At 37.5% G+C, this 112,978-nt stretch overlaps 1 protein-coding gene across 1 annotated transcript; it reads left to right on the plus strand.

The window, feature by feature from the left end:
- The first annotated feature begins 47,293 nt into the window (after window positions 1-47,293).
- Window positions 47,294-112,456, plus strand: CLVS2 (clavesin 2). The gene is made up of 5 exons (XM_045798425.2): window positions 47,294-48,126; window positions 59,047-59,221; window positions 97,850-97,960; window positions 104,104-104,324; window positions 111,467-112,456. The coding sequence occupies exons 1-5, from the start codon at window positions 47,738-47,740 to the stop codon at window positions 111,552-111,554; spliced, it is 984 nt and encodes a 327-aa protein (XP_045654381.1). The 5' UTR covers window positions 47,294-47,737; the 3' UTR covers window positions 111,555-112,456.
- The last annotated feature ends 522 nt before the right edge of the window (window positions 112,457-112,978 follow it).

Below are 112,978 nucleotides of genomic sequence, written 5' to 3' on the forward strand. Positions count from 1 at the left end.
TCCATACCCAGCGTAGAGCATAAAGTGGGGCTCAATCTCATGAGATCATGAGCCAAAATCAAGAGTCTGAAGCTTAATCGACCGAACCCAATCGCCCCAGAAAAGGTATCTTATTTTCTTACCATTAGTACAGGAAGGATTTTAAGAAGAAATAACTAAACTCTATTACTCATCATTACCAACTTAAGCCAATTAGTTGATTATATTAATTTCTATTACGTAGGCAACCCAAGGAGAATGAAAGGACAGAGAGCTTTCAAATACTAAGCAAAAGACATTCTGAAATACAATAGATTCCACCATAATTTTGACATAAATGTGTGTTTGTGTAATTGGGTAGTAAAAAGATTAGGATTTACAGCATCTCAAAAAAATTTTTTTTCAGTATTGTGACTTGGGCTTTGGGTCAACCTTCTTTAGACTGTAGTGTTTTTAATAGAAAGAAAATGTACTCTTTCTTTTTGTATCACATAGCATTTACTTATCTTCATTGTTTGCTCACCATGTCATTCTTAAGGTGGTTTTCTGTGCTTTCATATCTTTCTGGATCATCATTTCAAATACAATAAATAAGTGTCCCTTCATTCTTGCTCAGAAACACAGGCAAATACCATCTGTTCCTTGAACTGTTCCAGGTACAGTGACCAACTATTGCTCTCCATCTGTCAGTTGTACATTTATCTGTGGCATCTGGGCTCTCTGTTTGCTCTACACTTGAAGACACTGACAATAGTTTCCTGCATCTCATTTTATGTTCAGTAAAATGTAGAAGTTTCATTTACAAGTAAAATATGAAACTATAAGACAGTGAATACGGTTTCCTAAATTTCTTGGAAGGACCGTTCAAAGGAGGATTTCCAAAAATGGTCGCAGTGCAATTGGCGTATGTGTTTAGCCTTTCAGAGTGAAATGTGTGCATGATGGCACTCATTGGATGTTTACTGTTCAGTAAATTAAGCTTTAAAAAAGTAAATCTTTCTACTTTATTATCACAACCCATAGAATTAAACACTATAATAGTAACTATGTTAGAGAAACTTAAAGGTAGACATTTAAGTAACAAATATTTAGTATTGTCCACTCCCAATTTTAAGTAGCTCTTATTGTAACATTAAAACTGTTATTGAAGCAATATTCATATTTAACATTTTGCCTCAAAATTTAAGTTAAATGAAGCTAATGGGGTGTATCCTACAAATCACTGGGCAGTTGACTACCTTTTTAGGCTTTTAACAATATATTAAGGTAATTCTATTTGTCTTTATAGTTTGAAGAAGTTACCTAGAGATCTTTAAAAATTATAAAATGTATCTTTACAGAAGGAGTTCATGAAATAAAGGTCCCACAAAAATGGCAGAATACAAAGTTCCAGTCTTCATCGTCTACAGAAACACGATATAACAATGATATATGAACCAAATAACTTTATGAGAAGCCCAGAATCCAGTTCAAAAAATTGCCATAGCTCAGATGAGTACAAAACTGAGAATAGCTATGTTAAAATGGGTAAGAGCAACCTCACGTTTCCTTCATCAGCCCCTCCCCAAGATGGCACATCTCAGTCCTTGGGAATGAGAGAATGGAGCATGCCTCCAAAAGCCAAGTCTTTTGGAGCACTACCCTAGGGTTCAGTTTCTGCCTTATTTCACCCTGTAGAACTGATGGAATTAATGTAGTTTAGATGCTTCCATTCAGTTAAGAACAAAGAAAAAGTTTATAGTGGCTGGCACAGATTTGTGAGATTAAGAGAAGACATAGAACCTGGGGTGTCTTTCCCAGGAGAGAGGGTCTGGAGCCCACCTCCACTAATCCTAAAGTTTCAGTCCTTTGCCTGAGGGGCCAGTTTCTCTCTTGCCTCACCCAGAGCTGGGCAGAACCGGCACTGTTTGGTAGGGGGAGCTAGAAACAAAGGAAAGGGACCAGGTGAGACGTGCTGCACCCAGCAGAGCTCTGTGAGATTGGGAGAAGGCACAGAACTTGAGGCTTCTCTCCTCAGGGAAGGAAGGAGAGGAGAGGAATGAGAATGCCTCCCAGGTCCCAGCCCAGCAGAGAGGTCAGACACTAGAGGGAGCAAGAGATTATGGGCTTGGGGGGCGGGGAAGGGGGGGGGGGGTAGAAAAAGGAACCCAGTAAATCCCCTTTATTAGGAATCTACATACACAAGAGCAGAGATGATAGTATCTATAGAAAAGATATGAGGATCCCAGAGTCTCTGGGTTGGCTGATTGGTGAAAGTAATTTTCTGTAGAAACTAGTTCATAAAAACCAGGAGAGGTGACTGTTCTTCAAAGCACAGGTACCAATGCCAAGCTACAGGGAATAGAAAAAAATCAGAAAAACATAACACAATCAAAAGACCAGAATACATATCCGGTAAATGACCCTGGAGAATTGGAGATCTATTCATTGCCTGACAAAGAGTTAAAAATAATTGTCTTAAAGAAGCTCAGTGAGTTACAAGAGAAAGCAAGTAGGCAACTAAATGAAATCAGGAAAATGATACATGAACAAAAGAAGACTATCAACAAATATTGGAACTATAAAAAAGGAACCATACAGAAATTCTGGAGTTGAAAAATATAATAATTGAACTGAAGAATAAACTAGAGGGCTTCAGTATTAAACTAGATCATTAGAAGAAAGAATTAGTAAATTCAAAAATCATTTGAAATCATCCAGTCAGAGAAGCAAAAAGAAAAAGAATGAAAAATGGTGAAGAAAGCATACAGGACTTTGAGACACCATCCAAAGAACCAATATATGCATTATAGAAGTCTCAGAAAGGAAAGAGAGAGAGAAAAGGGGGCAGAAAGTGTATTTAAAGAAATAATGGCAGAAAACTTCCCAAATCTTGGAAGGGAAATGGGCATCCAGATTTGTGAAGCCCAAAAGGAACCCTGAACAGGATAATGTTAAGTAAATATACCTGGATATACATTATAATCAAACTGTCGAAAGTCAAAGAAAGAATTTTGAAAGCAACAAAAGAAAAGTGACTTACTACATAAAAGAGAGCCCCCTTAAGACTCAATGGATTCTCAGAAGAAACTTTGCAGGCTAGAAGACAGTGGGATGCTATATTCAAAGTGTGATAAGAAAAAAAAATACTGGCAAACAAGAATACTATATCTGGAGAAACTGTCTTTCAAAAATAAAGATAAGTTTTACCCAGACAAACAGATGCTGAAAGAATTCTTTACTACCAGACCTGTCATTCAAGAAATGCTAAAGGGAGCTCTTTTTGCTGAAACAGTGGATGCTTGACAGCAACACAAATGCATATGAAAGTCTACAACTCACTGATAAAGGTAGATTGATAAAGGTAGATAGACAAATACGGAATACTGGAGTGCTGGAAAACTCTAAAGGTGGTATAGAAATTACTTTTAATCTAGTATAAAAGTTAGAAGACAGAAGTATTAAGAATAACTATAACTACACAAACTTGTTAATAATTATACAATATAAAAAGGTGTAAGTGGTAACATCAATAACAAAGTGTTGGGTGAGAGAATTAAAAGTGTAGTTTTGGTATGCAATTGAAGTTAAATTGCTTTGGCTTAAAATAGACTGTTATAACTACAAGATATATTATGGGAACTTCACGGTAACGACAAAAAATACCTATAAAAGATACACACACAAAAAGAGAAAGGCACCAAAGGACATTACTAAAAAAAAAAAAAAAATCAATGAATCACAAAGGAAGACAGCAAGAGAGGTAAAGAACAAACAAAACAGACCAAAAAAATGAAAAAATGGCAATAGTCTTTAATTATGTCAAAAGTAAATAGATTAAACTCCCTAGTAATAGCCATAGAGTGGCTGACTAAATAAAAAGAGAGAAAAGAAAAAAAGATCCAACTAAATGCTGTCTATAAGAGACTCGCTTTATTTATTTAATTTTATTTTTTAAAAGATTTTATTTACTTATTTGAGAGAGAGAGAGACTGAGCATGAGCAGAGGGAAGGTGCAGAGCAAGAGGGAGAAGCAGATTCTCTCCCCGCTGAGGAGGGAGCCTGCCTGACGCGGGGCTCAATCCCAGGACCCCAGGACCATGATCTGAGCTGAAAGCAGATGCTTAACTGACTGAGCCACCCAGGCGCCCTTATAAGAGACTCACTTTAGATTGAAGGCTCTACATAGCCTGAAAAAGAAGGGAATATATACATGTATGTATACATATGTATATCAGGCAAAATGACTCAAAACTGTCAAAGGGAATAAAGAAGGCCACGACATAATGATAAAGAGTCAATACGCTGGAAGCTACAGCATTACGGATACATATGCAGCCAACATCAAAGCACCCAAATATATGAAGCAAACATTGACAGAGCTGAAGGGAGAAAGAGACAGCAACACAATAATAGTAGAAGGTTTCAATACCCGACTTTCAATAATAGGCAGAACTTCCAGACAGATCAATCAGGACACAGAGGACTTGAATGCTCTAGACCAAATCAGCGAGTCTTTACTGTTTGTTTTATGGCTCTCTGTCCTAGATATGCCCTTAGTTTTGTTTCCTGTTCTCTAGTCTTGCTGAAGAAGAGGAAACCCATGTATAATTTATTCCAATTCCTATATCCATTGGCATACATCAATTATGCTAATGCATAGATACATTTGAGAAGATGTTACTTACAAGAAGGGTGAAATAGGTACTTATTCCATCATGTTGCTAAAAATGAAAGTTTCTAAAGCAAGGTTCTAAAAGGAATTAACTACTCTGTGTAGATTTTGCTGTCATTTTTAAAAGCTTGAAATGATCTCATTCGTTTCTCTTTCATTTACTGTCATGTTCTACGCTGCTCTCCATCCAAGCTGCTTTAGTCTTGTACTGAAAAAACTGATTTACACTCTTGGTGGAAGTAAAGGGTATTATTAGGCATGTCAAATCTGAGTATACACAGTTCATCAGGGATTTTTGTTCCAAAGTCATTTACTTTTTCAGAGTCAAATCAGAGAATGTACACCAAACGCTTCAATGTTAGGGCATAGATTATTCGATAGGAAACTCTACTCACCTCACAACAGCAGGCGTTGCAACATAAAAGACATCGAGAGTAAATAGATGGTCAAATGGCACTGAGAAATGTCTTAAATCTGCCTATGTTATGGAATTAAAAGGAAATTCTTTCTGTAATATTTCTTTTAGGCCTATGATTAAATTAGAACCCCAGGGCATTTCAATTTGGTTTTGGTATCCTTAAAAAATTACTATTTTTTTAATTAAAAGTTTATTTTTCCTTCAGTCCTTATCTTTAAGCACTAAGTGAATCCTTGTTACTTCTCCCAGAAATATTAAACTCAAATGAAAACATCTTTTTATTATGAAATCTATTAAAAAAAAAAAACAACCCAACCCTCTTTATGGATAGGTAAGGGACACTGGCATACTTATAAATAAATGTCTTTTTCTTTAAATTTCCTGTTTTCTGTAATAAATTTTAAGTCCAGATCAAGCTCCTTGTTGGCTGTGAAATAGTAGGTCAACATTCCAGTAGATGAATCTGTTTCAGATTTGTATTCTTAAGCCCTTGGAAAAAGTTTTCAAGGCATATAATACCAGTGAGGGCATTGCCTGAAGGATAAGGACTCGTCCAGATATTGTATTTATTGTGTAAGAAATGAAGTTGTTGCACCATCTCTCTCAATTTATGATCTTTAATCTCAGCATTAAAGAGGACACGTTTAAGTGATTAAAAAAGTGGATTGAGGATAGTAAATGTCATTACAAAGAAAACACAGGAAATTATAAATATAGTTTCAAACACTACATATAAAAATCCATATTTGACTATTGGTAATGTCTCCCAAAATGTCTTGTTAATAGGCAACTTAATGCTTTTGAATCTTTTAACTATTTCCTCTATGACTGTTTTTATATGTCTAAGGAATATCCTCATATTGATATGTTGTATGTTTTCAATCTTATGTCTCATATTCTGATTTCTTGCCATGTTGGCTCATTTACACCATTTCATCCCCCTCCTTCATTTATTCATTCAAGAAATATTCACTGAGGCATACTATGAGCCAGGTCATGGGGATATAACAACTAATGAGACACATAGGGTCCCTACTCTCAAAGAGCATATGGTCCAGTGAGGAGAGAGGTTAGCATGTAAGTGAACTAATGAGAAAATGCAGATGTTAGGGAGTAAAGTGAAGACAACACAGGACGGTAATGTTCAGGGGAAAAAGTGGTTGAAACCGCACTACAGCTTTACATAGGCGTGTCAGGGAAGGCTTTCTTGGGAAGAGGTCTTTTTTTTTTTTTTAAAGATTTTATTTATTTATTTGACAGAGAGAGAGACAGCCAGCGAGAGAGGGAACACAAGCAGGGGGAGTGGGAGAGGAAGAAACAGGCTCATAGCAGAGGAGCCTGATGTGGGGCTCGATCCCAGAACGCTGGGATCACACCCTGAGCCGAAGGCAGACGCTTAACCGCTGTGCCACCCAGGCGCCCCTCTTGGGAAGAGGTCTTGGGCTAGGACCTGAGCGGAGAGGGATTTCCCTTGTAGAAGTCTGGGCAGCACTTTACAGACTGTAGGGGCAGCAAAGGTAAAAACCGTACGGTGGGAATTTTCTATCAAGATTATAATTACTTATTCCATAAATTTTAGTATATTTGTATACTTAAACAATTGTTTTTGTACCATTTAGAGATAACATATCTTCATTTCTCAATATCTAGGGTAAGGATTTCAGCATTTTCAAATTTCTTTTCCATATTTTTCATTTTAGGGTTTGTCATCAAACTTTTAAATTGTTAATGTTAGTAATATCTATAGTATGATCTGTAATCAAAATTAAGTCATTCAGTTCTTCCATCAGTTAATTCTAAGAAATTCAAAAGAAAAGCAGTGCTTACATTACTATGAATAGTAAGATCTTGTTCTTTACAGAACCGGGTGTTTTCCATGAGCTTTTTTTTCTTGGGTGTACAGTTTTTTGCTTTCTAGCAAGTTTCTCTTGCCTTTTTTCCCTCGTACTATTTGGTTTTTGGTTTCTCATATTTTAATTTTATTTTTTATTTCTTTTTTAAAAAAATATTTTATTTTTTTGAGAGAGAGCGAGCATGAACAGGAGGGGCGGAAGGAGAGGGAGAGAGAGAATCTCAGCAGACTCCATGTTGAGCATGGAGCCTGATGTGGGGCTCGATCCCACGACCCTGAGATCATGACCTGAGCTGAAACCAAGAGTCGGTTGTTTAACTAACTGACTCCTCCATCCAGGCACCCCTATTTTTTATTTCATTACCAAGTTTTTTTTCTTCCATTTTAGTTTTTTCTTTAATTTATTTAAATTCTAGTCAACATACAGTGTAATATTAGTTTCAGGTATACAACAGAGTAATTCAACACTTACATGCATCACGCCATACTCATCACAACAAGTGTGCTCCTAAATCTCCGTGACCATTTAACACCCCCACCTCCCCTCTGGTGACCATCAGTTTGTTCCCTGTAGGTAAGAGTCTGTTTCTGATGTTTTCATTTTTTGATCTCGCTACCAATCAAGACTTCTTAACGTCCCCTTTTCCCTAGAGGCTCTCTTCTGAATGCTTGTCCTTGTTTGCTACCTAGACCTATTGCATAACTTTTATTTGGAGATTTTATTTTCCATCCTTTATTCCACAACTGCTTGAATCCCATACCTTTATCTTGTATCAGTAGAATAATTTGAACAAGTAACAAGAAACCACACCTAGGTGACTTCAGTTATTACAGAAATAATCACCTCAAACAACAGAAGGCCTGAGATTTGGTAATTCCAGGGTTGTCTACTTTAGCCATGAAATGAAAACAAGATCACAATTTACTTTCCATTTTCCTGCTCTGCCATCCTCAGTACATATTTTTGTCCAACTCTCTTATTGCTCTCAGTGTGGAGACATGGTTGCCACAATTCTAAGCATCACATTTAGGCCATGGACATATCCAGAGTTTCTTTTTTTATTTCTCTGTTTCAGGATTAAGAAAACCTGCCCTAGAAGCCATCATGCAGACTTCTCTCATCTCACTCCTAAGCCAATTATTGGCAAGGGAAATAGAATTGGTATGATGGTTTAAATAATCAAAATTTACCCACAAGGTAGGAGCTGGGATCACCATTCCAAGATCATCTGGAAGAAAGATAGACAGCCCTCTGGTCACCCCCACCACCCCCACTGAAAGCAAAAATAATAGAAAGATTGGCTTTTGAAATGTGTCTGCTGCACTTTTTCGTGGCTGAGATCTTTGTTGATTGGACCACATTGCCTTGAATAATGTCCTAAAGAAAAGTGTGTGGATGTAAATTTTTTAGATTTCTGTGTGTGTGAAAATGTCTCAATTTTGTCATCAAAAGATTGATAATTGTCTAATTTTGGACTCCTAGAATGAAAGTGTTTCCTCAGATCTTTAAATGGATTGCTCTATGTCTACCATGCTCCAGTGATGAGAATTTTCATACAGAACTTAACAAGTGATCAGTTTAATCTTCAGGAATCTTTTAGGAAGTGCTCTTCATTCTTGGTGTGCTACGGTTTCATAATGAGGTGTCCTGTTTTCTTTTTTCTTTCAGTGCTGTCCCCCTTTGAATCTAGGGTCTTTTATCCTACTTCCACTCTGGAATATTTGTTTTTTTATTGCTTAAATAATAACTTCCTCCCCCTTTTTCCTTTATTGTTTCTTTCTAGAATTTCTAATAATTACATGTTTGTGTTATGAATTGGTCTTTTTCATTTTTTTTTATCTTTTCACTCACATTTTCACCTCTTTTTAATTGTTCTGATTTCTGGGAGATAATCTCCATGTTATCATCTAATTCCTAGTTGAATTTTTTACTTCAGTCATCATATTTGTAAGTTTCATGATCGTTTTTTTAAATTTACTCTCATTTTTTCCTTTCTCATTTTTCACAACATTTTTAGTTATAGACACAATATCTCCTCTAGCCTAAACTGCATTTATATTAAAGTCAACCTCTCTCGTTATTTACTACTAATAGGTTTTCTGAAAGGAAACTTCAATGGCTCTATTTCTATACAAAGATATTGCCTTTATAAAGCTAGTACTCCTTAGCTGACAAGACTAATTCAGGCAGCGTACAGAATGTTGGATACGGGGATCAATACTATATGACAGACGAGCAGGACGTTGATTTTAGGGTGTGGTGTTGGGGACATCATCAAGATTTGCCATTTTCAGTATTGCTAGGATGCTGGATTTGTGTTGAGATTTCTGGTGCTCTTTCTCTTTCCTATTCTGTATTGGCATTTCTCCAATTTTCTCCTCCAATCGGTTATGCTGTCAAATTGCTTACTCTGAGACCCACCTTAGGCCTTTTTTCCCCCAAAGTTCACCTAGTTTACTAATTCTATTCTTCTTTTATTAAATCTGCCAATCTGTAGCAAGAAACATATCAAAATTAACTGATTAATTCATGCATAGATGTGAATGATTGATGGTCCAAAGAGAGGTCTTGAAAACTTAATAATCTTTAATTGACATAACTGAGAAGGAAGAATATTTTTGAGAGGCTTTCCACGACCTCTTTTTTTTTTTCTAGGCAGACTCTCAGAAGCTCTGTCTCAGACACATTAAAATAGTACTCAGCAACTTAATGTCTTAATTCTGAAAGAGATTTATATTACCACAAGTGGTTTATAAATGCATTCAGCTGCTATAAATTTGTATATATTTTATATAGACAATTATAATGATCCTTTTTTTTAAGTCAGAAGAGTATATTTGTCTTTTCATGTTTTTCAAGATCCAGATAGAATTATAGCTAATCTTTATACAATAAAGTCTGCAGAAAGAAGGAGTTAACCAGAAGTTGTTACACCCAATACCTTTCCTTCTCAAAAGTATCTAACATCAGGGCAAGGGTAATGCAGTCAGTTGGGCCTCAGACTCTTGGTTTCAGCTTGGGTCCTGATCTCCGGGTTGGACATGGAGCCCTGCATTGGCTCCACGCTCAGTGCAGAGTCTGCTTGGGATTCTCTCTCCTGCTGCCCCTCTCCCTTGCATGCTCTCTCTCTTTCTAAAAATAAATAATAAATCTTTAAAAAAAAATCTAACATCATTTTGACTACAACTTGCAGTCCTCTCTAATACTGACTAAAGTAATCAATTAACTAGATGATAAATGGGGGTGCTGCACTTTTGTCACCTACAGATTACTGATCTAGGAGCGCATTTAGAAGCATAAACCTTGTTCAGTCTGTTTACTGCAAACAACTTGCAATATATGGACCACAGCTACACTGAAGAGTAAACATTAGTTATACAGCCAGCACAGAGCTATGTGAGTAACATGATACACAAGTGCACAGACTCCAAAACTAAGGGGTTTCCTCTAGTTCAACTTGCCCTCAATTAACTCGTTATCCTGGAACCTCAACATTTCCCAGTGTGGGAAATGGACTCAGGAATCTGTATCTGACAGTTGGAAGCCTCCGTTAAATTGATGCTGGACATGGTCCTTCAGCTGTCATATCTTTTGCTAATCATCGGTCAAGTCTGGTTGCTGGGTAAGACTTATGTTTGGGAACAGTCTATCCGATGTTCTCAGCCCTTGTGATTACACAGTCTGTGTATGGGCAGACATCTGCTATTTATGGTGTCTTTAAAAGAAAAATGTATTCAAGCCAATGCACACATCCCCAACTGTATTTGAATATAAGCACAAAAGAGAGGAATTATTGTGTAATTTAAAGAATAAGAACTTTGTAATTGGACTTAGGCTTGAATATCATTTTTGTAATTAACGAGTGTATACATTTTAGCAAGGCACTTACCTCTGGGAATGTCAGTTTCCTCATTAGCAAGAAGAGGACATACTAGTAATCTTATGGCAATTAAATGAGAGATAATTTATTGATGGTACTTCAGTCTCATCAGATAGCAGATTCTTAAAATGCTTAATTTTCTCCTTCTCTCTATTCCTCACAGGTTACACTTGGAAACCAGTCTTTTCTGGTATTGCTGTTATACCGTTGCACACATTGGTATACATAAATACACCCAATTAGGCACATTCTGACATAAATGTATGCACCTAGATTTATTGGAGGGATTTGATGACCATAAATAACGATAATGAAATAGGTAGAAAGACAGGAAAAGAAAAGTTTCTTTAAAATGTGAGGATCAATGATGCTCGGTGAAATCAAGTGTCAAAAGCTGAATATTAACTGAAGAATCAAGCTTTTCCATTACAATGTGGATGTCACCAGGTATATACTTTGAAAAGATAGATCTAGGTTTTCCGTTTGGAATTATTTTTAACCATGCACTCCATCCATTTCTATACCTAACCGATTTGTAGTTTATATGCTAATGTCATGCCTTGTTCTATCCCTGCATAACCTGGGACAACCCATTGCCTAGAATGGTCTTTTTGGTGCCTGTCATTACAACTATAGAGTGGGAGGTGTTAAAATGAAGAAATCTGTTGGTTGCTAGTGACAATAATTAGGAAGTGTCAGAAAAAGATAGAGTATTTGTCACTGTGGTTATTGAAAGAGTATTAGTGTTATTGGTGTTTTTTGAAAGAGTTGTCTTTTTATTCTTTCTCCACATTTTTATTTAAATTCCAGTTAGTTAACATACAGTGTGATATTAGTTTCAGGTGTAGAAGATCGTGATTCAACAATTCCAACAACACCCAGTGCTCGCCAAGGCAAGTGCCCTCCTTATTCCCCATCACCCATTTAACTCATCCCCCCTGCCCACCTCCTCTCTGGTAACCATAAGTTTGTTCTCTATAGTTAAGAGTCTGCTTCTTGGTTTGCATCTCTTTCCCTGTCCCTGTTCATTTGCTTTGTTTCTTAAATTCCACATATGAGTGAAATCATATGGTATTTGTTTTTTTCTGACTGACTTATTTCGCTTAGCATAATATTTTCTAGCTCCATCCACATCGTTGCAAATAAGATTTCATTCTTTGAAAGGGTTGTCTTGACATCATTTCCAGAAAGATATAAATAAAAAAAATCATAATTATATGTGGTATATAGTCTAGTCGTATAGGATACTTATAATTTCACATGTGTACATATTTTTAAATGCTTAATCATTTCCAATTATAACTTTAGCTATAGTGTGCATTGAACTATTTCTGGTAACTGCTTTGCTGAGGAAACAAAACAACAATTTACATAACTTGAAGAGGTACTGATTTTGACTGATATGGTGGGAATTCCCGCTTGAGTGCAAACTATATTCTTATCGGGGAATCAGACATATATGGATAATTCTGGAGAACTGGTGGGATAATCATATGAAAGATCACTTTTACAAATTGTAATTCCTCCTAAGAAGAGGAAACAATGCATGAAAGAATTGACTTAGTAAAAAAGCTTAAAGTAAGAGTGAATTCTTTTCTATGGAACATCAGATTCCTATGGAACTTTGGCATTTTGAAGATAGCAGTGCAGTTCCTTTGGTGGAGACAAAGGGAAGATTAGATATTTTAAGACTATAGGAAAGATCTTTGGAGATCATGTCAACTTGGAAGTACTTGTGAAACAAAGACCTGCGTGGAGCCCAGGGACCGTGATCTGGAGTGGGATGATATGAACAATCCAGACCTTAGAAATGAATTTTAATTGGCTCTGTACGTGGAAGGAACTCAAGAGGGTACTGCTAGAAAGCAGAGGCTTTCTCCCAACACAACCGCTCAAACACACTCTCCAGGATTAATCTTTCCTACCCTTTCTCAGCATTTGGAAATGATTTTATAGCTTTTCAGTCATTTTCAGATATTAAAAATAAAATCAAAAAGTAAATCAAAATTCTAATTTTACCTATGATTTAATGCTTATCTCTTTTCCTTCATTCAAGCTCACCCCAAGGCTTAAGAAGAGGGATGGGAAAGAGGATGGGAAAGAGTGAGAGGGAGATTGAGAGAGAACACGTAGGAAATGCTTGCGGTGAGGTGACTATTTAAGAAAGAACCACCCATGGATGTAGAAAATTTCCCTTTAGTATGACAATAGAGTGGCATTTATAACACAGTTTGAAAAATATAAATCCAGACATTTCTGCTTAGATCATTAAAATGTAACAACTGAAATCTTATTCTTTCTCAAACCATTTCTCCTGTGGCATTGTGCAAAATGATTTAAATGAGTGATAATGAGAGCAGAAGGTTTTCATAGCATCCCAAATGTTTAGAATGTATATGTGAAAACATAAATAATACACCCTCATCCCTGCAAAATTGAAGTGTGGAAAATGAGAGCCTGAAGTTGGTGGGTGGTGATATAGATTGAGGTTACCCTGGAGGGAAATAAGACAAGCTAATAAATATTTATGTTCTCAATAAATATGTGAAGAATTTCTACTATGGGTATGTGGCTAAAATTGTTATACTGAACTAAAGTTAGAGGCAACAAGAAACAGAAACATCTGAGTGTGAATTATATTCAATTGGCAATAGCTATTTTACAAGCATCTAATGAGCATTCCTTCCAGAAAATTAAAATTAATGTTGATGTCATGATGCATACTTATTTAAATTTTTGTGCTTTCCCTTAAAATGTTTGAATTAAAGTTATTTATTTTCCTGGTTTTAAAAATTATATGTAATAATGTCCATTATGTACAATTAGGAAAAAAAAAATTTAACAAAAAAACTGAGCCTGGATGGCTCAGTCAGTTGACCAATGGACTCTCGATTCTTACCCAGGTCACTATCTCAGGGTCGTGGGATCCAGCCTCGTGTGGGGCTCCGTGCTCACCGCACAGGAGGCTTGTCCTTCTCCCTCTGCTCCTCCCCCAACTCCTCTCTCTCAAATAAATAAATAAAGTCTTTAAAAAATTTTTAAAAACTAACATTACCTGGATTCTAGCTTCGAGAAGTAACAGATTTATAAATAGTGCTACAGTAAAACTTCTTGCCCATATAACTTAGATGCTACTGCGGTCTGAGTGCTTGTGTCCCTCCCTCTCTCAGTTCCCGTGTTGAAAGCCGACACACCCAATGTGATGGCATTAGGAGGTGGCACCTTTGACTGGTGCTTGGTCATGAAGGTGGATCCTCACGAATAGGATTAGGATCCTTATCAAAATATCCTAGAGACCTTCCTAGCTCCATCTGCCATCTGAAAATATGCAAGAGGCCCTCAGCCTGGAAGAGGGCCTTTCTGCAGCCATGCTGGGACCCTGATTTCAGACTTCCAGCCTCCAGACTGTGAGAAATAAATGTTTGTTGCTTTTAAGCCACCCAACCCGTGGCATTTTGTTAGAGCAGCCTGAACAGACTTAGACAGGTGCATACAAGTTCATCATTGTTGTATCTTTTGATGGAGTTGTACTTTTATTTTTATGTATCTCTTTATCTCTTCTAAGGGATTTTGCCTTAACTTTTATTTTGTCTAAAATTAATATGCTTCTTTGGCTTTCTTTTGGTTAGTTTTTGCAAAACATATTTTCTCCCATCATTTTATGTTCCATCTGCATGTATACATGTATGTATATGTATGTATGTATGTGTGTGAGTGTGTGTGTGTGAGTGCGTATGTGTATGTATATGTATGTATGTATGTGTATATGTGTGAGTGTTCTGGATGTTACTTTTGTCAGTAGCATAGAGGTGGATTTCTTTCAAAAATCTAACCCAATAATCTGCTTTTTTTCAACAGGTAGATTTAAGCCATTTATATATTTTGGAGTTAATGATTGTAACTAATGGTTAATTATATGGATTTGTTTTTGCAACTTATTTTGTGTTTTCTGCTTTTCATATTTTCTTTTTTCCTCCCTGCTTCCCTGCCTTCTGTTGGTTATTTCTTTTTATTCCTCTATTATTTTAGAAATTTCTTTCAGTTCAATATTAATATGACATTTTATTTATTTTTTATTTATTTATTTTTTATTTGACAGAGAGAGCCAGCGAGAGAGGGAACACAAGCAGGGGGAGTGGGAGAGGAAGAAGCAGGCTCCCAGTGGAGGAGCCTGATGTGGGGCTCGATCCCAGAACGCCAGGATCACGCCCTGAGCCGAAGGCAGCAGCTTAACGACTGCACTACCCAGGCGCCCCCTAATTTGACATTTTATATGTATTATACTAACTATATATTAACTAATCATTCCAAACAGCTCCGTGAGTTATATATTGTTGGCGTGCTCATTTTATGGATAAGGGAAAATTAGTTTTAAAGAGATTAAATAATTAGCCTAAAGTCACTCCATCAATAGTAAAAGAACCAGAATTTAACCTGGACATCTTTGCTCCAGAGTCTATCTATGCTCTTCCTAACCACCAAGCTAAATCAGTGCCATGGAGCAAGATACAAGGTTCTAGACAAGGTTGTGGGGAGATGCCAGTATCACATACCACGGTAGCAAATAACATGGTAAGAAAGGCCTGATTCAGAAGGTCATATTTTAGCAGAGATTTGAAGGAGGTGAGGAAACAAGTCATACAGCTATCTGGGGAAATAGAATTCTGGGTAGAGACAAGTACTAAACCTTGTGGTGGTGGCTGGCCACAGACAAGGAGTCCTTGTGTTGGTGAGCAAGCAAGGATTCAATGATGACAGCAGGCAAACAAGAGGCTAGCTCAGAGAGCCTTGGTTGCAGGAAAAACTTTTATTGGAATAAAGCTACACCCATTCATTTGTGTATTGTAGAACTCAAAAGACTGAATGGTTTCTTCAAAGCTTAAAATATGTACTATCTGGCCCTTTACAGAGAAGAATTGCCAACCTCAATTCTACTCCACAAATGGTTGTTGGGTGAATGAATAAAACAACTAGATTTTGGTGCTTTATCACATAATTATATTATTATAAACAATAAGTGTATATTACATAATAAACATTGTGTATTAAATGTAAATAAGTAATGTATACATATACATATATAAATATATATGTAAATATAATACTACATGTATACTAGGCACATTTGAAAGTATGTAATATATAAATAATAAATAAGTATGTAACTAAATATGCCACATAATTATATGTAACTATAGAATAATATATAAATATAGCTCTGTAAAAATATTTATATTTAGTTACATAATTATATGTAACTATAGAATAATATATAACTATAGCTCTGTAAAAATATTTATATTTAGTTACATAATTATATGTAACTATAGAATAATATATAACTATAGCTCTGTAAAACTCTCCCTATAAAATATATATGCATACACATATATATATCCACAAATTTTATCCTCCTTTCTCAACTAAATTCTAAAGTAGGACTTATGCCTTATAATTTCTTTATTACTCTTTTCCCAATTTAGCCTGGTGCTACAGTATGTATGTATCTATGTATTAATTTTTTTTTAAAGATTTTATTTACTTATTTGAGAGAGTTAGCAAGAGAGAGCACAAGTAGAGGGGCGGGGCAGAGGGAGAAGCACACTCTTCATGGAGCATGGAGCTTGAGGTGGGGCTCAATCCCAGGACCCTGAGATCATGACCTGAGCTGAAGGCAAACACTTAACCACTGCACCAACCAAGCTCCCCTGGTGCTACAGTATTTAATAAATAGTTCAGTTGACATAAAATTGCTTAAGCTATATTAATTCTTAACCTACGGACATATTACATCCTTTTGCTCTGAAACTGAAGGATTACATCAGAGATCTGTAAAACAGGTATGAACAGCTATCTACGTGCAGGGTAAGTACAAGATCCTTTGTAAATCATGATTAAGCAGTCTCAGAGTTAATGAACTTCTTAAAATGCCTTATTCGCAACAGACAGTTTTACATAGGGAGGATCCGGTTGACAGGCTCTATCAGACCTTTCTAGGTTAGGTTTGTAGGCTTCTTTTCTACAGAGGTTTTGGTCCATGTTAAAAGCTATGGACATTGATGGATTAAAAGGTGATATGATCAATATTTGAAAGCATGCCATCCCAAACTGCGTGCTACATTAAAGCTGCTTAAAGAAGTGTAGCTCTTGTTTAAAAAGAAAATGTAAGTAGGAGAAATAAAAACAACTTTGTAGGAAGCTAAATCCATAAGTGAAGGGCAGTGACGTGCATTGGTTGGGAAAAAATAACTTTGATAATGCATTCTGAGAGCAAAAATCTATAGTAGAGTTATATTAGAGCTAGCTGTCTCTTCAATTACAATTTGTCACTAGCTGTGTGGAAGTTTTAAAGTATCATAAACACTGCCTGACAACACACAAAATTAAGAATCTTCTCTACGTTACACAACAGGCACCATTTGTATCTGTGTCATTTATCCAATGACTCCACAAGCCATATGAATGATACAGCTCATAAATGCACAAATCTTTCACAAGGGGGCATGAAATATTAAACTTTAATCGTATCAGCTTAAATCTGTTCTAGCTTATTACCTGGCATAGTGTCCATCTGATTGACGTTCCAAGGTCTCTATGAAAAAAGGTGGGAGTTTATATCAAGGTGGAAGTTACTGAACCAATTGATTCCTCAAACTACAAATGGGAATCTGCAGGACCTCAAATCTCCCGCTACTTTTGCATTTTTGCATTTTTGTATATTATGTATATTTGGCTGACTAAAACCCAGGGTCTGGTCCAGTGCCTACCATGTTAGTACATTTTCTTTTTTGCTTTTATGTAAGAACTGCTGCCTAAATAGCATCTGTCGAGTTTGCTGGGAGAACATTCCTTCTTCTCTTAGACTTGGAACACAAACTGTCAGCTTTAGATCCTCTACCCCAATTTTTATAACATAATGAACAACAGTTCTCTCGGGCATGGAAACTTAAAATTTTGTTAAAAAAAAAAAAAAGTGGGGCTGAGGCATAGGGGTAGGAATTGACAAGGGATTTATACTAATCTTGTTCCTGGGAACAAAAGAGAAAAAAAAAACCACATTTTTTTCTGTCAGAGAAATTGTACTCTTTCCTTCTGGGAACCATGTGAGATTTGTCTTTATCTCAGCAAACAAGAAACAGAAAGCACTTTCTTTGATAAGTCTAAAGGTATGTGGAGAAAAAAATAGAGTTTTGTTATACAAAGAGAAGAGAGTACTAATACTCACTGAGAACTGAATGTGTGACACTGATAGGATCTTTACAAACATTATCACCTTTAATCATGACAAGGACCTTATAGATCAGAGAACTGAGCTTTAGAGATACTGTCATTCTCCAATTCATCCCATATGCTTCAGTCTCCAACAATCAGAATATATGATTCAAACTTATATAATAAGGATCCACACTGCATGAAATCCAAAGCTAAGGGTAGGCTTTAGTGTTGATGGATTCAATTGACCAAATATGTTATCAAGGATTCTGGTCCTTTGGTCTCTCTGTGCAGTGATACACAGTTTGGGTTTCAACCTAAGGCCAGTTCTTTCATGGCCCTAAGATGCCTGCCCAGTAGCAACCAAGCTTCACGCTTCCTCATTCACATGCAGGATGAGTGAGAGGGAACATCACTTCTGGAGGCTCTCTCAGAAGAAGGCTGACTTTCCTAGAACCTTCCAACAACAGCAGCCTTCTCTTTGAATTTCAATGGCCTACACCCAACTAATCTTATCACTAGCAAAAGTGATGAGATGACCCCTTGAGGAGTTTGAACTACCCCTGAGGCTGGCAGGTGGAGTCGATTACCTTGAGAGCCAGTGACTGAATGTGTGAAACTGAAAACTGAATAAAATTGAGTTCTGTTGGAACAAGATGGTAGAATAGGAGGCCCCAAACCTTCCTTCTTCCAGAGACACTGAACAAAAATACATAGACCAATTCCCTTTGTGAGAAATTTAGAAACTGGTTAAGAAACTCCTGTGTCCCCGGAAAGTGTGGAAACAGCTGCATGGAAGCTGGTGCTCACTCACCATAGTCCCACCTCCCTGGCACAGTGCAGCACGACTGGGAGAGAACTCCAAGCTTCTGGCTTCTCCCTGAGGAGAGTAAGATAATATGGAGACGTTTCCAATACAGATTTTTCAGGGTCCTACTCGAGGGATTGGCTTGTGTCTTCCGTGAATCTAAGCAGTGATAGGAAAGGGCATCAGGTTGGGAGCCTCCGAAAATAAACATGACTGTTTGGACCAGCACAGTCACTTGCCAGAATCCCTATTCCCAGGTCAGTGTGAATAAGCAGGAGAAAATCCCCAACTCTTGGCTTTTTCTTGGGGAGGAAAAGAGTTAGAGCATGCATACAATGTTCCAATTTTTCAGGAGTCTGCCCAAGGGACAGATTTCTGTCTTGCTTGTCTTGGAGTGCTGACAGGGCCAGAATACTCAATGCTTGAGGGCTGCTGAGAATAAAAGAGATTTGCATGACTTGTTGCTCCTCCAGAGGATAAAGGCTAATAGAGCTTGGTGGGCTCTCCTTGGGGGTGGGGGAAGAAGAAGAGTGGAGCATGCACCCAAATTTCCAGCTTCCCAGGGGGCTGTTCAAGGGACCAGTTTCTGTTTTGCTGACTGGGAGTGCAGACAGGATCTGGCACACTCTAAAAGCCTTTGGGCCACTAAGAACCCAAGAGGGTGGCTTGTGGCAGCTCCAGACAACCTATAGTACTACAAGCAGACAACAGAAGAAACAAGAGATTATAAGCAGCTGAGAAAAGTAAATGGAAAATCCCTGTAATTGGGAATTTACATACCCAAGTCCAGAGGAGATGCATCCACAGGAAAGTTTTGAGAAGCCCCTAGAATCTATAGTTGGCTGACTGGCCAAAGTCTTTTTCTGTATGAAGCCAGTTTGTAAAGACTAGGAGATCTGGCTGTTTTTTCAAATGTATGAATCCCAACACAAAGGGAAAAAGAAAATCTTTGAAAACGGACCCTCAAGGCATGGAGGCATATGAATTACCTGACAGAGAATTCAAAGTAACTGTCATAAAATTGCTAAACAAGCTCAAGATAATGATGCCCACACCAAATGAGAATATCAACCAAGAAAAACACAAAAAAGAACAAAACAGAAATTTTGGAGATGAAGAATACAATAACTTCATTGAAGGTTTCACTAGAGGATGCATTTAAAACAAGTTAAAGAAGAAAAAAAAGAAAAGAAAAGGAAAGAAAGAGTGAAGATAGCCTGCGGGACTTACGAAATATCATCCAGTGAGCCAAAACATACTTTATAGGCATCCCAGAAGAAGAAGAGAGAGAGGAAGGGCAGAAAGCTTATTTGAGGAAATAATGTTGAAAATCCCCAAATCTGCAGAAGGAAATGGGCATCTAGATTAAATAAGCTGAACAGATTCTAACTAGAATGATTCAAAGATGTCTGCACTGAAGTACATTATAATCAAGTTGTCAAAAATCAAGACGAAGGTCTAATTTTAAAGGCAGCAGGATAAAAGGGATTTGCCAAGTACAAGCAAACCCCCATAAGACTATCAGATTTCTCAAAAGAAACCTTGCTGGTCAAAAGGGAATGGAATGATATACTGGAAATACCGAAAGATAAAACCTGCCAACTAAGAATATTATATCCACTAAAACTGTCCTTCAAAAATGGAGAAACAAGGGGCGCCTGGGTGGCACAGTGGTTAAGCGTCTGCCTTCGGCTCAGGGCGTGATCCCGGCATTGTGGGATCGAGCCCCACATCAGGCTCCTCCGCTGTGAGCCTGCTTCTTCCTCTCCCACTCCCCCTGCTTGTGTTCCCTCTCTCGCTGGCTGTCTCTCTCTCTGTCAAATAAATAAATAAAATCTTTAAAAAAAAATGGAGAAACAAAGACTTTCCCAGATATACAAAAGTAGATGGAGTTCATTATCACCAGACCTGCCATATAAGAAATGCTAAGGAGAGTCCTTAAAGTTGAAATGAAAGGATTCTAGACTGCAACACAAAAGCATATGAAAGTATAAAGCTTGCTGATAAAGATAAATATGTAGACAAATACAGAATACTGTAATACTATACTGATGGCACATACATTATATAATGCATTTTTGAGATGCATTTCACTTAATACATCTTGTAAGAAGTGTTCTTCAAGAGTTATGTATAAGCATGTGACTGAACACATGGCTATTCTCTAATGCTTATACATAACTCTTGAAGAACACTCCTTACAAAATATATCTAAGCTTCTACTTGAAAGACAAATTAAGATACATTAAGCACAGTGCTATTTCATTGAGTTAAACACAGGATATGGAATTGAAATATGAAAGTATAATAAATAACTGTAACTAAAAATATGTTAATGGATAAAAAATACAAAAAAATGAAATTTGTGATGTCAATAACACAAAATGTGTGTAGGGGGTTAGAAGTAAAAGAGTAGAGTTTTTTTTATGTGATTCAAATTGTTAACACCTACAAATGGATTATTCTAAGATGTTTTATGTAAACTCCATGATAATGCAAAAAAAAAAAAATGACTGTAGAAGATGCACTAAAGAAAATGAGAAAAAATTAAAAGCATGTCACTATAAAATATCACAAAGCACTAAAAGAAAAGAATTATATAGGGAAAAAGGACAGCAAATCTACAGGACAGAAAGATAATTAATAAAATAGCAATAGTAAGTCCTTCCTTTTCTGTAATTATTTTAAACATAAACAGATTAAATTCTCCAATCAAAAGACATGGAGTGGCTAAATGGATTTAAAAAAAAAAAACAGATCCAACTGTATGTTGTCTAGAAGACACTCACTTTAGATTTAAGGAGACACATAGGCTGAAAGTGAAGGGATGGAAAACATATTCCAAGCAAATAATCACCAAAGAGAGTAAGAATTGCCATATTTGTATCAAAAATGATCACAAGAGACAAAGAAAAATATTATGTGATGATAAATGGGTCAAGTCAACAGGAAAATATAACAGTGATAAATATATATGCAGCCAACACCAGAGCACCCAAAATATGAAGCAGTCACTGCCAGACCTACAGTGAGAGATAGACAGCAACATGAGAATAGATTTTAGTACCCCACTTTCAGTAATGGATAGAACATCCAGACAGATTAAGAAAGAAACAAAAGACTTGAAAAACACTAGAGGTTAAATGAATCTGACAGATATATATAAAATGTTCCACCTAACAGCAGAAGAATATACATTTTTCTCAAGTACACATGGATATTCTCCAGGGTAGATCACATATTCGGTCACAAAACAAGTCTTGACAAATTAATGAAGATGGAAACTTATACCAAGTATCTTTCCGATGACACTGGAATGAAACCAGCAATCAATAGCTGAAGGAAAAATGGAAGACGTACAAATGTGTGGAATTTAGATAATACACCCTTGAACAACAAATGGATGAAATAAAAAAAAATCTAAAAGGAAATTAAAAAAATATTTTGAGACAAATGAAAATGAAAACATAACATATCAAAACTTATGGGATGTGACAAAAAACAGAAAAGCATATAGCGGTAAATGCCTATGTGCAGTAAGAAGAAAGATTTCAAATAAACTAAATTTATATGGCAAGAAACTTGAAAAAGAACAATAATCTAAGCCCAGAGATAGCAGAACAGAGGACATAATAAAGATAGTAACAGAAATAAATGAAATACAAAATAGAAAAACAATCGAAAAGAATCAATGAAACTGAGTTGTATTTCGAAAAGAGCAACAAAATTGCTAAAACTTTGGCCAGATTTAAAAAGAGAGAGAGAGGGGTGCCTGGGTGGCACAGCAGTTAAGCGTCTGCCTTCCACTCAGGGCGTGATCCCGGCGTTATGGGATCGAGCCCTGCATCAGGCTCCTCTGCTAAGAGCCTGCTTCTTCCTCTCCCACTCCCCCTGCTTGTGTTCCCTCTCTCGCTGGCTGTCTCTATCTCTGTCGAATAAATAAATAAAATCTTAAAAAAAAAAAAAAAGAGAGAGAGAGACAGAAAACCCAAATAAACGAAATAAAAAATGAAAGAGGAGTCATTACACTAGATGCCACAGAAATAAAAAGCATTATACAAACTTCAGTGAATAATTATAAACCAGCACATTGGATAACCTAGAAGACATGGGTAAATATGACCTACCAATGCTGAATTATGAAGAAATAGAAAATTTAACAGATCTTTAACTACTAAAGAGACTGAATCAGTAATCAGAGACTTTCAACAACAACAAAAAAGAGAAACTTTATTTTATTTTTTTTTAAAGATTATATTTATTTATTTGACAGAGAGAGAGAGAAAGCAAGCACAAGCAGGGGGAGCTGTAGGAGAGAGGGAGAAGCAGGCTTCCTGCTGAGCGGGGAGCCCCAAATGGGGCTCCATCCCAGGACTCTGAGATCATGACATGAGCCAAAGGCAGATGCTTAACCCACTGAGCCACCCAGGTTCCCCGAAAGAAAGAAACTTTAAGTAAAGAATAACTCAAGACCAGATGGCTTCATTGGCAAATTCTACCAAAAATTTAAGGAAACGTTAACACCAGTTCTTCTCAAGCTCTTCTAAAAAATGACAGAGGAGGCAACACTTCTCATTCTATGAGACTAGAATTTCCCTGATATCAAAGCCAGACAAAAAACTTCAAGAAAATAAAACTAAAGCCAACAAACCCAATGAATATAGATGCAAAAATCCTCAGCAAAATACTAGCAAATCAAATTCAGCTGCATATTAAAAGGATCATAAACTATGACCTTTGGGGATTTATCCCTGGGAAGTAAGCATAGTTAAACCTATGAAAATGAATCAATGTGATAATTTGATTAACAGAACAAAGGATAAAAATCACATGATCAGTAGATGCAGGAAAAGCATTTGATAAAATTCAATACACTTTCATGATAAAACACCCAACAATCGAAGAATAGAAGGATTTATGTCAATATAATAAAGGTTATATGTGAAGAGTCCACAGCTAACATCGTTTTGATGGCAAAACCTGAAAACTTTTCTATTAATATCAGGAATAAGGCAGTGATGCTCACTGTTAGAACTTCTATTCAACATAGTAAATAAAAATCCTAGTTAGAACAATTAAGCAAGAAAAAGAAATAAACGTCATCAAAATTGGAAATAAGGAAGCTTCTGGGTGGCTCAGTTGGTTAAGTGTCTGCCTTCAGCTCAGGTTGTGATCTCAGGATCCTGGGATTGAGCCCTGTCTCAGGCTCCCTGCTAACAGGGGAGTCTGCTTCTTCCTCTCCCTCTGTCCCCCCACCCCGCCCCTGCTCATGTGCTCTCTCTCCTTCCTCTCTATCTCAAATAAATAAATAAAATCTTTAAAAAAAATTGGAAAGTAAGGAGTAAAATTCTTTCTGTTCACAGATGACATTATCTTATATGTAGAAAACCCTAAAGACTAATAAAAAAAAAAACCCTGCTAAACTTAATAAATAAATTTGGGAACGTTTCAAGTTACAAAATCAATACATAAAAATCATTTGTGCTTCTATACAATAAAATGAATAATCCCAAAAGGAGATTAAGGAAACAATCCCATTTACAATAACATCTAAAAGAATAAAGTAGTTAAGAATAAACTTAATCAAGAAGGTGAAATACTTGTACACTGAAAACTTCAGAACATCACAAAAGAAATTAGACAAATAAATGGAAAGACATTTGTTTTCATGGATTAGAAGAATCAGTATCGTTAAAATATCTACACAAGGGTGCCAAGACTACACAATGGGGAAAAGGTAATCTCCAACAAATGGTGTTGGGAAAGCTGGATTTCCACGTATCTTTTGCATGATATCCAAATATGAAAGAATGAAATTGGACCCTTCTCTTATATCACATGTTAAAATCAACTCAAAGTGAATTAAAGACCTAAAAACTGGTCCTGAAGCTATAAAACTCCTAGAAGAAAACATATGGGCAATGCTTTATAACATTACCTTGGCAATGATTACTTGGGCATTACACCAAAAACACAGGGAACAAAACCAAAAAAACAACCAAAAACCCCCCAAAACCCCAAGTAGGATTACTTCATACAAAGTTTTGCACAGCAAGGGAAGTAATCAACAGAGTGATGAGGCAGTCTATTGAGTGGGAGAAGATATTTGCAAACTATGTATCTGATAAGAGGTTAATATCCAAAAAAACCTAAAGAATTCCTGCAAGTCGATAGTACAAAAACAAAGAAACCAATTAGAAAATGAGCTAAGGACCTTTATAGATATTTCTCCAAGGAGGACATATAAATGACCAAAATGTATAAAAAATGCTCAATAACACTAACCATCCAGGAAATGCAAATCAAAACCACCTCCCATCTATTAGGATGGTCATATATATATATATAGCTAAATATATATATATATATGTATGGCTATATATATATATATATATATATAGCTAAATATATATATATATATGTATGGCTAAATATATATATATGTATGGATATATATATATATATATATATATATATATATATATCACTCTAAAAACAAAAAACAACTGAGTCCTTTCAGGAAGAAAGAAGGAATTTAGGATAGATTCTGGTAAGTAAATAATGATGTTGATTATACTCAATTAAAATAGGATCTTTGACTCCTGGAGAATCAAGACTATATGTCAGCATTAGCAGTGGGATGTGTTGGTCTGTGATCAACTAGTTTTCATTTAAAATAGAAAGAAATTAATTTAGGAAAAGGGAATATATGTACTATTGAGCAGAATATTATTAACTACCACTTACTAAGTACCTACTTTGTGTCAAATTCTTCAGTAAGCTCTTTACTTGTGTTACCTAATTTAACCCCCCCAAAACTCCTATAAAAGTGGATACGATTATGCCCATTTTACCTGTACAAATATTAAGATCAGAGAGTTTAAGCAACTTGCTCCAGCTAAGTAAGGTGTGGAAGACTTCAAGCCACAGCAGCAGAGCCGCACAGACCACTCCCTTAAAACATGCGAGAGAAAGCTAAAGAAGACCTTGTTAGGAGAAAATCTACAAGGAGTTAGCCTGCCATAAATGATTGACAAAATCACCATAACTGCTCAAAAGCAACAGAAATATTAACATTGATTCAAAGCATCTTGTGTGATCACTTAAAGGTAAAGGGGAGAACTAGGAGCATTTCAAATGTTTACAGTTTCGTCTCTCCTGATGTGGCTCTAGCTTATATTCTCTTCACCTTCAGTGTTCAAGTGTGGTATGCTTCTGACTTCCTGAAAAAATTGAATTCTATTGGCCTTAGTTAATGCAGAAGCAATTAAAAACTATTAATATTTCCATTTTTTCTCTTAACGTCTTCCTATTTTGATAGACATAGACTACAATTAGATGCTCAAAGGGGTAGCCATAAATCATTGAAGGTAGTTTATCTACTCTCCACAGAAAGTCTGTGTGTCTTTAGAAGAAATCAGAAAAATTGTCTTTTCCCAGGGAATGTTTAATCTCTTGTGCCAAGTGTTACTCTTGGGTCACTATGGGGGGGGGGGGGGCAAGCCCGATGTTTCATATCTCCATTTTTACTTTTGAATTCTTGTTTTACATTCCGTTCCCTTGACAGGTGACATTTTGAGGGCTGTCCCACCTACACGGCGGGGCAACCATGAAGAATGTCTAGTCATTTTCCCGTATCATCCTTTCCCTATGTTGCCATATAAGGGTTTCAGAATAGTTGTCCGACATCATGATTTTCAAGGGCAAATTTTTCATTTTTCTTCTTATATATTAAATTTATACATGTTCTTGGTTTTGTTTATGAATTATTTAAAATGATATTCTCTAGGGATACCTGGGTGGCTCAGGTCATGATCCCAGGACCCTAGGATCGAGTCCCACATCAGGTTCCCTGCTCAGCAGGAAGTCTGCTTCTCCCTCTGCCTGCTGTTCCTCCTGGTTGTGCGCTCTCTATCTGGCAAATAAATAAATAAAATCTTTAAAAACAAAACAAAATAAAATATTATAAAATGATATTCTCTAAGTTCTGTTAAAAACATCTTAAAGTGTGCCAAGCCATAGTATATAGAATTTGAGCATGACATATTCAAATGGTAATTTTCTTATCATTTCCCCTTTCTGTATGGTTCTCGCCTATTGTTTTGAGAAGGAATTTTAATTTTTGTTTTTAATTTTAATTTTTTTAAAATTTTTTGTTCTACCTCGGACTGTTTGGTTAGACCATGGAATAATTTGACTACTCAGTGAACACTCTGGAAAGTGAAAGTTTTATTTATTGAAAGGGAATGAATTTCACCAGAATATCCAGGTCTAAAATTCTAACAGTTATAATCTTGGACTTTCTCCAAACTTACTCTCCTGTCAGCATCAGAAGGAAACTTCCACTTGAATAATTTACCATCTATGCTCCCAAGTGGGTCTTTCAAAATCCTCTTTATTTTCTTTAACTTTTCATTATGGGGATTTTCAAACATGCACAACAATATAGAGACGAGCATAACAAAGTCCCAAATATCCATAATCAAGCTTCAACAATTACCAACGTTTTTTCCATTGCTCTTACACTTTCCACTACTCTCGATTGTTTTTCCCAGCATGGTTCAAAGTAAATCCCAGACATCATGTCATTTCATCTGTCAATAATTTCATCTGCATAGAGCTCTTGTGAAAGGGTAAGAATTACACAACAAAATATTCAAATGAATATGACAATCACGGTTATTCCTCTAGATATGCTCATGTTGTAGAGAGTGGAATGGAGACTTTGCAAGCTTTTGGTTCCCTTGAGTTACCAGTCCTAACTCAGGCATACATTAACAATGGGGTTTCAGTCATGCATCTTAACCTCTGTGTCCTCAGTTCTTATTTCTAAGGTGAGAATTTAAAAATGTCTTTTACCTCAGAGACAAATACTGGGTTGTTACAAGGATGCAACATGTAAGGAATGCAAACTGGCTTTGTAAGCCTCAAGTACAAAGGCACGTTTTATCGAGGTTTGAGCATGTAAGCACCGAATAAATATGTGTTAAATGGAAGAACGGGCATGTACAAAGTGAATTGAAGACATAATCTGCACAAGGCTGTATGAAAAGTATAAAGTGTGTCACTTCAACTGATGTCAAGCAGGTAGCTATTTAGAAATAGCGATTGAGTATACGGTATATATAAAATTCACCTTTAGACCATTTGACATTTTAGTCTTTTGTCAATAAAACACCATATAATTGACATTTTCATTTTTCATTGAGATGCTTATTATTATGTAATAATAGCAAGAAAAAATGCTATGTTTTGTGCACCGTTGCTTACATTAAAACATCGGATCTTTGCATTTAGTTTACAACCTGTGTGTTTTGCGTGTATTGCTGCCTACCATGGTGACTAAGTGAATCTCCTCACATGGACTCTTAGAGATCACTGGGTGTTCATGGTCAATACAGTGATGGACTGTTTGCCAGAAATTATGTTTTTCCCTAAATGATTTTTAAAAAGTAAGATTACTTTGGACTGCTTAAATTAAAGTCGGTTCAATTGGACACAAAAATATTCAGTTTTTTTCCCTCCTCGGAGAGTACCAGTTTTGTGTTGTTGTAAGATATGAAAAAGATATGGGCACTGCCCTTTAAGAGCTTGCAGTCCCGTCATAGAGGAAAAACATGCACCAAAAAAAAAAAAAAAAAAAAAAGGAAAAAAAAGGTCAGCCGCTAGACAGAATAAAACATGTACTTTAAGGAGGTACAGATAAGTTAGGACAAAGTAACGAGCAATTAAATCCAGAGGAAAAGAAGGGTGGGAAAGAAAACAAAATGTTGAACTAATGGGTTGCAGTTTGTATCCAGAGCCTGAAAAAATAAAATATAAGGTAACATATTTTCTTGCCCTGCAAGCCCATTAAAAAAATTGCACGAAACAAGTGTGAGGTCTGAAGAAATATACATAGATTTTTCCTTTCTTCTTTTTATCCACAAGCTCAAAGTAAGGTTGATAATAGAGTAAAAGTTGTAATTGATAATAGAAGACATTTTTTAAAATAAAAATAGAAGAGATTATCATCAGCAGTTTCTCTAAATGTCCTATATAACATCATGTAATGAAACAGTTTCTGTGGGAAAAAATGGCATAGAATTACAGTAAGCTTTTTAGCCCAGGCAGCTGCTCTCGTGATTTTGTGTAAGGCTGACTGAGTCACACTACCCGAAGAGCTTTCTCAGGAACCGCGGCGGTTGCCCCTGTTTTCTCACACTGCAATACTCAATTGTCTGTATAAACCATGAACGGTTTAGAACATCTAATAAATGGAGATGATGAGATTTAAAGCTTTTGTTCTCTCCATTCTGGTGCTATAAAACGAACTATGGAGAACCTGAGAATTTATTTTTTTTTCCATTTAAAAAATACATTGGGGGAATCTTGGAGCGTATGATAGCAGCATTGGGAGGATGTATTGCGCAATTCTCGTTGCTACGAGGGATATGTCAACACTCAACGCTTTAGAGAACATGCCCTTCATGCTTTTCCCTGAGGAATGCACACCACTTGGCTAAAATGGGAGAAGGGGCCTCCTCTGCCCCTCACCCAAATGCTGCCCTTCGTGCAGTCTTCTGCCATGGGGAAGCTGGATCTCTCCCTGGGGCCATCACTGCACCGAGTTCCTCTACAGTTCCCTCTTCAGACCAGCCGGCAGCTAAGTGGAGTGGAGCATGTTATGCTGGCCTGTGTCTGTTTGTAACTTGCCCACACATTCTTTGGGACTCTCTTCAGCTTTCCTGAACTTCAGTACAGTGCTGCATGACGTACAGAGCACATCTCCTTCTCCCAGCCATCTTCAAAGCTCCATTCTCCTAGACAGTGACGGGAGGATCAAGCTTATTATACAGATAGAGTCCATTGATTTCCATTCAGTGTGAGTCATGTTTGCTTTAATTGGTACATAATCAATGTCCATTCTACTAAGACAGTCAGTATGCTCTTTTGATGAATTGCTTTTAATTTTGCTCTGACAATTTGTGGTTAGATTCTCAAAGGTGATATTACCTTGTTCATCTAAAACTGGAAATTCTATATCTATAAGCCATATGGCAATGTTCTGACATTAAATCATACTCATTTGAAGAAGTATAATACTAACATTTTGAGTTCTCCATGCCGGCTTCTGTATTGCTCTAATCAAAGAAGGCAATGCATGAAAAGGTACTAATAAAACACACAGCCAGAGAACAGGATCATTCAACTGATAAGTGAATTTCTATCTAAAGTTGAATCATAGTGATTAGACTTGAATTATGAAGAGTAGATTTAAAAGCAGGTTTCAAGTCCCTGTTTATAGTTGAGACAAACTGTGTTCCACTTGAATTTTATTTAAAAATTAGAGTTTCCATTCAGTAGCAAAAGCATAAGAAACAAAGCAATTTATAAGGAGAGTGTGAAAGATACTTAGTCAAACCGTGATGGCTTATAAAGATAAATATTGTTTCCATTACTCCCATTTTACACAACTGAATAGAAGTAAATAAAGCATATTGTTAGTTAAGCAGCCTGGTAAGCATTTGTACTTAACGTATATTCTACTTACATTTACTATTATTATCTGAGTAAAGGATTTTAAGTTTGAAAGAAATGCTAGAAATTATTTAACTGAACACTCTTGCTTTACAAGTGAAGAAAAAGTGGTTAAGTGATCTTAAATAACCTAGCCCAATAGCATAGCAAGTAAGAGAGACATAACTAATATCTGGTCCCTTGACTCTTACTAATGCAATTTCTACCATATAATTTATAAAGCTATTTCTTATCTGTTTTAAATCACTGCTATTATATTTTATTTGATGTATTTATTTGAGCTTTTGTGTTCCCTGAGAAACCTGGTATATTCCCTAAACCAGAAAACCAAACGATGTTATTCATTCATTCAGCATGTATTTATCATATCCCTACAAGACAAAGCCCTTGCTTTACAGAACTTACATACACTAGAAAACAAGATAATAAGGGAGAAAGTGGGCAATTGCATGAGAGCATGATACATTATACAAGTTTATCACACAGTGTTATGAGTACAGAATAGGAGCACAGATCCATCTTGGATAGAGGTGGGTAGGTCTTATAATGAAGTTGATTTCAAGTTGAGTCCTGAATGATCAGTACTTGTTACGACGACAGTGAGGAAGGGTGCAAGAAGTATGTTCCAGGATTGGGGAGCAGACTGTGGATCAGTGCACAGACTCAGAAGCAAGGCTGGGCAGTACTCTTGCTTTTGAGAATGTGCTGGGAGATTGATTTTGCTGAAGCTGAGTGAATGACAAGAGAAATGAGTAGAGAAGTAAGCCAGGATCAGATAATACCTGGACTTTAAGCTGAGGGAAATAGAGAACTGTTGAAAGGGTCTTAAAGAGGAGATACAAAGTTCACTCTAATTGAAGGGCAGGGACTGGCGCCCCTGTGGCCGGCACTATCATCTTTCTATGTGACTTTCTTGCTTTCAACCATGCAATATCTCCCAACCTCCACAGGGCAGAGTCTAACTAATCTCCTCACAAAATACACAAGGATCTGCCTCTGTTTCTTCCACCCTGATTCCAAATTTCAGCTATACTGCAACAGAATGCTTCATGCTAAGAAGACTGGCTTTTAGAATGTTGAAAATGGTTCTTCCTACCTGGGACATTTCTTCCCTTCATCTTTGTGCAGGCAGCACCTACTTATACTTTAGGCTTCAACTCAAGTGTCACTGCCTCCAGGAAGCCTTCACTGAAATCTCCCAGTACCACCCTAAGCTGGTTTTTATCTACTCTATGTCTTCAAGACCAACTGTATTATCACTGCCATATCATTGCCATGCTATAATGTGATTGCATTAAGATCTTGTGTTCTTAAAAAAATATAATGTGAATAATGCTAATGTGATATTATATGGAATAAGAATAATAAAGCTGACACTGATAGAAACAGAAGTTGTAACTACAAATTTACTTTTTTTTCTTCCCGCTGGCTATAAACTTGGCTCCGTAAATGCTTGTAGAGTAAATGAATTGGTATAAAGCTGGGGCAATGAAACCAATACAAAGTGGTTACAGATGTGATGGAGGGCCTGAGCAAGGGAATAGCAATGGGGTTGGTTGGAATTGGATGAGATCTAGATAAAGGGAAGATCAGACCGGACCAGAGATCCGTTGTGAAGGATGATGGAAAAATGGTTGATCTTCAGGTTTCTGGCTCGTGCAATGGCTTGATGGTGGTGCCAGTCCCTGAAGTAGGGGACCCAGGGGCAGAGTACTTATGGAAGGTTAAGATGAAGGCTTCAGTTTTATGCATGTTGCATTTTTAGGCCTGGAGGATCTACATGCAGAAATATACTCAAGACTCTGGTAAGGGAGTCTGGAGCTTCTCAGGGTAATTTGGCTAGACACGTGGGAGTCTTTGGCATGAGAGTGGCAGGGTATGTGCATAAAGTAAGAGGAAGGAGCTGAAAATGCAACCTTAAGAAACATAAACATTTTAGGATTGGAGGAAGAATACTATTACAAAGGTGTAGTGAGGTAACAATAATAGTTTATATTTGTTGTGGGCTTTCCATATACCATAGTGCCAAGTGCTATATCATTTAATCAATTTGACAACAATGATGTCTATTATATCCTATTTCTCACTTTCTCTTTCATATTTTATAGCTATCAAAGTAATGAATGCTTTCACAAAATTTACAATGATATAAATGCATAATTTAGAAGGTAACTCTATATCCCATTCTATAAAAAACTTTTGGTAAAGTTTAGTGCATATCCCTCTAAGTTTTCCTACACGTTGCATATTTATATTGCTATTGATCATTCTTTTAAAGGATTGTGTTACTTTTGCGCAACTTAATTTAACCAGATGATTGCAATTGATGTGATTTATATTTTAAAATAGCTGCTTGGTATTCTATTGTATGGATACAATGAACAGTTCAAGTAGTGCTACAGCGAGTAATCTTTACAGTGAAGAAAATTAGACTTAGAGGTAAAATAGGCTTAGGGTAAAACTATAAAGGGAAAATGGCTAATAAATGGTGGAAACAGGACTCAAAAGAGAGAAACTAAATATCAATCTCAGAAGCCTAAAGAAGACTTGCTAATGTAACAAGAAAGATGGGGATATTCACAGTGCAAATGCTAGAGATTAAGTAATATTTAGCAAGAATTTGTTAGTGACAACCACTAATTCCTGGTGAACACATTTTAATGGTGCAGGTCAGAGAGCCTGGTTAAGAGCAGCTGGAAGATGACTAGGATGAAATGGGGACTTAAGCAGCTTTTTCAACACTTTTAAAGGAGAGGAGAGGAAAAAGATAAGTGCTAGTCAGAGGGGTTTGTGAGGTTGAAGAACCCTGTAAATGAGACCATTTTTTAAAATCCAAGGTCATTTTGATACCTCATCAAAATGTTTTTCTTTGATTTGTAATTGGAGGAATAAAACAACATCACAGAGGATGGGTGAAAAGACAAAAGACAAAATACTAAATAAAATACTTAATATTATACAAAATACTAAATATTAAATAAATGTGCATCACATGCCTTGACCTGTGTATAAAGGTCACCAAAGTATGTGTATGATTAAAGCAACTCCGATGTCGTCTTCTTTCTTGAAAGCTTATTATGAAACATTTAAGACATAGAAATAGAAAAAATATCATGAAGAAACCCTTACACCCACTAACATACTAAAAAACAAAACGGTGCCAAATTATTTAAAGCTCTATGGTATCCCTCTTTGGTCTTATCTCTCTGCCTTCATCTAAACAGTTACCAGTATTATGAATTTGGTGATTTTTCTGCAGAAGGTAAAATTTTTTGTAAGAATACGTTTTCATTTTGTCATTTTCATGGAAGTATGATGACAGATGACAGGTATTAGCATAATATTAATCTACTGTTTGGCATTATAAGTCCATTTTGAAGCCCCAGTCTTCTTTGTGCATTACACAGTTCATTTAGTGGAAAGGATGTGCTGTTTATAAAAGAGAGTCTCATGGCAGTTAAGGCGCCCGGCTAATGGTGTGACATGGGGGGGGGGGTGGTAAGATGGGACATTATTCCAGAGGCACATAACCGGAAATTAATCAAGCTCATTTCTCCTCTACGTGGTATTCCTCATCCATCCCATAATTTAAATCCTGGTCACATTATATCAGAGCATAGCTAACTATTTTCTATAAAACAGAAGTGTTTTGTCTTGTTCAGAGACAGCTTCTGTAGTTTTTAGTGTTCAAAGTGAAATAGTCCAACTTTATGTTAATAAAGAGATGCAATTAATTTTACCAGATTACTTGTTTCCCCCTTTTAGAAGTCTCAATTACATTTTAATTTACTGATCATTTCTGAAACAAATATATAGTCTTTGATGCGCTGAAAGACCCATTTATTTTGTTCAGAGAAAAATAAGTTTTAGTCTCTTAATCACAAAGCATCAAATCACTGTAAGCATCCACAGCAGCTCCTTTGAGACTAGCTTGCATCAGCTGTTGGGGGGTCAGTATCAGGAAGATTGGTTCTTTTTTCCAGGAAGCCCAGGGATCTCCTTGTGCCTGCTGATTCCATGTCCTTAAATCACAGCACATTTCAAAGGCTGAGCTCACACTCGAAGTTTAACTCATTCACGGAGTTTCTTTGAACTTTGAACTCTCCAGTTCTCAGTTCCCTGCACAGGTGATCGAGGCATGTCTTGGAGTCTGCCAGGCCTCTAAGTCAAGACATTCACATAAGTTAGACCAGACAAATCAAATAAGGGGCTTCCCAGGCTGCAGACACCTTATTGACTTCCTATGAAAAGTCCCTCTCTAATTCACTGCTCACACTCTCCATCACCCCCTTAGTCCTACAGGCATTTGCTTACCTGACCACGGGGTGCAGGACCATCACCATGATCTTGCTCACCAGCTTCTTCCCCTATTTCTTCCCTGTTTCCATTTCCATTTCTTATATTGGTGAAATAGACCCTGTTTTTTATTCTTAGAGTTTCTTTTATCCCCTCTGTGGGCAACAGTTTTTTCAACTAGGCCTGCCAGATAAAATATAAGATATTCAGTTAGATTCTAATTTAATTTAAAAAAATTTGTATAAGTATGCCTCAAGTATTTCATGGGACATATTTATGCTAAAAAAAAAAGTTTTATTTGTTGTTTATCTGAAATTTAAATTTATCTAAGCAACTTTCTTTTTTTTTTTCCTTTTCATCTCTAAAACAGGCAACCCTACTTTCAACTGGCATTAGTTAGATAGCCCAGACCCCAGGTGACCATTGCGCTTTTGGCCCCTAGATGTTAGTCAAGCTCTAGCAATTTTGCAGCTCCCTCTGCTGGGAAGCCAGAACAAGTAGGGCTTAAGCTCTACTCTGATGCTGGGAGCAAGGAGTAATACTTAGCCCCAGGAGAAAGTATGTAATGCTTATAGGGCGTAATGAGTAAATCCATATGTATGAAGCATGAAATATTTTGAAGAGTTGAGCTGCTTTTTTTTCCCTCAGTTGTTTTATATTTTGAGAATTCTTGTAGCTTTACAGATTTACTTATTCTTTGATTAATTTTGAAATCATGACATCAGTATTTTATTTCTTCTGCTCCATCGTGGATAGACATCAAACTCTTCTGATATTCCCTATTAACTTGGATCCCAGAAAACTTGCAAATATCTTTGGAGTCTTGCTTTGTAGCTTCTAGAGGATTACAAGATCAGACGATAGAAGTAGGGTATTATTTTCAGTGGTTAATGTTCTGGTAATACACAATTTGAAAACTCTAGCTGGATGAAATTGTTACTAACAGTTTTTTTCTTATTATGATATTATTGCCTTATTATGTTTTGCCTTATTGTGAAAATTGTTCAAATATTTTTCCGTAGTAACTTGATAGGCACATACTGCAACATTGTTGACGTACAGGAAGCATTTATCATAAATATGTCTCTTAACACTTGTAATCAAGTATTGTGAAAATGAATGGCTAACAGTTTGAGCTGACTGCCACGTTAAGGTCCATCCTGGGCTATTCAAGGTATATTCTCCCTTGAATTGCAATTTTGGTAGATTCGGGAGCAATGTTGGTTGAATAAAAGATGGAAGATGGAGCCAAAAAATCTGCTCTCTGAGATGTTGCTGAGCTCCTGGTGCTTTTCTGGAAGGGCCCATATCTTTCCCACACAGTGTTGGAGGAAAGATGGGCTCTTGATCATGATTCCAGAAGCAGTATGTTCTGGAGCCTGGCCTCATGTTCAGGTAGTCAAGGTGTAGCCTGCAGTCCTTAGAGTGGTAGGAGAACATTCAGAAGTCGGAGAGTTCATGGTCGCCTTCTGGAAAAATGGCCTATTGATGACTGGTGCTCGGTATCAGATAAAAGGCAATATTCTAACCACAAGGAGAACGATCAGAATGAGCAAACCCAGAATACCAGACAGCCGGTCAACACATAAGGATCTGGGACAGGCTTCATGGCTCATGCCTGTGGCCTGAGTCCACCTGTGGGTCAAATACAAGTTCTGAGATCTGTGACCTGGGGAATATACAGACGCTGGCTAAGACATGACCCAGGGAGTTGAGTCCCTGAAGCAATGGAGGTGGTGGGGCGAGGACAGCAAGGCAGCACGACTTGCGTGTGCAGAAGGCGCAGTGGTCCACAGAACCTCAGGTTGGAAGCCCCATAGAGGAGCAGCTTAAGCAGAAAATATTCGTTAATGTCAAGGGTTGCAAATGGGCAGCGCCGCAGATGTTTCCTTGGGCCTCATGGTGGGCCTCATGGTGGAAAATGAATACTGTATGCTCTCAAGTCGGCGAGTTACCCACATGCTCCGTGGCCTCATCCAGGCTGCTTCACATTTTCAGATACCTTGCTGCTGGGTCCCTTGTGCCATTTGAATTTGGAACTTCCGGTTGGCACCTTACTTTTGATTGATCTGGGAAGCTGAAGAGGGCCAGAATCTTCGGAAGCACCCTGTCGGGATTCTGCTATGAGGAGCTCGGTCAACCAGAGGCAGAGACACTAAGGTAGCCGCTGATGTAACTAAAAACTGTCATCACCAGTACTACTATCAAGCAAAGACATCTAACCGTTCAGACACAAAAACTAAATAAATTTCACTTCACCTAATGAGACCAAGGCCAGCAGCTCTTAATTACAGAGAGCCAACAGACACATTTTGTAAAGATTTTGTGAGGTATATCACATCACATGGTTACCACTAAGACCGAAAGCACTGACATTTGGAAATTATTTTTCTTCACACATATAAACTGAGAGGAGGATTCTGAGGTGGGTTTTTATCACTCCAACTTCCTTTTGTATATACTTTTTTTGAGAGAAAGAATACTGGATAAGGCAAACTTTCCAGGGATTGCACAAAACCTGAAGGCCCATCTTATCTTTGAGTTCATGGGATGATGTCTAAAACAGGCCGAGAAAACCTGTGTGGAGGAGGTCAGAAAAATCAAGCTGCTTTTAAAGAATGCTAAAGGGGAACTTTTTGGTTCTAGCATCAATTTGAAAGGCTAGACTATCACTGGTAATGGTCATTATCCTGAAGGATTCTGTTGAAATGTATGGAACTACACCTTTCTTAAACCGGAAAACATGATCTTAGCTATATAACCCTGAAAATGAGGCTTTGGCAAAATAAGCCTCTAATAGTTCAGATAATTTATATGTCGTATATCCTACCCAGCTGAAAATGAAGCAGAGTTGCCGAGCACAGGGCACATACTGTAATTGGTTCTCAATAAATATTTGGTGAAAGAACAAATGAATTAGTAAAGGACTAAAACTCCATTTGCATCTTTAAACATTTTTTTCAAACTTCATGGGAGGATCAGTTCATGACTTCCTAGAATGATTTTTTATACCATTCACTAAGAATGTCATCTTAATAATCCATCAGCACACAGCCGGCTAGACGGTTTCAAGGCTTGCTTCTACCGTATAATCCTCTTTAGTAAGCTAGAAGATAAACAGTTTGGGGAAGGCACGTGGGTGTCTGTAACTGCAGCTTGAGAGGAAGTGAGCCACTGAAAATCTAAGGGAAACATTTCAAAGGATGATTTAAATGAACCGCAAAAAAAAAAAATCATAGAAAAACCGATTTATAACACATTGAGTCAAATGTCAAAAAAAAACTGCTTTCAAGAATCTAAATTGTGTCACTTGTATATTTTGACGACTATTCCACTTTTAAAAAAATGGTCTACAGATGAAACACATAGGGATTTTTTTTTTTAACTTTACAAGTTTTATTTTTCTTCCACTTGTTTTCACTGGTGGCCTTTTGAGTTTTAGTGTGTGCTGAGCACCGAGGTTGTAAGGCAGGGCAAGCATATGTATGGTTTCTATGTGCTTGTTGTAGAAAACTTACTTCTAATGCTTGTGAAATTTAGCTAATTATATTCCATTAAAACAAACCTAGGCCCTATTAGATAATTATTAGTAGATATGGCATAGTAACAGAATTATTTTTTAAGTTTTTTTTTAAGATTATTTGTTTATTTATTTATTTATTTATTTATTTGAGAGAGCACAAGCAGGGGGAATAGCAGGGGAGAGGGAGAAGCAGGCGCCCGGCTGAGCAGAGACCCCTATGTGGGACTCAATCCCAGGACCTTGGGATCATGACCTGAGCTGAAGACAGATGCTTAACTGACTGAGCCACCCAGGCGCCCCCAGAATTGTTAATTTTTTAAAAGACTTATTTATTTATTTGAGAGAGAAAGCACGCACATGCATAGTCACGTGCGAGAGTTGAGGGGAGCGACAGAGGGAGAGAGAGACTCTCACGCAGACTGAGTGCTGAGCATGGAGCCTGATTTGGGGCTCCATCTCAGGACCCTGAGATCATGACCTGAGCCAAAACCAAGAGTCCCTGTTTAACTGACTGAGCCACCCAGTTGCCCCAGATCATCAATATTTTTAAGAACAAAATCATTCTTGAGAAAATGAAAGAGATTTAAGTTTGAGCAGTTGGTATGAAAATATGTTACAACTGAAATTATATGCCTCAAAACAAGAGCAATGAGGCAGAACTGAATTTGTTCTTATCTACTGACGAGACATCACCAACAGGGTGACATTTAGTCAGTGGCATGTTCACTACATCAACAAGCCCGGATACAGCTGCATTCATTTGAGGAATGACAACTCTGGGAAATCCAGCAAAACAGTAGTTTTCCACATGTTTGTCTATTACAGTATCTTCATCCTGACAGACTCTTTCGTATCGTAAATCGGGAAACTCATTTTAGGGGAGTTAGTATTGTCGATCCCAAACTGTTACTCAGGGAGTGAGCACATGTCTGCTTATTACAATAAAAATAGCTGAGGCTTATACACATCCATCCAGAAATTCATTGCTCTTTTTTATCTACACACACACACACACACACCTCTCTTAATCTTTTATAGAGTGTTTTTCCTTGAGGTGGTCCTTAATGATTATTTTAATCTAGTTTCACCTGTGCAACTATATTGGAACTCTTGACACAGGGAATCAAGTGACCTGGGCCAAGTATATCCATTTAGAAGTCTTTATTAAAAGTAGAGAGAAACTCTGCAAAATAAAATAAAATAACTAAAAGATTAATTTAATATAGATCGTGATATGAAATGATATTAAAATAGTCATGTATGTTATTTATTATAATTTTAAATAAAACTTGTCAGATTAATAAGATTTAATATAATCATCTCCTTAATTACATTTACTTCTTTGAAAGAAAGAAGAGCAATACAATCACCTCCATGGCATCTAATAGGGTTTCTGGGAAGCATTTGTATCATCAGGGGAATAGCTGGATCAATTTCCTATTACTGCTTTCTGTGAAGGTGTGATATCATTGGTAACATAACACTAAGATGAAATGAGAATTTGTCAACTACATCTGCAACACCTAGTCAATGTAATGCTTTAAAGGGCAATACCTTTGTTTTAATTTTTAACTTATCTGTAATACTACATAGATAGGAAAAAAAGAAGTAAAAAAGTCAAAACAAATCTCTGGAGGAAAGAGTTTTGCCTATTAACTACCACAGTGGAATTTGTGTAGTATAATTGTGATGATGGAAATTGTCAAGATATTATTTCAAAGTTCTCTTAATGCTCTCTTGTGTTAGGGAGACTACTGGTTATGAATCCTCTAATTGTGGAAGGAAGAAAATTCTAAAACTTGGTGCATTTAGATATATTAGGGATATGTTTTTTGGGGTCTGAGAGTTAAGCAGAACTTATAGAAGTGGGTGTGGCTATGAAAGGGTAACAGGAGGGATCCTTGTGGTGATTGAAATGTCTGTCTCGTGACCGTATCAATGTCAATATCCTGATTGTGATGTGTTACCATCTGGAGAAACTGAACTAAGGGTGCACGAGATCTCTCTGTATTACTTCATAAAGCTGCATATTAATATAAAATTATCTCAAAATAAAAATTAAATTAAAATCCCCAGCTTAAAATTTTAATTAAATTAAATTTTAAAAATATAAACATTTTCTTATATTTTGGGGATCAGCTGTCACTTGTTTGCAGGTGAAACTTACAGATGATGAAATAAATAAGCACTTGAGAAATAACTACTAAAGGAAAAATTTAGAAATGTGTCCTAATGCTTAAATGAATTTTTATTCTTTTCATGAACATGTGAGCTCCTACGAGTGATTTAATAATGCAGGCATTGTTCCTGCAGGTAAAATAACTTCATATATCTCTTAATTATACATTATAGATATAGGTATAAAATTATGGTCTCCAACATTTAAAAAAAAGTCTATCACGGGGGCACCTGGGTGGCACAGCAGTTAAGCGTCTGCCTTCATGCTCAGGGCGTGATCCCGGTGTTATGGGATCGAGCCCCACATCAGGCTCTTCCGCTATGAGCCTGCTTCTTCCTCTCCCACTCCCCCTGCTTGTGTTCCCTCTCTTGCTGGCTGTCTCTATCTCTGTTGAATAAATAAATAAAATCTTAAAAAAAAATAAAAAATAAATAAAAAGTCTATCAGTAATAAGAAAATTTGGAAACTGGTTTAAATTATCCTACAGTCTCTTAAGAAAAAAGACTCTGTTTGGGTATTTTGGAGATTAATAGGAGTGCTGAGGACATCTAAAAATGACAGTCAACGAAAGGAGAACCTGCTTAAAGATACCAGAGAAAGTGTTAACAGAGGATCAGTGGGGAGTAAGAGCAGGGATGTCCAGTATTGGGGGCTACTTTTTCTTGAGGGGCATTTTATGATTGAAGAGAGAGCTTGAGAGGCTAACCAGTACTTTTGACAGCTTCAAAAGTCTAGGGGATAGGTGTTAGATTCCAGGGTCCACCATAGGTAAGTAAACTAGAAAAGTATTTACCCTTATACAGACTGCAGCTCAGTTGCAGATAATTTCATTCCCTGAAATAAGATAAAGTTGATCTGTAGTTTTAGTGCCCAATTGTTCATAAAACAATTGATAAAAGCCACAGTAAAAACTTTCTGGACTAAGATAACATCATTCTAGATCTTAATTTACTGCTATAAATACTTTTGTTAGTTCAATGACTGGGATGTAATTTTTTAAAAACAGGCAGAAACTCAAGGAGGTAATACAATAAAAAATGAACCAAAAGAAACAAGGGAAACAATAATTAATAATAGAGCAGATCCACCAGGAACCCAGATATTGGCAGTATCAAAGAATTTAAAATCACTATGTCTATTATGTCTATTGAGATAAAAACTGAGATTGCTAATTCCAACATAACTGACATACATATGTGTATCTGTCTGTGTATTAAGCAGTAATCCTAGAACTAGAAAATACTAAATTAAGAACTGAACAAGAGACAGTCAAGAGATAAAACAGCAGACTAAGAAGGAGTTGAAGAATGATTTAATAAATTGAAATCAGTTCAGACAGAAAATATCCAAAAGGAAAGATGAGGAGAAAATTGATGGAAAATGCAGAAGATACATAAGGAGATGCAGAAGAAACAGTGAGGAGACATAATACCTATATAATTGGAGTTCCAAAAGCAGAGGAGAAAGAAAATGGAACAGAAGCAACTTAGACCATTCCAAAAACATATGAGAACCATCAAAATAACATCAGGAAGCCCTCTACATCTCAAGAAGGATTTTTTAAAAATGTATAAAGTAATATAAGAATAAACAGTGGTAAAAACAAAGTGATAAAAAGAAACTGCTAAAAATGAAAGAGATGAAGAAAAAATAAAATCAGCTAGAGAAAAATAGAGATTACTTTCAAAAGAATAATGAAAAGAGTGAGAGCTAACTTTGCAACAGAAATAATACAAGCCAGAAAAAATGGATTGCAATATTTAATGTGCTGAAAGAACATAGCTGCAAATCCAGACTCTCAGACCTCGCAAAACTGTTCTTCGGGAGGGAAAGCAAGAGAAACCGGCTTTCAGGCCAACAAAACAAGTAATTTTTAGCCCTCGGATCCGCACCAAGGGACATATTAAAGGGTATGCTTCAGGTAAAAGAAAAACAATTCTTTACAGAAACTCAGAGATACATGAAGGAATAAAGAATAATGAAAAGGATAAATATGTATGTAAATCCAGGGCAATGATTCTCAAACGTTAGTGTAAATTAGAGTGAAAAGCTGGCCAACAACACCATGAGATCCCGTACCAGGATTTTGATCAAGATTCGGGGGGTGGGGGGGATTTTCATTCTTAACAAGTTCCCAGGTGTTGCTAATACTGCTGGTCTGAGGCTCACAATTTGAGAACCACTGAGGAACACTGGTTTATAAAATAAAGATGTCTTGTGGGACTTAAAATTTATACTGAATTAAATCTATACTTACATGGACAATTATTTTGTGACAATGGTAGCTCTTCTGTTCAATAGGAAAAAGACCATCTTGTCAATAAACCGTCTCAATAAATGGTACTAAGTCATATTATATTCGTTATATGCGTATAAAAAATACTCCATCCCTTTCTCACACCATGCACTAAACTCAGTCTCAGGTGGGTTGTAGGTTTAAATGAAAAGCAAAACAATAAAACTTCTAGAAGGTAATATCAGAGAATATCTGAGTGCCCTTGAGATGCTCTTAAACAGGACCCAGAAATCACTATTCATTGAAGACAAATTGAACTATATGAAAATTTAAAACGATGCTAATCAATTAAAAGAGTAATATATTACTATAAATAGAATAATACATTTCACACAGAAGTTTATCGAAATGGACAAAAAAATATGAAAACTTGCTCAACCTCATTAGCAATCATGGAATTACACCCAAACCACCATGCAATACACCTGTTCAAAATCAGAAGGGATAAAGTTAAAATGATGAATAAGAGTGAGATATGTGAGACGTGGCACTTGAGAACTCTTATATAGTTCTGCAGGGAGGGTGAAATAGCACAACCATTTGGAAAATAGTTTGGCGTCATGTAGTAAATTTGAAGACGCTCATCCCATATAACCCAGCACTTTCATGCCAACATATGTCCATGTGCACCAAGAGATGTAGATCAGAATGTTTATACATCATGACTCATAACAGCCCTAAATAGAAAAACAACTCAAATCTCCATCAGCAGCAGAACAGATAAGTATATTGTTTATAAAATGGAATTCCATGCGTCATCACTGAATATGGATGAACTAACTACATGCAACAACTCGGGGAAGAAGAGTCCTATTTCACAAACATAATATTGAATGAAAGCAGCCAGTCACAAAATTACAATGAATGATTACATTCATTTAAGTTAAAAAAAAAAAACAGGAAAAACTAAATTATAGTGCATAGTCATATAGTTTGTAAAATTTTTGAAGAAAAACAAGGAAGTGATTATTTTCAAAATGAAGATGGTGTGGCTTCCTTTGTTGGGAGGCAAGGCAAGTAGTTAAAACGGGAGGAAGGAGGGCTCTGTGGGTACTAACAGTGTTATATTCCTTAGCCTGGGTGAGTACTTATATAAGTGATTGTTTTGTAATATGCCATAGAGCTGTACATCTTGATTTGTGCCCCTTTCTGTATGTATATTTTATTTAACAATAGATGGGATAAAATGTTAAAATGTAAATTACTTATTCTGTCCACTTTAAATATGGCAGTAAACCAAACCGCTTTCGGGTTCCTTGAAAACACCGGAAGTCCTTAATTTAATTATTTTTCCAATAATACTTTAATGAGTCCTTTTGTTTAGTTAATGTATTCTCCTATTCTAGTTCCTACATTACTTTGCAATAATTTGGCAAAGGAAATTAACATTGAATGGGAATCAAATGCTCTGAAGTCATCTGGATAAACACCTTGTTTAATTCTTAGAATGCTCTGTATACTTATTTTGGTTTCAGAACTGATTGCAAATGTTAAAGTAGAGAGAGAATAGTAGTAAAATTATTGGACTAAGGACTTAATAGTTCGCAAACACAGTGAAAAGATCCTTACATAACACACCTGACCTGCTCCAATGAGCCTACCGCGGGACAGGTGAGTTACATCACATACCGATAAGTGATAGATTAAAATGAACCTTACTTGAAGCAAATTGATCACTGATAAATAATAAAAACACCATCATGCAATACAGGTCACACCATACGTTGGACCAGCAAAAATTTTATCTCATACTTCCTTTCTAAAAATATGGTCTACCGTTTCCATCTCAGAGAACAAAATTAAGTAATTAGTTTTTAAGCATCTGTAGGTTCCAAGATGTAACCCTACTTGCAAGCGAACAGCTTTACCTGGCCAGAGTTTCATGTCTGCTGTAGAAGTCGCAAAACCTTTGGGTTAGGGATAAACAGCTTTATCACCCAGGCACAGAAGCAGTCTAAGCACCAGCACATTTTATGCTTGTTTCCTGAGCCCTGATACCCGTAAGCCTAAGAGAAGAGGGTCAGATGTTACCGGTGCACGTAGTGGGTGGCATCACGGGTGTACACACGGCCTTGAACAGATGGTCTGGGAAAAAGGCAGTTCATGCCTTGCTCCTAAGACATTCTGACCCACAAGAGATCCATGGAGAACTGTCAGAACCAACCTCTTTATAAAACCTGTTTATACAGTTCACATGACACTAAAGTTCTTCAAGTTCTAAAATAGTGGTCAAAATAATTTTTTCAAAAATTTTTGAACTGTGAACCAAATTATTTTAATAGTTCATATGACGTTCGAAATGCTTTTGAAGATTCATAATTATATGAAGTCCTAGAAGGACATTATATATGTGTGTGTGTGTGTGTGTGTGTGTGTGTGTGTGTGTGTGTGTGTATTTTTCTGCCTTCGTTATTTAAAGTGTAAATTCCTTGGGAATAATGACTCTGTGTGTGTGTGTGTGTGTGTGTGTGTGTGTAATGTATTCTCTTATTCTGGTTCTTAATAAACTTCGCATTGATTTAATTAATAAAATACTAGAGGTCTGCCATCCCTCTTCTTTTTTTCTTTTTGTGAACACCATTGCTAAAAAGCAACAAAAAGTGTGTGCCTATAATCTGAGTGTTCTAATGGTCATCAAGGATGACAAGGTTTTCCTATCTTCAAGACCACCTATTCTATCCATAGACCAAGACAACGCCCCCTCACACAGTGGAGCTCAGGAAATATTTGTTGCATTGTGTTGGCTTGAATTTAGGACCCGTGCTAGTTTGTAAGCCAAAGTTGCTCTTAGTGACATGCTCAGTAATACATACTGTGCTTTGAAAAGAGAAAACATTCTTTTCCTCAAACCCTTAGACAGTCATCTTAATCTCAGACTCCTGTTCATTTATGATGATTCTAGTCTACAGATGTATAAAACTAAAGGGAATGACTGCATGTGTCTCCAGAAATATTTGCTTTATTACGAGATGAGGAATGAGTGGAAGGGTGTCTGTTTTTCCTTCCTCTAGGACTGTTTTTGTTTTTTGCCCCGGTGCTCATTTCCATTCTCTTCAATAGTAATTCAGCAGCCAGACTTTATGGCTGAAATACGATTCATGTAAGTTCCTCCGGAGGTTTAGTCATCAACACAATGCTTTGGAACCACTCTGGTCTTCTTTTCTAAATCGAACATTTCTGTCAACAACAAATCCAGCAAGTACAAAATATTTCCGTACACTTTTCACATCAAAATGATCTCCTATGGGACCTCGAAAATGCCTGTTCATGTGAATTACCATCCACAACGGCTACTCCCCCGCCGCTCTGGGGTCTTGCACACAAAGGGTGAGAGAGGGGCGTGGGGACGCTGCGAGACGTCGCAGCCCCGCCTGGCCAGGTGATGCCCGCTCGAGTAGTCTGCCGGGGAGTGCGGACGAGGAGAAGGCTAAACTTGGGGCTCAGGATATTTGAATGCCGCGGAAATTGCCGTGCTACCCAGCCGAGTCAGGGCGAGAGGAGCGGGGTGCGTGCGCGAGCGGAGTGAGCGCTTACGTCGCAGCTCGATCTGTGCTGGGATAATTAGAGAGGAGTTGGGCTGAGCCGAGTCCTCTTTTAGCCGCGGCAGCCGGAGCCGCAGCAGCAGCACCAGGAGCAGCAGCCACAGCAGCAGCCCAGAGGGGCGCGCCTGACTCCCGCCGCCCGGCGCGCACCGGGAGAGGCCCGCGCCCCGCAGCGGCCGCCCCGCCGCGCCCACCGCCCGGCCGCTCCGGCGCACAAAGGCGGCGGCCGCCCGCGTGGCCTTCTCCATCCAGGCATTCGAACCCCGCTCCCTCCCTTCTCCTCTCCCGGGAACGCGAATGGCAGGGCCAGGCGAGGACCTGGGACGCCGGTGGCCCTAGCTCCGCACGCCCACCCTCCTGCTGGGAGAGGCAGCGGGCTGCTGGCGGACGATGTGGTCACGGCTGCTCCCCAGTGCGTCTTCGGCCCGGGTCCCAGCTGCCGCCCCTCTGCTCTGCTCGCTCCATCCCACGGAGAGGAGTTGATGCTGCTGTCGCCGCCGAAGCCGGGGCTGATGGATGCCAGGGAGTGCCGCATTGCTTAGCGTCCCCGCCTCCGGGTTTGCTGGTAGGAGCCCGCTGCTCTTCTCTCTTGCTTTGGGGTTTTATAGAAAAGGTAGAGACATTTTAATTTTATTCTCCACTCCTCTTCCCTACCTTCTCTCCCCCGCCCCCAACCTCGCATTTGGAAACGTATATTGTGGGAGAGATCCCCCTCCTCCCTGCGCACCCCCCCCACCCATAATTCCGTTGAAATAAAGGCTAGAGGAAGGCAGAAGTTGCGGGTGGGGCTGGGGTGGGGGGGAAGCCCACGCTGGTGCCAACGCCACCAGAAACCCTTCTGGTGCCTTCTGAGATCACGGTGTTCTAGGAGGGGAGGAGGGAAGGTGCGCTATCTGCAGAGTCTCCACCTAACTGGATCATAATCATTTTAAACAAAATCCTACAAATGTCTTTTAAAAATAACATTTTTGAATAAGCAGAAGGAAAAATAAGCTCCTTTCCCCCCTCTTTCCCTTTCTCTCTTTTTCTTTCTGGCAAAGACGCTCTCTCCCCGCCCTGGAGCTCAGCGCTGAAGAGCCACCTTATTATTAATCAGAATTCCCATCGTTATCCCTGGCAGGCGCATCCTTCAGTAGGGACCGCAGAAGCATCACAGAGCTGGGGCTGAGATGTGCGTGGGGGTTGTTTTTGTTACATCTTGGAAGAGAAGAGGACAGTACCAAGATCAGTGCCAAGCGTGCTGGGTGGGCTTAGGGGCGTTTTGTTAGGATCGAGGAAGGACAGGGAGTGTTGGGCCCGCCAGAGGTCCACCTCTCTTTAAAGGAAAGCGAAGAAGGAACCAAAGTGAGGTGTTATTTTTAAGGGGTGGGAAAAGACGTTTATACCCCCCCCCCAGAAAAAAAGCTGCGGGAAAGCAGGAGCAACAGGGTACTAGTCTGGACACCAAGACGAATAATTTCCTGTACAGAAGAGAAAGCAGGCAGCAGTGAGGTCCGCCAGAACGTCGTGGTGGCCAAGGCCAGTTTGTTGTGGGACAGTCAGCAAGAGGAAGGGAAGGTTCAGGAATAAGCAGAACAATGACTCATTTACAAGCTGGTCTCTCCCCTGAGACCCTGGAGAAAGCTCGCTTGGAGCTCAACGAGAACCCAGACACACTGCACCAGGACATCCAGGAGGTGAGGGATATGGTCATCACCAGGCCGGACATTGGCTTTCTACGCACAGATGATGCCTTCATCTTACGCTTCTTGCGGGCCAGGAAGTTTCATCACTTTGAGGCCTTCCGCCTCCTGGCCCAGTACTTTGAGTACCGGCAGCAAAACCTGGACATGTTCAAAAGCTTCAAGGCCACTGACCCTGGCATCAAGCAGGCACTGAAGGATGGCTTCCCTGGGGGCCTGGCCAATCTGGACCACTATGGCAGGAAGATTCTAGTCCTTTTTGCAGCCAACTGGGATCAGAGCAGGTAAATCCTAAATTCAAACTTGTACTAGGGATTCTTTTACTCTCCCATTTTCCAGAATTTACCCTGAGTAGTGTCATGGTTTTACAGCTTTGATGTGTTTGTTTATTTGGCTGGAGGAAAAGAGAAACTGGAACTACAAAATGAGGTTCTGGTGGGCATCCTCAGGGGTGGGAGAAAGGCTTTTATTCCTGCCTTCGAAACTCTTACTTCATGAGCACCTAGTTTCTACTGCAGTTTTAAGTGCTTCCTGAATCCTGTTATTGTGTTGCAATCGAAATCATTCAACTTCTAAATAAAGCTGCTAAATTTTCCACCTCTTGAGTAAGTTTACTGTTCTGTGGAGAAATGAGGATGAGAATGGAGACAACTTTTCCTCCTTCCTCCTAATGAAATTCTTAAACTAGGTTCATTATCACCATCACCATCACCACCATCATCATCACCATCACCACCATCATCATCATCTGTCTCCTTAGTACTGAGGTTTTATTTTTAAAGAATAGCTTGACATTCAACCAAGATCAAGTAGGTTTGTTGCTTGGGAACTTTTCTGCTTGGTGATGTGTAGATGAAGGAATAATATGTTGTGTGTCACTTCAATGAGAAGAAGAGTTGTACCCTCTGTCGCTGAGCATGCCTACCGACACTGAAAATAAAGGCTGACTGGTATGCTCGTCCTACACCTGTCACTAATCTGAAGCGTGTGTTTCCTGTCTGATGTGATTTTTCATCTTTTGTAAGGAAGTGGAAAATGTTCAGACATGTCAGTAGGTAGACTTTTTGAGTTCTATTGCTCTTTCATGGAGGAGAAATTATATTCTTATTTCATCTACATTGTAATAGAAAAATGCAGAGAGGGACTATTCCACTTCCTCAGTCAAAATTATTTTCTCAGACTGAAAGACATAAAAAATTATGAAAGGGTCTTGTGTAAGGTAGTTTCAATTAAGTTCAAAGCTAAATATATTTCATGGGACTTGAAAATGTTACCAGAACTATGAATCATGAGGAGCTGGTTGTTATAACATTGGTGTATTTTTAGTTCTGTGAATGGTGACTTTTGATGCATCTGGTTAGTTGGAAACATCTCTGGAACAATTGTAAAAGACTTTCAGAGCTACTGACAAAGCTTATTGATCTTACGGCTTTCTAGAGAGGCTTCTCAGACTGTTGGAATCTTGGAATGTAAGCGAATATTTTTAACAGGTTTTACTCTTTAGTTAACTGTTCCTTGTAATTCTAAGTTGAGAACTACTCTGATTTCTTTTAGATAAATATAAAGACAAATCACTAACTAAGAAATCACAAAGCTAAGAAACATAGAGTTAGCTATTAAGGGGGAATGGAGTTCTGTTCCTTATTTTGGTTACTTATAAAGATCTCACTGTACTTTTTATCAGGTGGCAAAGTTTAAAGGCCCATGAAATGCCATCTCTGACCACAGTTTCTCTTTAAGAAGTTTTTTTTTTCCCCCATCTGAGATGTACATTGTAGGGTCGGTCACGCAAACCAATTTAGTGTATACCAAAATTGAAAAAAAAAAAAAAAACTATTCAAGGAGAAACCTAATCCATATGTCAGTTAGGTTGGCATTTTGTTTATTGAACTACAATGAAATGGGAGCTGTGGAAATTTTATATTTAAATGTATCGCAGAGTCTGTCAAACGTACCATTAGAGAGGCAGATTGCATTCAGAGAGACATGCATATAGATCAGACCTTTTTCCACTTATTTTTATAAGTGAACTAAAATTCACACTGATTTATAAGCCTTATTAAGATGAAAATCACTTATAATTCTCATGTATATGGGAAGCTGATTACTCCAGATTTACTAGAGAAACTGTGTTTTAGTTGTCTGTCTTATTCTTTCATATAAAGGATAGGTGACTAGTAATGAAAATCTATCTCCTTGGAAATCTGCAGTGGGAGATGATTTATTATTTGGTATATAAAATTATTTTTATTAAACCTACACAAAAATCTTAAACATTAAAATTTCATATATGTGAAGTTAAAAATGAGAAGCTATGTCCTGTAAAAATACTCTATCAGGACCTATAGACTAAAAATTGTGAATTCTACTTCTATGGTTGGAAATAAATAGGTATAATCAAAAAGTTCTCCTATGTCAAGATCAGAAGGCATACGAGTTATTTAGAGCTTGTCTAAAATTCCTCCTATATTCTTAGGGAAAAAAATCATTCTTTACTTCCTACCTGCCCCCCGTCTCAGATCTGCCTATATCCAGTAACAAGGACTAGTGGGTAAACGATTCCATCCTCCTGACCTACTCTGTAAACTTCTATCAGTGGGATATGTGCGTAAGAACTGCTCAGAAGTCTGCAGGATGGTTTCTGGAAGTTCCTTCCTGGTAGTATCAGGCTGTCATCAGCCCCTTTCCTACCTTGGGTCTGAATCCTTTTCCTTTCTACCCTCTGCAGCTTCAGTTCTTATCTGACTTGACTTTTAACGAAGTCAGTGTCACCTTCCCTCGATGTTTACCATACTGCTGTTCTGTTACGTATCTGCCACATGCCAAATTCTCTTGGTCCCCACGCCTCTCCTTTTCTGTGAGTCGGCCTGCTCTCATCCTGCCAGACCAAACACCCTGCGTCTCTTGAGAAGACTGCACATCTGATCATAATTCTGACCACCTTCCTTGAGTTGTTCAGTGACTTGCCTGGCTTTCAACAATCTTTTTTTAAAAAATAACATTGTTTTAAGAAAGTAAAATAGCATTGTTTTAAAGAAAGAATAGGTGGGAATATCCAGGATTACACAGGGAATTTCCAGACATGAGGTAGAAGAAAATGTCCCCTTTATTGGGAAAACAGGTTATTTTCAACTTCCCAAAGGGAAAAGCAAGATTTTTCAAATTAAATTTTGAAAAATTTTGTAAAGACTTCTGAAATCACTAATCTGTATAACAAAAAAGACTAAGTCCTACGTTATTGTATTTATAATAGCACGTGAACTAGAGTTAATGCTAGTTGATATTTGTTGAGTGGAAGTGAGTTATGCATTTAAAAAAAGGATTCTAAGTAGGAAGTGATCTGATGTATATTTTCTCCTATGTTAAATTTGTAGGATAGTTTTCTGTGCTCCTCGGGAGACTAGCAACAGTAAATGTGTGTGAGATGGTGACTATAAATAAAATAGTTTCTCTTTATACTGCAGTGTAGTGCAGGTCAGTTTCAGGTTATTGCCGAGAATTGGACCATTTCCAAAGCTTTTATAGGAGAGATGGAATCTTCAGGAAGACTAAAGTAAAATAATAATATTTACAGTGTACCTGTCTTCTAACATATCTAAAAAATAATTGAAATTCTGAAATGTCAGAATGACTTTCAATGTGGTCTGTGACTTTTCTAAAGAGGATAGAACAGGGTCAGATGATTTATTACATGTGTTGAGCAGGCCATACCTTGGTAAAGATTCATACCATTTTAGCTCATTTCTTTCAGACTGTCTCACATAAGTTCTGAAAACAAGAATAAATTCCACCAAATTACAAACAGCTGAATTATTACACCACATCATTAGGATGTAGTAGTCTTCCATGCATCACATGCTGTGTTTCCTTCCTGAAGGATCATACCCTGCTTAGGACTCAGCAGATACCTTCAAATTGTCCACCTGATTGCAACCATAGAGTGTGAGGATAATGTAACATGAAGCTAGAAGAGATCATACTATCTTAAGAAAAGGAAGTTTGGAATGCAAGCAGATCACGGTTTAGACTCTGGAGCATGGGAGCAGGTATCTGAGAAGTTGAAATTCGTGTGAACATTCATGAGTAAATTGGGTCACCTGAAACATAATGATGTCACCCATTCTGATAGTTGGCCTGTAGGTCGTAAGTAGTATTTTACTTCATTAGAATTATAAAGTAGTTCTCTAGACTTTGGTACATCAAACAAGCATTTATCTGGAATCTGGTCAATAGCCATTAGAAAGCAATTAAATACAGCTAAACCAAAATGATTCCTAATATAGTGGCAATTCCGAAGCACTGACCATCTTGCACTGTTTGGCTTTTGTCGTGACAAACACTGATCATCACTTACAGTATCGAAGCTTTGGAGGGGGTAGAAGACCAGCAGGTCCAACATCATACTATGATTCTCTAACTTATCCTGGAATTTGCCTAAAAACCATATTATTGTCAGTTTGTCTATTCTTATTGTGTGGCGTTTTCATGAAAAAGAAAATAATGACATTTGCAAGTTTGGATTGACTTGTGAATATGCTCCCATGTATGAAAGTAATGTGGTCAGTCTCCAAATTGAAGATAGGTTGTGTTGATAATAAATTAACATTTTATTTTATTTTTTATTTTTTTTAAAGATTTTATTTATTTATTTGACAGAGATAGAGACAGCCAGCGAGAGAGGGACACAAGCAGGGGGAGTGGGAGAGGAAGAAGCAGGCTCACAGCAGAAGAGCCTGATGTGGGGCTCGATCCCATAACGCCGGGATCACGCCCTGAGCCAAAGGCAGACGCTCAACTGCTGTGCCACCCAGGCGCCCCTAAATTAACATTTTAAAACAGCCATAGACTATACAAATTTGTTTTACTCCCAGCCACAAAATTTTATTCTTCTCTGGAAGTGCACTGAAATAAAATAAAACGAAATAAAGTAAAAATTACTAGGAATAGTCAAGGGCAATTAACTAGATAATTAGGAAGAAACACTCATACTCAGTAATCTTAAAACAAACAAACAAAAGAATATAGGCTTAATTTTGAGGCCTGATTTTTGAAGATTTCTTGTCTCAATTTATTAAAGTTTTTATTTATGTATATTTGTTTAAATATGTTTCAACTTTTTGTTTTACAGTGTTATATATTGTGCCGAGGTCAGGAATCCTTATGCTTCAAATCCTGGAGGCATCTTGTGCTGTGTTATATGGGTGGATTTTCAGATTCAGTCAAAACTGGAAATGGCAAGTGTGGATTCCATGGGACTTCTGTCCCAGCAGAGCTTCCATACTATTTCCTTATAAGGAGGCTCTTTTCACAAATATTCTGGAAACTTCAGCTTATTCCAAACTATGCCCTTGGTTCATACCATGGAAAATGGGAACGAAAAAAAAAATTGTCCTGAGAAATGTTAGTGGAATACTGGAACAAATCTCTGGAAAAAATAGGACGGTCTCTAGAAACTGGGGCAATTATACAGTAATTAGTGAAATAATCTTGAAATAACAGCAAAGACCAAGAGTGCCAACCTTAAAGTAGGATGTTGATGGGGTCTGACTTGACCCGGGCTATTTTCATATTTTAGGTATGCAACTTTAAACAAAGGTGTAGAGAAACAAAGGATTGAAGTTACTACACTGCACTGAAAGGATGCCTCAGAAGAAATGTTCAAAGATATTTTAAAACAGAAGTCAACAGTTAGTAAATTAATGTTATCCTCAGTGAATGAGTACATTTCCTCCATTCTGGGAAAGGTCGAGCTCTTTGACCTCGCTGAGAGCAGGTGTATATACTTTACTAACATAATAAACAGCACTCCTGATGGGGGGGAAAGGATGTCCCTGTGTATCAGATCTTTACAACATCAAATAACAAACTGAGCAAATAGTACTCGATTTAAATCGTTTTTTTAAAAGTACACCTGAGTCGAGCGTTTGTCACATACATAGAAATTTAGTAGGTGCCAGGGGCAAATGAAGACATGTAACGCATTCTTTGTACCATCAAGGGGCATATGACCTCTGGGAAGAAAAAACATGAGGCGCTAAATGTCTACCAGAGAGAATGTAAGTGCTTAATGGGGTACCGTGTGCCTGCGCTTGAGGTTCAGGGCCAAGGGGCAGCTGCGGGCTCCTCAGTGCTGTGCAGAGAGAACATCACCTTCTCCGTTAACTGAATTTGACCTTTTATTGTTTCATGTTCATTCATTCATTAATTACTTCATTTATTCATTCGTTTAAAACACTTTTATAGCGTGGGTGATGTGCCAGGCACTCTTCTAAACCCGTTACAAACATCGATCTATGAAATCTTTGCCACAATCCTACAAGGCAGGTCCTATTGATACCCACATTTTGCAGTTGAGGAAACTGAGGCGCTGGGCGGTGAAGTATCTCACGCATGACCGTACAACTAGTAAGTGAATTGTTCAAGCTTTTTGTGTGTGTATAGACAGTGACCGACAGGAGTCTAGGTAAAAACAAATCTAGGGGAAAGAATTCCATCTATTGTTTAGAAAATCTTGATTGAACATCAGAATAGAAAATTACAAAGTTCAGCTGCTGGAATAAATCTCTGAAGACAAAGATTGCACTTAGCTGACCTTTGCTTAGAGTGTCCTACCCTAAAAGGAAGAGTTGCCTTTTTGACGTTTGTGTTTTTTCCAGCATAGTTATACTTTATTTTGTTTTGTTTCATTTTATTTTATGTTATTCTGGTGGCGGTAGGTACATATTGTTTTACCTTTCTTTTTCCCCAAAGAAAGACATTATTCCTGTAGTTGTTGCATTTTCAGTGATTCACTTGTTCTCACTCACCTGCATTCCCACAGCGGGAAAACTAAAGCAAGGCTCATGCAGCTAACCTTCTGTGCTCAGTGGTACAAGCCAGACAGATGAATATTTCAGAGTTCCTACTTTCTCTAGGTTTGTAGACCTCGCCTCTTCCCATTCAGACTCTTAGGAATGTCTTCTCGCCTTTCCTGCACCAAAGCCTGCTGCTGGGGCCAGACCTGGAGCATGCCCTGGAACCGGGCATGGTACCACGTTTGTATTGACTTCTGATCTGTCTTCTGACACACATGCCACGGAGACCTGAAAAAGCACAGCAGCTGTTCATTAGACCGTGTTCTAGGTATGAGATAGCACGGGGAGTGCAGAGAACCCAAGTGTCAGAACGACCCGGCTTCTCATCAAGGCTCCCCGCTTTACTCTCAGGGTGATGCTGGGCAAACCATTCCAATTCTCTGAGACCCTGTGTCCTCATCTCCAAAGTAATAGGAACAAAGCTAGCTTAGAGACTTTGGGCTTGTTTTGAGATTAAGATAATGCATTTGAAATTGCCTTGGCAATCTTAAACGATCACACAGATAGAAGTATTATTATTATTACCACTCAGTAATATAAAACACCTAGATAGGCTCATCAGCTTTAGCGCTAATGATACCCCAAGGCATTAATAGAGACAATTCTTCGCCTTTGTCTTTCCCCTCAGCACCTTTCTAATAGGAAGTGCTTCAGACACGAGAAACGTGGCTTAATGAAAACTGAGAGGTGGGGGCAGCCTTAATGAAGAATTTAATAACAGCTGATTGATTTGGTGACAAAGGGAAATTGCTTGCTGGTGTGCTGTTCAGTGCGATGCCCAGATGTCAGTGTTGCCTTGTCAGGCTGAAAGAAAAGGTTGGGGAACGGGAAAGAAATGACCTGCTTGTGATTTAGGTTCCTCTTTGCACGGATTGGAAGTTGTAGAGGATGCCACTCTGTAAGCCCCAGGACAGCACAGGCCAGTCAGCAGCCCCAGTCCTTGCCTGGCCAGAGGCAGGAGAACAAGCTTCCCTGCTCTTGATTGTATCCGTAGCAAATAGGAGATACAGGGGTCCGTCTTCCCCATACAGTTTTTATACATGATCGCAGCTCTGCTGTCTTTCAAGAGCAAGGGTCTATATAGTCTGGCGCCCCAGTTGTAAAATCCCTTCCTGGTGTTATTATTTCTTCTTACTACATGCCATGCATCCTCGTCTCCAAGTCGATTTCAGATTCAGGCTTTACTTAATGCTGTTTTGGGAAGCACAATCAAGAGTCGAGAGCTGCATTAATGTGCTAGTTTGTTATTTATGGCTTTCTTCCAACGTACAAGGGGAGCATAGCAATGGTGGAGCTCCTACAGTTGGGAGGTAAACCTCAAACGTGAACATACGTATTGTAGCGGCCTCAGATGTGTAGATGATAACAGTTAAAAATAATTTCAAAGAGAAGAATGAAAGCAGGATTCTGGGAGATATAAAATTCATAAAATCCTCCATTTCTTTGGAAGATATTTGACAGACTTTGGCAAGATCTCATGTAATAATGTTCTGCTTATGAAAAGCCTGCTGAGCTGCTAATGGTAGTAATGTGACATGTTTGACAACAGAGGACTGGAGTGGCAAGAGTGGTTTTGACCTGCCCTTTGAAGGCGGTTAGCTAAGATGTTTTAATGTTTCTTTTCTTCAATTTGGACATCAAAATGATTTATATAAAGATCATTTGATTCTCTTTTTGAAGAAAGATATTAAATTTAAAAACTTGGTGAAATTTGCTCTTGAAAACTTTGCAAACCTGCTTTTCGTCATTGCTGATTATGGGATTTGCCTTATTGTATTTCCTTGGGAATAATGATATGTCTGTAAGTTTTTCTCTTGATTTGGCCTCAGTTTGGGAAAACCATACTTAAAGTGTATTATTTAAAACAAATTGCCTCTTGATTTCTGCCTTTACTGATGCTCTGGTTTATTCTCACTGGATATAATACATCATCCTTCCAAAGCTGATTTCAGATTCAAGTTTTACTTAACGCTATTTTGGTAATAGTGCTATTTGCTATATAGTTACTCTATAGGTAACACAAGAATGATCATAATGGGGAGAAATTCTAAATTGGGCTTTTCTAATTAAAAATGTTTTACCATGATATTATGAATTTCAGGAATTAAAATGAATATTTTTTAACAGGTCTCTAAATTTAAACCAGAAATATAGCCTTCTTCCTCCATCTTTCCAGTCTGTGTAGGTTTATAGGCTTTTTGTCATAACACTGTGTTAGGCTATTATATTTATAAAGGAGACAGGCCAGCCATGGAGTGGCAAATAAAGGTATTCGCCCATAGGTATTTTACAGATTTAAAGACAAATAGGTAATAGAGCTTTACACAAAATTTTATTATCTTGTGTATTCAGGAAGTATTCTGGGATGCCATGTCCTTATGCCTATAGAATAGTCTCTGTACCTTCTAAAGGTTTAAAAATAATCTCTTGGCCCTTGACTTTTATGAGTAATAAGCTATCTAAAGATCATCATTAATTTTAAGTATAATGTACAAATAGCCTTCAGTTCTGATTATATCCTGCTTAGTATACTGTGTCTGTGGTTACCATTACAATAAAAAGTATGCTTTGTATGTATTCCAACCAACATTTACTGAATACTTGCTGTATACCTGGCGCTGTGAAAGTACTTTCACCTGAATCATGTCCTTGACTTTCCTCCCCAGCCCCGTCCCTCCAACCCCCCACTGCCAATAAGATAGAGTAAGATAATCACAGGTACTTCCATTTTTTCATATAAGGGAACTGAGCCTTAGAATTATAGATCAATGACGTGCCCAGGACCACACAGCTAATGAAGGACAGGGAAGAGATTCCATCTTGAAGTCTTCTGACGCCATGCTGTATGCTTGAGTAATGTTGGGATTCCAAAGGGATTCTGTTCCAAACTACTGATTTTACAGATGAGGAAATGAGACCCAGGGCAAGTGAAAAATTGCCTGACGTTCCTTTCTGGACTACTATGCTTTCTCCATTCACCTCCAAATGTTTTTAGAAGTAAAAATAGAACTACTCCCTCATATGTATTCACTCTCTCCTACTGTCTTCCTGGTGAGCCCATCACTTCCACTCCATGCTAGGGATTTCTACCCCTAGTCCACCAACCCTCCCCATCCCACCTGTTCCCGAGGTCAACATTTCTTTCTCTAGTTTTTTCTAGATGTCTCCACCTGAATATCTGAGGCGGAAAACTTGAAATGTTACCATTTTCATAAATTTGGTGATTCCCCTTGAAATGCTGGGATTTCCTTCTTGAATAACTATTTCATTTTCTTCTCAGCTCTGACTACATCACCTCCTTCACTTACTTGAACTGTGTGTTTTTGACTCTGGAATTTTCCCCCTTGAGCTTTCTCCTCAGTTTAGGATCTACTTTTTCAGATGTTTACTTGATATATCTTTCTGGGTGTACTACAGACTTCTCACCAACACTACAATGGGCTTTCTTCCAAACTCTACATTTCCAGCCATCCTCCAACTGTATCCTCTTCTTGCATTATCGATTTTGATGAAAGATTTTGCCGTTTACTCAGGCTCGGAAGCTAGAAAATCTTTGTGTCATCTTTTACTCTTCCTTCCATCTTAGTCTCTGTGTCTAATTAAGTATCACATTTTAACAAATTTACCTCTAAAATACTTCTCAAATTTGGCTTTTCTTTGCTCTTCCTTCTGCTGCCTTCGCTGAGGCAGTGTCTTACTCTACAATTAGTGTCTTTGCGCTCTAGTCTACTCCCATCTTACAGGAACGTAAAGAGCATTCATTGGGTTCCTACGATGTGCCGGGCGCTCTGCTAATGTGCAAGGCTGAAAGATAAAAACTCAACCCCATATCCTTCTTTCTTTCATTGCATCTTTATGATATAAACTCCATATGAGTAATTAAAATCTGCTGACACTTTTAACCATAGCTGTTTAACCCTAGTGTTCTTGTTTACTGGTGAAACTCTTTCAAATCTCATTCTCAAGTTTTCCAAATGTGAAGGTGTGAAATGTCAGTCTTACTGAGGGCATTCTTGAGTTGTTTCAAAAAGTACCATGCCTAGTTTTCAGGATAGTTGAGATGAGATTTTAGAAAATCATAGGAAGGCCTGGAGGTAAAGGAAATGGTTGTAAAATATGAAACAAAATATTTTCAAAGGCATTTTAGTTTGTTTTGGTAGAATACATGTTAAATTCTAATATGTCTCTGGAGTGCAACAAATAAATTTCCTCTTGGAAGAAGATTTCTAAACAAATTATCTTCAGACTCCTGAGGTATTTTAAAGGGAATTTTCAGCGTACTAAACACTTTCTACAGTTTTGACGAAAGTGGTTGTTAGATTTAATGCAGTCCATTTCTGTTGCTGATAGGTACACACTGGTGGACATTTTGCGTGCCATCTTACTTTCCTTAGAAGCCATGATTGAAGATCCTGAGCTTCAAGTGAATGGATTTGTTTTGATCATAGACTGGAGTAACTTCACCTTCAAGCAAGCCTCCAAGCTTACACCAAGCATGCTGCGATTGGCTATTGAGGGCCTTCAGGTAAAGATTTACAAATTACCCAGTTTCTCAGCCTTTCAGTGTTTGACTTCTCTTATGTAATGTGTTAGAATGACAAAATGTCTTACTTAAAAAATACTAAAAACATTTTTTAAAGTAGTTTTTAAGCACCAACACGGAAATACTAACCGGACAAAGGATTATAGAAGAAAAGTTGAAAGATATGGACCTTTTAATAGATAGGGTTTGTAATACTGGGTACAAACCTCACTATGTCTAAGCATAAATGTGGGTGATGACCCGAGATTTTTACCTTGATAATCAGAACAAAGGGCATGTTTTGGATTTTAATTATTAGCTGTTCAGGTTTTTTTGTTTTGTTTCTCTTTCTTTTCCTGTGTATATGAATTATTAGCTAAATATTCGCTTTAAAACTATTCCATTTAACCTGCTGAATTGGGGATCCGATCATTCATATCTTCATGTTGCCCAAAAAACCGTTAGAAAGGCAAACAATCAATATGTATTTTGATCCCTAAGATTTGCAATCACTGTTTGAATTACTTCTCTAGAATTAATTCAGGTTTTTGTTGTTGTTGTTGTGGAAGGGCCATCACATGGAATTTACATAGGAATGGTGCTTCCTCCAGTGAATGACACTTACCGGGTTAGGAACTATAAAATGGAAAATCAATTATTAGTGGCATGTCAGAAACCTACTATTGACGATTTCTTTTTAAGTTTTAGGATGTCTTTCTTCTCTCTGTAGTTTGCTTTCCAGTACTTTGTATACAATATTTATGGAATAAATTTTAAATTTTTAAAAAAATTTGCAAGTTAAGTCTTTTGGCCAGAGTGCTAGACTTTATTTTTTTATGTTGAATAGCCAAAATAATCCAGATCTCTGTTTCATAGTAATTTCTGACTGTATCTGTAGGCACCTAAATTGATGGCTGATGACTCACTAAAAATGGTCCACTTCTCCAGGCAGCAGGACATCTTAAGCAAATTGAATTCACAGTTTGGATTTTGCCTCTGAAGTGAATAAGGCACACTGATCCTTTTTCTCTGCATAGCTTTTTCCTGGTGCAGGTTTCCTGACTTGCGCTGGGTGAGTCAGCCTTGCTCCTGTCTTATCTTAAACAACATCTTTTTTAAAAACTCCATAGAGACAGTTCATAGGGGTTGAGAGAGGACACAGGATAATCATGTTTGGAAATGCGTATATCATGTTGATTCATTCCTAATTCTGTTCTATTGCCAACAAAGTGTAAAGTTTCCTTAGCTTTATAAAGAAAATTGGTTACTACAACCATGTTACTTAGCACAGAACGGTAATCTAGCATTTTACAATTGTTTTTTTTTTAATTTAACAAGCCATCTTCTTCTTGCATGAGGCACGGGCTAGGTCTTCAGCTACATGAAGAACTGGAGATCTCATATTATTTGTAAGAAGTGAAAAAAAAATCTCAAGAATAAACTCAGTATCTTGCTATTTGCCAACTTCCATGCTTTATGGAGTCATGTAATAGTAGCATTGTAAGTCAGTCCAGGAGGCAAACCTGACCACTGGGACGAGTTTGGGAGCTTCCCCACTAGCCATAGCCACTATCAAATTCAAGTGCTAAGTGCCAGCACTGACAGGAACTACAGTTAATTTAAATCTCTGTGTTTGTGTTGGAGAGGGAAGGATCCCCTCCTCAGTCAGGGACCTGTGCTGACTGCCTTGTTTCTTTTTCCCATAAATGTTTTGGTCGCCTTTCCTTTCTCCCAAGACCCAGACTGAGGAAGCAGGGTTGATTTCCCCTGGTTGCCACCTGGGAAGACACCTAAAAGAAAGGAACTCTTTCTGGGGAATAAATTTGACATCTTACTAACATTTATTTTTTATTTTTTTAAGATTTTATTTATTTATTTGAGAAAGACAGAGAGACAGAGACAGAGTATGGGGGGGAGAGGGGAGGCAGAAGGAGAAGCAGACTCCCCACTGAGCAGGGAACACGAGGAGGTGGGGTTCTATCCCAGGACCTTGAGATCATGACCTGAGCCAAAGGCAGATGCTTAGCCAAGTGAGCCACCCAGGGGCCCCCGTTACTAACCTTTGAACTCAGTTTTTCTTCAGTTTGGATTGGGTTTTTAAGGGCTTATATCTATGTGTCTATCTTGTGTCTATGTCTACATCTATATCTAGATCAAAAAACAATAGGAATTCCAAATAAGAATAGAAGGTGTGCTAAAAGTGTTCCTTTCACGGAGACAGGCATGAATTCCTAGTTTGTCTTCCACTGAAGTAACACTTTATGACTTTTCTAACCACTACTCTGTTTTACTTTGCATATGCATATGCAGTGTTCCATGAGAAACATTGTTGCGTATTGATCCATGTTTCATGCAAAGCATCAATAAACTTTTTTTTGAGATTAGCATAAGACCAAAAAATGTTTGCAGTAAGATACGTACGCAACTTTAGATTGCTAAACATAACTAAACCATCACCAAGACTACAAGTACTAGGACAATAGTAAACCACTTCCAGTGAACCCAGTCAAGGAAATTAAGAGATGAAGATATTTTTAATAACTCAGTGATAATTTATATCATGCTATAAACTTGCTATAATATGTTACTTTTATTTAAGCAAACATAAAAAATATTCTAAGGAGTTGAAGTAAAAATAAGAAAGGGCATCAATGGGTCTAGTGCCAGGAAGAAAACTTACTTTAATGATGTATATTATTAATAGGTTGATGTACTTTGAAGAGACCCCATCTCTCTTCCTCTTTAGGTGGTTGTATAACCTGTCTAAATGCACACACCAACGCCCTTTTTCTCAAGCAAGAGTATTTTGAGTGACCTGGCTAGAGATAGTATCTGACACCTGGAAGAAAGACACATAGACTATTGCTTTTAGGACCTGCCTGTGATCAAAGTGCAAGGTCCATAGAGAGAGAACATGGAAGGGTGGAAATAGAATGGGCTTTAGAGGCAGATAGGCCTGGGTTTGGATGACAAGCCTGCTACATACTAAATACTTGGCAAATTACTTACCTTGTTTGCATTTCAGTCTATTCATTTATACCATTCAAATTAGAAATGATACATCTTGTACCTAACAGGTGATGGGAATGCTCAGAGTAATTGATGTGGGTAAGCTCATTTGTCAGGTGGCATACTTTTCTGCATATGTGCTGGTTTTCTCACAATTCAGTGACTGCTTAGACTATTTAGACTTAAAGCTGATCGACTTTGGGAATCTGAATAACATGATATTTTGCTTTTAGTGCTTAGGTTATCAGTACACTGATTGCATTTTTTTAAATCACTGTGTGGTTTAAGTAGCATCTAGATATTTTCATGTTAGCTGCCAAATAAAATATTTTTTCATGTTGGAAGCCAAATGAAAAATGAGGTTGTTTCACCTGGTGAAAATTAATCTTTGTTTCCTTGGGGAGAAACTCCAGGCACAGTTGGAAAGGAGGCGCTTGTGGAGATATCCTTGGCCTGGAGGGATGACCAAGAGTTTGCTAAGTGAACAAGGACAGGAAGAATATTTTGGACAGGAAAACTTTGGGGAGGTGCTTTGAACACACATACAGCTGTAAGGCATTGCAGGTCCATGATAAATCTGTTTCGAGGTGGCTAGACCGAGAAGTGAATTGAGGCAAATGACCAGAGGTGAACCAAGCAAGGCTGACTGAGAACTGTTTCAATGGGATGGAGCTGATGACATTCTTTGTGATTTGGCCTGTGTTCTCCAGACATGGGGAGGTTTGGAACAGGCAAACGACCTGGCCACTCCTGTGCTTGGGAAAGATCTCTTGAGCAGAAGAAAGGACTTGGATAGAAGGTTGGAGAAGTTAGATTTAGAAAGCCCCCATACTGCCGTGGAGGTAATCATATTGATCTCATTTTGTAGGACAGAAAATGACACTTCAGGGAGTTTAAGAGACTTAACCAAATTTTCTCAAATGACATAAAGGTTTGAGTCCAGGTTGTCTGACTCCAAAGACCAGTGTCTCTCATGACTCTTGTTTCTATTGTTTCCAGGGCTGTGTTTAAGAAAAAGTGGGTAGGCTCAGATTAGAGTAACTTCACTCCCCCATACCAAATCCTCATGCTATACTACAAGTGAAATTTGTTTTTGGGGTAGGGAGTACAATTCTAACTAAAGAAGTCACAAATGGCTGACCTGTGGCAGAACCATTTTCTTCTTCCCAGTGAAAATCCTCCTTGAGTGATTGCCAGCCTCTCAGTTCCCTGTGAAAAAGGCCAAGTGAAAGGCATTTTTCCATAGTCGAAGAGAACTTTTATCAACACAACCACAGCTTGATAAGCCATTCATGATACTGGTCCACTGCAGTTATGCTTTCTCTGTGCAGAATCTGTAAACACGTTTTTAAACGAAAAGCTTCAAATATTTTTACCAACATAATGTAGTTCCTTAATAGATAAGAGGCAACATCAGATATTTTTGTGGAAATAAATTATTCAGACTTCATTGGAAAGAAACAAGAAAGAAAATTATCTTGCTGCTTATAAGAAGTTAATTGATTGGGGTAGTCATAGTAACAGGAAGCATCTTAGAAAATCAATACAAGATTAAGTGGATGTGACTTGTAGCCCTGGGAAGCCAATTAAAACATGAAATGTTTGGAAATACCTGGAACAGCTGAGACTGTTTGAATTTACAGTGAAGCGATGTTCTCTTTAATATTTCTTGCCCTTGTTCTATTTTTATTTTTTTCTCATAAAATACAACCATTCTTAAAACTCTTTAGTAATGAAAAACTCAAACTCTGTTACGAATCCAGAATCTCTTGTCATTTTTTTTAAACTTATACTAATGCTACCTGTTGTTCATTGTTCTTTGGCTATTTTTATCTGTTTTTCCCTCTTAGCTCTGTCCTTCTGTGTCTCAGTGCTTTTGTTGCACAATTTCACAGGAATCCCCAAACTCCATCTGCTGAAAAGTACATAATGTAGTCAAGACGCGGCTCGCTGTCAGGGGGTTTGGCTGTAACAAGGAGCTGAATAGTTCTTTGAGTTGCTACATAAAACTCAGATGTAAGGGCCATCACAAAATGCCTAAATCAGTGCCAGATATTTTAAGAGCCCTTAATAAATGGGACTTGTGAAAGAATAAAGAATACGTAATCAATTCACAGCACTTGATGCCAGTCCTTTCTTCGGTCTAAAGGGTCTAGTGTCAGGAGCAGCCACCAATCTGCTGGCTCTGGGAGCTCTGGTCATTCATGTGGAAGGCAGAAAGTGCTGCTGTTACAAATTCTGGCTCTGACTGTTTGGAAGCCCAGTCCTACCAGGGGGATCTTGCCAAAAACAGAAGACATGCTAATGACTTGGAACATCACTGTCCAAGACTAGCGGGTGAAGAGCCCCATTAACTTCAGTCCAGCTTTAGTTTGTGCAGTCCTCTAAATCCTATCTGCAATTTCTGGCAGCTTCCAAATTGCGTGTGTGTGTGGGGAGGGGGATGTTTAAGAGAGAATATCAAAAAAGAACTCAGTGAGATGTTGAGTAAATTAGGAATTTGTAATAAAACAAAAAGACTCTGTGCTTTGCAACAGTGTTCTTTGCAATGGCTGTTAACCTGCCAATAGTTTTCAGGCTTAAAATACTTTGGACAATAGCAGAAACTTCTTGCATTCAAGCTACCTTGTAAACCTAAGGCAGCATTATGGTGTATTGCTGGGAGAGGGCTGAAACAATGTCTATCTTTTTAAAAATGAACACAGATTCACGAACTGTATTCATTCAGACAGCCTGAAGGTGGGAGCGTTTATTTCCACATTTTGTATGCACAGGCAGAACCATATTGAGAAACAGTGACAAGGGCAGTGTGTAAAAAAAGTGACATTTTGTTCATCACATGCATAGCTGTCTGAGCTAAGTGTGCTTCCTTTCAGTTGTTACTTAACCTAAAACAAATGAGTGATACCCTTAAAGTTGCTTTATTTCATGGTGTGAGAATGTGGTGGTTTGGCTGAGAGCTTTAGTTCCCAGAAGTAGGACGTTGGAAGTCTTTTTAAAAGCTGACAATAGGCATGTAAAAGCTATATATAAATTCAGTTCAGTAAGCAGGCTAAGGATTATATAACCTTTAATAGTGGGCTAGGATAGTTCTGTGTATGTATTTATGTACGTATATACATATTGATGTATATATATATTACTATTGTTTTCTTGCATTATAATTGCTATTTGATGTTTTGATTAGCAGTTAAATCTGTTTAAAATGTCTATTTGTAGGAAGGAGGTGTCAACCTTGACAAAGAAATGAAGAGATGGGTGCTCTAGAGTTACTTAACACACGCTTGCTGACTTAGAGTATTAGTAATTATCAATACAATTTAATACCACTACACTTTCAATTTAATACCTCTACACTACTGAAGAAGAATGTATTTGCCTCAAATAACCAAATAATTGCAGTGACAAAAGGGAAAGAACCAAATAGCAATCTTTTGGTCTGAGTCAGTGAGATAATGATAAATGGATAGAAAGTAATTATCTATAATGAAAAACTGAATGAACCATATGAGCTGCTCTGCATTTCATTTTATTGGCTATGTTTAGACATGTCCTTAACTAGAGAACAAAAAAGATGAGTAAGTGCAAGTTCTCTTTTCTTCTTTTTAGTAACAATGCAAATGCATCTTGATATATCCTTCTCCCCCAATGGAACTTTATTTTTTCACTCTCTTCAGTTCTAAACTGCAAAATGTGAACAGCCACTTATCCTTTCAAAAAATTAGTTCTGATACAATGGAATACTACTCAACCTTATTAAAGTAGGAAATTCTGCCTTTTGCAACAGTATGCATGAACCTGGAAACATTATGCTAAGTGAAATAAACCAGACACTTAGAAAGACAAATGACTGCATGATCTTACTTATATGTGGAATCTAAAAACATCACAATTCATAGTAACAGGAGTAGAATGGTGGTTATCAGGGGTGAGGAGGTGAGGGAAATGGAAGATGCTGGTCAAAAGGTACAAACTCTCAGTTATAATATGAATGTACAGCTTGGTGACTATGGTTAGTAACAATGTACTGTATTCTTGAAATTTGCAAAGAAAGTAGATCTCAAGTGTTTTTATCACACCACATCCACACCCCCCCCCCCATACACACGGTCATTATGTGAGGTGCAGATGCGGTAATTAGCTTGATTGTGGCAATGATTATACAATGTGTGTGTATAACAAAACATGCTGTGTATCTTAAATATATACAACTTTTATTTGTTAATCATATCTTAATAATGCTGGAAAAAGATTAGGACCTAAAGTCATCAGATTTTCCTACAGATGTTGATAAAATTGACATGCTTATTTTTCAAATGTTTAGTCATTTTGCCTTCATAAATAGAACCTCTGGTACACCTAAATCAAAAATTTTTGAAATCTCAAACTAAGGTGTCATTTTTGTTTTCATAAATTTTAAAATTCTGGTACCATACTTCCAGAATCATGGAGGTGAGTGATTCTTCTGTCTCACTCATGGGTAGCACTCTTGTTATATTTTCTTAAGGTTGATTTGGAAGGAAAGCACTTTTTATCCTTCATCATAACTGTTCTGAAGATTTGTTTTTAATGGGCTTAGTTTTCTTCACATCTGTAATTAGAGAAACTACAATAAACTCATAATGGGAGTGCCTCCTAGATTACTATTTGATGCGCAATTAATAACAGTGTGTTTTTTAAAAAGATTTTGTTTATTTATTTGAGAGAGAGAGAGGGAGCTGGAGCTGAAGCGGGGGAGGGGCAGAGAGAGAGGGACAAGCAGACTCCCTGCTGAGCAAGGAGCCCAATGTGGGGCTTGATCCCAGGACCCTGAGATCACCACCTGAGTCAAAGGCAGACGCTTAACTGACTGAGCCACCCAGATGCCCCAATAGTGTGTTTCTGTAGCTTAAAGTCAACAGCATTTTTGCAAGGTCCCAATTAGTTTGAATTTTAAGATGTGGGTATGTGTGAGGTAGCTACATAAGGTAGTAATAGCTGCTATAACAAACAAACCAAAATGTGTACATTGGCTTAATCATCTTTCCATGAAGTCCAGTACAGTGCTTCTCCTAGTGAGTCAATGATCCATGTTCTTTCCGCCTTGTTGTCCTGCCATTTTCTAGGTATAGTTTTCAAGGTCACTTTGCTCAATTCCATTCCATTTTCCTATAAGTAAAAAAGTATAGAGGATCATACATGATAAATTTCTGTGGGCCAAACCTGAACACAGTGCACATTGCTTTCTTTCAAATTTTATTGGCTAGAAAACTCAGTCAAGTAGATACCCATAATTACAAAGGAAGTAAAGAAATGTAGTCTAGCTGTGATCCTCGGAAGAAAAGGAATGATGGACATCTTGTATTCTCTTTCATAAAACTGATTCCCTAAAATATTTTTTTTTAATGTTTGCTTATGTTTTCTGAAAGGAAAAGGTGATAATTAGACAGTGTTTCAGGGAAGTTTAATTGCTACATTCAAGCACAATGGAATAAGTGCATCTTTTCTACAATTCATTCTGTGTACTGACTGCAGTCTCTATACCTGACTAGTTTTGCCTAGATAAGGGGGTTGGTCATTTCTATAAACCCAGTCACTCTAACTATATCTCTACAAACCTAACGTGGTTATGATTCAATCAGTTCAACTTTCCTAAGATAAGTATTTCCAAACATCCTGGATTTAAAGGGAGGAAAAGCTAAATAATTCCTCCATAGTCTTAAGACAGTGTCCAAGACAACTCTAGTGATATTGTTGCTTTAGCTTGAAGTTAGAAATCCTCTGAATTTGAGACTTAATTTTCATAAAATGAGAATATGACTTTTTTTTAGAAAGTGAGAATGAGAATACATTTTTTGATGAGGTGACTTAGCTTGAGAAACTCCCAGAAAAGATTATTAGCTGCTAAAACACTGAAAGGATTCCTACTATACAGTCTTGTTGTAAGGATTTAGAGAATAGAATCTCCATCAAACTAGGATGTAGAATCCACCAGCATCCAATATTTATCAAGTGCTTTAAAAACCAGTTGGAGTTTTACTTATTGTTTAGTCACACAGGGAATACATGCAGAAGTCAGTATAATTTTAGTCAGTACAGAAACTAATAAAGTAAAAGTTACATCATCAGTACCTAGTTTTTCAATCATATTGTGTACTATATGTAAGGAAGCCACTTTCCTCTTGAAGGTATTCTAGGAGCTCTTTATTTCATGTTATAATTTTTAACTATCCCAAACTGCCATCTTAGAAAATTTTAAAATTTTACTTGTATTAACTGTTTCTTGGATTTCATTTCCTCAAGTCTTTGCATTTTTTCTGGTTTTTGTTGTTGTTGTTGTTTGTTTGTTTGTTTTACCTAAAAGAGTATAGGGGAGTAAAATGTCAGAGTATTTGAATTCTTTTAAATGTGTTTATTCCATTTCCATTTTGGTTGATAGTTTTGCTAGATATAAAAATACAAATTCAAAATAATTTTTTCCTCCGTACTTTGAAATCATTATTTCATAGTTAAAATAACCATCCATTATTTTTGATAAGAAGCCTGGCTTCAGATAAATCCTTGTTGCTTTGTAGGTGTTTGTACTTTGTTAAAGATTTTAGTATCTTTCTTCATCTTTGGCATTGGCAAGCACAGACTTAGAAGTAGATCTTTTGTGTCTACCAGACCATAATGAACATTCTTTCAGTTGGAAAAAGAAACATTTTTATTATTCTTTCTTCTGAATTTTCCTCTGATCCTTTTTCTCATATTCCTATAGCATGGACTTTTATCTGTGGTCTTAATCCTTTGCATATCATAGTGTCATATGATCACATGTATTTATTTATTAAACTTTTTAATTTTATTTTGAGATCATTATAGATTCATGTGCAGTTGTAAGAAGTAGTACAGAGAAATCTTATGTTTCCCTCGTGGTAATGTATTATAAAAATACTGTACAATCTCACAACTGGATGTTAAGGTGATATAGTAGAGAATGAAAGTCCTGACTCTTCACTCATCTTCTCTGACCACAACAGTGGGTGGTGGGGTGCCTAACAGCCTGGAAAAGTTGCCATTCTAGACTTCCCTTTCATCCCTTGGTGTGGGTGGTTATGAGGTTACATTTCTTTCCTTTCCTTTCCTTTCCTTTCCTTTCCTTTCCTTTCCTTTCCTTTCCTTTCCTTTCCTTTCCTTTCCTTTCCTTTCCTTTCTTTTTTCTTCTCTTCTCTTCTCTTCTCTTCTCTTCTCTTCTCTTCTTTTTTCTTTTCTTTTCTTTCTTTTCTTTTCTCTTTTCTCTTTTCTTTTCTTTTCTTTTCTTTTCTTTTCTTTTCTTTTCTTTTCCACCCTGTGGTGTATGGCTGGAGTAGCATAATTATTGCCTTAAAGTTTTGTATGTTGTGAGTGTGCACACCTTTCCTGGTCCTTTGCCCAGTGAGAGCAGCCTTTTGTTGGGGATTTTTTTGTCTGTGCCCACTGGAATTTCCAGTTGCCAGTTTTCTGAGCTCTAAGTCAGATGTATAAGGTAAAATCAAAGCCAGGCTATTTACCTAGATCATTCTATGGATCTTAAGGTTTCTAGCTGGTGTGCTTTCACCTTTCATAGTCTTCTTATGTTTGTTTTATATATAATACCCAGTTTTTAAAGTTATACTTACTGGGAAGAATAAGGAAAAGTATGATTATCCCATTTTCTTGGAGGTAGAAGTCAAAACTACATGTATTTTTCATAATATAAAATTTTATCAAATACCTGATTTATTAATGTTACTTTGCCTCTTTGCACAATGCTTTTGTGAATTTATTATAAATTTATTATTGTTTGTACTGTTTACTGTCATTTAAATTTGCAGAGGAGGGGAGGACATTGACCTTATTCAGTCTGCTGGATTGATTTGGAAGCTCCTTCATGCCTAAAAGCCAATCATTATCTAGTTTATGATCAAAGGATGATAGAAATGAAGTTCATGAGGTATCATTTTTTTTTAACCTTTACATATGGGTCTAGAGAGAAATTATTATTCTTTCATGTGGTGATAGTTTTGTTATTATTATGTTTTTTTAATCTAAATTCCCAGAGATATATTTTTCTGGGGTGAAATACAGAATAAATTTATTTCCAAAATCAAAATTCTAAGGGATAGACTCACAATTTTTTTTGCAAATAAGTATAGGCCCACCTAACCTAATACTCTGAAGCTCAAAAACCAGATTTATTTGCAACTGGGTAATGATTCAGGCAGATAGACAACTCTATCAACCTGTTTCAAAAGAAGATCTTGAAGAGATGCCTCTAGCCATCCTATTATCTCTGCTAATATGGCTAAGGAAAGCACATTTTACTCCACATAGGACAGTAATAGATTTCTACAGAGCTGGTAAACAAACTACATTTGGTGGTAACTGAGGCCTGCTGTCCTAACCCAGGTAGATGGTCAGCGTCATAGTGGGTTACTGCTAGGTGCTAAACTTAGAGACATAATTAAGCTAGTGAAAGAAGAGTCAAAGCACTCCACTGCAAATCTTAAGAGGCTGTTTTCTAGTTTTATAAATATTTAGATCTGGAAAGGACCTTAACCCAAAGAAGAGCTAAGGTGACTGCCATGATGCATAGAAACCACCAGAGGAGGCTTAAACTGAATTGAGCAGCACCACGGAGAGCTCCTAGAAATTCCACTGTTATGATTTGCAATTTTCTGTTTTCCAGTTTTGATTTTCTCTAATCATCACTGTCTTTAAAGTAAGCCCATCTACCTTTAGAGTAGGTCACAATCCCTGCTGAAATAGAGTTGGGTTTTTTTTTTTCATTATCCTGAGTTTCATAGTTTATGTGTTTGACTTAAGTAAGGCTAGTTTTTTATGCAGCTCAAGGTTCTCCTTTTAAGACGTTTATTTTATTATTTAGCTCCTGTTTCTGGAATTGTTTACTGGAAGTTCATGTATCAGCATTGCCTTCCTTTTTCTTTCCCCTTGGAGGCTTTCCATATGTTATTTATAACTTAATTTTAAGTATATGAGCCATTCTTAAATTGGATTTGGGGTAGGAGAAGTGACAATATGAGTTGTTTTTATCATGAGCCCAGGTGAGGAAGAAAGAGATCATTTTCTTTCACCCCACTAAACTGCTGGGAAAGTTATGTTCACTTATCTTTTTTCTTTATACGGAGTTGTTTGGAGAGCAATTATAGAATATATAGTTAAAAGCAAAATTGTCTCCCCCTGACACTTGCTAGAATAGGTCAGACTTTAGAATCAGGTGTTCCTGGGCTTAAATCTTGCCTCTGCCACATCCAGATTTCAATTTCAGATAGACTACCTAACTGATCCCAGTCTTTGTTATCAGATCTTTAAAAATGAGATTAATACCTTCCACCTGGTATTATTATGAGGTTTAAGCAAGATATCATGTATGAGAGAGATTGGCATATTCCTAGTCAGAGAAGGCACTTGGTTAAATCAATTCTATGAAGTTCTTCCTTGCCTTGTGCTCCAGAAGAGAATCTAAGCAACCTTATGTAAAAGAAAGGCTACTCCTTTAGACTGAAGTATGATTTTTATGTAATGTAATTAATCAGCTTAACTTGGCAGATCATACAAAACTGACCAACTGAAGTTATGTGGGAAGAACCCTCCTACACAACATTTCTTGCAAATGACACACCTTTTAACAGTTTTCTCTTAGACATTTATAGCCCCTGCCTTTGTCCTTCCTGGCTGTAAATAATATTTAAATATGATTATAATAAGTCTTGATGCTTTATGGTACATGGAACTCATTAGTTTATTCCTAGGATGTAAGACTCTTGAGATTTTCACTCTTGGAAATATTAAAAATATTTTCTGTTGAACCCACATGAAGAGACTTGTGTAGATATGATTAATACACATATCTCTCCTCACTGTTCTCAACCATACAGTAAGCTCCTCAATGGCAAGATGACATTTAGTTCAGCTAAATAACTCACAAGCTGGCTGACAAGGAGGATCATATTGCTGGTTTTGGGTAGATTAAAGACATATTGTAGAACTGCAGCTTTTAAAACGTTCCCCTGTGGTGAAGTAGGATGGGATACTTTGGGAGAGCATACTTTGGGAGGTGTAATATCTCAGGCATTTGAGAGATTCAGGGAAAGTGGTAATCAAAAGAACTATGGGAAAAAGAGAGCTGATATATTAAAGTCGCTAAGTGGACTTTGTGACCAATAGGGATGGTAGGATTCAGAAATAAACTGGCCAGATGATGGCACTTAAACACCAGAAGTGCATTGAGAGCCATTATTATAATGAGTGGCAAGGCTGGAGTGGCAGTCATAAGGGCCTGGCCTTTGGGAGCTATGGTATTCCTATGGGAAAGATAGATGATTTGGCTTAAAATATTCAGCCAAAGCAAATGAAAAGGAATGAAGAGAGCTATTCCAATGTGAAGTTAGAATACCATGCCTAGTTTCCTGGCCTGAGCCTGTTCTCAGACTCAGAATCCATGACCAGAAGGAGAATATGGATCCCCAAAAAGGAAGGACCCTGAAAAACCAAGTTATTTCTACCATGGATGATCTTTCAAGTCTTAGGAGTAATGTTTGCAAAGAGTTTGTAATAATATGGGCAACAGTTATGTATAATGTTAAGTAAAATATATATGGTATAAACAAATGTAAAATATGATCACATTTATGTTAACAATGTGTTAAAAAAAAGAAGAAAATGTATTGGAATATAAACAGTTACTAAATCAGAGTGAATAGGACTATGGTAAATTTTTCTTTTTTCTACTTGCTGCATTTTACACATTTTGCCATTGGGGATGGAGACATGGTATTTTAATTATAAAATATTTATTCCAAATAGCAACGATATACTGTAGAAAATAAAGTAAATTATTTAACAAATAAATATACAATATGCCATGTTAAAAAGGTTAGTTTCTATCTTAAAATAATATTAACATAGGTTGATGAGTAAATTAATAGAATCAGGCAGCTGCAGCTGCTCATCTTAAGAAAATTATGCAGTGCTAACATATAGAGCTGTGATGGGTCACGTTTGGGGACCACAAAAAAATCTGCAGCAAGATTTCAGGGAAGCAGAGTCAGTAGAAATGTAAATATGCTTTGTAGTAAAAGATGAGACATGTTTAAAAAAACATGTTTTATGAAGTTACCAGGCTGGTATATAATCTGAAATATTATACTAATATACCTGGCATGTATTAACTAGTTTTTGGTAGGAAGAAAGAAGGAAATTGAATTTCAACAGCCATCAATAAGCCTTATTTAAAAAAATATTTTTATACAAATCTTAATAAGATAGCCAGAGATGAATTAAAAGAAAAAAGTGAACATAAATTACACCTTATAAAGACAATCATGCTTTTTAAAGATTACATGCTCTTTCTGACTGTTGGTTATATCCTTATATTATTAAAATCATTTAAATAAATGGCAAAATAAATTTTACAAACAGAAATTGTTTAATGGTTCAGAAGAGGGGATTATGCTGTATGACTAAAAATGCTGGAAAGGTTTTATGGGCGAGTCAAAAATTGAGCTAGCTAGTCAAGGATGACACGGTATGGGTATGTAGAGAGACATAAGGAAGGAAACAGCAGAGCTAAGATTTAGAGATGAAAACACTTAGATCGCATTGAGAATATGTAATAAGTCTAGGCAGTCTGATGTAAAGGGTTGAGGCAAGGTAGGCAAGAAAGATAAGCTGGTAGGTTGGGGCCAAAATAGGAGGGACTTTGAATTCAAACTGTATTTCATGAAGAATGGAGAATCAATGAGTATTTTGAGGAAAACAAATCATGAAAAATGGCCAAAACAAAAATTAATGTGATATCATTCATTTGTTCATCATTTCACAGTACAGATATCTATTGTGTGGGATAATTTTAAAGAAATTATTTGAAAACGTTGGAATTTAGGGGACTTTTGTAGCAATCCAGCCCAGAGATGCTGGTAGTCTACAGTAGTGCAGGCCAAGTAATAATGGAAAAGAAGGGGAGGATACTTTTTCTATGTCCTTTCCTATCCAATTTTTCTTCCTGTCCTCATTTAAATCTTCTTTCTCACCTTGGTTATCTCAAAAGACAAATGAGTGGCCCTGAATCCAACTTGCCCTGATCCAGTCCTCTTTGACATGATGTTTACAATTTTCTTCCTAAAACATGATCTTATACAGCCTGATGTGTTATTTGTATACTTTAAATATTTAAGGGTTACAGGTACATAATTGGATTTTTTTCCCTATAGACTCTCTAGGCTAATAACTAAGTACGGGTGAAAAGAAAACTGAGTCTTCCTAATGTAATCTTTCTCATGTAATAGGGATGCTATTTTTTGGCATTTTATGTGATTCTTTATCGGGCTGTGGGCCATTCTATACAGATCTAAATCAGTTTTAATAGGCGCACAACATAGGAACAAATACTATGCCAGATGCTGTAATGAAAAGCTTAGCGTAGACATATCTAGAACCTTAGAATCCTAGCATTTGAAAGAAATTTAAAAATCACCCAGGCCATCTAACATAAGAATTACTTCTCTGGTAGTCTTAAGAGATGATTATGCGACTTCTGTTTATCCACATTCAGAACCTGCTAGTGCAGTTCTTACAAGGCAGACCTTGTCATCTTTAAGAGTTTGGCACCAAAGCTTTTTCTTAAATTCAGCTCCTGCCTCTGAAACTTGCACTTTCTACCACCTCTTATACCAACTCTTGAACACAGGATTGATGGCACTCCACCTAATACACTGTCTTTTACATACAAATATTTCAAAAATGTAGAATGTGTGTTCCTTTGAACATTGGAAGCGATCTAATATTTTTCATTTTATAATTTCCTTCTCCAAATACATACTGCCTGTTCTTCCACCCTTTCTCTCTTGACATAGTCTCTGAATAGTGTATCATTCTAGTTGACTTCTTTTTTTTAATATTTTTTATTATATTATGTTAGTCACTGTATAGTACACCCCTAGTTTTCGATGTAAAGTTCCATGATTCATTACTTGCATATAACACCCAATGCACCATGCAATACGTGCCCTCCCTAATACCCATCGCCAGCCTATCCCATTCCCTAGCCCCCTGAAGCCCTCAGTTTGTTTCCCAGAGTCCATAGTCTCTCATGGTTCATTCCCCCTTCTGTTTACCCCCCCTTTCTTCTTCCCTTTCTTCTCCTACCGATCTTCCTACTTCTTATGTTCCATAAATGAGTGAAACCATATGATAATTATCTTTCTCTGCTTGACTTATTTCGCTTAGCATATCTCCTCCAGTCCCGTCCATGTTGCAGCAAATGTTGAGAAATCGTTCTTTTTGATGGCTGAGTAATATTCCATTGTATATATGGACCCACATCTTCTTAATCCAGTCATCTGTTGAAGGGCATCTCGGCTCCTTCCAATGCTATGAACATTGGGGTGCATATGGCCCTTCTCTTCACTACATCTGTATCTTTGGGGTAAATACCCAGTACTGCAATGGCTAGATCATAGGGTAGCTCAATTTTTAACTTTTTAAGGGACCTCCACACTGTTTTCCAGAGTGACTGTACCAACTTGCATTCCCACCAACAATGTAGGAGGGATCCCCTTTCTCCACATCCTCTCCACATTCTAGTTGACTTCTAAACTCAAAAAATTTTGCCAGTTTATCCCCAAGTAAAAGTATAATTATTCCACATGTATTTTGATCAGGTTTGCAAATATTTCTCACTATTAAAAATATTATATTTTATATTTTAATATATTTTATTTATATATGTCATTATATCATAGTATACCACTTTAATATATATTATTTATTTTACTTAGTATATTACTAAATAGCCAGTTTTCTGTAAAAGTGAAAAAAGGATAGGGCAATTATATCTTACACAGGGAAAGGATCAAGAAAAGAGATATCCATAGAAAGCCCTAGAAGGATTTTGAATGGAGGAAAATGCATTGTTAAAAATATTATAGGGGCACCTGGGTGGCTCAGTTGGTTAAGCGTCTGCCTTCAGCTCAGGTCATGATCCCGGGCTTTTGCAATTGAGCCCCATGTCAGGCTCCCTGCTCAGCAGGGAGTCTGCTTCTCCCTCTGTTCCTCCACTCCCCCACCCCTGCTCGTGCTCTCTCTGGCACTCTCTGTCTGAAATAAATAAATAAAATCTTAAAAAAAAACCCACACATTATAGTTTGAAAACAGTTGGGGGAAAAACAGAGCTAAATATGTACACAGTGCATTTGGATGTCAGGTTAATTTAGTCAGTTCTTAACATTCATGAAGAAGTCAAATAGGGAATAAGGTTGCCAAAGTTAGTTAATACCTAATAGTAGAAGGTCATGAATGCCACTCTTAAAGTTTTTGAGTTTTTTCTGTAGGTGATCAGTCAAGTTTCAACTTGACAGGATAAGTATATTTTAATAGATAAGTCTAGTGGTTCTGTGATAAAGGATGGATTAAACAGAAGAAAACATTGTAACCATTGCAACATGCTGTTGGTTCACGCTAAGCATGCCATCAACCATAATTCTAACAAATACTGATGATGAATTCATAGGTTGCAAGGAAGCGGTGCATTAAAACACAGATTGATGGGGCAGTTTTTGTCAAAAGCCCTGTGAGAATAGTTCTCATGAATCATCTCACATGCAGAATGCTGTTCGACCTGAAGATGCATCACCCTCACTTAGTGAAATGCTCATCACCTTCGCACACTGGACGTTCAGCAAGCCATTCGGAGAGAGCAAAGCTCTGTCAAAGCCCTGCAAAAACTGACTGTCAAAAAAGGCAGGAAGTTACATTTATCACCATCACAGTGTTGTCTTATATATCCCAATGTCTCCTTTTATATTATTTTTTCTTAGTTCTTTCAAACAGGTTTTTAAATAGGCTGTTAATAAAAGTGTGTAAATTTAGTTCTTTTCTCATTCAATTCTATCTGTGTCTGTCTGATCTTTGATCTCCTGGTTCTATGGAGCTATTATAAGAGACAGGTGAGAGACAGGATTCTTGAATCCACTGTGTAATGTTTAATCTTCAGTGGAGTCCCAGTTATCCAAGACTCTTATCTCATATTCTGTTTTAATGTTCTCAAAGCTTTAGCAGTAAGAAGTGGGAACGAGTTGCTTCGAAGTCAAGCTTTATGTCACCTGAAACTATATGTTGTTCAGTCTCATACATGAACGCTCGGAGATTGTCCACTTCCTGCTGGCTAACATAAAAATCGCCCCTATCTTCAGTAACATTTTTTCCTGAGAGGTGCTTCGCTTTGTCTCTTTCCATAGCTCCAAACTGGACTTTGCTGCCCAGGTAATATTGGAGTGGAACCAAGCCGTGCTGATCCAAAGGACAGCACATACTTCTTCTTCACATTAGTATCTACACTCAAACTACTTCTGCCAAACCACATGGAGTAAATCTTAGGGCCTTACCTGCTACTTCATTTGCTATGTGCTAGGATGAGGTGGAAACAATTTTGTAAGGAGCATCTTAATCCTGTCATTTAGTACATCACGGAGCAGAGGAAGGTTACATTTCTGTTGTGTTAGATGTCTCTATGAGGTCACCTCTGTTTGCTCAAGCCAATGCCAGGTCTAACTCCAGCTCATATATCTGCTAAAGAATCTGATAGACTTTTAAGTGGCCATTTTCAGAAGATTTCAGGGAGTACAACTCCAAATTCTGATGCTAAAACACTCAGGGATATATTTGCCCACTTTTTATTGCATTAGTCTCATGATTCACCTTCTTGGTCTTATTTTTCCTTCTTTACTACTTAACTCCATTTAAAAGTATTGTATCGGGGGCGCCTGGGTGGCTCAGTTGGTTAAGCATCCGACTGTTGATTTCAGCTCAGGTCTGTATCTCAGGATTGTGAGTTCAAGCCTCACAAAAAAAAAAAAAAGTATCAGGTAAGATATTTACTTCTTCATAAAAAAATAAAATAGGAGAGCTTATAATTCAAAGTAAAAGGACTTTTCCCACTATTTACTGCCAATATCTATGGTTATCTTTTCCTAGTATTTACTCATGAAATTTCTTCTATTCTTTCAAAAACCATTCTCTTTTAACCATTTCTCTTCTAATTTGTCTAATTGCTTCCTAGCTTTGCTGGATGGCTATCACTCTGGATCCTTTTTCACTGGACTCCTGGTTTAAACCTACCATTTCTTGTTGAATATCCCTATCTTGCCACCCTCGGTTTTCACATCTATATTGCTTCTGTTTTATTCATTAGACTTTTATCTGTTCTCCTATTTTAAAAATGCTTTGAAATAATTTATGCAATGATGGTTTTTTCTCCACTTCTCTCACTCTTTACAGTTTTCATTCCCTTAAAACATATTCCTCTTCCATCACTTTCAATGAAGTCTCAGGAGTAAGGGAGAGCGATATGTGTGCTCAGTCATTTTTAAATCAGAAAATTCTTATCTACTTTTTAAAAAAGATTTTATTTTTAAACAATTTCTATACCCAACATGGGGCTCACACCCACAACCCTGAGATCAAGAGTCACTTGCTCCACTGACTGAGCCAGCCAGGTGCTCCAATACTCATCTATTTTTAAATAATTTTATGTATCATCGTAAGCCACTGAAATCCTCCCTGGTAAAACAGAGTGTAAACTTTTATTTCAAATGAGTGACAAAATCCATAGGTGGCAGGGATGGCAAAAAATGGGGCTTAACATGTGTTATCTCATCAATAAAACTTGATATTCTTCTTTGCCCAAACTAAGAAAATTATAAAGGTGGATGTTGGTTATAGAGTGATCGAAGCAAGGTTACTGCTATAGGGGTCTGCGCAGTATTTTCTTAGGATGGTGGTGCTAGTTTAATATGTAAATTTTGATCTCTTTCACACTTACTAATGAATAAAAACTTACAGCAGAGTGGACTAAAAAGATTTGAAACTGTGGTAAAGTCAGTGTTCACCTTGAGCAGTAACAGCTTGATTAGAGCTTTAATCTTTCAAATCTTTAAGATTTCTGTGTCTAATTTTTTTCAGTAATAAAATTAAGAAGGTGCAATGACAGTCTGGTCCAAGCGGCTTATGGGCATTCTGTAAATCGTAAACACCGGAAGTTTCTTTATTGTCTGTTGTTTCTTTATCTATGTGAGATTTTTTAAAAAGGTTTCTTTTTATTTATTTGAGAGAGAGAGGATGAGCCCAGGGGTGGGGGGATGCAGAGGGAGATGGAGAAACAGATTCCCCACTGAGCAGGGAGCCCCACACCAGGCTCGATCCCAGGACCCTAGGATCATGATCAGATCCAAACGCAGATGCTTAACTGACTGAGCCACTCAGGTGCCCCAGTGTGAGATTTTTTAAAAATTAATTACTCCTTAGGGGCGCCTGGGTGGCACAGCGGTTAAGCGTCTGCCTTTGGCTCAGGGCGTGATCCCGGCATTGTGGGATCGAGCCCCACATCAGGCTCCTCCGCTATGAGCCTGCTTCTTCCTCTCCCACTCCCCCTGCTTGTGTTCCCTCTCTCGCTGGCTGTCTCTATCTCTGTCGAATAAATAAATAAAATCTTTAAAAAAAATTAATTACTCCTTAGAGTTGTGTCTTTTCCTACTACATTTTTAAAATCTTTAGATGTATAACTTTGACTCAAGATTATGGTTTATATTTTTCATGTTGGCATATTAATCTTTTAAAGATTTTTTTATTATTTGAGAGAGAGAGAGAGCATGCACACACAAGTGGGGGAAGGGGAAAGGGGAAAGGGAGAGAATCCTCAAGCAGACTCCCTGCTGAGCACAGAGTCTGATGCGGGGCTGATCCTAGTACCCTGAGATCATGACCTGAGCTGAAATGAAGAGTCGGACGCTTAACCAACTTAGCCAACCAATATTATTTGGCTCATGAAATTAAAAGATTTAAAATGACAAGTTAATTTTTTAGCATTTTCTGGGTAAGGCATTGTTTCCTTAAAAATCTACTTTTATTTAACATTCAGAGAACAACGTAGGGTTATATGTAGAAAATATTTTAAATTTACATCCTTGGGGCACCTGGGTGGCTCAGTTGGTTAAGCGTCTGCCTTTGGCTTAGGTCATGAACCCAGAGTCCTGGGATCAAACCCCACATCAGGCTCCCCCCTCAGTGGGGAGTCTGCTTCTCCCTCTGTCCTTCACCCTACTTGTGCTCACTTTCTCTCACTCTCTCAAATAAATAAATTAAAATCTTTTAAAAAAATCAATTTACATCCTTAAATTTTTGTTCCTTTTTTTGTGTCAAATCTACATAGCAGCAATTAACGTTAAATGTGGTGATGGTTACACACAGCCACACTGGTGATAAAATTGCATAGAAGTACATATGTACACACTCACAAATGAGTACTTACAAACCTGATGTCATCTGAATAGGCTCTGTGGATTGTACCAATATCAAATTCCTGGTTTTGATGGTGTATTCTAATAAAGTATCTCATTGGGGTAGGCCAAGGGAAGGGTGCGTGGGATCTCCCTGTTCAGTTTTGCAACTTCCTATGAGTCTATAAATATTTCGAAATTTTAAAAAATTTAGTAAATAGATAGATAAAGATACCATCTGAAAGGTGAAAAAAGTGAGCTATCACAGAGTCTGGGTCCTACCACCAGCATTGTGCCAATATATAGTAGAAACAGTAAATAAATGTTGAATGAGAATGAGGAGATAGTGTCTATTATCTCTTTCGATGAACACCATAGCATAATATTTAGAAAAGCATTTTTATTTTGAATTATTAAAAGAAATTGGATTGTTTTTTGTTGTTTCATACTGGTTTTGATTTTATCTATATGACAGAATATTAGAGAGAAAAGCAAAAATCTTCAAGGTAAAATACTCTTTGTTAACATTTATATGTAAAGGAATGTTTTGATGACTTTACCTAAATGTGGGGATTATTTCTTCATAGTTAATATGTAAACCTTCAAATGGAACTTTCCTTTGGATACACACACAGAGACACACACACGAACATGAATACAGATAAGACCCATATTGAAGGAATGGGAAGCAGATGGTAGGAAAAAAGGATTATCATCAAGATCTGATCTAATGGCAAACTATATAGATGGGATTGGGGGAGTATTGAAGATAAGATTTAACCGTGTGTTTTGTCTAAAAATTTCTAGAATCCACCTAAATTATAACTCACAGGTGAACCACGGTCTATTTTAAAAAGTAGAGTGAATTTTTAGAAAATTATATAAATCAACATAGCAGCCTAAATATGTCGCATACTTCAATGTCTACAATGACAGGCTTTGCCCTAGCCAGATTCACATGCTATGTAAAACAGATATTTACCAGCTTTGTCACTAATTCAGAATTGTTGTGTTCCCTTAGGTTTCAAGGATGGGTGAAGGCAAGGAATGTAATCTCTTGCTTATACTCTTGATTGCAGGGAGGAGGTCAAAGCTAGGGAGCTCTCTCAATCACACAAGCCCGCATCCACACACAGCAATAGTTGGAAACATCTCTTTATTCAGAAAAATCTGTGTTTCTTTGAGATCTTATGCAACTTTATGGGGCTGGGCTGGAAATTTTGTTTTTATATTTACACTCCATTACTGAGATTATGGAAAGAAAGATCGCAGATGTGTGTGGTTGCTCTGATGTGAATGCTTGATCAGATGGAGATGCTCACACATCTTGTTTTACAAATTGGCAGACCAGAAACTAACATGAACTCTCCAATTACATTGCAAGATTCCAGAATGAATGGAGACCTTAAGTGCACAGTACTACTATGGGGAGACAGTAAAGGCTAATCTTTGACATTGCTATTCCAGTGAAGTACACCATGGGTCAAGGACTTGTTGAATATTACTTCCTAAGGAACTTTATTTGTAGGAAGACTTTACAGTAATGGGAAGGAAAACTTCTAAGGAATAGCTCTGGATCATTATTATTTGCCAATAAAGTAACAGAGGATAAAGCAAAAGGAAAAATAATCTTTCGGAGGCCACATGAATTTCCTGGTGGTTTAATGAAAATATTCTCAAATTAACCAAAATTGCTAAGTAGCCATAGAATTTTGTGATCAACACAATAAGAGCAAAGCGAAATCCTTGAAGCACTGACTTAAAGAGTTACACTCATTAAGTTACACTCATTAAGTATTTTTGAATTTTGGAAAGGGGATGATGATCCGGATCTGAACACTTGCTTCCTTCCTGTTGTAAAACTAACAAATAAGAGAAGGTAAATATTCCAAGATTAGCTAAACTGAGACATGATCTTCCTTACCCCCGGCCTTGCAGGAGGTATTCAGAGACTGAATGGGAATTCCTCATTAGCAGTCACGCAGACGCATGAGCCCTAGTCGTGCTGTTTTTCATGTGTGCTTCTTTGAAGGACACGTGCCTGAAACATCTTTAGACTCTCTCAAGCTGTCTTTATAATCCACTGCCTCACAATCCATATGGACATCACACAGTCTTGGAAGGCACTGGTAGAGCTAAAAGTGTTCTGGCAAATGACTGGAAAACATCATTCTGGCTTCAGTGACCTCTTCTCTCCAGCTCCTTACTCAAGCCAGCTCCATGGTATTGGTCAGGAACTTAAATTAGAGAGAAAAATCTGTATTGTTTTTATTTTAATAGTATACAGATTACTGTAGCCTTTAAATGTAGTCAGGTATCTTAATTCTTTTGCTGTTTCTGCTTTTCTATATCTTTACTTCAGTGTGAGCTGTCCAAGCTTCAGGATATCTTCACATGTACGGCTACTAACACTGAAATCTCAATATATCAGACTTCCTCTTAAATCTGATCCTTTTCTTCTATCTGTTTCTAATACAATTAGTGGTGAACGAACCAAGATTAAAAAGTAGCAACCTACTTTCAGCCATTCTGTGGTAGGTCCTCTCTGCTTCTAACCGTTTGTTAAACTGTATCTTCCCCATATTTTAAAAATGTATAACTTGTTTTCCTTTTATTGTTTCAGACCTTGATAGGACTCAAATTCAGGCTCTAGTTACCTATATATTGCTAATAGATTTGACTGCATGTCTCCATCTTCCTGAAATCAGGTAAACCAGGCCATTTTGCAAACGTTCATCAAACAAACTGGGCAAGTCAAAACATCAAATCACCATTTTCTATTTTAAGAAATATGCATCAGAGACACCCATAACCCTTATTCCATCTTTATCTCTAACAGTTCCCTAGTCGAACTCCAGCCCTATCCCATCCTTAACCCTCACCGCCTCCTCCCTGCTGCCCCGTGGTACATAGCTCTGATGAAGGACCCGGAAGATGGTGGCTCACACATTACTTGGTCATTTAAAAACTAATTAAACTAAAACTCTGGCTGTTTTATTATTATTATTTTTAACCTGAGATAAAATGTCTCCACAACAAAGTGGTTGCACTAAAACATAAATATTAAAATGTCAGATTTGCATAACAAACTACACACCACGGCTAGACTAATGTTCTGACAGCGCAACTGTAACATACCACTTTGTTCTCAGGAATGCCCAGTACAAGCCCTTTGGCAAGACAACCTGGACAGTCCAAGTAGACTCCACAACTGTCTTCTTAGCCATGCTGCCAACATTTCCTCACACTTACCCTCAACTCCTGACAAACGCTCCTGGCAACTGTATCTTAAAGGTGGCCCAATCTTCCCATCTCTGGTCCTACTGCTCCTTCTCCCCAGGACACTCTTACACTTGCCCCATTGCCTCATCCACAACTACCAGATTCTCTTTGACACCCCAAAGTCTATTCCATAGACTACTTCTTTTGGGAGTACTTTCATCATCATTCTAATTTTTCTCTTCGGTCTCTGGCATCGTTTCTCTCCTTTAAACCTAAACACACCTTGTGGAAATTATTTCTTCTTGATTTATGTTACTTATTCTCTTTACCAGTAGTATATAAATTCCTTCAAGTTAAGGCCTCTGCTTCGTTCACATCCCCCTTACGCTTCCCAGGCTAAAGTACTGTTCAATAAATATTAGCTAAATTCAGTAGATGCTTAGAGGGTTATATTGTCCTTATGTTCATATTTTTTAAGTATATGATGTTTTCACCATTAGACATACTTATAAGTATGTGAGTGTGTGTGTATTCGTGTGTGGTACGTGGTCATATAAGAACATTTGAAAAATATAAAATTTACAAAGCATAAAATAAAAGTCATCTATTATACAATTACACAGAATTAACCAGGCTAATATTTTGATGTGTGTTTCTAAATCTTTCGTATTCCTTTTTAAAATAAATTAATGCTTTTTCCAGATTTATTAACCTAGTATCATATTTTGATTATTTTCTGTCATTTAGAATTCTTTGAAAATGTCATTTTAATTGCTCTTGAACATTATATATTATAAACACATTCTTCATTTATTCACTGTTTTGTCAAAGTAACTTTAAATTGATCCCAATGTTTTCCTCATTACAAAATATGTATAAAACATTGTTGTACATAAAATTTTACTCTAATTAACGATGATTTCCTTATAATTGGTTTCTAGAACTGGGACTAGGGGACAAAAGGAGTGTATTTTGAGGTTTCTTTCAAGAATGTTTTACCAATTTATATTCCCTCAAAAGAATCTGGTGGCTCCTGTCTTGCCAAACCCTTGCAGCATTGAGTTTCATCATTAAAAGCAATCTGGTCTAGTTTCACATGCCTGATGTAGGCAGGAGTGTCCTGAAATATCCACTTAAGGACTTCTGCCTAATTCTTTTTATAATTTGCTCTTCTCAATTCCTCTAGCCGAAGTTCTGCAGCTTAACTTCCCTTTGGCAATTTTGAATATGAGAATGTCAGCACTTCTGAATGTGTGTTACTAAAGTAGTTTAAAAGTCTAGGGAGAGACCTAATCCATTATTAATATACTGGCTGGGGTAATAGTAAGGTCTGTTGCAGTTGACTTATAGATTGGAGCCAGAGGCCTCAAGATACGGGTCACAGAAAATTACTACATATTCTATTTTGATCAGAAATGGCACAATTATTTGTTACCCTTGCTACGCATTCACTTTTAATAGACAAGCCTGACTTAGGAACATGGTGATGTAACAATTTTATAAGTTGGTAATTTTTACTTTGGGCTCTCTCCTGCTGTTAGACTTGATTGAAATTGGTATTTCACGGATTGGGAAAAGGTGTGAGAATGGCTTTGTGTCATGTTCTCCCGGCTGTCTTGCCTCCTGCGTGTACCAGGCACACATCAGCAGCGACTAACTTAAATAAGCCTTGTGTCTTCATGTTAAGGCTCTGTGGCTGTGATTCGCTTCAATCTGTTATCAATCTTCTCCGACAGAAAAAGTAACTGGGGAGAATACCACACTTACTTTGCTCACAAAAGAAAGTTCTTCCCTCCCATTCAGTTATACGATGACTAAACATGGTCCAATTAGTTTTCTGTGTTGGTTTTACTTTAAGAAATAGTTTGAGGTAGGAAGAGCTCTTTTGAGGAGGAGTATTTTATATAATACCCCACTAAGTTGCCTCTAGACTCAGATATTCCTCTCTCCATGCAAAGTTGATGCCACTGAGTCATGAGTGTCATTTGAGAGTTTTATACAGGTATAGGGATTTATCTAAACTGATAAACCAGCATTTGTGTTCCAGGGACCCTTGCAGGGTAAGGAGGGTCGTGTTTGAAGCAAAGTTAGCCACCACCAACTGATTAATGGTGGGCGCAGGAAAAAAAAATAACAAAATAATGATTTGTTTAGAATTAGAGTACACTTAAGATTTTGAGATAGATTAGTCAGTTCTAGCCCACAAATTTCAGAGGCCCTGACCATATAGTCATAGTGAACTCTAAGAGACTTTCTTTCCATAATAGTCCCTCTGTTCTGTTTAGTAATTCTGTATATGTGGCAGGGATTCTTTTGCTGACAGAGGCGCATTTATCTTATGGGTAAGTAGGTTTATCACTGGAAACTAGAAGCGAAGAATGTATGGATTACTTCAATACATGTGTTCAAAACTAGCAGGAAAAGAAAGAAAAAATGGAATTACATTGTGTTTTGTCTGTGGCAGCAGTGTTTAACAAGTTATTATGTTGTTATTTACAATATATTTGTATGTTGTTTACAAGTGATTGTTATATTTACTTGTTATTTACAAATGATAATTTACTGGTCAAAAAGGAATTGGGGAAATTAAAAATTTAGAAATGATTGTCCACATTAAGATTACGGCAATGACAAGGACATCACAAAACACTCATTTTCACTTGAGCAGATGATAATCATATGCTATCCTGGACGAGGAAAGGGTAACTCCTTGCTTTTCTCTGGGCCTGTGGCTTTGTAAACTGGAGAAGCCCTTGACCAGTCACCACTGTGTTCTGAGTGACCTGAGAAGATTCCTCCTGGTATTTTTGAGTGAAAGTTAAAAGACTCTCTTAGTCCAAACAATAAATTCTGAATGTAGAATCATGAAAGCAATGCAATAAAATCCTTCTGCATTCAAAATGTTGATGTGAGACCTGAGCTTCCTACAGCATATATCCACTCACAATTAAAGGTCGTGATTATTCACCACCTTAGAATCCTATGGCAGGTTTCTTAGTAATTTGCGTTGAGAACATACAGCCCTTCAGTAAGTCCCTCTATGCTTTCTTTTATGCACCCTATGAAGGAGAATATCAGGCAACATCATTGTACACGGGCATCATTCCTAATTAAAAAATTAAGTCAGAGAACACCCTCAGACAAAACTGAAAAAGAGCGAATCTAGCACATCTCTATAATAGGAACTGAATTTCATAAAAGGAGAGTGACAGAGCAAAAGAGACTTATTAGGAGTCACAGAGTCTGAAATCTTCATTAGCTAAATATTGATGTATATAGGATGGGGGAAAACGGCTCTTTTTTAAAAAGAAATGTCAGAAATGATATGTATTTGCCTTGGGTAGAGCACATTCTGTTGACCACCCTTAAGAGAAATACATGTTGACACACACATATTCATGATACACAATTTAAACAATAGCTGACATTTTGCCAAAGGTCTTAGAACAAACAAATATTGTGTGAAGTGTGCAAATGTAAATCTAGGGACATTAAATTTAAAAATTGAATCTATAAAGTTATCTATATTTTAGTGCATATTTAGATTAGGATTTTAATATTTGGGAGGGCAAAGTCATTTCAAAATACATTCATATCTTAAAAATTTTTGATTCTAAAAAGAATTTTTACCTCCAACACCACATATTAATGGGACATTAATGTATACTATTAATTACTCTCTTTGATGACCCCTCATGGTTAATCTATGTTTCTTAAAACACTTATTAAAATTAAGGCATTGTTTTTTCTGAGGAATCATTAAAATTTAAGTCTGTAATTTATGTGCATTTTGTTTCAAAGATTGCTCATCAAATAGAAAATCTTGCTAAGTGCTTATTTTGAAATACAATGCGATATATCTTTGAAGGCTGACTTGCTTCCTCTAACAAGAATTGACTACTCATTTTTCAACCATTTAATTATTTTTTTCTCTTTTCTCAAACTCCCAAGTGTTAAGTAAACTTTAGAAAATGTTAATAATTATTGTTTCCCTACATGTGGGAAAAATTACCTATTTTGGTGAACTTTTGTTTCTACACAATTCTTTGCATCTAATCCAGTTCCTCCACTGTCTGCTTATCTGGATAGCATGAGGTTATAACAGGATGTTAGAAGTTAAGAGGTTGCAGGTGAAGCATCCTCCTGCATTTGTACAACCCCAGTTTAAAAACTTATCTCTGTACCAGGTCGAGAGCCTTTGTTTTCAATCTGTTAGTTGCATCCATTTACACATGGCTCATTACCAGTTATGAGGCAGGCATAGAAAAAGACATTCCAATTAGCTGGTCATTAAATAGTTTCCTGGCTGTTTTCTCTCAATTTGGCAAAATACACTAGTTAGAACATTTTGGTAAAAATCCTTGTTTTCCTCCTGAAAGCAGTGGAATGACTTGCCTAGATCTGCCGGTCCAGTATTAATGAGACTACATAGATGTGATTACAGCTGTAGCTCCATTCTGTTTAGTTCCAAACACTGCACAGAATACTAGAGGTGGGCAATGGAAGCAGAGCTTTGGAACTAGGACAAACATGATTTCCTTCAGAAATCTTAATCTTTTAGAAGATGGGTAAGGTGCGTATACAAATAGCTTACACAACATTCGAAAAGATAGATATGAGTATACAAATGCTATTATACCAGCTAGGAAGAATAACTCCAAAAGACATATTTAGGAAAATATGGTGTGGTTAATATGTCAAGACACATCAGTTTTTTCTTTTCCTTTTTTTCTTTCTCTTTTTTTGCCATGTCCGAATTTTATTAGATTGACTAAGAGAACTCTTTAATAAGATTTTCTGAATTCTCTATTAACAGAACTCTTAAATGAGGCTTTCCTACAACCATCCAGAATATTAAATCTGTATTCTCCACATTGGCAACATTTCACTAGGTTTTCTTGCATTTCCACTCCATTCTCTTCAGTGTTCTGGACTGCATTTTAGATCTGCCCTTCCGAGGGATGACTTCCCCATCTTCCTTCCCTTCTTCCTAACACTTCTTTGTAAAGCAGACCAATCTTAAGTTTAATCATATCTGAAGGAAACTAATATTGATGCAATCTACGGAACTAGTAGTACCAACTGCTGTAATAGTCACCTTCTACTTTCTATACATAGGCATACTTTTAGAGAGCATATTATTACATATGCTTTATACCTATGAAGCATTGGAAAAATTATTCTCATAATTCTGAACTTTTATATAGAATTTCATGTCATCTATATAAAACTTAACTGAAAAAAAAATTAGAAGCATCCCCTAAGATTGCTTTTGTCTCTGTTGGTAAGGTTATGAGTAACTTTTTTGTGTTATTTTTTTTTTTATGTTCAAAATTTCTACAATAATCATGTCCAATAACTATACTAAAATCATCATAAAAGAATAGTGCAATATTTTTAATCTTAGTATAATTTTAGGGATAGAGCTATGAAATTAAAAGTATAATTTCTAGGTGTTGTATGCTATGACTTATCATTATATGCCCTTTGCCATAGTGCATATAATAGTTGAAATTATATGCTTCAAAAAAGTGCAGTCAAGGTATAAAAGAAAAACAAACATTAAAAAAAGGCTAACAGGGGTATCACTGTGGTGCAATCACTTAACCGTCTGACTCTTGGTTTCAGCTCAGGTTGTGATCCCAGGGTCATGAGGTTGAGCCCTGCATTGGGCTCTGAGCTCAGTGGGGAGTCTGCTTGGGAGTCTCTCTCCCTCTCCCTCTGCCCTCCCTTTCTCTCTAGAATAAATAAATGAATAAATCTTTAAAAAGGCCAATGAATTTAATTTGAATGAGTGAGTTACACATACAATTTTTGCCTATGTTTATGCTGAGGTCACTTCTTAACACTCTTGATCATTTTAGGAACCCTAGACAGTCTTGTGAAACAAGACCAAAGTTGTGTTTTTAATTCTCATAAAAAACTTCATTTTGTTCATTTATGGCTGCAAAATTGTACCCCGATTGTACCAGAAATTATATTGATTTATGTTGTTCTCAAATCTGACAATTTACTTGTAATAGTATTATCCTAACACATAATTTTGGTATTTCACCAAAATCAATGAAAGAATTGAATGATATATTAATAATTCATTCTCCAATTTTTCTTCTTGAATAGCTAGACCTCTGAAACAAACAATTTTTTCTAGAAATATATGACTAACTTACCTATGTATATTTGATACAGATACATATATTTATCTCTCTATGGGGTGTCCATAATGCAATATCTATAGTGTCTTTACAGTTTTTATGCCAAGGAGGACAAGGTAGAGGTTTTGCTTTGATTGATAACATTTTGTAATTGTTGGCAATACCAATCAAGTTTTAAGGAAACTCATGTATTGCATAAAGGGAATACTTCCAAATCCATCTTCTCCCAAAGAAGGATATTTACTTGAGTATATGGTCAACAAAGGCTTGGAGAGATGTTGAATTCCACTAGAGCTTTGGCAGGCCAAGTTTCCATTAACTCAAGTGTTCAGTCAAGACAATCTGTACATCCAGCACAAAGTGTACCACTCAAGAAGAACACGAATCGAAGCAGGTGAATTGCCAGAAATTTTTAAAAGGTAGAAATTCTATTAACTTTCTTCCACCCATCTTGGCTGTACTATCACTAATTGCAAGGTACATCGTACTTCATCGTCTCCAATGAAGAGCTTTGCGGACAGCGGAGTCAATGATCAGCATATTGCATGTTGTTATTCCCTTCCCTTCCCTTCCCTTCCCTTCCCTTCCCTTCCCTTCCCTTCCCTTCCCTTCCCTTCCCTTCTTCTCTTCTCTTCTCTTCTCTTCTCTTCTCTTCTCTTCTCTTCTCTTCTCTCCTCTTCCATTCTGTTTAAGATTTATTTGCAAGAGAGAGAGGGAAAGAGAGAGAAAGAGAGAGAGAAAGGAGAGAGAGAGAGAGTGCATGAGAGTGCACAGGAGCAGGGGGGAGGGGCAGAGGGAGAGGGAGAAGCAGAATCTCCACTGAGCAGGGCAGCCTGATGTGGGGCTTGATTCCAGGACCCCGAGATCATGACCTGAGCCAAAGGCAGATGCTTATATGACTGAGCCACCCAGGCACCCCTGTAAGCTGTTATTTTAATTATTATTTTGTACTATGTAGTGTTTTAGGACCAAACAACTTCCCATTAAACCACGTTATAAAATTACCTCCATGGTCATTTCCATATGTGTAAAGTAAAAATTGATATTTGATATGGTAGCCCAGTACTTAGGAGGTGTGCTTAATGACTAACAGCTATGGTTGGCCATTAACAGTTCTATTAAATGTTTCCATTTTGCAGATAAGGAAATTGTGGCTCAGTTTACTTAAATAGTTTACTTAAGTGATAAATATCAGAATCTATTCTATTCAAGAAACATTCACCTGGCTCTGCTCTGGAACGTACACACACACACACACACACACACACACACACACACACACAAGTTTTCAAAATGTTGAGAATGTGAAGATGAATCACACACAGTCTGGATCTGAGTTCAGTGCACAAAACAGAAATCTCTCTGGATAGTTCAAGGACAAATGGATTTAAATACAGAGAGCTCCTGCTTTAAAACCTCATTGGAAACATAGGAAGAATTACAATGTCATTAGGGGACTGTGTCTGTTTTCTTGATTTTGAGTTTCCAAACCTGCAGATGTGATCCAGAGGTCAAGAAAATGCTGTCTCCACCCTCTCACTACTGCCATCCCAGCAGCCTCTCACTTAGTGATACCTAGAAAGTAGAAGGTAGTATTCAGACACTGCCACAAACAGTTGCCCCCCTGGAGTTTGCCTAGCAGCTGCCACTGCAGCAAAAAAAATGTGACTGTGGCCTCCAGTTGGTCCTTTAAATCTTGCGCACATGTCTCTCATTGACAGAACTCTCTTATTTAGAATCCCAGCTGTAAGATTCTTATGATTAGCCTTCCATCCCCTGCCCTATCGGGTGGAGCATGAAGTGGGTGGAAACGGTTGCAGGGCCAGCACCAATAGACCATATAAAACACACAATCAAGCACTCAAAGAGCTCACAGTTTAATTGTGGAGGCAAACAAATGCAGAGACAATTTCAGGATCATATGGCAAGTGCGGTAAGAGACTTAGGCACTGTGTTCATGATGGCAGAAAGTGGACTTTCAAGGGAGAGCAAGGCATGGAAAAGTGAGAGAAGGGATCAAGAAGAGTTTCCTGGAGATGGTGTCACCTGAGCTAGGTCTTAAAAGATCAACTTGAGAAGACAATGCGAAAAGGGAGCAGAAGCCATGCAGGCGCATGGGAGAGAACAAAGTCAACAAGCCATGAAACTGCACGTGGACATCAACAGACATGAAGAGGGTGCAGGGAAGTGACGTGGTGCCAAGCAGGGGAGTGGACACAGTGCATCTGGTGTTTTCCCGGGATCGTGAGGGTGAATATAAAAATAGGAATCTATACAGAACTGAGGATCTAAATATTGCAGGGCTTGGGGCATGATTGGAGGTGAGAGGATCAGACTTCTGGTTTCTAGTTCTGCTTGGAAGAAGCTTGGAAGACGCCACTTTGTCCTAACAACAGATAAACAACTGGACAGACTGAAAAATCAACAACTCTTCTTAGATTCACAGAGAGGTGAGGTAACAAAGACAACGACTGTCACCAAGACTGGAGGGACAGACAGATGAACACAGGGAGTCTTGGCTTACTGAAGCTGAGATTCATAAGGGGAAACAAAGCATGGTGGGAACAAATGTCAGGGCAGGACATCATGAAGGTTAAATGACAAATTGCTGGAGGCTCATTGGGAATGAGGCTGAGAGTTAAAAATTCCAGGGGTCCCAGTCATAGGGGGCCCTCCACACTTTTGTGAGATTTACTTCCAGGAGCTGGACCAGGTTTTCAGTAAATATTAGAGAAAAATCCCCTTGTGTTTCTGTCAGAGGGAAAGGAAAAGAAGCCATTTTGAAATATGCCAGAGCATTCTGTTGTTGTTGTTGTTGTTGTTGTTGTTGTTGTTGTTGTTGTTGTTGTTGTTTTTCTTCAAGTTTTTACTTAAATTCCACTTAGTTCACATACAGTGTATTATTAGTTTCAGGTATAGAATTTAGTAATTCAACAGTTACATACAACACCTGGTGCTCATCACAAGTGCCCTCCTCTGTTCTTAACAGGGCCTGCTCACAGAGGAAACTAGTAACCAGAGCCTAATCTCCTGGGGTATTATTAGAACCTAACTGGCCTAGAGGTAGGAAGATACTCAACTCTAGCCTTCCACATGGGAGAAGGGAAATACCCAATTCTAGGCTACCTGTCCCACCCAAGGGAAGAAAAAAAAACTGAGAAACACTTGGGAGTTCACAGTCCAGAGGCACAGACTCACGAAAAGACCAAGACCTAATCATGGGACTGTGGAACACTTCCCCCCACCACACCTCACCACCGCATTACAGTTGGCCGATTTACAGCAGTTCCTTTTATCTGGTACATCAAGTCTGGCTATCAAGAAACAAATTATAAAGCATACTAAAAAGTCAAAAAACACAAACCGAAGAGACAGAGCGAGCATCAGAACCAGACATGGCAGGGATGTTAGAATTATCAGACTGGGGATTTTAAACAACTTTAATTGATATGCTAACCTCTCTAATGGATAAAATAGACAACATGTAAAAACAGATGGACAGTATAAACAGAGAGATGGAAAGTCTAAGAAAGAAAAAGAAGATATCTAGAGATCAGAAACACTGTAACGGAAATGAATGCCTTTGATGGACTTAGTAGACTGGACATGACTAAAGAAAGAATCTCTGAGCTTGAGAATATATGAATAGAAACCTCCAAAACTGAAAAGCAAAAAGAAAGAACACTGAACAAAAAGCTGGAACAGAGTATCCAAGGACTGGAGGACAGCTTCAGAAGACATAACATGCGAGTCATTGTAATACCACAAGGAGAAGAGAAAGGAAGGAAACATGGGCATCACGGTGAGGAAAAGGAAGGAATCAAAGATTATATTGTCCTTGTTTTGGACTTTGATGCCTGAGAGGTGGCCCTGAATCTGAATTTTAACCTAGATGAATTTCATTGCAAAGTTGGTGCTTTCCCTTCTCTTTCCTCCTGTCTCCACTGTGATTTGGTGCCGATCAAGTCATTCTTTACATAGAGATATAGCCAAGAAAGCCCATGAACTCCTGTGTAAGTTTTGTGTGTATATGTGCATATTCATTTTTTAATAGAAGATGCATGGTCTTCACGTGATTGTCAGTTTAAAAGTCACTGAGCTAGGACATTTAGCTTCACAACTTGATAGCTGATGTTTGTTCAGTTTTCTTCTGGAGATTAAATGCCCATTAGGGAATGTTTTTTAAAAGCATTCCAAGTAGTTCTGCTTCAGGTAGCACACAAGATCTTCTTGAAGATCTTCCTGCCATGAAACACAGAGGTGTTAGATAAATCACAACAAAAATATTTTCAGATTCTTTGCTGAACTCCAGGGCACATGAGAGAAGTCACCACCCCTCACCTGCCCTTGAACCGTGAGGCAAGAACACAAAGCCTTCTGGAAAAACAAAACAAAACAAAAAACAGGAGAATAAGTGAAGCCTAAGTGGTTTTGGAGGCAAGTGTTGACTGTGGGAACCTACAGCTTCAGAGGGTAATGATTGCCTGGGGTCTGGGGTGGGCAGAAGCCAAGACCGGGTTTGCATACATTGAGGGCAAATGGGGGACTAAATTGAGACTGCAATCCTCCAGGTGCTACACCCTTAGGAAAGGTTTGTGCTAAGAAAATCCCTGCTGGCTAGGAAAACTTTAAATAAATCTTTCTGCCTCTGCCATAAGCAGGTAGAAAAATAATAGTAACAATAAGATTATTATTAATAATAATGATAATAGTCTCCTCTGATAATCTGATACCATAATTGTCTCCTATGAGTTTGAGATTTGAATACGCACTGTACAATCAGAGAAATCCCAAAATGGGAAATTAAATTAAAGCCAAACCAGGTTGATAGCACCTAGTAGGAGCTGGTACAGACCTTCTCTGGAGAAAGGCATCCTCAAGCCAGCTACTTCACGATTCCCAATGATTAATGTTAGCCAAATATGAGTTAACCATAAACAGGATACCATAAACAATGTCAGCAGAGACAGCAACCAAATTCAGGTGCTCAAGGACTAAGAAACAAAACACCTATGTATTAAATGGTTGTGTTATTAAATAATGTTTCTAATGATGGAATTAAAATAAGCAAAGACCAATTAACTAGAGAATTAAAGTTACATGATAGGGGCGCCTGGGTGGCACAGCGGTTAAGCGTCTGCCTTTGGCTCAGGGCGTGATCCCGGCGTTATGGGATCGAGCCCCACATCAGGCTCCTCCGCTATGAGCCTGCTTCTTCCTCTCCCACTCCCCTGCTTGTGTTCCCTCTCTCGCTGGCTGTCTCTATCTCTGTCAAATAAATAAATAAAATCTTAAAAATAAATAAATAAATAAATATAAATAAAGTTACATGATAATCTATCTCATAACCCATAAATTGGCAAAAAATAAACAGATTGGCAATACCAAGTGTGGTATGTGGAACCAATACCAAGTGTGGTATATGCTGGAACTTTCCTTATTGCTGGGGGAAGGAGGGGTATAAGTTGATATAATTGCGTTACCAATCATGTAAAGTTGAAGTATTACACTCTGTGACTCAACGTTAACACGTTAGCTGTATACCCCCCCACATACACACTTGAACATGCCCAAGAGAAACGTCCAAGAATGAAGTCTGCAGAACAGCAGTGCCGGTGATGGGAAAGCAGACAAAATATTTGGAAAACAATATGCTCTGACAAGAGAAAATAAATTATGATGTACCGTACAATAGTAGACTACACAACATTGACAATGAGCTACATAGACACATGTATAAAACTCAAACAGGAGGAACCTCAAAGACAATATAATGTGACAACAGAAGAATACATTCAGTATGATGACATATTTATAAAGTTCAAGTACTTAGAAAACCTAACAGCATATTTTAGGGGTGTATGTAAATATATTCAGAAAAAATATAAACTATAAAAATGAATAAAATATACAAACTATAAAGAAATAACAAGTAAAATATATTTATACATTTATAATATTTATAAAATAAAAGCAAGAGGATTACGATATGAAATTTTAAAATGTGGGAGAGAGTCAGAGAATATGAATGCAGTTAACTCCAAGTTTACCAACCGTGTTCTATTCCTTAAGTTGAGTGGAGGGCACATGGATGTTTATCTTAGCATTCTCTTTATTGAATATACACTATTTTCTTTTTTATATATACACTATTTTTTATGTATAAAAATGTCATGACTTAAAAAATACTATGTCTGGGGCGCCTGGGTGGCACAGCGGTTAAGCATCTGCCTTCGGCTCAGGGCGTGATCCCGGCGTTACGGGATCGAGCCCCACGTCAGGCTCCTCCACTATGAGCCTGCTTCTTCCTCTCCCACTCCCCCTGCTTGTGTTCCCTCTCTCGCTGGCTGTCTCTATCTCTGTCAAATAAATAAATAAAATCTTTAAAAAAAAAAAAATACTATGTCTGCATTTCTATCTGATTCATTTCTATTATTCTAATAACCTCTGGAGGAATGAAAAATACATGTTTATGAATGAAGCAAGGCACTGACATAAAAGGAGACATATTTTTCCATTAATTAATTAATTAATTAATTTTTTAAGTACTGTTGTTTTTTTGTGGTGTGTTACTCTCAGAGGTAGAAATTGCTTTGCAAAAACAAAAGTGCTTATTGGCTCTGAAAATCAACATAGAAAACCATGACTTAATCATTAATGCTCCTAAGTGTTCCCCCAAATCTAAAACATTTTAATGGGGTTATGCCATGCATGTTTTTGACTAGGCAATCTTATATAAGAAAAAGTTGAAATTTAAAAAATGCATCTGTGATTATCGCAGTTCCTTTACTTCTCCTTTGTTCCCATTCATGCTCGAAATAGAATCCAGAAGAGTGCCAGTTATCATGATACCTCTTGAGAGACACCTCTAGTGGTGGAGTTTATTTTATTTTGTTTTGAAATAAGGCTTTCGTAGTCAGTTCAATGTGGGATTTTGAACTAGTAGGAACAATCAGGCCATGCATGTGGATTCCGTAGCGTACTCAAGTGATGTCAGATGTTGGAATTCATTCAGAAGGATTTCCTTCATAGTAGGGAGTGAAGTGGGAGGCACCTGTTCAGTCGCAGGCAGGAGGAAAACGCCTCTCTACATCACGTCAGATGCAAACCTTACACAAGTGAGTCCTTGCTGAAGAGGAAGCCGGCTTTACGGTAGGCCCGTTTTCTTCCTGTGGGGTGAGCTCAGAGGGTTTTGACTTAATTTAACCTAGCAAAATGCATCCCCACATTTCTTACACTACAACACGAAGCTGTTATTTTGCTTACGCATGTTTTCCCCCACCTCCTTTTTTATGGCTGAAATAAGGGAAGGACTTCATTATAATGAAGTCGATAAAATAAGATAGAATAAAGTGAGGGTTTTTTTAAAGATTTTATTTATTCATTTTGAGAGAGAGAGACAGAGAGCCCTCTGAGCCTAGAGCTCAATTGCGGGGCTCGATTCCAGAACCCTGGGATCATGACCTGAGCTGAAGGCAGATGCTTAATCATCTGAGCCACTCAGGCGCCCCTACAGTGAGTTTTGATATATGACAGTGCTCACATTGTGGATGACTATAGTGAGATTTTAAAAAATATTTTAATTTAAATACACTTTAATATAAATAATTTAAATAAAACTCTTACCTAACATAGATTCGGTATTTGACAGATCCCTAATGTCTTTTCTTGGCCTATAATGACTGTTAACATTTTGTAGGCTAAAAATGTGGCACTTCCTAAAAATGCTGAGTTCTTATCAACAAACTGCTCTTCAGAAGGACTTGCTTTATTACATATTGTTTCAGTTTAGGTCTGAAAGTTACAATGTTTCATGCGGTAAGTTTCTTCCTTCTTTCTTAGTCATTTTAGCTATACAAATCTTTTCATTTAAGTGTGTGGAATAACAAATGTATATCCCATGTGACCTTCCTCAAGCCTTCTCAATATACTAAAGCATGTGTTGATTTTCTCCCCACTCCGTGTTCCTCTAGGATAGTTTCCCAGCGCGATTTGGAGGAATTCATTTTGTCAATCAACCATGGTATATCCACGCCTTGTACACCGTGATCCGGCCTTTTCTAAAGGAGAAGACTCGGAAAAGGGTATTTGTTTGTTTCTTTGTGTTTTATTCTTTCTCCTCCCACATTCAATGAATTATACTGCTTAATGTGTATATAATATTGGCTGTGGTCAAATGTGCCTCTCTATTGCATATAAATATTCAACATACAAGACATTTAAAAATTCTCAAAGACCTTATGATTAATTCTGATCGGTGTATGTGTGAAAGAATACTTAAAATCCTGCTCGTCTACTTTCCCATAAATTGGGAGAACATTTCAGTATATTCATTATATATTAAAGCCTCAATTTAAAAGTAAAAAAAAAAAATCATGCCATGTTACTAGATTGTTATTAGTACACTTAATTCCAAGTAATACCTAGAGAAAAGTTATAACTCTATAAGCTGATATATGAATGCTAGTTATTTCACGATATGTATCACATTGAATATAGTGAATTTTGTAATATCTAATAGAACTTTGTAGTGATTGTCATGATCAGTCACACATTTCAGAAAGAATGCTGCTGTGTAGAAATATTAATATTTCTTTAAATGGCGAGTCATTTGAGTTCTAAGATTGATATTCATCTAACAATGAGGATATTCAAAGCACATACAACAAAATAATCATTTTTTTCTGCGAACAAGGCAATTTATATAAAGCATTTAGCACAGTGCATGGTACGTGGCAAATGCTGAACACAGTTATCGTTGTTATTAGGAATATGGATTTTAAAATGCATTTTAATGCCCTTTATTTCATTTTATCCTCCAAAAGGCTCTGAAGCGTAAATTTAGTAAGCCTTATCTCTTATTTCAGAGCTGAGAAAACTAAGTCTTAAGATGGGTAAGGAACTTGCTTACTCATTTACACAGCTGTAGAGTTGTAGAGCTAATGTATGAATCCAAATATCTCCAGATTTAGAGTTATTTTTACCACCGTGCTGTGACCAATTTCCAAATGATTAGTTCCAAAGTAAAATATACTTTACTTCTAAATGTGTATTGAAGGTAATTTTCCATGTTTCTCAATGAATGAGAAGGCACTTCAGGTATTTCTGAGCAATGCTGTAGAGGCCTCATTGTGAGCATAGAGGAGAAGTAATTGTTAAGTATGTGTTTGTATCAAACATTGAACAGAAGGTCTTCTGAATATGAATGTGTTGAAAATGTTCCGGTAGTATAGGAGGAAGGTTTCTGTAAACAATTGCAATTTGTATCAGGAATTGTTTCTACTGGTGAGAATCAAATTAATTTACATGTTAGAATTCAGGAAACTACTGATGTACTTCACAAAATAACACTTTCAAACTTTATGAGATGATCAGGTGATCCGAAACACCTGCTGGGGATTTTAGTACATATCATACTAGGGAAGGCTTCTGTAGTATTCACTCTAAGCCACATGCTGGTCTAAGTGCTTTACATATGTTAACTCATTTAATCCTTACAAGGATGGCTCTAGGGGAAGCATTGTTATTTTTCTCCTTCTATAGGTGGGAAAATGAGGCACAGAAGGTTAAGCAAATTGCTCTAAATCACAGCTAGGAGGTTGTAGAGCTGAATATGTGGATTTATTGGGAAGACAGTTTCAGACAGAGGACATAGCAAAGACAAAGGCCCTCAGGTAGAAACATGGTAAACAGGTAGTAGTAACTTGGCAAACAGCAAGAAGGTGCAGAAAGCTGGAGCAGAATGAGCTGCTGAGGAGGGTAATAGACGACAGGATACAAGGGAAGATGGTGTCCCAGATCACAGGGGGCCTTGTATTCCATTGCAAGGGTCTGGGCTTTTAGTCAGAGTGAAATGAGATATACTTGAAAGACTGAATACAGGGGTGACTTGTTCTGAGAACAGTGTTCTGCTCTGTTGAAAAAGACGAAGGAGGATCAAGTCTAACCCCGAGCTCCAGGTCTGGGGTTATTTGATTGAATTGAATAATTTTGACAATGCCTAGAAAAATTCATGGCTAGCATTATTCTAGATGGAAGTGAGGTGTCTGAGGTTTACCATTTTAATTAAAACTATATGACTTGTAAATATTGTAAAAAAATCTTGTAAAAATCTTTAAAAAAAAAAAGAGAAAGCAGTTATAGGTTAAAACACTTTTGATTTCTATTTATATAATCAATATAAAGTGCAAAGCTATTATGTTTCTTTACAGGTATTCCAAGTGATTCAGCATCATAATATTACTCAAACACTGTATACCTCAGATACTATAAATCTGTGCTCTGAAAAACTGGCAAAAGAATAATTGTGAATCTTCCATCACAAAAAGGAAACACCTGGTTCTCTCTTTATTTTATTATTTTTTTTAATTAAATGAAATCTGACTTTGAGTCTCCAACATACTGGACTGATGGAAATATCAACTCTGGGTGGTATAGGTGTCCCTTCTTCTCAAAATCTCATCAGTATCTGGAATCTTTAATGCAGAGCCAAACTTCCCATCCAGTATGGCCACTTCTGACATCCTCACTATTCAAGCTAGTATTAGTTCCTTGAATTAAGGTCTCTTTCTGCTTCCAAGTTGTCTGTGAAAAAAATAGCATCTTTGCTAAAGCTGGAACCCAATGCCTAGGCTTCAACCTCCACGCACTCTTAAGGTATTTCAGGGTTGTGGTCTTGCCACTCTCAAGAGCTGACAAGAAACAGGCTTCCCCACTGATTGGTTCAACTTTCTACCTGTTCCTCAATATGGTGGACTCTCTCTTCCATTCCTTGCTAATTCCCAAACATATTTCACTTTTCTCCCTTCCACTCAAGTCACCTATCATTATCTCTTTAATGGGACAGTGTAGAGAAATAAAATAAAAGTATTATTTAGGCTAATTCTTAGAATAGTAAGGTACTCTGAGGCAAGGGAGCCCACAAGGACAAGACTTCTTGCATGAAATGGTGGAAGGGAAAAAATGTAAGGAGAAAAGAACAGCAAAACTTTAATAAATGGAAGGCTTACAGAATATGGGAGGATAAACCATGGGAATATCTAAAGGCAAAAATCTTCAGACAGAAGAAACGTCCACTGCAAAAGTCCTGAGACAAATGTGTGCATGGTGTGCTTCAACGGGGAGGAAGTAGTAGACGTGTTCAAAGAAGGAGTTTATGGAGGACCTTACAGGATTTACTCTAAGAAAAAGGAGAAGCCAATGGGGAATTGTGAGCAGAATAACATGAGCTGACTAATGTTGTGACATGGTCATTCTGGCTTCTGTGTGGAGAACAGAGTGTCGGTGGCAAGAGTGGAAGTGGGGAGAGCAGTTAGAAAGTTAGTGTAGTAATACAGTTTGTAGGATGACGGTTTGACTTAGGGTTGTAGGGGTGGAATTCATCAGATGTTCAAATTCATGATATATTTTGAATGAAGAACCAGAAGGATTTACTGACAACTTAGAGAGGAATTAAGGATGAGTCAAAGGTTTTAGCCTGAGAAACTAGAATCAGTCATACCAATAACTGACGTTGAAAACAGGGAGAAGCTGATTTGGGGAAGAAAGCTGTGAGTTCAGTTTTGGACATATTAAGTTCTAAGGTGCCCATTGATGTCTAAAGTGGAGATGTCAAGTAGAAAGAGGAAATAGCAATCTGAAGTTTAAAGGAATGGTTTGGATGCAAAATCTAAATGTTCAGGGTGTGAACAGTATTTAGGGCCCTGGACTGAATGAGATCACCAAGGACTAAGTACACTTAGAGAAGAGAATAAATCCAAGAACTGAAGCCTGGAGCTCTGTGACATTAAGATGTTGGGGTGATGAGGAATCATCAGCAAAAGAGACTGAAAGGAAGCATCCGTCAAAGTAGGAGAAAATCAAGAGATGCTGGGAATAAATGTTGCAAGGACGAGAGTCATTTATATCCAATGCTGCTGAGAGTTCAAGAAAAATGAGTGCTGAGAATTGGACACTGAATTTAGCAACGAGAAAGAGTCTGAGAAGAACTATCTTAATACTATAGTGGGAAGCAAAGCCTGTTTGGACTGGATTCAGGGAAAATGGGACTAGAGTATTTGGACAGTGAAACAACTCTTTTGATGAGTTTTGTAATAAAGGGAAGGAGAGAAATAGGATAATAACTGGAAGTAGAAGTCTGGCCGAGAGAGGTTTTGTGCATCTGTTTGAGGGGGGATGGAAAGAGAGAGGTTGGCGAATTTGTCCTCTGTTGGGAAAGTTCCCCAGCCAGAGGAAATTTGATGATGTGAGAGAGACAGAAGAGAATTGCTTGAGCAATATAACCGAGCAGAGGAGAGAGGATGGCTTCTAGTGCACAGGTGGAGAGGTTGGCCTTTGTAGAGTTTATCTTTCCATTGTACTAGGAGCAGAGGCACAGCATATGGACACAGATGCTGGTGGGTGGGTCTCATCTGGTTGCCCTATTTTTCAGTGGAAGAGGAAACAAGGCCAAAGCTGAAAGTGATGTTGAGGGAGGAGGTAGCAGAATGTTAGCAAAGAGAGAGGAAGTAGTGTGCTAGGATTTCATTTGCTTCTCTAAGGATTTATTATAATAACTTGTGCATGACTTGAGGAGGTTTCTTACATGAAGAAACACATCTAATGAAATAAGGTTGTGTAACTAATAAAATAAGAGTTTCAGGTTCTAAAACTTACCCCCCCCCCGCCAAATTATTTTGATTTCTTATGAGAAGAACTTAAGTGTGTGTTGAGGGGGGTATAGGGGGGCTGTTGTGCTCTGCGAAGAGGAGTGAGAAGGTATAAAGTTTGCAGTTAACCTAATGTGCTTTGGAGCAGACGGCACCTTCCGCCTCTGTCGGCTCCGTATCAGGTAGTTCAGGCAGCTGTTTGCTCTGCCTATTTTGGCCAGTGACCTGCTCTCATCTGTTTTTACTGGTCAATAATCTGTTGAAATTACTTGTTGATTTATAGTTCCCATCCCTATAATTTTGTTGGATGTCATAGACTAGTTTTTCTTTGTTTTCCTATATATTTACTTCAGTGGACTCTAAAATTACAGAAAGCAGAGGTACTTATGTTAGCCTGTTCATCATAAACCTGAAGTATGAGTCACTTAGAAACTATGAGTGACTAATTCTAAGTTACTTATAAACTGTAATCCTTAAACAAATATTATATAAATTATATCAGGTGGCACAAATGCTCTTTCAGAGAAGATCAATCTACAGTTTTGAGATTGAAATAAAAGAAAAGAGGTAGCAATTTATGGAGAAACAAATCTTGAGTATGTACCTTGACAATTTTTTCAGTTTAAAGATTTATTTATTTATGAGAGAGAGAGAGAGAGAGAGAGCAGGGGGAGGGGCAGAGGGAGAAGGAGAGAGTGAATCCCAAGCAAACTCCATGATGAGCGAGGAACCCAACATGGGGCTCAATCACATGACCCTAAAATCATGACCTAAGCCAAAAACAAGAGTCCAACGTTCAACCGATTGACCTACCCAGGTGCCCCAATAATTTTTTAGTTTAAAAAAATGTTCTAGGTAATACCAATAATTAATGTATACATACAGCTTTACATTTTCACTCCATATTCCATTTATATTTGAACAATAAGCATGGAATCCTCCAGTAGAGAAGATACTGGCAACATTATAGAACATAATTCCTTTGGGATGTGAACCTTCACTCAACCTTTCATTATGATGATGCTAGTCTACTTTTATTTATATCACACACTTTGCATTACAAAGCAGTGATTTGGTGGTTACAGTGCTCTTATTTTTATTAATGATAAAAGAGAAAGCCATACTGGTAACAGCTTTTGAGCTTAATAACTTGGATGGGCTCTATAGTTGATGAGTCCCTTATGAGAATGGTGTATTTTAACAGTATTCATTAGGCACATCATTAGCTTTGCACAACTAACATCAAGATGATGTATAGATCAATGTGCCCATTGGATTCTGCTCATGTCCTCAACTATAAAATAGGAAACCAAATTTCAGGTTCCAGCTCTTTAACCCAACCACTATCTGACTTTCTAGAAACTACTTAGGATTCCTATGCCTCAGGATTTTTATATGAAATATTAGGATAATAGTACATCCCTGTCTGTTTCACAGAGTTGATGAAAGACTTAAATATTTTAACAGACATGGAAAACTCTCATTTTTGCTTTTCCTAGCCTCACTCCCTCCTCCTAGCATTTGGATAGTATTTATTCTCCTGTGTGTGTTTCTCCTCACCCTTCTTCTTGCATTTGTAGATATTTTTGCATGGTAACAACCTGAACAGTCTACACCAACTAATTCATCCTGAGATCTTGCCTTCCGAGTTTGGAGGAATGCTGCCCCCTTATGACATGGGAACATGGGCAAGAACACTGCTAGACCACGAGTATGATGATGACAGTGAATACAACGTAGACTCCTACAGCATGCCCGTGAAGGAGGTGGAAAAGGAACTCTCCCCCAAGTCCATGAAGAGGTATGCCGGAGGTGGGTGGGAAGTGGGCTGCAGCCAGTGTGGGGATGCCCCCAGTGAATTCCAGAGCTTATACTTTTGGGGAGTATATATTCAGTGGGATTTTAAATCCTTTTATGCCCCCATGATTAGACATCTGGGAATTTTGAGTCAAAGATAAAGTCATTCAAGGCAATGTCAACTCAGTTTTGTTCCATGGTCACAGACAATCCAACAAGGCTGTTAGGGGACCCTAAATCCAGAACTTTTTCAAACTATACCCCCAGAGTTCTGGGGGAGTACCTTAGGCCGAGCAGGTGGGGTGGGGAGAGTGCCCATCTCCACAATGAGAACAACTCTCCTTCTATCTAAGCAATTTACTGGACTTTTGTAAAAGATTTCATTTGAAGAAAGGAATCCATGACAAAGTCACGCACACACGCACGTGCGTGTGCTCACAGATACATTTCAAATATTACATTTAAAACTTATATTCTCTCTTTAGTATCTCTGTCCTGTTTCTGATTTAAAGGTCTTCCTGGGACAAAACATTCTATTTTCCTACAGCTTTACTCTTTATAAAGTTCATTCTTGAGTGAGATTCTGATTCCTTGCTTTGACTCTCATGGTATTTTATGCCTATTTTCTTTCAGTCAGTGCAGGTTTATTGAAACATGCTCTGTAATAGGCACTTTCCTAGGTGTTTTGGATTCACTGTGAATATACACACGTCCAGCCATAGTTTAGTGGTGATGGAGGATGGGGAGTTGCTGAACATGCCCAAATACATAGCTGCCTCTGAGTTTGCCTTCTGCTGCAAACCAGAAGATACCTAATTCTCAGGCTTCCCCAGGCCACAGCAACCCAGAGTTCACTTAGATAATAGTAATGAATATTATTTCTCTGCGCATTTCCCATCACAGAAATATAAGAACCACAGCCCCTGCAAGTCTTTTCACCTAGCTCAGGGAGGACCAAGGCACTGCCCCTGTCATCCCTCACACCATCTTTCATCTTTCTCTGAGGAAAACCTATGGTCCTTTGGTCATAGTTATGTTCACACAGGGGTATCGATGTTCTCAGAGGCGGGTCTTCTTGTGCTGCTGCTGCTGTTGTTGCTACTATTGTTGGTGTGTGTGATGTCCTCCTATCCCCAGGCTGCTCAACAATGCCTTGGAGAGAAAGGAAAGGCTGGAGACACCTCCAGCTTTAATTTCTCCACCAATCAACAAGCTTAGGTGTCAGCCAAGTCTGGGCTTCTCAACTCCTTTCTCTTAAAACAGGGTTTCTTACTGTGATTCTGTGCTCCCCTATCAAATCGGTCCATGGATGGGCTCTCAGAGGTGTCTGTTAAGTGCTAAACGTTATATTCAAAATTATATGTGTATGTGTGTCTAGGCATAGATATTTTGTGCATTTTTCTGGAGGAAAGGCATATATTTCATCAAATTCTCAAAAAAGTTTTCTAAAACAAGCAAACAAAAAATTAAAAGCCAGTTGTCTAAGAATAACTTCCTTCTTCTTTTTCTTTCTTTCTTTTTTTTTTTTTTTAAGATTTTTATTTATTTATTTGACAGAGAGGGAGAGAGAAAGAAAGCACGGGGAGGGGCAGAGGGAAAAGCAGGCTCCCCACCAAGCAGGGAGCCTGATGTGGGACGTGATCCCAGGATTCTGGGATCATGACCTGAGCTGAAAGCAGGCACTTAACCGACTGAGCCACCCAGGTGCCCCAGAATAACTTCCTTCTAATAAAAATAATAATTCTAACTGTTGTTGCAATCTGCCATTTACTATGTACTTATCATGAGTCAGGCCTTTTCTAGGTATCTTTTTTGTAACATTAATATATTTTATCCTCACAGCAACCCTGTTAAACAGATGTTCTATCCTCAAAGTCACATAGTCTATATGTAGTGGACTGGGGTTCCAGTCCATGAGGTATAGAGTCTAACATGTTGTTGACATAAACCTTCCTTGTCTACCCTCTGAGATAGCATGATGTAGGGCTGTCACTCTGGAATTGAGTTACACAAGGATTTGGAAACAGCTGTCATAGGTGATCCCTGGTCTTTGCCTTTACCAGCTAATGATGCTAATATCCTTCAACCACTTCTGTGACATGTTCTCTAATGTGGTGCCCTCCTTGGAGCACATATCTCTCCATATCCTCCACATTCTGGGTGTATCCTATCACCTGCAGTCTGCGTGTCCGTAATCTTCCCAAACTTCCTACCTGGTGTCTTTGCCTCTACCCTAGCCCTGCTCCCCGGGCTCCCATTTATTATCCACATGGCAATCTAAAAGATCTTTTAAAATCTAAGTCAGATCATTTCACTTCTATGCTTTAAATTTTTTAATGACTGCTGATTATATGGTGAATAAAATCAATTCTGTAACGTGGCTTACAAGTGCTGTATGATCTGATCCTGCCCCCCTCACCCTTCTAAGTGTATCCCACCTTCTCTTTCCTCCCTCTCTTTCAGCCACAATATCCTTCTTTCTGCTCCTGCAGCCTCCTTCTCCAGCTTGTTCCTTTCTAAAGTCCTTTCCACTTGTCACTGCTGCTTTGGATGCTCTTTTCCTGCATCTCCTAATCGAAGGTCATCTCCCTAAGGGAGTGGTTAGGTCTTTATCAACCACTAGGTCTTAATCAACTCTACTTCCTCCTCATTCTGGTCACTCCCTATCAGTCACCTCCTTTATTTTCTGCTTGTCAAATAAATGACTCATTTTATTTATTTTATTTATGTCCCCTCCCCAAATTTAAGCTTCATGAAGACTTCAGTGGCTTTGTCTATCCTGTTCTCTGAATCTCCAGCACCTGGAGTAGGGCATGGAACAAACATGGAGGGTGCTCACTGGGGACCAGTGGAGTGAATGTGCTCTGCTGTCAGTGGTCCCTTTCAAGTGCCGTGTTCAGAACTGAATAGGTGACTCTGATGCTATTACTACTTGCATCTAAGTTCCAGAACCCTAGCTTTGCCCTCACTGGCTTCCTTTGGTTTCTGTTGTTGACTCTGTTGCTGTGTTTCAGGCAGCCAAGGCGCATTGCTGATTCATATTGAGCTCCCTAGCACTAGAAGGCTCTTGACTTACAGATCCATATCCTCATAATTCTCTCTTTTCGTGTTTAGCTTTTTCCTCCAAGCAGATAATTTTAATTGATTAACACCATCTTGTTAGATTTGGCTCAGTCTGTCCACCTTTTGAAGTCTTTTTGGATCCTGATTTTCTTCCCCAATTAATTAGGCCATTCTGTCCTCTGCAGACTTGGCTCACAGCACGTCGACCTCCCCAACCCTGAGTTTCTTGCTTCTGACGTGGATTGATTAGAATTTCAGACATCCTTTGTTTGGTGTAGGTTTTGTATCATGTGAAGATTTTGGGGTTCTATCTGAAAACTTAGAAGAATGAGCTTAAGAAAGTTATTTCAGGGCGCCTGGGTGGCGCAGTCGTTAAACGTCTGCCTTCGGCTCAGGGAGTGATCCCGGCGTTCTGGGATCAAGTCCCACATCGGGCTCCTCGGCTGGGAGCCTGTTTCTTCCTCTCTCTCTCCCCCTGCTGTGTTCCCTCTCTCCCTGGCTGTTTCTCTGTCACATAAATAAATAAAATCTTAAAAAAGAAAAAAAGAAAGTTATTTCATTTGATTCTCACCTTCTGTGTGTCAGGGAGTGGCAGTTCCCCATCAAGGATGGGAGACAATTGTTCCTAGAATCCCCCCTGCTCTCCTCTCCCCCATTTTTTTTTCCAGTTTTGTAATATCATTAGACTGAGAGGAAAAAAATCATACCTTCATCAGAGACTTGTAGATATTTCCTCCTTCAGGGGAGTTTAGCTAGATGTATAGGAAGAAGACTTTGTTTTCCTATGTTGATTTGTGGAGGAATAGCATGGTCACGTGAAAAGATACAAAGTTCAGTAGATTGTGGGGGCCTTATACTAGGGGCACATCTTTTACCTTATATCTCTAGTACCCAGGATAGTGCCCAGGATAGGCACATAACAGCTGCAGTGAGCAGCAATATTAACATTGCCAATGTAATATGATCTCCAATTTTATCAAATAATATTCAACATCTATTGTTACTACCTGTCAAACTCCATCTAATGCTTTGTATATATCGACTCCTTTGCTTCTGTAAACAAATAATCAGGTAGTGCTATGCCCCTTTCATTGGTGAGGAGACCCAGATACAGAGGAGGTAACTTCCACATGTCACTGCTAGTGTTGGAAAACAGGCCATAGGATACCATAAGTCATCTCCCTAACTGCTACCATTTGCTATCTGCCAGAATTTGTGCTGTGATTTATGCATGCATTATTGAATTTGATCCTCAGTACATCTGTAGGGGTAGGTGTTATTATTCTCCATCCTACAGTTAAAAGAACAAAATCCAGGAAGTTTAAATAGCCTCCTTCTGGTCATAAGAGCTAGCAAATAGCAGAACTGGAATCAGAATCCCCTTCTGTTCAAAATCTATCCTCTTAAACACTAAGGTACAGCACCATATTGTGGATGCACAATAAATGATACCTGAATAATTAAACGTAAATGATTGGGTTTCATGAAAAAAAAATACAAGTTATTCATTGCAAAGACAGCAGAGGCTATGTGGCGACTGCTGAGATATGCTATGAGTTAATGATAAACAACTCCTTTCATTGCAGTGGAAACAGACCAATGCACTAACAAGTCGTGGTCCTGCACAAATACCCCTGTAGTTTTGGATGGGACAGAAAAAAAAAACCTATACTAAAATAACAGTACATTTAGGACAATCCCAAAAACAAAAAAAAATCGTAATCAGAAATCATTTCTGCATGGCTTGTTTTATTGAGGAATTATTCTACATATGGAGCCAGCATTCATCATCCAACACTTCTGATACCGGTTGTGCATAATAAAAGCAAACTAGGAATTTAATCGCAGGTTGTAGTGCACTGTAATTTAAAATATTTCATCAAAATCACCATACCCTCTAATCATTTTTTTTTAATAGTCAAGGAACATAAGGATTTAAAAGATTGTGTGTGGGGGTGTGTGCCTATGTGTGTGCATGATATATGTTTTAATAGAACCTTATGGCAAATGCTTAAATTGTGCACCTTGTGCTGTCTAAAAAGCTTTGTTGTGTTCTGATTGATATTATTAGGATATGCATCAGCATTTATAGAATAAACCTAACTTTGTGAGATTTTTAAAATGTGTTTTCTGTTAAGAATTTCTTTTTTATAGGATAAATTGCTTTATCTTTATTATTCTTGGTTTTAAATGCTTAGTACCAAACTTCTTTTAGTACAGAAATTATTTCTTGGGTAGAATAAAGACACTGAGATTCGGTTATATAGCAGACTGTAATACACGTTGTGTTCACTGAAAGGAGAGAAACTGATGAAGTCCCTGCTCGTGGAAATTGTAGTTAAGTGGGTACCAGTTGTCAAGTTAATACTTCAGTACAGGACGTTAAATGAACTTTTTTTGTGTTTTAACATGGATTTTTCTTAGGAAACAATTTTTTTTTTAGTTGAACCTAAGTAAAATAGTGGTAAACGTCTAATTCCTAAGTGTTTTGTGCAATTGTCTGCTGTGTTAAAATGTATTTTATTCACAAGATAAATGATTTTTCCTATGATAAATTATTACTACATTTAAAAGTGATACGAAATCTTTTATTCCCTCTTCTCTTCTTTCCCTCCCCCACTTCTCTCTCTCTCACTCACTCTCACTCATTTGCTAATTCAACTTTAGTTGATCTCCTTTCTGACATAGACATATATAACCTATTATTGAGATAAAATAGTGAAAATGACTGAGGAAATAAAACATTCCTGTTTTAATGCCCTCACCTTCCTTTTTGTTCCCCCTTTAGAAAAGAATTTAAGTTTATTTAAATGAGTGAGTCAATTAATCAGTTAATCCTATAATTATTTTTGCTTTGATAATTAGTTCCATTGCTGTTCTTTTTCATTAGCATGTGCAGTTGTATTTTAGCTTATAGTCTTTCTTTTTTGAGAGTTAATGAGGTTTGCTAAGAGGCATATTGCCACAGCAATAGCCAATTGGCTGGAATGCAGCAGCAGGGAGAAAATTCATTACCGAGGAGAATTTTAAAAGGGCAGCTGCTTCTTTAATGCCATAGCTATTAAGAATGCAGTTTCCTGCCATAACAGTAGCATGTTTCATTGACTTTCCTCCTTCCCAGTTTCATGTTGTTTCCTAATGATGAATTGAGATATAATTCCCACCTACTATCAAAAGCGGGTGTAAGGAGTTCAAATTCCTTGCTCTCCTAATCAGAAAGTAGTGCCTCTGCCTATACAAGAAGGTCTTTTTTTTTTTAAAGTCTTAAGTTGTTTCATGAAACTTTCCAAAGTAAGACTGATTTTATTCAGATGTTCTAGTGGGAAATTTAACAAAAACTCTCAAATTTTGATTTTTTTTTCTAATGTGGTCATTGGGAATAAAAAATGATGGTTAAAAAAATGCACGTTCATGTTAAATTTGTTTCATCAAGATTTTTTTAAAAAGATTGATTTATTTATTTGAGAGAGATAGAGCTTGCACAAGAGCTGGGGGAGGGGCAGAGTGAGAGGGAGAGAGAGAGAGAGAATCTCAAGCAGGCTCCATATCCAGCGTGGAACCCAGCTCGGGGCTCGATCTCATCAACCTGCAATCATGACCTGAGCCAAAATCAAGAGTCCTGGCTTAACCAATTGAGTCATTCAGGCACTCCTCACAGAACTCTTTAAGACAGGAATCAAGGCTCCTATCATTTCTATTTCATTTCTCATAACAATAGTTTCACTGTAATAATTTCCCATTTGGACATGTTCTATTATCACACATCTGTCCTATAAATTCTCATTCTCAAAGAAAAGACTCTTGATCAATTGTGAAGAGGAGAACTTAAGCCTATTATGGTACATTTAGAATCCTTTGCTGCTCGTTATTCTATTTAGAGCTCAAAGGGGATTGTTTTCTCCCTCTGATACAAAACCCACTGTAAGCATGTCCTTCTCTAAATGTGAGCATTCTCAGTTCATAAATCCCTTGATGTAGGGAAGATAATCCGCATCCACGAGAGAAGGAATAATGGAGAAAAGACAGAGAAGGGAACGGGATTATTTGGTAATAACTCACTGACATTGGCCTTTTCATTTCCAGATCCCAATCGGTAGTGGATCCTACAGTATTAAAACGCATGGATAAAAATGAGGAAGAAAACATGCAACCTTTGCTCTCTCTGGACTGATAACTTCTCTGCACTCCCCATGGATTAGACACGGAAGGTACTGTTTTCAGCAACAGGGACAGCACTGTGGAGGAATGACCAGCTGGAAACTTATTTATTCATGTTAATGTAGCATAATATAAAATAAGGCATTGGGCTTTCCCATTCGCTTGAACCATGGGTGCCCTGGTCTGGAGTTAAAGAAAAAAGTCAATAATTTATTCTGTAAGTGCCAAGTTCTTTGTAAATATAATGTAATCTTCACATCAAGTTTGTAAACTTTGGTAGTAACTGAAATTGGAAAAGATTGGCTCATGAGTCCATGCCAGTGATATGAACTATAACAAAAACCAGAAAAGACACATACACAATGGAAGCTAATTAAATGTAGCCCTGTTTCCTATGAAGCCATATTTCAGCTCTCATAGTGATTGTTTCAATGTTTTTCTCTGAAATTGTCATATTCCAATGTACTTTTAATGGACACAGGTAACTAGATGATTCTAGGAAATGAATATGATAAATGTATTTTCCTGTCTAGTGATTTTCATTTCACAGAAAATGTGTCCTAGTGACTATCACTGGCCTCGAATTTTGGAGACAAGGAATGGCAGAGGAGCTGGTAAACTAAACACTTGAACTCTTCTATGTTGTTTAATTCCCGGAGTCTTGTGAAAAGATATGTTTTCCAAATTAAGATGTGGAATTCTGAAAGAGAGTGGATTTTTTTTTAAACTGCTGTTTTCACATTGTGTCTTTTATTTGAGATCCCCTTGTATCCATGTCTGATGTACTTTAAGAACAATTTCCCCCAAAAACTCTTTGACCAAGAGAAAGAGAACTCATACATGAATAGTGTTTTGACAACTAATTTTGGACATAAATTTGCCGTGTACAGATAAGGGGCTAATTTCTAATTCTTGTTCACTGGTTGGATATATATATATATATATATATATATATATATATATATATACACGCATATATATATATTCACATGCACACATATATTTTTATTGAGCTCTAATAAATCCTTGATGTGACAGGCTTATAAAATAAATCATACATATTCAATGGTCTTAGAGATGTTATAAATGATTACATGAAATGCTAACTCCGGAAAACTACTTCCACTAAAGTTAATGAAAATGAGATATAGTGAAACAGACTTTTAGTGAACCTGCTTTAAGGAAATTCTAATTTAATTTGTAATGCAATCTTGAATCTGTGCCATTTTAGTGAAATATATTTTTCCTTCACAAAACAACAAGTCTCAACATAATGTAGGCAGTATCAGGTGACCAAGAGTAATAAAATTTCTCTCAAATTCAAGTTAATTATCTTAATGATCCTATAACTACAGATTTTCTTTTCAGAAAAGATTGAAAGAACATATTGCATCCATAAGACATAATGAAAGCATCTGAGATAGCATATTATAGTTT

The sequence above is a fragment of the Ursus americanus genome, chromosome 11 (assembly GCF_024610735.1).
Source record: "Ursus americanus isolate L20-20 chromosome 11, mUrsAme1.1.p, whole genome shotgun sequence".
Taxonomy (NCBI): Eukaryota; Metazoa; Chordata; class Mammalia; order Carnivora; family Ursidae; genus Ursus; species Ursus americanus.

Coding starts and splice junctions, on each gene's coding strand:
- CLVS2 (XM_045798425.2), top strand. CDS start 47,738: ATGACTCATTTACAAGCTGGTCTCTCCCCTGAGACCCTGGAGAAAGCT. Junction 59,222..97,849: donor TGGCTATTGAGGGCCTTCAG/GTAAAGATTTAC, acceptor GTGTTCCTCTAG/GATAGTTTCCCAGCGCGATT. Junction 97,961..104,103: donor AGGAGAAGACTCGGAAAAGG/GTATTTGTTTGT, acceptor TTGCATTTGTAG/ATATTTTTGCATGGTAACAA.